The following is a 144,179-nucleotide window of genomic DNA, read 5'->3' as shown; positions in this document are numbered from 1 at the left end:
AAGTTGGAAAACACTCTTCAGGATATTATCCAGAACTTCCCCAACCTAGCATGACAGGCCAACATTCAAATTCAGGAAATACAGAGAACACCACAAAGATACTCCTCGAGAATAATAAGCCCAAGACACAAAGCATCAGATTCACCAAGGTTGAAATGAAGGAAAAAATGTTAAGGGCAGCCAGAGAGAAAGGCCGGGTTACCCACAAAGGGAAACCCAGCAGACTAACAGCAGATCTCTCTGCAGAAACCCTACAAGCCAGAGTGGGACCAATATTCAACATTCTTAAAAGAAAAGAATTTTCAACCCAGAATTTCAAATTCAGCCAAACTGAGCTTCATAAACAAAGGAGAAATAAAATCCTATACAGACAAGTAAATGCTGAGAGATTTTGTCACCACCAGGCCTCCCTTACAAGAGCTGCTGAAGGAAGCACTAAATATGGAAAGGAAAAACCAGTACCAGCCACTGTAAAAACATACTAAATTGTAGACCATCGACACTATGAAGAAACTGCATCAACTAAGGGGCAAAATAACCAGCTAGCATCATAATGACAGGATCAGATTCACACATAACAATATTAACTGTAAATGTAAATGGGCTAAATGCCCCAATTAAAAGACATGGACTGTCAAATTGGATAAAGAGTCAAGAGCCATTAGTGTCCTGTATTCAGGAGACCCATCTCACATGCAAAGACACACATAGGCTCAAAATAAAAGGATGGAGGAATATTTACCAAGCAAATGGAAAGCAAAAAAAAAAAAAAAAAAAAAAGCAAGGGTTGTAATCCTCCTCTCTGATAAAACAGACTTTAAACAAATAAGATCAAAAGAGACAAAGAAGGGCATTACATAATGGTAAAGGATCAGTGCATCAAGATGAGCTAACTATCCCAAATATATATGCACCCAATACAAGAGCACCCAGATTCATAAAGCAAGTTCTTAGAGACCTACAAAGAGACTTAGACTCCCACACAACAATAGTGGGAGACTTTTTTTTTTGAGATGGAGTCTTGCTCTGTCACCCAGGCTGGAGTGCAGTGGCACTATCTCAGCTCATTGCAACCTCCACCTCCCGAGTTCAAGCGATTCTCCTGCCTCAGCCTCCTGAATAGCTGGGACTACAGGCCCATGCCACCACGCCTGGCTAATTTTTGTATTTTTAGTAGAGACAGGGTTTCGCCATGTTGGCCAGGCTGGTCTTAGTGTTCTGACCTCAGGTGATCCACCCACCTTGGTCTCCCAAAGTGCTGGGATTACAGGCGTGAGCCACTGCACCCAGCCAATAGTGGGAGACTTTAATACCCCACTGTCAATATTAGACAGATCAACAAGACAGAAAATTAATAAGGATATTTAAGACTTGAACTCAGCTCTGGACCAAGCGGACCTATTAGACGTCTACGTAACTCTCCACCCCAAATCACAAATTATACATTCTTCTCAGCACCACATCGCACTTATTCTAAAATTGACCACATAATTGGAATGTAAAACCTTCCTCAGCAAATGCAAAAGAATGGAAATCATAAAAAACAGTCTCTCAAAACAAGTGCAGTCAAATTAGAACTCAGGATTAAGAAACTCACTCAAAACTGCACAACTACATGGAAATTGAACAACATGTTCCTGAATGACTACTGGGTAAATAACGAAATTAAGGCAGAGATAAATAAGTTCTTTGAAACCAATGAGAACAAAGACACAATGTACTAGAATCTCTGGGACACAGCTAAAGCAGTGTTTAGAGGAAAATTTATAGCACTAAATCCCCACAGGAGAAAGTGGGAAAGATCTCAGATCAACACCCTAACGTCACAATTAAAAGAACTAGAGAAGCAAGAGCAAACAAATTGAAAAACTAGCAGAAGAGAAGAAATAACTGAGATCAGAGCAGAACTAAAGGAGACAGAGACACAAAAAAACCCTTCAAACAATCAGTGAATCTAGGAGCTGGTTTTTTGAAAAGGTTAACAAAATAGACCACTAGCCAGACTAATAGAAAAGAGAGAAGAATCAAATAGACACAATAAAAAATGATAAAGGGGATATCACCACTGATTCCATAGAAATACAAACTACCATCAGAGAATACTATAAACACCTCTATGCAAATAAACTAGAAAATCTAGAAGAAATGGATAATTTCCTGGACACATACACCCTCCCAAGACTAAACCAGGAAGAAGTCGAATCCCTGAATAGAGCAATAACAAGTTCTGAAATTGAGGCAGTAATTAATAGCCTACCAGCCAAAAACCCAGAACTGGATAGATTCACAGCTGAATTCTACCAGAGTTACAAAGAGGAGCTGGTACCATTCCTTCTGAAACTATTCCAAACAATAGAAAAAGAGGAACTCCTCCCTAACTCATTTTATGAGGCCTACTTCATCCTGATACCAAGACCTGGCAGACACACAACAGAAAAAGAAAATTTCAGGCCAATATCCCTGATGAACATCGATGCAAAAATCCTCAATAAAATACTGGCAAAACAAATGCAGCAGCACATCAAAAAGCTTATCCACCACGATCAAGTCGGCTTCATCCCTTCAATGCAAGGCTGGTCCACCATATGCAAATCAATAAACATAATCCATCACATAAAGAGATCCAATGATAAAACTCACATGATTATCTCAATAGATGCAGAAAAGCCCCTCAATAAAATTCAACAGCCCTTCATGCTAAAAACTCTCAAAAAACTAGGTATTGATGGAATGTATCTCAAAATAATAAGAGCTATTTGTGACAAACCTACAGCCAATATCATACTGAATGGGCAAAAGCTGGAAGCATTCCCTTTGAAAACCAACACAAGACAAGGATGCCCTCTCTCTCACCACTCCTATTCAACATAGTGTTGGAAGTTCTGGCCAGGGCAATCAGGCAAGAGAAAGAAATAAAGTGTATTCAAATAGGAAGAGAGGAAGTTGAATTGTCCCTGTTTGCAGATGACATGATTGTATATTTAGAAAACCCCATCGTCTCAGCCCCAAATCTCCTTAAGCTGATAAGCGACTTCAGCAAAGTCTCAGGATACAAAATCAATGTGCAAAAATCACAAGCATTCCTATACACCAATAATAGACAAACGGAGAGCCAAATCATGAGTGAAAACTCCCATTCACAGTTGCTACAAAGAGAATAAAATACCTAGGAATCCAACTTAACAAGGGATGTGAAGGACCTCTTCAAGGAGAACTACAAACCACTGCTCAAGGAAATGAGAGGACACAAACAAATGGAAAAACATTCCATACTCATGGATAGGAAGAATCAGTATTGTGAAAATGACCATACTGCCCAAAGTAATTTATAGATTCAGTGCTACCCCCATCAAGCTACCATAGACTTTATTGACAGAATTAGAAAAAACTACTTTAAACTTCATATGGAACCAAAAAAGAGTCCATATAGCCAAGACAACCCTAAACAAAAAGAACGAAGCTGGAGGCATCACACTACCTGACTTCAAACTTTACTACAAGGCTACAGTAACCAAAACAGCATGGTACTGGTACCAAAACAGATACATAGACCAATGGAACAGAACAGAGGCCTCAGAAGTAACTCCACACATCTACCACCTTCTGATCTTTGACAAACCTGACAAAAACAAGCAATGGGGAAAGGATTCCCTATTTAATAAATGCTGTTGGGAAAACTGGCTAGCCATATGCAGAAAACTAAAACGGGACCCCTTTCTTACACCTTATACAAAAGTTAACTCAAAATGGAGTAATGGCTTAAACATAAAACCTAAAACCATAAAAAACCTGGAAGAAAACCTAGGCAGTAGCATTCAGGACATAGGCATGGGCAAAGACTGCATGACTAAAACACCAAAAGTAATGGCAACAAAAGCCAAAATTGACAAATGGGATCTAGTTAAACTGAAGAGCTTCTGCACAGCAAAAGAAACTACCATCAGAGTGAACAGGCAGCCTACAGAATGGGAGAAAATTTTTGCAATCTATCCATCTGACAAAGGGCTAATATTAGAATCTACAAAGAACTTAAACAAATTTACAAGAAAAAAAACCCCATCAAAAAGTGGGCAAAGGATATGAACAGACACTTCTCAAAAGAAGACATTTATGCGGCCAAGAAACATGAAAACTCATCATCATTGGTCATTAGAGAAATGCAAGTCAAAACCACCATGAGATACCATCTCATGCCAGTTAGAATGGCAGTCATTAAAAAGTCAGGAAACAACAGACACTAGAGAGGATGCAGAGAAATAGGAATGCTTTTACACAGTTGGTATGAGTGTAAATTAGTTCAACCATTGTGGAAGACTGTGTCGATTCCTCAAGGATCTAGAATCAGAAATACCATTTGACCCAGCAATCGCATTACTGGGTCTATACCCAAAGGATTCTAAATCACTCTGCTATAAAGACACATGCACACGTATGTTTATTGCAGCACTATTCACAATAGCAAAGACTTGGAACCAACCCAAATGCCCATCAGTGATAGACTGGATAAAGAAAATGTGGCACATACACACCATGGAATACTATACAGCCATAAAAAAGGATGAGTTCATGTTCTTTGCAGGGACATGGATGAAGCTGGAAACCATGATTCTCAGCAAACTAACACAGGAACAGAAAACCAAACACTGCATGTTTTCACTCGTAAGTGGGAGTTGAACAATTAGAACACATGGACACGGGGAGGGGAACATCACACACTGGGGCCTGTCGGGGTGGGGGGTGGAGAGGGATAGCATTAGGATAAATACCTAATGTAGATGACAGGTTGATGGATGCAGCAAACCACCATGACACGTGTATACCTATGTAACAAACCTGCATATTCTGCACGTGTATCCCAGAACTTAAAGGATAATTAAAAAAAAAAAAAAAAAGAATACAACATGGAAGACAACAAATATATTTGTTGATTTATCAGATATTTTTAAGTGCTTAGTATGTGCCTTTTTCTAGGTGATGGGGATAAAGTGATGAATAAAACCAGTGTCATAATAAAAGCAAGCATTTATTGAATACTTAAAAAAAATTTCGGAATCAAATCTGCCTATTTGAAATGCAGAAACAAGGAATATCTGTATCACCCTTCTGTTTTTGTAATTGACTGAAGAATTTAAGAAGTTTTAAACACTTCTTTAAAAGACTTTTCATGAAAACTTCTTGCCAGATATATTTTCTCTTAGAGATATTTCCTTAAGGTAGTTTTATAACTATAGGGGAAAAATTAGGATGGAGTTACCCATTTTGGTTTTCTTTACAGGTATTGTAATCAGGTTCTTTGTAAAGAGATTGATGAATGTGTGACTCTTCTTCTCCAAGAGCTTGTCAGTTTCCAGGAACGCATCTACCAAAAAGATCCTGTGAGAGCAAAAGCAAGGAGACGACTCGTTATGGGTCTAAGAGAAGTTACCAAACATATGAAGTTAAACAAGATCAAGTGTGTTATAATTTCTCCAAACTGTGAAAAAATCCAGTCAAAAGGTATGCGCTTTTTGCTTTTGAAGTATTTTGATAGTATAGCTGTAGGATATTCAGTGAATATAAAGTGGAAGCCATATGTCTTTCTCATCAGAGTTTAGGTATAAAGCAGAATATTGGAGCATGAGAAAAGAAAATGCAGTCTTTCAATACCTGAAATTAAGTAGTAGAATTGAGACTGGATTGTAAATAAAATCCTCATGTATGAATACCAGTGGAAGATTTCAGTTTGGCCCACCAACTGTCCCTTCTGTTGTGATCAGATGGAGGTCTATCCAGAATGCATTTCTTTGGCAAATATATTCTGCTTTTAAAATTTTATGGTGGTGATTTGTCTCTCAGCAGCAGTTTCATTTAGAGGCACTTATGCAAACCAGCACACAAGTACTTTGAACTACATCATGCATCCTTATTTGTCCTTTTTGATGGGCAACTTTAGGTGACCATAGTAGACAAAGCAGGTAGAAGTAGTAGGCATATGCATGGCGAGGAATATCAGTGAGACCAGTAATGTATAATCGATCTCATTGCATTGTGAGAGATCTTTTCTTGAACTGAAAGATTTGCGAGTCAGCCATTAACAATTTGAATTAATTTCTTTATAATAAATATTTGCTGAATTGCAGTTTGATTGCTGCTATGCTAATCCCTATGGAGAAAGAAAAACACTGGATTTGAGGGAATTTGGAATTTAATAGGGGAGAAAGAAAATACATATATACTTCCATATGTAGTATAAAATCAAATAGGATAATGTGTGTAACAGCGTAAGTGCTACAAGCGTTCATAGAATTCTTTGCTGCAATGTTTTATGCTTTAGCTGTCGGGTGTGCAATTAGCTCCATGTAGGCAACAACTAAAAGCCTTTCTGTGTGTTGATTTTCTCAGGTGGTCTTGATGAGGCCCTCTATAATGTTATAGCCATGGCACGGGAACAAGAAATTCCTTTTGTGTTTGCCCTTGGAAGGAAAGCACTAGGACGCTGTGTGAACAAGCTGGTTCCTGTTAGCGTAGTGGGAATCTTCAACTACTTTGGTGCTGAGGTAAGAATTTAGAAGACACACACTCTTGCTCTCCAGCACATACATCCCCCAGATAGCACATTTTTCAATTGACATATGCCAGTGTTATGTTTAAGCATTTGAAGGAGTGAGTTGACAACCCTCAAAGAATGAGTGGAAATTTTTTGAGTATTACATTTCCTTTTTTAGTGGTGGAAAAGATTTATGTAGATGAATCCTAAAGCATTTTGAAAAGGTTTTAGTTCCTATTTCTGCCAAAGTGGTTTTTTCTTCCGGGCTCAACTGCATAGTACTTGGTAATTTATTTTACTGCTGGTTAAAGATATCTGATATTATGTAATGTAATTTCTTCAGTCTCTAGATGGGTATATTTTGTGCTACTAGGAATCAGGAGACAAAAGAATCCTTTAATTGGAAGGGATTTTCCTTTAGAAAATGGAATTTCTAAACCAATTGTCACAATAGTTGTACCCGTGATACTATCAACCATCATCTCTCTGGCAATCTGCTAATATTGATCTTTATCTATAGGAGCTGATAATATAATGGTTATTAATTTAGCATAATGCTCATCAACTGTAGTGTTTAAGACTGTTTTTTTACGAAGGTGATTCTAAAGTACTTTGTGATATCATTGACAGACTGTTTTTGCCAACCACACTATTTTTGTGTGTCTATCCAGTCACCATGTTTGCATATCCTACATTCCCCTGTCCATTCTGTTTCTTTCCCACCACCCATGAAATTCTCTACCCACCTGCTCTATGAGCATATAAATAATATTTGTGCTCCCACAATAGCCCATGCTTTTGTCACGTTTAGCATAACACACTGCCTTGCTGTAGGTTATGTATGTTTCTTTCCCTTTAACTGTGAATTCCTTGGTGACAGCCCCCTTCCTTTGTCTTTATATTCCTGACACCTTTCACATTGCTTGAGTATAAGCAGGCAATAAATGTTTGTTGAATGAAATTGTGAGATAGATGTATATCTGCCCACTATGCTAGACTATATGTGAGAATTTCTTGCCTGTTAGCCCAGTCACTTGGGAGGCTGAGGTGGGAGGAGCGCTTGACCCCAGGAGTTCCAGACCAGCTTGGTATATTATCAAGTATGTCTATTCACAGTGAATGGTAGTGCACCTGTTACTTTTACCATCTTATAGAACTAATCTTTGAATTAAGCTTCCAGTCTTTACCCTCACATTCAAGGCTTTTATTCCTTGATCTTAGCATCTCTCTTCAGTTTTTCTTCTCTTTCCTTATATTCCTTTATTCCTAACAATTTCTTTCTTTTTTTATATTGTAAAACCAATGTTAAACTCACATATCCATTTGCATGTTTTCTTTTTACTGTTTTCACTTCAATGCATGGTTTATTAAACACTGCAAATATTTGTCAAGCCTGTTACATGTAACCACATAGGGGCTGTCATTTTTTTTTAACGGAATCTGTCTTCCTTTTTAAAAATAATAAATCCTGAATATATTTTTTTACACTACCAGTAGGTAACACCCACCACTCTTCAAAATTAATACAATTAGCAGCATCCTATATTATACCTGCTATTTTAAACAGTTTAAAGTGGAGCTGGATAAAGGAGGCTACTTATATTTTTCCGTCTTGAGATGAATTTTCAGAGACGTATTATTCTACAGCAATGTAGCACTTTTTGCCATGCTTTCATCTCAAGGTTTATACTTACTATAAAATTAAACAGATTCTCAAAAATGTCCAGGTTATGTTTAATTATTTGAAATTCTTTACTTAATGTTGTATGTTGCATTGTGATACTAAATTGGTCATTTAACAGGAGTGGGATGCTGTAGAATTATGGCATAACTAAAAGTCATATAGATTGGCCTTCTGGTGGCTGTGGAAACTTAAATCTTTGGACATCATTAGGTATCATAGTTATTGAAGTACAACTTTAATGCTATATGAATTTTGCCATCTTATTATTATTAATTTTTTTTGAGGTGGAGTTTCACTCTTGTTGCCCAGGCTGGAGTGCAATGGCATGATCTCGGCTCACCGCAACCTCTGCCTCCTGGGTTCAAGTGATTCTCCTGCCTCAGCCTCCCGAGTAGCTGGGATTACAGGCATGCACCACCATGCCTGGCTAATTTTGTAGTTTTAGTAGAGATAGGGTTTCTCTTTGTTGGTCAGGGCTGGTCTCGAACTCCTATCTTCAGGTGATCCACCCACCTCGGCCTTCCAAAGTGCTGGGATTACAGGCGTGAGCCACTATGCCCAGCTGAATTTTGCCATCTCATTAAATGTGAGTATGCTCAGTGTACCTACCACTTCACGGAAATTATTTATTTTGTTCCTATTTTTGTTTCAGCAATGAAAGAACTTCTGGTTTTTTTAGCTCCATATTCTACTTCCAAGCTCTATATTCTAATTTGCATTTGGCCCAGTAGTCATGCTTTTCTATCTCGTGTTATCTTTTCATCATCTTCAAGGTCCTAGCTATCCATATTATCACCAGCTTACTTTTGTCATCTAGTTCTTCCAAAAAATAAACAATACAGGAAAATTTAATTCCTATAGAGATTGCCATCTCCTTCTACATTCCTGAACATCACTCAGAATACACTCATTCCCTTATATTGTAACCCAGATAAGATTCTTTACTGCTCCCCTAACAAGCCTTATACTTTTCTTATGTCTGTAGCTTTATTAATGATTTTGCATATTTGGCTTTGAAGGCCCTGATTTCACCCCTCAAAATTGTACCGTTTTCCAGGCCAATGCTGATGTCATCTTCCCTTCATGACTTCCTCAGTGATGCCCAGCAGTTTAGAGTTGATGTCTCATCTAAAAGCTGTAACACTTTACACCTCTCAAGGCATTTAAGGTATTATGCCTTGGATTATAGGTGTCTCTTACCATATTTTTCCAGCCACATAGAAGGTTCCTTGAGAGTAGAGTTGATGTTCAGTCATCTTTGTACCCTCTGTAGTGGCAGACACTAAAGGAAGAGTGCACTTGTTGAATGTTGTAAGAATTTTAATACATCACATTTAGTGGCTAGTGTTGGAATCAAGAAATTTCCTCAGACTTGTGAGAATTAAACAGTAAATGTAAGTTATAGAGTAATTTCATAAGGTTCTGTGGTTTGCATACCATTTGGATTTTATCCCCATTGAAAGTATGTCTGACCCTGAAACAAACAGTAGAGATATTTATTATCCATAATAGGAATAAAAAGTATAACAAAAAATGGATTAATCAAAATACTCTTTCTTTTCAGAGCCTGTTTAATAAGTTAGTAGAACTCACTGAGGAAGCCAGGAAAGCATATAAAGATATGGTTGCAGCAATGGAACAGGAGCAGGCTGAGGAAGCCTTGAAGAATGTGAAGAAGGTGCCACACCACATGGGACATTCTCGGAACCCCTCTGCAGCAAGTGCCATTTCTTTCTGCAGTGTCATTTCTGAACCCATCTCTGAAGTAAATGAAAAGGAATATGGTAAGTTGTTGAATACTATTTTAAATGACCTAAACTATGAGATGATTTCTATTCTGCCTTTTATTTCTATCTTTATTCTTGACTAGTCAAATGTTGCTCGAAATTTGGTTTAAAACATTGCATTAAACATGTTCATTAAAAATCAGGAGAATATTTGGGACTGAGACTTCTTATGAGACACTGGAATTTAATCACAGTTCCAAATTTTTAAAAAAGCCTCGGGGGCTTTAAAAATCAAAACACACCGTACTTGTGACCTGTCACTAAGTAAACACTAGGAAGTTTTATTCCAATACTTTATGCTCAGTTACTAAAATTTTATATTTCCTAAGGGCTGGTCTGAAGGTAGTGAATTATCTAATTTGTTCACAGTCAGTTATAGATTGATCTCCTTTGTTCTGCTCTTTCCCCGCTTCTCACTACTGCACTAATCTTAAAAAGAAAAAAATTTTAAAAAAAATTTTAATATTGTATTTACTAAGTAAACTACAGACCTGAATGTTATTCACTCTAAGCTTGTAAAACCTAGACATGATATTTGCCTTAAGTAAAGTCTGATTGTAATCAAAAAGAGATACAGACTAAAAAATAGTACTTAATGTTTAACATTTGTTTATTGAAGTCTACATCTCAGTCGTTTCTTTGCCTTATAGTCTATAAAACTTTGAGCTCTTTAATTCTCTTTCTTGGTTTAGTTTATGATTTGTTTTCCCTATGTAACTTTCTTTGTTCTTCTTTTCTTAAAATTTAAATAGTATAGCCACCTTCTTTCATTTGACTCTTTGTTCGTTCTTTTTTTCTTTTCTCTGGGAGGTTATCAAATAGCTTGTTGCCACCTAAAATTTAACATGTAAAAAGAGTGAGTCCTCATTTTCTTCCCATACTCCCCTTCCTGGCCTCCCTGTCTGTGATTGTAGTTAGATGTTTGGAATGCTTTCAATAAAGCTTCAGAGCAGAGGCAATTTATAAGTTGTTGTGGGCCCTTAGGAAACTATTGGCCAGGGACAGGTGATACTGGTTTAGAGGCAGCCATGTTTCTTTTGCAGGAGTGATACTAGTTGAAAATTAAGAAGATAAAGGGAAAGTGCTAACATTGTAAATGAGCGCGATCCTCTCTATATAGTGAAATGCCACATCTCAAAGGCAAGCCATAAGAGAAACCTATAAAGCTGTGGGTTTGGACAGATGACAGAGTAACAAATGGTATTCATACGGGCACAAATAAACACAGGTAGTATAAAAAGAAGGTCTCAGAGATGGAGGTGATGTTTTCAGAAAGCACCAGATTCAAAGTGTTCAAAGATTGAAGCCTTGGTTTTTCTATATTCTGCCTAAAGGTTTTAGGTGTTATCAGTTAATCTCGGGGTCTTGGATTTCTCTTTAGAAAAAAAACTGTTGAAAGGAAATGTTAATGTGCATCTAAAATTTTAAAACATTTTATGCCTTTCGGAGTTTTTTTTAATATGTAATTAAATATATGTAGGAACATTTTCACTTACTAGACTTTTTGTTTGGTTGGTTTTTTTGTTTTTTTTTTCTAGCACTTACTATATGCCAGTCATAGGGACACAGAGATGAGCTGGAGTGGAAGTGAGGAGGGATGAGGAAGGTGAAACAGCAAACACAAAACGAGAGCTTTTGACTGTATATGTAAAAAGTGCTGTGGGAGTTCAGGTTAGCGATTGCCTGTCTCAGGAGCCAGGAAAAACTTCATGAAGGAACTAACATTTAAGAGTAGTTTAAGATGAATGGGAGTCTGAAGGGGAAAGGAGGAAAACACATCTACAGAAAGAGTATAGCTTATGTTGCAACTTTAGGGAACAGTGAGAATTTAAATGACACTGAGCAGGGAGCGTGTGGCCCATGGTTCAGGGTCAGAATGAAATAGGACCAGAATGATAGATAAGGGCCAGATCATGGAGGCCTTTGCTGTGCCACGCCAAGGATTTTGGATTCTATCCTAGGGTGATAAAAAGCCAGTTAGACAATGATATAATCAATTCACAAAACTGGTTAGGAAGATACTACAAATGAACAGCAAGAAAAAGAAGGCCTGAGCTAAGGCAGTAGTAAACAGATTTAGTAGTTTTTGAGCTACCAGTGTCATGGTATAGTGGTGAATTCAGTGGACTAAAGGGATATAATATTAATAGGAGAGAAAAGTAGAACCAAGGGTTACTATAAGGTTTCTTCTGCTTTGAGATCGTGTAAATGATAATGTCATTAGCTGAGAATGAGAATATAGAAGGAGGTGTTGTTTGTTTCTTTCTTTCTTTGTTTTTTCATGAGGTAGAAATTAGAGTGGAAAGGACTCATTCTATGCTAAAGAAGCTTCAGGAAAGAAATTTTTTCCCAGACAATGTATCCTGACTTGAAGTGCCCAAAATACGCTCTGTATCAATATATCGTCCATAGATGGTAACCATAGTGAACATATTAGTGTGAATAGGTTTGCTACAACTGACACCTATGAACTGCAAATAGTAGCTGTAATGTCAATATGATAGAATTTTTATTTTTAAAAAAAACTGAAAAAATTGAAGGGTGAGAGATCTTTACTGATTATTGGTATGTTTTTTGCCTTCAACTGATTTCCTATCATGAGAAATAATTTAGTTTGTCACCACTCTAGTATATAATACTTTTTTTGTCTTCCAAAATCACTTTGTAAGCCAAGCTATATATATATGTTATAAAACAACCTTTCACAGATGTTAGAAATGCATAGATGGATTCTTTGCTTATAATTGGAAACACATGTCCCATTACAGGCCAAAAGATAATTTAAATAACTTGCTGAGTGAGCATGGTACAAACATATGAAATCAGAACTATTGTTGCTGGACATCTTGGCTCTTCTATCTCTTGGGTTGTGGGTCCTTGAGCCCAGTACACCTCTAGGCCACAAAAAAGTTAGGCAGTTCATTGATTTTCATGAGTGTATGGATTTTATTTATGAGTGCCAGTGAGCTCCCATTGGTATAAGAGCTCTTGCATTCTGAAGCATTAATATACTTATTTGTACCTCCCTGTTTCTTTATCTTGAATGTACATTTTTGGGAATTATTTTCCCTTTATAACATTTAAATTAGGTTGGGCACAGTGGCTCACCTGTAATCCCAGCATTTGGGGAGCTCAGGATAGGAGGATAGCTTGAGCCTAGGAGGTCAAGGCTGCAGTGAGCCAAAATCATGCTGCTGCATTCCAGCCTAAAAGAGCAAGACTCCATCTGAAATACACACACACACACAAGCGTGCGCGCACACACTTTCTCTCTCTCTCAAACTAGTACTAAACAAACTAAATTTGTAGTTTTTCCAGTTTCTAAGCCAACAAATTTATATATTTTGTTGTTCTTTCTTATTTGGGGGTTTTTAAAGAGTTGCATGATTTTGAAACAGTGTTCCAGAACGTTTTAAAAAATCTGCTTGATATTTGTAGAAACAAATTGGAGAAACATGGTGGAAACTTCAGATGGACTGGAAACATCAGAAAATGAGAAAGAGGTATCCTGTAAGCACAGCACTTCTGAAAAACCCAGTAAACTTCCATTTGACACACCCCCTATTGGTAAGCAGCCATCATTAGTGGCTACAGGCAGTACTACCTCAGCTACAAGTGCTGGGAAATCCACAGCAAGTGATAAAGAGGAAGTGAAGCCAGATGACCTGGAATGGGCCTCACAGCAGAGTACAGAGACTGGCTCTTTGGATGGCAGTTGCCGAGACCTTTTGAATTCCTCCATCACCAGCACCACCAGCACTCTTGTACCTGGCATGCTTGAAGAAGAAGATGATGAAGATGAGGAGGAGGAGGAAGATTACACTCATGAACCCATATCTGTAGAAGTACAGCTCAATAGTCGAATTGAGTCTTGGGTCTCAGAGACCCAGAGAACTATGGAAACCCTTCAGCTTGGAAAAACCCTTAATGGTTCTGAGGAAGACAATGTAGAGCAAAGTGGAGAAGAGGAAGCAGAGACGCCCGAGGTGCTGGAGCCAGGGATGGACAGTGAGGCATGGACTGCTGACCAGCAGGCCAGTCCTGGGCAGCAGAAGTCCAGCAACTGCAGCTTGCTCAACAAAGAGCACTCTGATTCTAATTACACAACCCAAACTACGTAACTCTCAGGAAATGTCGGCTCTCTATCTCCAGCTGTGGAAGGGTTGCAGCCATTACCATTTATGCTTCATCTCAACATTTTGCACTGTCCAGTATTTAATATACGTATTTAATTCCCAACAAATATTTTTGTAGCTTTTACTTGTTTTGTTGTGATCTGTAGCTTAGCTTTTGATTAGCATCCAGGTGTCTTTCTTTCTAAGAACTGTGTGGAAAATTCAGATCTGTTTCAGCTTATTTTGTAATCAAAAATAATGATAAAAAGAAGACCAGATCTTAAAGAAAATAAATTTCAAATGCTTACTTAAAGTTATTTTGAAAATTAAAGAACAAGGTTCTCAGGATAGAAGCAGTTATCAGTGTTTGCTTCAGGATTCCACCTCCTCTACTCTAATTTGACCAAAAAGTTGTTTGGGCTTCTTTAAAAAAGAACTGGGGGTGGAGTCAGAAAACTAAATAAAAGGCTGAGGGTAACTAAGTCCACCAGTGTTGTATGTTAAAAAATCGATGCAACTTTTATGTGGTCCACAAATGTTTAGTCAGAAGTCACTGATTATTGTAATTAATTAATGTTGGGATGGGCTAAAACAGAGTCTTCAAAACTTCGGCTAGCAGTGGAGCCACCATCTTAGATTATAGCTAGCTAGCCTCATTTGTGGAAAGTGATAGATGCTGTCTATAATAGTGAACAGTCACCCGTGATAGGACCTCCAGGTTCTCTCATATTTGCTTCTTACTTACCTCAGGAATGCTCTTGTACATAGACTTATTTACAAAAGTTAGGCACATTTTGACAGGTGAATAACTGTAACCGATTGTATGACTGCTGCACTTACATGTAAACTCTTCAGAAACAAAGTCTTCTACTGGTGTGTTCTCTTGCATGCTTCTGGTTCAGGACTCTTGATTTGAGATATGGATTTGATTGAGTATCCAAACTTGTCCTGAGTGCAAAACCGTTTCACCTTTTAAAAGATACCTATTTTGCACCTAGCCTTGAGCACCTTCCACATAGCAATGACCGTAGTTACTGTCAGGAGGTCAGGGAAAGGAACTTTGCACAACTTGTGACATGTATCCTGATAATCAAGGCTTAGATGAGGAAGTTTTAGAAGATAAGAGAAAGTTGTTCTAATTGTGCTGAAACTATTAGATGATTTAGAGTATACAGATATGTAGGTATTAATTCTCTATTCACTATTATTTATCTCTGCCCTTCTCTAGGAGTTTGTATACCTGCTTAGGAGACAATAAATGAGCTAAATGTTTTATTTGCTAGTCAGTCACCACCTGGACTTTAGTGACTTTACAAGTTTATGTAATGGTGGAAGAATGACAAACTGTATTTTTTGTGTCTTCCATCCAACTCCCCACCACCCCCCACTGCCCCCCCCCCCCCCCCCCCAACATGCACACGTGTGTGTGTGTGTGTATGCCAGTTTCCCACTTACAAGCTTCCATAAGCAGGCACACAACTGAGAAGGAAGGGGTATTTTCCCTGCCCTGATTATCTGGGGCAGGGCTTTGCCTCACAGAGGCAGGAGAGAAGAATTGGGCAGATTCTTTACTGAACTCATTGGGACTACTGTGCTAGTTTTGATGTTTTATAATGCTGGCATTTAATTACTGGAGAGATTGGATTCTTGGTTGGTGATTTAGTATTTGTGAATTGTGAAAGTTTAGGAGCATTGCTGTGTAGAAAATGTTAGTCAATCAACTTTATTATTGTGCTAAAAGGGGACATTATTATACTGTCCTGTCTAAACTGTTCTCCAGTATAGACTTCCTAGGCACTAAATATCCAATACTTAAAGGAACACAGCAGGTAAGGAATGAAGCCTCTGAAATAGTACTCATGGATTTATATGTGGCAGATCTTACTGTCTCTACACATTTGGAAGTGTTCATTGATTTAAAGAAATGATAGAGGTTTTGAACTACTGACAGTCTTAAAAGTGAATTTCAAAACTTTCATACTTTTTATGGTGTAAATTTCCTTTGCTCGATGTCAGTGATTCAGATAACTCTTGACCTTGAGATGATGGCTTTTCACAGGTTTCTTATATTTTATATCTCTTCTGAACATGAATTGTCGTTTTAGATTTTTGACATTTGTATCAAAAGAGAAGTTGAGGAAATCTTCAGAACACTGGTAACTTTTAATTTTGCTATGGACTTCAGAAGTGTTTATTTCTATGTTCGGTAAATGCTCTCGCATATGCAGTACCTCTTCTGCCAGCAAATCCAAGGCACCATCGCCTTTTTATGAGACAGGTCACCTCGAGAGGACAACCCAAGAATTAGTAAAGGCAATGTTACCATTTTGAGAGCATGCTTAAATAAATATTAATCACGTCTTTGTAACTTGTTTCCTTTAAATTTTGGAATATTGAATTACAGACTTTGGAGGAGTTGTGAAAATCAGGAAAGTTTTTATGTATTTTTTGAAGTGGGCGTGCTTGGCTCTTTGAAGACCTATAAAGAGATCCAGTGGAAAGAGTAAAGGTTCATCATCACAAGAAATAAAAAAACATAGTGATTCTTTTTCTTAATGTGTAGAGGTGGTTTTACTGGCAATAATTAATAATAGATTTCTATTTCCGTATATAAGTATATTAACTAAAATATGAATTACACTTCCAAAGTTAGATTTCTGCTTCAGTAGGTTTGTTTGCTGTGAAGATTACTTCTCAAAAGACAAATGTTCATATTAGCTTAATTTTTGGTTTAAATATGTTTGTAAATGATGTAATATATTTCTTTTGACTAAACATGGAAAAGTAATGTGTGTTATACATTGAGAAGTTTTTACTGGCTTTGACTGGAGGTTGTTTTTGCAGAGATGGTATTTTATATGATTCCAGTATTTCGAAAAGAATTAGTCAAAAGGAATTACATAGTTTAAATACTGAGAAATTAATATCCAAATATGTACTTGTCTGATTTCTAAATAAGCTGGGGGAGGAGGGAGGGGTGGGAATTGAAATGTGCAAATGAGTAGTGAATGCTACATTCATTTTCAACTCTTTAACATACAACTGTTCAATCTTAACACATTGTTACTTTAATATATGTATAAAGAAGTATTACTGTTTGTAAAGCTGCTGTTTGCTTAAAAAAACACCCTTGTCATGTATTTTCTGTATGTTGGGCCAACAGGTTAGAACATTAACCCATTTAAAAATGTTTATCTTTTTTTGATTTAAAAAAATTCTGTGAAATAATTTATTTACAGACATCTTCCTCCTCCCTCATCCCTTCCAACCTTTACATACATCACAGAATCAACCAAACTGTTTGCCTAATCTGAAATCTGAATCCTAATGAGAAAAATTTAAACTTTGTTGGCACATCACACCTTGAAAGTATTTGTATTATTTTATAATTTAATTTCTAAATATACCACATAAGTTTATAATTTAATGTCTTAATTGTAATGCTCTAATAAAAAACTAGCAAAATTAGTGTGAGTTATAACATGAAGGGATTTTCATCTTTTGCTCTATGAAGGATAATTGTTACATCACATTTGGGGGGTAATAACAGCTTTTTTGCACTATGTAAATACTAGTGGGGATTCTTCTGTACTAATAAAATGATTATTGAAATGAAATCTGTCCTTTCAGAAGAGATACTTGAAGAGTTCATGACTTTCCCCACATGTGGAAGACAGAAAAAAGAGTCCAGCTCAAGTATTGATTGGTGGTCACATGGGGTTGCCAGAAAAGGCTTTAAAATCGGCACGAAGGAGTTAAGAATAAAAATCTCCATCTGGGGTGGTCGGTGTGATCTGTGGCACGGGCCCAGGCATTTAGCCAGAAACCATCCTGGTGTTAGGAGAAGGCTTCTGTAGATTCCTTCACCTTTTTATATTAGTTCCCCTGTGCTGGGCACTGTCTTTTCCCAGTATTAACTCATCTAATCCTTACAACAATCCTGTGAAGTAGATTCTGGTTACTGTTTCTCAGTTTTCAGATGATGGAAGAGTCATGGAGATGTTAACCCAGCCCATGCGAAAGCCCATGCCCCAGTCACTGTACTTTGTTATGTCTTGGCGCAAAGTGCCTAGGGTGTGCAAAGCAAGCATGCTTCCTTCACCTTCAGGTGTCTTCAGGAATGTGGAGCAGGAGGACTGAAGATGGCCTTGGGGACTGAAGTTATTGGGCCTTACCTCATCGCTCTTTCCCTAAGTAGCCCCAGACCTTGTCACTGTGTCACAGTGACATGTAGGGAATCTGAAAAAGTACATTAATCTGCCAGAAAATAGTAATGATACTAATTTTCATAAATGAATTTTTTGGTGATCACAAAGAAAAGGAGGATGCCTCATCAGTTGTTATCAGATACTTCCTTTTTAACCAGTACGTGTACCACTCCCTAATTTTTTCCCGATAGTGATCAGTTTTTCTCCTAACTGACCAGAAGAGGGTGTGCGTCACACCTGAAAACAGTCAAAAGCTACATGTAATATTAATGCTTTTTTTAAAGCAGGAAAAGGCGAAGGAGAAGTAACGTGAACTATGGGCCTTGCCATTAAAGGTGCTTAGTTGAGTCTAAGCTCAGAACTGGGAACCGTGCCTATGCGTGTCATTTCATTTTAGAAAGAACATTTAGACATGGTGAATAGGTCACGTGAAATTTCTAGATTAGCAATTCAGTCAGTACTTTTGGCTTAATTTGGGTTCTTCTGATGTTATTGTCATGAAATATTACACTTGACTTATGTGTTAGGCATCAGTGGCAGCCTTGTGGTTGCAGAGCCAAATATGGTTTGGGAAATGGGAGGTGTTTCAGTTCTGGACCCAGTGTCAATCTCTGTATTTCTCCCTTCCCACTCCTTCCATTTTGACACTTTGAGTAATTATTTGGCAACCATGTGGCAAGCAAGGTGACCCTTACTCTTGCAGAAATGGGTTGGATAATTGTGCGACTATAAACTGGCTGTACCTGTATCTAAGGTTTCAGTTGGAAGCAGAGGATCGGAGCAAATAAGATAATGAGCTGCGTGAAATTTGGAGCTTCTGGCTGAGCATGATGTTCTTCATGTAATTGCTGAGGAACCAACCAAAGAATGGAATTGTGATCTGGTGAGCTATGGTTTTGGAGGCTGGTGTAATAGGTTTCTGTGGAAGGAATGAGTGCTTCATCTAGCCATGGCTTTGAATTACCCAGAGGGAGCAGATAATAGCCACAGCATTCCCGTGGTAGGCCTCTGGAGGCAGTGTCAGTTGCATCCTCATCTACCAGGAGATGAGTGATGTGAGTAAGGCGGTTCCTACTTCCTTGTGCAGATTTCTCCAGGTAATTGTTTTCACCCTTCACTTCTCAGCCTTCTCTCTGTTTAACTGAGTTAGAGAATTTCATTCCCTTGTAAACCCTCAGCTTGAGAATGGAGTAATGAATTGAAATTAAAGCAGTTAATGTTTGTTAGCTCTGGATAAAAAGAAAACTTCTAAAATATTGGCTTCTCAATCACAGAAATATTAGAAGTCATCATCCCTCTCATTGTTCCTTTTCCTTGCTTCCCCCTTCTTAAAGCCAACATTGTAAGGAAAATGGCGAACTTCTAACAAATCCTGTAACATCTGTAATTAGAAAGGTAAGAAATTACTGTGTTCCTATTTTACAAATACTCAAAACACCATGATGACCAAGAAAGATAAAACTATTTTCTTAATTTTCTCTTTTCCTAATAAAGTGTACCAATTAAATGATGTAATCTTCTAGATAAGGTGATAAGCAAACTATTGCCTTATAGCCTGTGGGCCAACTCTGCCCAGCAGCCTCTTTTTGTCAATAAAGTTTTGTTAGAACACAGCCACACATTATTTACATATTGTCCATGGTTGCTTCAGTGCTACAATGCAGAGGTGAGAGATTTATACGGCCTGCAAAGCCTGAGATAACTTATTCTCTGGCCCTTTACAGAAATGGTTTGCCAATCTCTAAAATTGAGATGATGTCCAACATTTTACACTCATGTGATTCCCACCCCCAGTTCTTTTATCTCTAGAGATGATACATTTATTGTGGTTTTACACTTTAAAAAACATACCAAGCTCTGCCCAGGGGTAGAAGACATGCAGATGCATAGGAGGAGCACCACCAGAAGCAAGCCTGGATGCTTTGACAGTACTGGGGTTTGGGAAGGCCTGAATTCTTGTTTCTCTATTCTCTAATATTGGGCAAGCCCCTGGAATCTCTGGTTCTTGATTTCCTCTTCTATCGGGGGATGTACTGGGTGAATCATAACTTGGCTCTTTAGAGAAATGGAGGCCATTTTTTGGTCAAGGATGGTCATGAGTTGGATGTGAGCTGGGCACTTTCCTAAGGCTACCATAGCCAAAGACTGCCAGCACCCTCAAGGTGGCCTGGAAGGGTCCTGTCCCCAGAATGGGTCATGGCAATTAAGCCGATCACCTTAGTTCTTACCGCTCCAACCCCTGCTAAAATTTGAACTGGAAGCCGGAGAAAGCAGAGTGGCGCAGGTGCGTGGTATGCAGGTATGCATAAAGTAGAGAGGCTATGAAAGTAACAAAGCAAGACTGACCACTTTGCATTTTTTTAGCCCATGCTGTGCTTTAATCAACATGACTTTTCTTTAATTGTGTAGAGCTTTTTATGCAGTTAAAATATTTTATAAGAATAACCAAAAGGAATGGGCCAACTAAAACGCAACTATTTTCTATCCCATAACTGACTTCCCAGACTTTGCACTGACTTCAATACATTGACAACAAAAAAATTAGTAGTGGAAATGGAACTGGAAACCAGATTTAAACCCCTATCTTGATCGATTTAGCAAATAATGACTATTTGTTAAATAGCCAAGAGCTACAAATTTTATCTTCTTCCCACGAATGAAAAACTCTTCATCTTTTCCCTGGCCTAACCCTCCCCCACGTAGTGAGAAATATGGGTTCCATCTATGACTCTCCCATCTGCTCTTTAGCTAGAGCAAAGTGCTTTAATCTTCATAGAAAGTTCTAAGATTGTGTTAGCAACCCACTTATTTGGTTTCCTTAGCAACCAGAACACAGTATTTAAAGTAATGACATTCCTTGCTCGGAATAGAAATTGAGTAAGCTGATCATGGTGCTCCTGGTCTGCTCAGGGCTGCTTCACCTCTTCAAACACTATTTTTCACCTGCCAGTTCATGGTAGCAAACCTATAAACGGTAGCAAAGGGGCAACTACCTGGAATACAACGTAGTGAAAACTCTGGACCTGTATCCACAGCCAACTTCACCCTGGCCAGCTGCAGTGGCCCCTGCAGTGGCCTAGTCTGTGGAAATATTGACAAAACAAACTGTCTCTTTTAATTCCAGAATTTAAAAAATGTTTCCATGTCCTTGTAACTTTTGCAGCAATTTAGGTTAGTTGCCACCAGCTTCCAAGAAATTCGAACACGAATCAAGATGATGAAGCTGCTCAGGCATTTAGAAAAAAAGCATAAAGAAAGAAAAAAGAACTTTGAAAGGAAATCAGTACTAAAGTACTGTCAACTAGGCATCTGCTGTTTTGTCTGGTTGGTACATCCATTCTTCGGGGAACAACACTTATGCCTCACACACCCACCAGCGATATAATCTCTTAATTGCAACAGGAGCAGGCAATTAAATGACCCTGAAACCATTGATTAGTCTGGAAAACCTGAAACAGTTGATCTATGCTGTGCCAATGGGTTTTATCCTTGGAAATTTTGGACTTGGGATTGAGAGAGCTTGGCTCAAATGGTTTGGGGTGCCTGGCTTTTAAGAGAGGAATCTCTGAAGTCATTTTTGGCCAAGAAAAAGCTAAATCTGGGTTAGGCAGTGTTGAACAGGTTTCCTTACTGTCAGACATTCTACAGCCTCCAATATCCTAATGTATTTTGACTCTCCATGAAGGAAAGATTTATTATATATCAGGCTGCATTTCCTCAACATGTTGGACCATGACACACAGAGTTCTCCAAATTTAGTCACAGAGCACTTTTTCTGTGCAGGAACTATGAACATCCTGGGGAACTAGTTTTTCATGTAATGTGCAACAAAATCTATGTTGCATGAACTCTGAAGGTCCAGGAGGATGAGACACATAAGGAATGCCTGGACTGCTGTAACTCGGAGATTCTCAACCAGGGGCGATTTCGCCCCCAGGGGACATTTGGCAATGTCTGGAAACAGTTTTGATTGTCACAACTGAAGAAGGGGCTACTGTCATCTAGCAGGTCAAGACCAGAGATACTGCTAAGCACCTTACAGTACACAAGAGAGCGACCCCACCCCACAAGAAAGAAGTATCTGGCCTGAAATGTCGACAGTGCAGAGGTTGAGAGGCCCTGCACTAACTCAACCCTGGTAGACTGCATTACTCTCGTATAGGTTCAGGGCCCCAATTAGGTGGGCCTGTGTTCATATGGTGAGTTATCAAATGCTCTTGACTTCTGTTTCTGGCACATGTTTATACATTCTCTAATGTTCCAGAGTTGGCTTAGCCAGAGACATCCAGGTCTTCCTGATACAATAGGCCTTATTTTAAAAAAGTGTTTTTTTCAACCGCCTGGGGAAGAGAATGAAGAGAGTTTGACCTGGAGCTTCTGATGACGTGCCAGTACCTCCTCCCATGTCTCCCACTTGTTTCCTCCCATCATGTGGGCAGGCGTGTGAGGAGCAAAAGGGCAAGGAGGCACCTCTGGCAAGGGCTGCTCAGTGAACACTCCAAGAAAAGCACAACTCAAGTGTGAACACGAGGCCAAAGGAATTCGCTGGTCTGGCCCCATCACACAACTGAATCAAGCAAAGGTGGCAGGGACTGAGTTTTCTAAGACACAGTGACATGGAGTCCAGCTGCCTGCCCTGCTGAGTAGCATCCCTGAAGCAGACACAAGAAAGCCTTTGCAGGATACTCCAGCCATCTCTCAGCGAATGGCTGCCCTGGAACCAAGTTCCTCAGGAGAATCACTGGACAGGGGCTTGGAAATGCCTGAGCAGCTCCTGTAATTCTGGAGAGCATGAAACACAAAGCCCCTGGCTACAAAGAAGCAGCTCCCTTCTTAAGGTCCCGCTACTGTTCAAAGACATAGGGAGACTTACTAAGCCACAATCCGTGGACGCTCTATTACATTTTAATCGAATCAGTGTTGGTTGATGCTGATTCTGGGCCAGGGTTGAGTTAGGTGCCCTGGCAGAGTTGACAGACACGCAGGCTGCCCCATCTCACACATGACTGTGCAGTGAGAGTTCCTAAATTGCTTGAAACATAGAACGTTATTCCAGAGTAGCCATATTAAAGTGCTCATTATATTCCCAACCTAAGTCCTAGAAACCCTTAACCATAACTCACGTTGGAGCTGAAACGATAGGGAAAACCCACAGTTAGAGGAAACTATGCTGCTACAAATGCGTTTCAGCTTCATACATTGAAACTGTTATTGAATCCCCCTTGTTTCTAGGAGAAAAGTGTATAATTCAGGAAAATAAGTACACATTTCCAATTACCTGGCCCCTCCTACTCACACATATAAATACACACACACACACACACACACACACACACACGGTCTTTCTGTTACCCAAACTCCAGTAGAGCAGTGTGAGAATCAAGGACCAAGGTTTCCCGGTGCAAAGGCAGGTCAGGAGCACTTTCCCCTGCTGGGGTGTTGATGCCTCAGAACAGCCACTCTCCCGGCTATGGCCCCCGGATACAACGACGGGGGTAAGAAAACACAGCACACTCCCCAAGTCTGTCAAATAGAGACACAGGGCAGGCAGCGTGTTTCCCCAACACAGAGTTCCCAGGTTAGAGGATCTTTAATATGGAGGGAATCGTAAAGATGATTCAGTCCAAGCCCCTCATTTACAGATGGGGAAACTGAGGCCCAGGGAAGTGAAAGAATCTGGCCAAGGCCACTTAGCTTTGTGGAGGCATATTAGGGCTGGGATTCCAGATCCACCAATCCCCAGGCTGTGCTCTTGTCCCTCCATCCTGAGACTCAGAAACTAGAATTCCCCTCGGGCTCCTTCCAAGGCCCAGTTCTACTTTTGCAAAACACATTCTCTAAGAGAAGCTTTGTTTCTGGCTAAAATAGCTGTGCTTGCTGAGTTGAGGTCATAGAACTCTTGAGGCAGATATTGCTAAACTTTGCCACCCCATGATACTGCAGATGCTGCGCTTTCTCTGCACCTAGAATCTTCCTTCTCCCAAGCAAAAATCAGCAATTGGCAGCACCACCAACCACCATCACGTGTCTCCCATCCTCACCATGTTTATCTCCGATTGTTGGAAAGGAGCTGCCCCCACTCTGGCCATCTTCTGACCAGAATGTTCTTAAATCTCAAGAAGAGAGAGACTGCTCTTTGTAGGTGTGTGATGGTGATGGAAGAGGAAATACAAACACTTTGTCAAAAGATGTAACACTGGTGCTCCACGGCCCTCTGTCTGTAGATGTCTGAAAAGCCTCCAAACCTCTTTTCTAACCTGGAAACGCCCATTATCTTGCTCAAAGCCATGCGGCTCTTTACGAGGTCCTCAGGCTGCCAGAGTGGGTGGAGCAAGGAGTTGACCATAATGATCCAACTATAGTACAATAATGTATTCCATGTGCAAGGCTGTTCACACCTTGAAAAATGCTTTTGTGTAAATGATCTCAGGTGGCCCTGTGAGGGAGGTAAGAGAAGTGATTCTTATACCCATTTTATGGATAAAAAAACTGAAAATAAATCTGATTATTCTTCAAATGTATCCGGTGGCAGAGGCAAGATCAGAACCCGAGTCTCTTGGATCCAGTATCTTTTCCAACAAACACAGAGCAGTCTTTTGAAAATTTTTTATTGTTCTTGAATAGACAGTATCTACACATGGTTCATAATTCCAAAGATACCAAAAGATGTACAGTGAAAAGCAAGTCCCTTTCCTGCTTCTCCACTTCGTTCCCCAAAGGCAGCTAGAGCTGCAGCCTTCCAGAGCCCATCTAGGCACATCCCAACAATAGATATGTGTATGGAAATACATCTGTATGTGTGCATGTGTATAAACACAAATGAGAGAGCTTTTATTCTCTTAAACATATGTATTTTCCACTTCAGCCCATGTGGAGTTACATTCCAAAGGGATCAATAATGCTTATTTGGGTGGAAGGTGGGCAGTGGATCTTACAGTTAAGTGCACAGGCACTCTGCAGTCAGGCAGATCTAGGACAGACTTAACACTGATCATGTACATGTGACAAAACCTCTCTGGGTTTAGTTTTCTCATCTGACAAATGGACATAACCATTTCTAATACATAAGTGAGACAGTGTCTGTGACATGTTTAGCACATAGCGTGTCCAATAAATGGTGGCTACTTAACTGTATGCCTATGATGTGCCAGATAGTCTCCTGGGTACTGGAGAAAAGAGGTGTCGGCTCTTAAAATGCTTACAACTGAAGATTGGAGAAGGAGATCTAAACAAACAAATTTACTTTATTTATTTTTATATTTATGTTATACTAAATATTTTATATTTTATATATATTACGGCAGAATGGTTGGGAAGTCGTTCACAAAGAGGGTAAGAGCATACATAGACTCTTACCTGCAGGCAAAACATTCTTGGGGTGCAATCTCATCTTGAATGAGTTATTCAACTTGCCGTGAGCATCAGCTTCCTTGTCTGTAAAATAGGCATCATAATATAGAGTTGTGAGGATCAAGTGAAAGAATGCACAGCACTTAAAACAGTGTCCGGCATGTGATAGACATTCAATAAAGGGTGATTTTCAGAATTGTATAGAAGAAATGCCACTGTAGAAACATGTACAAGGCACCAAGGTGGCACATGGAGAGGGCAAGCCTTGCGATGACATGAGAACGGCCATGTAGCAGGCCCTGTAGTTGATGTTTCACACGCATCCTCTCACTGAATGCTCAAACTCCCTCTGCGAACTGTGTTACCCCCTTTTCACAGAAGAGAAAATCAAGGCTCAGAGAACTTCTCCCAAGGCATAGGCAGAAATGGCAATTCCCTTCTCATTCTCCTTTTATCACCTGGCTCTCCAGAGAAGAGTCACTAAAACCAAGACGTCAAGGACCTGGGGCACTTCGTAGGTGACATTCACTCACTTGCTCACACATCCTCAGATGTATGCTGAGCCCTGTTGTGCCCGAGCCTCTATGCTACACCCCGGGCCAGAGCAGAGACGGCAACTCTGGTCCTTGAGGAGCTTCTATCCCCGTGGCTGGACAGACCTCAAAGTCTCACTACACATCTGATCATTCATTCACAGCCATGATAGACAGAAGGGAATGTGCCTGGCTTCGGATCTGATCTGGTTCAAGAAGATGTGAGGTTCCACCTCCATCTGCTCTTGCCTTCCCAACGTCTCAGTTTATGAGGGAGATTGGAGGGTAGAGAGGAAGAGACTATGAGCAGAGGTAGAAGTCGTTGGGCTTGTTATTGCATGGAGGGGAAGAAAGTCTCTCTTCAACCCAGAGATCACAGGGCAGTCCTCTCAGGGGGCCTCCCATTGCCACAGCTGTGATGAGCACTGACCTTGGCCAAGCAACGCCTCTCACACCCACAGACAAGGAGGGTGTGGAACTGACAAGATGCTGAGCGTGTAGCTTCTACTGCTGTCATGGGTGGCACTGTTGAAGATATTCTTTACATCTAATTTACATGGCAGCTTCTAGTCTACCCAGCACTTTTGACATCCACCATTTCATTTTATTTGTTGTACATGATATTTATATACAACATTTATGTACAATTGGGGTGGGTGGGCCAGGAGAGATTGGGAATTACTTCTCACTACTGCTACTCCTCACTGTAGCTCAATTTTCTACCTTCTCAGGTAAACTAGGTAGGTATTATCAGTCCCATTTTACAGATAAGGAAACTGAGGCCGTGAGCATTTAAGTGACTGGCCCGAGGTCACAGAGGTCATTTGCTTCCGAACCAGGGATTTGGTCAGAAGGGTCCTCACGTTGACATGCAGTGATGCCACATGTTGGCCCCTTGTCAGACTCTGCCTAAGTTTCACCCTGTGACAAAGAGCCTCTTAGCTCTCCACATTCTTTACCAGGTAGAATTAGGCTGTGTCCTGAGGAAATAAGGTCCTCATGGCAGGTGTGGACTTCTCTCCTTCCCTATGTTCTAGTGACACTCCCCTATACCCACTTTGGCTCCTGTTACGGACTGAATTGTGTCCCCTGCCTCCGTTCATATGTTTAAGTCCCACCTCCAATGTAACTGCATTTGGAAATAGGCCCAAGGAGATAATTAAGATTAAATGAGGTCATAAGGATGGGGCCCTAATATGACAGGACCAGTGTCCTTATAAGAGAGGGAGGCACCAGAATTCTCTCTCTCTAAGCATGCTCAGAAGAAAGGTCATATGAGGACACAGCCAGAAGGCGCATCTGCAAGCCAGGAAGAGAGGCCTCACCAGGAACCAACCCTGGCACCTTGATATTGGACTCCAGCCTCCAGAACAGTGAGAAAATGAATTTCTGTGGTTAAAGTCACCCAGTCTGTGTCACTTTGTCATGGTAGTCTGAGCAGACGAATAGAGCTACTACGTCCTAAATCTCCACCCTCCACCTTCACCTAAAGGCATTGAGCACAGGTATTTTACCCAAGACTTTCTCTCTGGGGTTCTCCTCAATTAACTGCTTAAATTAATTTCTCTTGCAGTGTTTATTTTCACAAAAACTTTCAAGAGAGATTTCCAAAGAAATAGCTTATGACCCTGAGAAACAGGTTTGGTTTCATCAGTGAACAGCATGAATTATGAAATTGATCATGTTCCCCTGTTTGACATGTTTGCTTGGGAGCTCAGAATTAAATTGACAGTCTAAACTTTTAGAAAGTTTACTTGCCCTTCTGTGAAACACTTTATATACTATCACCACTGCTTTCATCTTAAGTTCCTTCTTGTTTTTTCCCATCAGTTGCTTCTTACATTCATTTATTTCATAAGTTAATGGATGAATAACACATTCTTGTTGTAAATAATGAAAAGAACTCAGAAGTATACAGAACAAAACTTGAAAGTATTCATTTATTACATCATCGTACTCTCTGTATTTGTGTAAGTAGCCTCAAATCCATTTGGAACAATATTAGGAATAATCAAAAATTTTAAAACAAATAAAAGATATCTTTATCTGAAAAACAAATAAATAGATACCTTTGTTTGAAAGCTTACTACCATGCTAGGAATGTTCACGTATGCTTTCTCTTTTGATTGTCACAGCAACTCTATAAAGCAGATTTCATATGCCTGTTTCACAAACTAACGCAATTGAATGAGGTTAAGTTAGTTGTCCAAAGTCATAGTAAGTGGTAAAGTCAGAACAAAACTCAGATCAAGAGTTCAAAGTTTGTGTGTTCAATAGCAAAGTCATGGAATCAACCTAAATGCCCATCAATGGTGGACTGGATGGAGAAAATGTGGTATATATACACTATGAAATACTACACAGCCATAAAAAAGAACGAGATCATGTCCTTTGCAGCAACACGGACAAAGCTGAAGGCCATAAATTCTAAAAGAACCAACGCAGGAACAGAAAACCAAATACTGCGTGTTCTCACTTATAAGTGGGAGCTAAACATTGAGTACACATGGCCATAAAGAAGGAAACAAAAGACACCAGGGCCTGCGTGAGGGTGGAGGGTGGGAAGGGGAAGAGAATTTTTAAAAAAACTATCTATTGGGTACTATGCTTTTTACCAAGGTGATGAAATAATCAGTACAGCAAACCCCGTGACAAGCAATTTCCCTATATAACAAACCTGCACATGTACTCCTGAACCTAAAAGAAAAGTTGAAAAAAAAAGTTTGTGTGTTTGATTTAGTTGTTTGTTGTTACTGTTTTAACTATCTTGATCCTCTACAACAAAGAGTAGGATTAGGAAATTGATGTACAACTGGGTTGTGTGGATGTGCGTGTGTTGCGGGGCAGCTGTTGTGAATTGCTTTTCATCACAGCTATTCCTCTGTCTGGTGCAAGCCGTTGGAATTATTTAGGCAATTCAGCCAAGAGCCAGGTTTTGTTTTCCCTTAAGTGGCAATAGAGACCTGACCCCGGCCAGCCGATCTTGTGTCAACTCCAGGAGAAAACTTGGCCAAGGCCAAGTGTAAGGACCGTAGCCTGTCACCTTCCACCACTGATCAGTGGGCCGCTGCTATCTGCTAGAATACAGGGCGGCCTCTCTCTCTGGTGAAGAGGCAGTAGCCGAGTCTGGACAGCAGATAGTTGGTGGGAAGAAACTTGCCCACCTCCCACCCGCTACTTCTCCCCAACCAGGGCAAGTTCACATTGCTATACAACACGTGTGCACAGGCGCCTTCCGGACCGCTGGCTCCAGTAATTTGTACTGGTGTCCCCCTCCTCGTAGGTCCTGGCCAGAGGACACAACTTTCGACAAAACACTGACCGCTGTCCCAGCTAGCAGGCAAGCCCATTTCTATTTTCATCTGAATTCCCAGCATCTTGGGGAAAGAACTTGGCCCTTCCTATCAAACAGACCCATGACGAGGGAGGAGAGCCTGCAGGCTCCTTCTTTAGCCTTCTTTGACTTGGACTCCGAAGACAAAGGTGAACTTGAGTGCTGCGGAGACACAGCTTCCCTTTATGCTCCCACCAGGCCCCCGGGCCGCCTAGTATCCAGCACTGAGGCCCTATTGTCCCGACGGAGCACCCGGGGCCTGACTGCCCACACTGTGAAAGCGCAGTTCCAGCCCCCTCTCCTCTCCCCCTGAGTCGCTGTGCCTGGAGAAGGGCTTTGGAGTTTCAGGGAATGCACACTGGCCCTTTTCTTCTCGGGGCGCCCGCAGCTTTGATGCTGCGCGCCTGGCAGCCGGGTGCTCCGCTGGTCTTCTTCAGAGAGACCGTGCGAAAGCGCGGACCAGAGGCTCTTCCCGCCGCCAGCCGGGGCTTCTCTAGAGGGGCACAGCCCGCGGCGGCCGCGGACCCGGCGGCCTGCAGCTCCCTCCGCCGCACCGAGGGGGCGCTGCGCCTGCCCGCGGGGAGCCCACGCAGCAGGAGCTCATCCGGGAAACTCATCCCTGGCCCGCCTTTCAGACGGAAAACAGGCAGCCGCGAGCCCGGCAATGCTACCTCTGGGAGCTGATTCTGAGATAATTAGATTGGGATCTGTGAGAGGATATGTCAAAAAAAACTTCTTCAGCCAAATCTTTCTATGAAAAATTGCAATCATGCTAAAAAGTTGGAAGAATGTTACAACAGACACCTATATACCCGCTATCTGGCGTCTGCAATTAGCATTTTGTATGGAAGGATTTAGCAACAGTGGCTATCACTGTCCTATTGTATGTGTGTGTAGGAATCTAAAACCCCCCTCTCCGATTTGTTAAATTATGCCACATTTGCACAATGGTACTATATAGCCGTTTTAAAGTAACATCGTGTATTCAGTGATATGGAGATTTTTTTAAGTTAAAAAAAAAGCAGGTAGAAAACCGTATGCACAATATTATGTTATTTTTGTTTGAAAAAGCAATTATTTATAGGGGAAAAAGCAGCCTGAGGTGGTTTTTGTCTCTAAAATATGAATAAGGATTGTGGCTAAATTAGGATATGGAAGAATTTAGTTTTCATAACTGACTTATGAAGTACTTCTATGCAAAATGAAAAAAAGAAATTTAAAACATGTGATCAACTCAAGAAGCTGACCAGGCTCCCTGGGATTATTTCAGCACTATTTATCATGATAGAAGTCCTGGGCTCTCCCAGCCCACATACAAACACTACTGTGTTGCCCCTTTTGGCCATTTCCAGCTCCACCAGCCCCACACAGGTTCCCAAATTTGCACTAGATCCTCACTTCTCTTACCCCTGCTTTCCTGCAGCAAACCACATTCCTCCTTCTCATCACTTACTCTTAAGCCAGAGAGGTTCCTTAGTCTCTATAAAGACAGAATCCTACCATGCTATTCACTTTTCCCACTAAAAGCAAAAGTCTTGTAAGATAAAATTCCTCTTCTTAAAAAGAAGTCTGGGGCTTAACCCAGAGGCAGACCCTGACGTGTCTCTCTGTGAGAGGCCTGTCCCAGTTAGATTCCCAGGAAAAAGCATTTTTTTTGGTGTGGGTTCTTCAGGAATCTTTAGGACCAGCTGGATGATATTTTCATCACTACACAAGCAATGGCACTTTGGGAGACTACAGTAATAATAGCTCACTTTGTACATGTATTTTCAGTTCACAAAGGAAATCCACAGACTCCCTTACAGTGATTCCCAGAGCATATCCAAAATCATTTGGAGATAGACATAGGGTTGCTAACTTATGTTTTGCCACATAGAGCCATTTAAATACTACCTAGTATACTACCTAGTATCCTAGATACTACCTGGTATACTACCTTGTGTCCTAGATACTACCTGGTATCCTAGATACTACCTGGTATACTACCTAGTATCCTAGATACTACCTAGTATCCATGTTTGCCGTTACTTCATAACAGAAAAGACATTTTACCACACACAGAAAATAGGAAGGACAATCTCAAAACTTTTTTTAAAAAGCAGTATTTAAATATAACTTCACTATAAGGTCCTCCTTTTCCCCCATGTATTTTACGATTATTATCATTTCTATATAAACTGTAGAAAACATTTTTACAGACAATCAGTGGTTTGGGAACAGTGCTCCATTGTTTTTGATACTTAGAGTTACGCACTTGCAGGTGAGGAAGCCAAAGTTTACAGACCATCGGCTGATGGAATGTTTAGAATCAAATTCAAGTCTGTCTGCTCCCAGCGGCTTTTTCTTATTCCAGATTGCTTCTGTCTAACCATGTTGCCAGTGTGATTCTACCAAGAGAAAACCTAACTAAAAAGCAAATGAAAGTCTTGGCTATGCTTGGATCACCAGACTACACCTAGTGGGTCAAATTTTATTTTTGATTGAAAAATCACTGAGCTCATCAGATGGAATTAGCCTTTCAGGAAAGTTCCTCTCTAAGTTCATTATTTACTTAATCAACAAAGTCATTCATATAGGTGGTTTCTAGGGGAGAATTATATGTTAGAATTCTAATATTTCTACTTGTATGTATCTATCCATATACGTCTATTGACTGGTGCCTGAAATTCCTTCATTTTGGTCTCCTTTAGTGATAGGTTTTTAAAAATCACTAAAAATTTAAGAATAAGGCAAAAAGGTAGACAGCATGTCCTTTCAATGTAATACTGAAGCATTGTTTAACAAGCTCAATTTTTTTTTAACTTTTATATTCTGGGGTGCATGTGCGGGCTTGTTATAAGGGTATATTGCATGATGCTAAGGTTTGGGGTGCTAATGATCCCATCACCTAGGTACTGAGCATAGTACCCTATAGGTTTTTTTTTTTTTTTTTTTTGGCAGAGCTAACTGAGGTTTTATTTTGGGGGGAAAAATGGAATTGGAACTGGAGGCATGGGCAAGGCAGTTCTCCCGGGCAGTAAACTTCCCCACGGGTGGGCTGAGGGCCAGGGCTGAACCTCAGGTGGGCCTCCTGTTCCCTGTGCTCCCCTGCATAACGGCCTCCCTCCCAGGCTCTGAGGCAGCGGCAGGAGGGGTAGGCTGGGCAGGGCTGCTGTGGCCATTCACTTGGGCAGGACATTAGAGGACTCGGACCCCAGCTTCCCATCGCGGGTCTTGATCGTCTTCACAACCACGGCCCTGAGGGAGCTGGTGCAGCTGAAAGAGCTGGAGGCCCGGCCAGAGCCAAAGCTGGAGCCCCAGGCCTTAGCTGAGGTCAAGGCTTGTGACGCACTGGTAGCGGAGCTCAGCGCACCTGCATAGCCACGGGTGGTCTTCCTATGGATACTCGTATTCTGCATCCCAAACTCCAGCCGGCTCTCCTCGCGCTCCAGTAGCTTCCTGTAGGTGGCGATCTCGATGTCCAGGACCAGCTTGCCGTTCATCAGCTCCTGGTACTCAGGCAGCTGCCGCGCCATGTGCCCTGTCGTGCTTGGCCCACTGCTGGGCGGCCTCCAGCTCGGACAGCTTGGCGTTGGCGTCCTTAACCGCCAGCTCCCCGCGCTGCTCAGTATCTGCGATGGCGGACTCCAGGGAAGCCCTCTGCTCTGGCCCTTGAGGCAGGCCCTCAGTCTCAGCCTGGAGCCGGCTGATGTTTCGGTTCATCTCAAAGATCTTCGTCTTTGTGCGACGCCGGTCATCCCAGTGCTTCCCAGCCAGTGTCTGCAGCTCCTCATACTTGATCTGGTACATAATCTCAGCCTCGGCCCGGCTGCAGTTGGCGATCTCCTCGTACTGCGCCTTGACCTCCGCGATGATGCTGTCCATGTCCAGGGAGCCGCTGTTGTCCGTGGACAGCACCACAGATGTATCCAAGATCTGGGACTGTAGCTCTGGGATCTCCTCTTCATACAGCTGCCTGAGGAAGCTGATCTCGTCAGTCAGCCCTTTCAGATGAAACTCCAGCTCTCCCTTGTTCATGTAAGCTTCATCCACAGCCTTCTTGACCAGGACAAATTCATCCTCCATCTCTGTAAGCTTTTTGATCTCATCCTCGTACTTTTTCTTGAAGTCCTCCAGAGCCCCTGCATGTTGCCAAGCTCCGCCTCCAGTTTCAGCTTCTCCTGGCCCAGGGTCTCCAGCAGCCACAGAAGGTTGTTGATGTAGCTCTCCAACACGTTGTCCGAGAACAAGTTGCTCCAAACCGTCTTCTGCTGCTGCAGGAAGCTCCACTTGGTCTCTGGCATCTTGTTCTGCTGCTCCAGGAACCGTACCTTGTCAACGAAGGAGGCAAACATGTTGAGGGTCTTGATCTGCTCTTTCTCCTGGGTGTCCGTGGCTTGCATGTTGGGGTCCAATTCCAGGTTAAGGGGGCTCAGCAGGTTCTGGTTGACTGTGATGGCTGTGATGCCTCCCATACGCTGGCCCCTCATAGCCTCCACACAGACCCATGCTGGTGCCCAGGACATCTCGGAAGCTGCTGCTGCTCACTTGGGAGAAGCTCAACAAGCCTAGTCAATAATTTTTTTTAACTTTTATATTCAAGGGATACATGTGCAGGGTTGTTATAAGGGTATATTGCATGATGCTAAGGTTTGGGGTACTAATGATCCCGTTAGGAGGCCTGGGGCCCAGAGGTGGACACCTTGTAGGACTTCTGGGTCACCCTGATGGACATGGTGGAGGCAGGAGTGGAGGCAGGCAGGCTGAACCAGGCAGAGATTCGAGAACGAACGGAGAAGCTACTTCTAGGACCCATAGTTAGTTTTTCAACCCTTGCCTCACTCCTGGCGTCTCCCCCAATAGTCTCCAGTATCTATTTTTGCCATATTTATGTCCATGAGCACCCAATATTTAGCTACCACTTATAAGTGAGAACATGCAGTATTTGGTTTTCAGTTCCTGCATCAATTCACTTAGAAAAATGACCTCCAACTTCATCCATGTCAATGCAAAGGACACGATTTTGTCTTTTTTGATGGCAGCATAATATTCCATGGTATATTTGTATGACATTTTCTTTATCTAATCCACCATTGATGGACACCTAGATGTAATGTCTTTGCTATGGTGAATGAAGTGCTGCAATGAAGATATGAGTGCATGTGTCTTTTTGGTGGAATGTTTTCTTTTCTTTTGGATACCTACCCAGTAATGAGATTGCTGGATCTAATGGTAGTTCTGTTTAAAGTTCTTTGAGAAATCTCCAAACTGCTTTCCACAGTGGTTGAACTAATTTACATTCCCACCAACAGCGTGTAAGCATTCCCTTTTCTCTGCAGTCTTGCCAATATCTATTGTTTTTTGACTTTTTAATAATAGCCATTCTGACTGGTATGAGTGGTATCTCATTGTGGTTTTGATTTGCATTTCTCTGATGATTAGTGATATTGAGCATCCTTTCATGTTTTTTGGCTGCTTGTATGTCTTCTTTTGAGAAATGTCTGTTAATGTCTTTACTCACTTTTTAATAGAGTTGTATGGATTTTTTTGCTTGTTCAGTTGCTTAAGTTATAGATTCTGCATATTAGACTTTTGTCAGATGCATAGTTTACAAATATTTTCTCCCATTCTGTAGGTTGTCTGTTTACTCTGTTGATAGTTTCTTTTGCTGTGGAAGCTCTTTAATTATGTTCCACTTGTCCATCTTTCTTTTTGTTGCAATTGTTTTTGAGGTCTCAGTTATAAATTCTTTCCCAAGGTTGATGTCCAGAATGGTGTTTCCTAGGATGCTTATAGTTTGAAGTGTTAAATGTAAATCTTTTATCTTGAGTTAATTTGTATATGGTGAAAGGTAGGGGTCTAGTTTCTTTCTTCTGAATATGGCTGACCAGCTATCCCAGCATCGTTTATTGAACAGGGAGTCCTTTCCCCATTGCTTGTTTTCGTCAACTTTGTTAAAAATCAGATGGCTGTAGGCGTGTGGCTTTATTTCTGGGTTCTCTATTCTGTTCCATTGATCTATGTGTGTGTTTTTGTACCTGTACCATGCTGTTTTGGTTACTGTAGTCTTATAGTATAGTTTGAAGTTGGGTAGCTTTGTTCTTTTTGCTTAGGGTTGCTTTGGCTATTTGGGCTCCTTTTTGATTTCATATGAATTTTAGAATAGTTTTTTCTAATTCTGGGAAAAATGATGGTGGTACTTTGATAGGAATAGCATTGAATCTATAGATTGTGTTGGGCAGTTTGGCTATTACAATGATATTGATTCTTAATTTAGCCTTTTGTGGTCATGCTCCTCAAAATTTTTCCAGCCACTGCCTATTGCCCAATTTTGAAACCACTTCACATTTTATATTTGTTATAGTAGTACTTCACTTGTGGTGCCAAATCTGTATTAGTTTTCAATTGCTGCCATAACAAATTACCACCGATTTAGCTTAAAAAACACACATTTATTATCTAGCTACTGTAAGGATTGGGGTAGTTGTTTGACACAGGTCTCTCCAATCACCTGCTTAAATCAAAGTACTGGCAGGGCTACATTTCTTTCTGGAGACTTTAGAGAAGAATCTGGTTTCTTGCTTACTCAGACTTTCAGCAGAATTAAATTCTTTACAGCTCTATGTCTGAGATCCCTGTTTCTTTGTTGGCTGTCAGCTGAGGACCCTGTCTTCATGGCCCCTTCCGTGGCTCATGATCCCTTCTTCTATCTCCAAAGTCAGTAACAGTAGGGTGAGTCCTTCTCATGCTTCAAATTTTTCCTCCGTTTTTTTATGTCTCAAATCTCCTAGCTCTTACCACAATGAGGAAATGTTCTCTGCATTGAAAGACTTGTGTGTTTAGATTGGGCCCACACAGATAATTCCCCCATCTCAAGGTCTGTAATCTTAATCACATCTGCAAAGTTTCTTTTGTCATGTTCCTGGGATTAGGGTGTGGACATCTTTGGGAGTGTTTAGTCTGTTTACCATACTGTCAACATCCAGAGTTGAACCCAGGTTGATCTGACTGCTTTTGGACTTTTCCCACCTGACTCCATAGTCTCCTCTCATAACTGTGCTTGTGTCTCATGCCTGGAGGCCCTGTTCTTCTTATGATCCTGTTCTTGCCATTGTATTTTTGTCAGGTAGCAATGTGTTGGGCCGTAAGTAATAACTAACAGCTAACAGCTCCTTGAGTTGCTTGAACTATTGAGGTTCATTTTTCTCACATAAGAAATCTAGAGGTGATTGCTGGTCTTGGTTCAGGGATTCAGTGATGTCAAAGCATTGGCTTCATCATTTGGTTGGTCTTTCCCTCATGGTCGCAGGAGGAACCACAGTTGTATGTGTGGCTACCACAACTCCAGTTATCATATCCACATTCAAGACAAGAAGACATGGGGTGAAGAGAGTGGGCTCCAGTTTTGTGTGCCCCTTTAATTAGGAAGCAGATGTTTTCCCAGAAGTTCCCATCATATTTTCACTTGCATCTCATAGATCAGAACTGTATCAAATGCCCCTATTCCCTGCAGTTGCAAGGAAGCCTTCTCCTGGTGGAAGTGGGCAAAGGAAAAGAAAGTTGGAAAAGGATTGGATTAGCCAATTCATAGTGTCAGAGTTCCAACCTATCAGGACTCTATCTTTGCCTTTTTCTCTTGCCAGACACAGTTAGAGTGGAAATCCTGCTCCTAAATCAGACACCTGATGATTGTACTGGGACTGCATTAACACCCACTCACTCCTTATAAAATATTCCTGGCCCCAATTAACTACTTGGCCTGCCATCTGACATGGCCTGGATGCACTTTCTGTTGCTTCTTGCTGCTGGCCCCTGGAAGCACCTGACCACCTTTCAGAGGCAAGGCCTAGAGACTCCATCAGTCCCCTGGCTATGCAGAGGTAAGCTTCTATTCTGACAGTGCCTGTTTTCACTTGGGTCATTTATAAGCATCGTGTGTGTGTGTGTGTGTGTGTGTATGTGTGTGTGCATGTATGAAAAAGGGGGAAATTGGACCACATTGGCCAAGAACATTTTAATCCTATGCTAGGTTTAAATTTAATAAAGTAGAAGGTTTTCTAAAAATATTACCATGGCAGATAATATCTATTTTTATCTTCTTCCCCCCAGTAACAGAACTGTGATTTTTGTGCAGCAACCATGCACTCAGACAAAAGACTTTTTCATTCTCAGATGAAGAAGACTTTATCTTCTTTTATAGCTAGGTACAGCATGTGATTAAGTTCTGGCTAATGTAATATAAATTAAAACATTGTGTAGGGTATCTAGAATGTTTCTTTAAAGAGAGAGAGCATATTATTCTTTGTCCTTTCATCCGTTTTGCTGCCTGGAGTGCAGATAAAATATCTGGAGCTCCATCAGCCATTTTGGGCTATGAGGAGAAGGACTATACTTTAGGGCGAGCCAAGAGCTGACACTGCCCCTGGATTTCCCACCTCCAGAGTAATAAACTTTCTATTTAATCCATTGTAATTTTTAATTTTTATTTTATTTTCAACTAAACCTGACCCTAAGTAGTTCATCTACTTTTCATCTGCATGCTGTCTAACTCTTTACATAGCCTTTCCAGGTACATTATTTTCTTTTCAACAGATAGGAAAATACCCATTTTCCTGTACATTTTTTTTTAGCTGGTTCGAGTTCTAGGAGTGTAAGATCAACAGCAACTATCAGAAAACTGTCGATCTATAGGGCTGGAGACTGTGAAAAAACAGAAAACACTGGGTTCAGGAAGCAAAAGGTGATTATTTCCAGAATCAATGACAACTTTGGGGGATATGATCCTGCCTCGATTTTTGGGAGGCTAGGCCCTTACCCTTGGAGATACAACTCTTCTTCACCATCTCATTTCCCCATCCTGAAAATGATATTTTGGTCTCTACCAAGAACTTTATATAAATATTTTCTTGTGGAATTTTTTCTCCAAAATAGAGCTTCAGCAATGTTTTCATTCCCAACTGATGGGCTGTTAGACGCATTGTGGGTATTGCTCAGTGAAAATCCTTCGCTAGTAGGTCTGCTGTATGATAGAAATTGTAGTGGAGGGATGGAGTAAGAGTCCTTGTGCTACAGCACTCAGATACCACCTGCTCCACTTTGTTCCAAAGTAGCGATCGGCCTACAGCCCCCCAGAGTTATTATGTCTCTGCCTTGTTCTCTCTCCTCTTCCCCCATATCCTCTAGCACAACCTTCCTCTACCCCAAATTCCACATTGGATTATCTTCAAAAGCTGGGCTGGCATTTTTGCCAGGTTCTCTTCTCTCCTCCTCCTGGACCTGGCTAATTCTAGCGTGGCAAAGCCTGACCCAGGTCTTCCTTGAAACTGCCTGTTCTACTCAAGAAGCTCAGCCAGCACAGGATGTCTCTTAAGAAACTGACATGTTGTTTCCTAGCAGGTGCCCTTGGAGGGGGGATGTCTCAAAGTAAAGGAGGCATACCACCGGGCTCTAAGCAGAACTCTGTTTTCCAAGGGCAAAGATGAGGCGTTCATGGTTCTCAGATGATTTAATGACAATAATGGCTCTTCTTATCTATTATTCATGTTTTTACTTGTGAGGTATTTAGGGTGAATTTTATAGGTATGCTATCCAAGGAGGAGAAAGGAGCAAGAACTAACATTTATTGAGCATACAGTAGGAGTCAGGTTTATATACACTGGATCATATCACGGTGGTTAAGGGCATAGTTTGGAGTGAGTCAGTGCTTCGTTCTACACCACACATACCACTCCCTGGTTATGTGACTTGGGCAAGTCAGTAAATGACGGATAGCACCTGCTATATAGACTTGCTGGGGGGCTTAAATGTGAAGCGCTTTGTTCAGGACCTGCTCTAGAGTTAGTGCTCAGCAGATATTATTGATTATTATTGTGCACATTTTACATATACAAAACCTGAGTCTCAGAGAGGTTAAGTAACTTACTCAAAATCCCACAGCTGGTTCTGTAATTCCCAGATAAATGTTCATCCAATTACATTTTGCTGTGAGTGCATACTGCTTGTAGGTAGTGGCCCAGTTATCAAAGTTTCCTGAGACATCTAGTCTAGTATTATCTTCTGATAAATGATCTTTGGGCTAAATACACTTTCCCTGGGGATTTTGGAGGGGTAGATACAGGAAAACCATAGATAGGAAAATATTCTGCCAGCCTGATCTCATTGATCTGTGAGGGCCAGCTCAGGGGTAGGCTTCCAAACAACCCTAGAACCTCCCCAAATCCCCAGCTCTTCTTCCTGCCTAGCCATTTCTCAGAGCTTTAGGAAGCAGTAGGATGCCCTGTAGCCATCATAGGCCTGGAAACTAGACTTGAGCGCTCTGGTCCCTGGGAGGTGGCAGAGTACAGTGGCTGCCAGCACAGGCTCTGCAGTCAGGCCCAGAGGGATCCCAGGATCATTGTTCAACAGCTGGAGCGCCTTGAACAAGTCACTGCCCTTTCTCTCAGCCTCATTTTCATATCTGTAGGGCAGTGAGGAACACAATCCCAGCCTCCACAATTTGTTATAATAATTGAACCAGAATGTAGGTAAACTGTCAGGTGTTCCACAGATAGTAGCTCTTATTAATATTGTTTTAATCATTACTAATTGAAGATGTTCTAATGCCTTGAAAAAAGCAAACCATCTGCCTTGCCCAGCCATCTACCTAGAATGAAAAGCAATTCAATCAATGAGCCTTCTCTTGGGCTGTTAGGACTGAGAGAATGGTCCAGCTGGGCAGGCTCAGCCTAGAGGCTATTGCCCACTTCCCAGTTGGGGATCTGGTCTCTTTCATCCTCATAAAACGCTGTGGCAGAGCTACCCAGGAGAGCCGAAGTCTCCAGGCTTTCAGAAGAGAAAGAGCCCACAATGGCCATGACTGCTTTCTTACCTTACCTAGTCCCACTTCGCAACCCCCAACCCGCCCAGGACTCAGGCTTTCTGAGGAATGTAGACTGGTCTGAGCTCCTGGAGTCTGGCCAGCACCGTGCCTACCTAGATGAGCTGGCTCCCCTGGACACCCCATCCTGCAGTCATGAGACCTCTGTGAGGATTCCTATCAGCCAGGCAGGCCCCTGTCCTTTCCAGCCTTCTCCAGGCCCAGCTGATTTAAAAAACTGTTTTCTTTGGACAATGTTGGCTTTCTTGGCTTCTCCCACTTTGTACTAATTTTTCTTTTTAGTTGCTTAGAATGATATAAACTCTGCAGTGTGAGGGGTAAGAGTATGATCTTAGGGGGAGGCAGCTCTGGTTCCAATGGCCATTTTCTCATACTGCCCACAGGTACTTAGTGAGATAGGCACTGTGTGGAGCATTGGGCCAAGACTTTACAGGGATGAGGATTATTCATAAGCCCTCATAACAACCCCATTAGGTGGCTGCTGCCGACCTATGAGGACATTCAACCACGGAGAGGTAAAGTAACTTTCTAAAGGAAGCATGTGATGAGGTCATCACAGCATAGCAGAAGCAAGGCAGGGACCCAGGGGAAGGCAAGAAAAATGAGAGGAAGAAAGCAGATGAGGAATGAGGAGGAATAAGAGGTAAATAATCTTGTCCAGAGCCTGTCTCCTCAGCCCTAGGGATGTGGGGTCCAACTGATTTAGCTACTTCCCTCAGTTTTGCCAGGAGGAGATGTAGGGGAGGGAAAAGGAGGTCAGCTAGGGTTGAAGGGAAGATTTATGAAGACGCAGAAAAGCCTTTCCAGGTAAAGAAACGTCTGAACAGCCTTGGCAGAAGGGATGCAGATAGGTGCGTTATCTCCCTGGGGGAGCAGGGAGCTTGAGAGGAGGATGCTGCTTTCACTGGTCACTCTCAACCATTTAATTCAGAGCCTGAGTTTGGATCCCAAGGGAGCTCAGGCTCCCAAAGTCATCAATATACATGAGCCTAATGCAGCGTTAGGGTCAATAAGATAATGAAGGTGGCACCCTTGATTCCTTTGGTTGCCAGTTTGTCTTAATTTTTTAATTAACGAACAATTTCAGATGACAAAGCCTTGAACCACGGAGTAGTGCAATCTTTTCTGAGAGTTCTTCATCTCTTCCTATGTGTGATTTCCACCCTACCCTGACACCCCACACCCCCGGTGTTTCAGCAGTTTCCTCTTCTCCATTCCTGAAGAACCTGCATTTTCTTTTCCCAGCTCTGGTTTTGGCTTCCTGTGTGCTAAGCCTTTGCAGTTGTCATCATGTCTTCAGGATACATTTGATAGGTACAGGAAGTTGCACCAGACGGAAGATGGAACCAACAATCAATAAAAAAAGAACTATGTTTCTAAGAAAAATGCATCATGGCTTCCCACAGGAGTTGTGAACCGTATGGCCTAATATCCCTGGAACAATGGGTCTAATTTTTAGCTCCTCTGCTCTGCCCTCCCGGCCATCTCAACAAGAAAGAAAATAGATCTTTTAACCTGCTGCTCCCCAGCTAATGATCTGTAGTAAAGATTGCCTTTCCTTTTAACTCATTCATCAGATACCACAAAATAAAATGTGTCCCTCCTCTCCCGCTAGCTTTATTTCTCTCGGCTACTAGTTTAGTATATTTATGGTCTATGAGTCATCAAGCTGCCTCCTGATTGGATAAAAACCAAGCACCTCTGAGACCGTCAGTCAATTACAGCTATTCTCAGCTTCATTCACAGATTTATTAGCTTGCACACACAGAGAGAAATTCATTCGGCAAAGTTCATTCATAAAAATTTCAACACGCTGCGTATCATCCTGCACATCTCAGCTTTCGGCTGCAAATGGGCTTCTGAAAAAAGCTCCGAGAGGAGCCCAGGAGGGAGGGAAGCTCTGAGCGAGGGTAGGCAGGCTGGGAGGGGATCTGAGGAACACGGACCCATCACAAGTCAGTGAAACAATGCGGAGCAGCGCCCGTCAGTAGTACTCCTGGCTGGTGGCCCAGAACGATGCAAGACAAGATCTTCCAAGAGAGGGCAGCCTTCGGAATCAACGAACCCAGGCAGAAGGGCCTTTGGCTCATAGATACAATTTTTTTTTTCTTTTTAAATGAACAATCACTGGAACAAATAAAGGGTTAATAGGCCAGTCATTTGCCCCGCCCTGTGGGAGCCGAAGGGAGCAGGTTCGAAAGTTCCTGTGTGCAGAACAGAACGCTGGGGTAAGGGTGGGAGTGGGGTGCTAAATATTTCTACTAGGCTCCTGCAAGGCTAGTGATGCGTCGGGGCCCCCTGGCCGGCGCTCGCCCGGGTTCTGTGCCTAAGAGTTGGCCGTGAGCGACCACCGCCGCCGGGAGCCTGGGTCTAGGCTCTGCCGACAAGGATTCCAAGGCGAGAACACTGGTGCCTCTGCCTGGGCCAGGGAGGGACTGAAATCAGAGCAGAGGAGGCGTTTCCCCGCTGGGCTGTCACCCTTAAGGGGCCGGGAGCCGAGGTGGGCGAGCTCGAGAGCAGAGTTGGAGAGGTGGCTGCTGCGAGTTGCATCGGGCGTTGAGGCGTTTGATGTCTGCACCGTTTATCTACCAGACGACGAGGCGATTTATGCAACAGTATCCTGTTTCAGCACTGCCAAGGCTATGCGAGAACGCAGCCAGGACAGCCTGGCAGGACTCGTGCTGTATGTAGGACTCTTCGGGCACCCCGGGATGCTGCACAGGGCCAAGTACAGCCGCTTTCGGAACGAGTCGATCACGTCCTTGGACGAAGGTAGCTCCGGAGGCTCGGTCGGGAACAAGGGCTCACCGCAGCCTCCCCACCCTGCCCTGGCACCTCACCTGCCGGCTGAAGATGCCGCCTTGCCGTCGCAGGAGAGTCCCACCCCACTGTGCACCTTGATCCCCCGCATGGCGAGCATGAAGCTGGCCAACCCGGCCACTTTGCTGAGTCTGAAAAACTTTTGCCTGGGTACCAAAGAGGTGCCTCGGCTGAAGCTCCAGGAAAGCCGGGACCCAGGTTCCAGCAGTCCCTCTTCCCCAGAAACCAGTCTAAGTAGGTCTGGGACTGCACCTCCACCGCAGCCGGACCTGGTGGGCCACAGGGCAACCGCCCTAACCCCTGATTCGTGCCCGCTTCCTGGCCCTGGGGAGCCACCCCTTAGGAGCAGGCAGGACAGGCACTTTCTACAGCACCTGTTGGGGATGGGCATGAACTACTGTGTGAGGGTAAGTCCATTTTCCTCTCTGCACTCTTTCTAAGAACTTCTGTGGAAGGGGGCATCTTCTCTGCTTTCTGCAAGGGGTCTAACGTTACCTACCTGGGTTCTGTGTTTGGACAGGACATGATTCGACTGGACCAAGGGGGAGGGGAGCTGGGTTTACAAATGTCCCTACAACTATCTGACTTGTACTGGAGTCAGGCAGCCTTTGGTTCAAGGACATGAACTGGTGCTAACTTGTAGGACATGAACCTGTGGGTACTTGGCAGGTGTAGAGGCAAGTTCTGATAGAGGCAGCTGATGGCACCACTTTGTCCCCACTGGACCTAGTATTCTGCCCAAAAAGAGTCAAGGACTTCAAATCTGATCAGTGATTGAGAGTTGGTAGGTTATACTGGCCATTGTATTTTGGATGAATACAGTAAAGATTTCTGTGCTATAGAAACACATGGTGTTTAAGGGGCTTGAATTATTCTTTAAAAATTTATTTCAGCATTTAGCAAACACTTCTCAAAACATGTCTGAGTCTCTAACCTTGTGCTAGGAGCTAGTCTTAGCTCTCCAGTGCACATTTATTGCCTTTACTGCCTACGCTGCAGCAACTAGGCCTTGTCCATGAGCTATGGGCAAAATCAAGGTCCTTGCTGGCCTTGCATCTGTCCTTGCTCGATCAAGATTTGGGCAAATGAAGATTTGGCCTGTGCCCTTTCGGAGCTCAAATTTCAATGAGGGAGATCAATGAATACATGCGAAATACTAAGATAATAATACTTAGCAATAGATAGCTAATATGAGAATGCTGAGGGAATTCAGAAAAAAGGAACGATTTTGTGATCTGGGATTCATTCACCTGGGGAACCCTCAGGAGAAGATGAATCTTGGAAGAAATGTCAAATCCGGGTTGGCAGAAAGGAGGAAATTCCTGGTAGGCCAAGAATAGGAGCAAAGTCACTGTGGTGGCTGCAGGGGAGCACCACACAGGCTGGGCCTTATGGAAAAGCAAGGGGAATTCTGGAGAATAGTGGGGGACTGAGGGAGGGGCTGGGGTAGTTCTCAAACAAGTATGAGTTGAATAAAGACAAATAGAGATCACGAGTAGCTTGAGAGACCGAAGTTGACCAAAGCTCTTAAATGCCGAATGAGGAGATTATAAACACTCTGACTGGTAAATGCGAATCCTCCTAGGTTTGTAGGGCATGACTTGCTGAAAGTAATTTTTAAAAGACCAGTCGGTTGATTTATTTGACATGGATTGAAGCAGGGAAAAATTAGAGACTTGGAGGGCAGTAAGAAAGATACTCTGAGAGTTTAGGTATGAGGGAATGAGAACACTGATTAAGGTGGAGAGGAGAGAAAGGAGGTGAATGGTAAGCCATTCTGTGAGAGAAGAATGAGAGAAACCTCAACAACCCTGGGAGATTAAGCAGATTATTTCAGATCCTAATATAAATAATAGAATAGCGAACATTTATTGAGCAGTGGGTAGATTGGTTTGTTACCATTGTTGTTTATTGGGGTCGTGAAGATTATTGATGGAGAGTTGTAAAGGGTGAAGAAAAGCCTTTCAAATTGAAGTCTCGGAATGACGTCAGTGATGCCAATGACTGAAGCAGAGAAAATTAGGAAGTGGACTCGTTTTAAGTTTGTTTTTGACATATTAAATTTAATGTCATGATCTCTAAATAATGCTAATATGTAGGTAGACAGTCATATAAGACTAGCACTCAGGTGAGATGTCTGATCTGAAGGTATACAGAGCTAGCCCAATAACTGTATTACAAACAGACAATTAGGATCTCAAGGAAGGCCAAATAGTAAACACTGGAAGGGTTACAGAGAGAGCAGGCTTGGGCAGTCCTGGCAAATGGGTAACTAAAACCTCTAAAGCAAATAAATGTATGGGACATGCAGCTCTTGCCCTCCCCCACAGTGACATGGCACATAATGGAAATACTTTCATGTTTCTACTCAGAGTTCACGGGCATATTCTCATTTGTCAAGATTAGGTGTGTGCCAGGCCCTCATGGGAAAACGAGTGACTCTCCAAACCTGGGCTCTCTGCACCTGCCTTACTGTCACCTACACATCCTCTAGCCTCTGCCTCAGCTTTCCTTTCCTCTTGTACCTCCTGCAATCTCTCCACACCCACACACCTGTACAATTTTAAATGTGAAAAGAGTTGCTATGTGATCTCCAGTTTCCCTAGGGATTGGCTCCTCTGGAGTTTTAGATTTTTAATGTGGCCACCATCTGTCTTCTTATGGCAATAATCACTGACCCCAGAAAAAGTGCCGACCCCATGACCCAAATGAACCTCACAAGATTGCCAATATCTGTGACATCCAATACAAGCTAATGACATCTCTTATGAAGTCAAAATACGTGAAAGAACTTACTTTATTAAGTTTTATAGAATCCTAACTTTGAAAGATGGAAGAGACTCAGAAGTTATCAAGGTCAATTCCTTTATGGTGAAACCAAACCCCAGAGAAGGGGTTTTTCAAAGGCCACACAGGTGAGTTAAAGCAGAGTGAGATCTAGAGCCCAAATCTCCTGTGTGCCATTCTCACCTGTCTTCACCACAAGTTTCCATGCTGGTTGTTGTTCTGTTACTCAGAATTCTTTTGAGATGTGAACCAATTTTGAAAATGAATGCCAAGCTATTAATTTACAGTAAAAATATCATACCAAATGAACCAAACTTGTGAACTCTGTATTCCCATCTGTAGGGAAAAGCACGTTAAAACATTTAAATCAAACCTTGCTTGGTAATAATGGATTCAGAGGAGAGAACTAAGAGAAAGATGATCTTAATGGCTAGTTGACACAGGGCTGGTGGATTTAGGGGCAAATTTTACAGGAAAAAGGCCACTTAATATTCTACCTTCTTATCCATATCATGTGACTGTTCCTCTCCCTGCCCCAACTTATTCACTAATCCATTCATCCATTTATTCAACAAATAATACAAATATGCAAATTGCATTATGAATCAATTATGCAGCAGTAACTGTTCTAGGCACTGGGCATCTATGAACAAAACGAATCACTTCTAAGCATCAGTAAACAAAAGAGGTCTGACTCATTGTGATATATTTTAGTGAGTGGAGATAGGTTCAATTGAATAAATGAAAAAATATACTATTTCAGATGGTAATAAGTGCTATGGAGAGCGATAAAGTGGGGTAAGTGAAAAAGGCAGTAGCTTGGGTGGGAATGGAAGTTATTCCTTTTAGGTAAAAAGTGGAGTTGTTATAGCTACTCTTTATTTTGTTTTCTTGCATCTTTTCTCTTTACAATAAGGACTACATTTTCCATCTGCACTAAGCTAGAGTTGACTTTGGGTTAAATATTCTTTTTAAAAAATGGCTTGTTTGGTCTTATGATGCAGAATCAATTTTACAGCTGAAAACACTTTATGAATCCTGAGTACCTGTTTTGAGTAACTTTAATTTAAACTCAGACTTTGGACCCCCCGAAGGTCTCTCAGGGAAGGGGGCCTAACCATTCTTTGAAAGATATTGAGCCAGGAATAGGACAGTGAGATCCCAGTCTGGGCAAAGTAGTGAGGTGGGCAAAGCCCATTAAATGGTGTCAAATATGACTTCATTCTCCCCATAAGACTAAGTCTGTTTTCTTTAGAGGCCTTTCCAAGTCCATTCATCCATCAGCAGACATTCATTTAAAGGTCTCCCAGGTGCCCAATGTAGTGGGGAATGTGGAAAATCTACACCGTGACAGTGTTCTCCTCTTTAAATGAGGGAATTGGCTTGAAAGCCCTCGCAGCACCAGTGTTTAATGAATGAAGGGTTCCTTTCTCATACGGGAGGTGTTTAAAATATCAGTTTCCTTTCCACCTCTGAACTTGGCTCAAAGATGTAATAAAGCAGAGGCAAAGAAACCAACCCCGACGAGCTGTGGCAGGTAACCACAGTGGCCCTCACCACAACCCCCTGAGGAAGGCTGTGTTCTCCAGGTGAGGCCACTGAGAGCCCAGGTGTTTGTGATCCACAGGATACTTCACAACTAGTAAGTAGCAGACTGAGGATTCCTATCCAGGTGTGTCTCACTCCAACGTTTCTCCTCTTCCCAACCTCTCACTTGACTCCAAGCAGGACGGGCAATCTCTGAAGTATGGGAATGGAGTAACATAGATGAAAGGCCACACTGTGCAGGATAGCCTCATCATAGCACCAGCCCACGGAACTTGCCTTGTCATATCCATGTGAGTGATTTCAGTCTCTTCACTTCAGCCCAGCCCAGCCAACTGTTTCCTAGATTGTATTGGTTTCCTAGGGCTTCTGTAACAAGTACCACAAACTGGGTGGCTTACTACTATAGAAATCAATTCTCTCACAGTTCTTGAGGCTAGACGTCTGAAATCAAGATATCAGCCAAGTCACTCTGTCTCTAAAAGCTCTAGGGGGGGATTCTTAGAGCTCTTTCTTGTCTCTTCTAGCTTTTGGTAATTGCCAGCAATTCTTGGTGCTCCTTGGCTTGTAGGTGCATCACTCCAGTCTCTGCCTCTGTCTTCACATGCATTCTCTCTGTGTGTCCATGGCCAAATTTCCCTCTTTTTTATAAGAACATCAGTCATTGGATTAGGACTCACTCTCATCTAGATTAATCTCATCTTCACTTGATGACATTTGCAAAGACCCTCTTTCCAAAGAAGGTCACGCTCTCAGGTTCTGAGGGTTAAGACTTGGACGTATCTTTTTTGGTGGACAAAATTCAACCCAAAACAGTCCCCAAGAACATTTATTGCAATGTGTTTGCTCACATAGGCCTTCTTGGGTATCAAGCTCATCATCTTTGTGTGCAAATAGAAATTTGTGTTGAAAGATTTTCTTTACTTCCTTTGTAAATCCCACAGTATACTCTTACCATCCATCTTCTCCTGTCTAAGGTTTCTTATCACTGAGCCAGTAAACTAGTATTATCAATCATCTATTGTCTAGACTAGATGTAGTCCACAGTACCAAATGTTATGTCTACCTCAAGTAGCTTTTCCATAGGAGATGACAGGTCTAGGAATTTGAAGACTTGTATTAAAGTAAGGGCTCTGACACTAAGTTGTGTGACTTTGGGTGAGTCACTTCACCTCTGTGGGCCTCATTTTCTCATATTTAAAAGAAGAAAGAAGTTTCCGCCAGGCACGGTGGCTCACGCCTGTAATCCCAGCACTTAGGGAGGCCGAGGCATGCAGATCACTTGAGGTCAGGAGTTCGAGACCAGCCTGGCCAACATGGTGAAACCTCCTCTCTACTAGAAATACACAAATTAGCCGAGCATGTTTACATGCACCTGCACTCCCAGCTACTTGGGAGGCTGAGGTGGGAAGTTTGCTTGAACCTGGGAAGTGGAGGTTGTAGTGAGCTGAGATCGTGCCACTACACTCCAGCTTGGTCAAGAAAGCGAGACTCTGTCTCAAAGAAAAAAAAAAAAAAAAGAAAAGAAGAAGAAGAAGAAGAAGTTTGAACAAATGCTGCTTAAAATCCTGAGGCTCCAGGTATTTTTTCCTGCCTGTTTGAACCCCCTTACTATTAGGATCTCTTTTGGTTAGAAAGAGTTACCTTGAGGAAATAATGTTTATCTGCTTTGTGTTAGCAGAGAAGAGAAAGAATGTCCTTCAGGGATGCATTCAATTCTATTTTAGCACCCTCTTGCTAACACTGAGCTGGCTTCACCAGTAAGGCAGAAAGGAGGGTGTTATACTGGCATGGGTGGAGGCAGTAAGTTTCAGAGAGATGGAGGGCGGTAGAACAGCATCCAAGAGTAGGATTCCAGGGAGGGGTGAAGCGTGGGCTAGCTCGGGGGCAGGCCAGGGTTGGAAGAGGTGAGTGATAGTGGATGGGATTGTGGGAACATGGCATTCATTCCTCATGTGTCTGGCCAGTTAGGTCTGACTGGACTTGGTGTCCAACAGGAGGACTGCAGAAGCGACAGAAATTAAGCCTTCTCTATTTTCTCTGGACAAAAGAGCCAAGTAAAAAAGGCCTTGCCACACACATAGCCTGGTAACTCTAACCTTGAAAGAGGGAGATTTGTAACTCCAGGAGACTCCTGGAAAGACAGTCCCATGGTTTACACAATGAAGCCAGAGCTGGGTCACTCAGGTACCCACAGTGAAGGGAAATGGCTTTCTGCCTCTGTAAATTTCCTTCTTTTCTAAGTTATTGGTGGTTGAGAAGGAGGTAGTATGGATGGAAGGAAACAATTCCAGCTAAAACTGATGCCTTGGCTTTGAGGGTATTATATTTTCCTTCCTATGTCTTTCTTGGAGTAGATGTGGAAGTAGATTCTGCTAGAACTTAGAGAAAACCTGGCAGGTTTGACCCATTCCCCTGTTCTCTCTAGACCTTCACATATCCCTTGATTGGTCCAGTCCTTCCATGCCCCTCTACACTAGAGCCTTAACTGCAAGGAAGAGTCTTAGAGATCAGTGAGTCCACACACTTCATTTTGCAGCTGAGGAAACTAAGGCTCAGACATGTGAAGTGACTTGCCCCCAGCCACACATCTATCAGTGGTGGAACCCAGACAAGAGTTCCTAGTTCTGTGTACAGCACTGTATTTTCTACCTCCATCTTGCTTCATCTTCCCCCACTCTCTGAACTAAATGTGCTACACCAAATGCCTCTACATGATTAAAATGCTGGGTGTGCTTTTTAGAAAGATAATTACAAAAACTTCTTTCTAATAGGAAAATTGTCTTAAAATAGCAGTGAGAAGAAAAGAGGGAGCATAGAAGAGTGGCAAGGAGCCCAGAGAGCACTGGCTTGGCCAGTTTCAACCTTTTGATTAAGGAGGTCCCTGTGGATGGCTGTGGGTTCATGTTGGGCCAGGACTTGTTACCACATGCGTGGACTGGCTCCCATTTCATTCATTTGCTGCAACCTTAATGACCTTACGGTCATTTCCCCAATATGGCTTCCTCTCATTTCCACGTTCATATTACTCTGAAGCCAATACAGTGTTATCATATGGAGGGACCGAACCAAGCCTGGATCCCAATATGACAGTTCCATCACCAGGAGGGTGATCTAAATGATGCATACAGGCTGCCCCACCCTCCCTACCCAGCTTCACTCACTTACATCATGCATCTGTATCTGAAGGTGGCTAGGTTTGCACACCCACCAGTGGCAATGGAATGTGAAGACATTTCTAGCCCCTTTGTCTTTCATTGTCCACTCAGAATATGTGGGAAGGAAGCTGAGAATGTCTTCTTCCTGGGTAAACATACTGGGACGTCTTTCTTTTATGCAAAGGGACAAAGAGTACTGGGGGCTGCGTGAGACCCAAGACAGGGATCCTGCCTTCTCAGCTCAGGAGCTTTTTCTCATTTAACAATGTTACAAAGAGTTTTTAAGGGTAGTAGAACTCTAGGATTAGTACAGGCTGTTCCTGTTTCATGAAGAGATTGTGGGTGAAGAGTTAATTTGTACATCAGTTCTTTGAGATATGAAATTTCCCAGAGAAATGTAACTAAAACTTGATAAGCCTTCTCATAGTTAGGGAGCGGATAAAATGACAAACTGTATGTAAAAAGCTTAGCACAGAGCCTGTCTCATAGTAGGTCCCAAGTGGAAGGACGAGAATGGATTTTCAGTAACCTAGGGGTGCCTCTGGGCCAAAAACTCAGGATAGACTAAACTTGGTTTTGGCATTTCCCCGCATTCCTTTGGCATACTTTCTCCTGGCCAGCAGCGCCACCCTGGCAGAGCTTTCTTCCCTAAGTCTTGCCTTGTGCTGCTCACCAGGGAGGGCCTGCCTGCCTTCTCTAAAGCTGCCTAATGTTTATCCGCTAGTCCCCTGCTCCTCCGGTGCAGCACAGCGAAAAGCATCTGCATTTTGGAAAGATGTTTATTTACTTCACTGACTCTTTATTGTAACGTTTCCCAAAGTTTGCTGAGGACCACCTGTAGCAGTTAAAAATGCTTGTTAAAAATGCAGATTCCCAGTCCCCATCTTGGACTTATTGGACCAGAATGTCTGAGGCTGGGGCCCAGAAACCTGCATTTTTGGCAAACTCCTTATGTGATTCTGCAGCAGAGAAGATTTGGGAACGTCTGCTGAGTCCAGTCAGAGCAATGGTTCTCAACTGGGAATTATTTTGCCACGCAAGGGACATTTGGTAATGTCTGGAGACGTTTTTGATTGTCATAACTGGGAGGGGAGGTGAGTGCTACTGGCCTTTAGTGGCTGGAGGGCAGGATGCAGCTAAACAGCCTGCAAGGCCCAGGGCAGCTCCCAGAACACAGAATTGTGAGGCCCAACGCGTCAAAAGTGCTGATGCTGAGAAACCTTGAGCCAGTGGGATGAAGTGTATGAACCAGGGATGTAGATTAGGAGGCAATATTAAATGGAAAAATAAACAACTGCTCAGTGGTTCCTGTAAATCTAATCTAAGCCACTTCTAAATGTTCTCATTTTCTTCTTTCCCCTCTTTAAAATCTACAGATTCTCTAAAAATTGTAGTTCACGCCACTTTCCACCCAAACAGTACTCCTGTGGCTTCCATATCAGGATCTCAGGTCATGGGATGAACGTGGACCACATGAGCCATATGTTGCTATGAGCAACTCGCATATCAAGAATGTCCACATTAGGACAGATTCTACCTTAACCCAGGGGCGCTCGGGCTAAATGGCATTGACAGGCTAGCTTAGTTTCTTTTTCTGTGGAGGGGGATGGAAATATGAGATTTTATTAGCATTTGTTTGGAAATATAGGAACACAACATCACATTCTCATTAACATAATAGCTATGATTTGTTGAGCTCTGTGTATGTTGCAGGAAGCTTGCATCAATTACCTCACAATGACCCTGTGGAGTGGGTGGATGGGGAGGAAACTGACACCAAGAGAGGTCCATTATCTGGCCTTGATGCTTGTAAGTAGCAAGCGTCAGTATTGAAATGGGAGTCCAACATGTCAACTCCACTGTTGTAGTTTGCTTTACACAGTGTTTTTTTTTTTTTTTTTTCAACTTTTATTTTAAGTTCAGGGGTACATGTTACATAGGTAAACTTGCATCATGGGGATTTGTTGTACAGATTATCTCATCACACAGGTATTAAACCTGGTAGCCATTAGTTATTTTTCCTAATCTTCTCTCTCCTCTCATCCTCCACCCTCTGATAGGCCCCAGTGTGTGTTGTTCCCCTCTATATGTCCATGTGTTCTCATCATGTAGCTCCCACTTGTAAGTGAGAACATGCAGTATTTGGTTTTCTGTTCCTGCATTAGTTTGCTAAGGATAATGGCCTCCAGTTCCATCCATGTCCCTGCAAAGGGCATGATCTCATTCTTTTTTATGGCTGCATAGTATTCCACGGCATATATGTACCACATTTTCTTTATCCAGTCTATCACTGATGGTCATTTAGGTTGATTCCATGTCTTTGCTATTGTGAATAGTGCTGCAGTGAACATACACACGCATGTGTCTTTATAATAAAATGATTTATATTCCTTTGGGTATATACCCAGTAATAAGATTGCTGGGTTGAATGGTATTTCTGTCTTTAGATCTTGAGGAATCGCCACACTGTCTTCCACAATGGTTGAACTAATTTACACTCCCACCAACAGTGTATAAGCATTCCCTTTTCTCCACAATCTCACCAGCATCTGTTATTTTTTGATATTTTAATAACCATTCTGATTGGTGTGAGATGGCATGTGGTTTTGGTTTGCATCGCTCTAATGATCAGTGATGTTGAGACTTTTTCATATGATGGTTGGCCACATGGATGTCTTCTTTTGAGAAGTGTCTGTTCATGTATGTCTTGTCCCCACTTTTTAATGGGTTTGTTTTTTTCTTGTAAATTTAAGTTCCTTATAGATGGTGAGTACTAGACCTTCGTTGGATGCATAGTTTGCAAAACTTTTCCCCCTTTCTGTAGGTTGTCTGTTTACTCTGTTGATAGTTTCTTTTGCTGTGCAAATAGCTTTGTATCTTAATCATGGTATCCTACTGTTACCAGTACCTTCATTTCCACAGGGAAATGCATTAAGATTTTTAACAACTAATTTACAAGTAAATTTTAAGAGCAGAGCCTGTCTTGGGGTTGAAAACTTCCTCTAGTTAGAGGGGTTGACATTCCAGAAGGCAGGAGATTTGAAAAACCCATGTGCTTTAAGGATAACCCCAGAAATTGGATTTTTACTCTCAATATCATCAGAGAATAATTTATTATATAGATGAATCATTTATTGGGAAGTGGTGAAATGCATAATTCAAACTTAATTTTTTTTAACCTAATGCCAACCCTGGCTCCTTGAAATGCCACTGTCCCTCCCACGTCCCTCTCAGCTTGGTTCCTTTAACCCTGGACTCAGAACTCATCTGATACATTAGACTACAAAGTTCTGTTTCATGGTGAGTTAAGCTCTCCAAGGTCACAGGGCTCATCGGCAGCAGAGCAAAGACTAAATTTCACATCTCCTTACTCCCGAGCCAGTGCTCTTTCCACTACATTATGTGAATGAGACATAATTCTTGCATAAGGAAGTGTAGTAGGAAAGTAAAGCAAGGATGTCCACATAAATTACTGTAATAAATGTTAGGTTACAATAAATGAAACCAACGTGATACCAATGAAGGATTATGGGAGTTCAGAGAAGAAAGGGCACACCTTCCACTTGAGATGATTAGAGAAAGTTTCATGGAGGAAGAGGTATCTTACCTGAGTTTTAAGAAATGGGTAGCGTTTCCATAGGCTGAGATGGAGAGAGACCCTAGGCAAAGTGAAGGCATGGAGGTGGGAAAGTGGAGGATGTATTTGGGGAGCAGTGAGCGGTTTGACTTGGTTGAAGAGTGCAAGAGGCATATGTAGGAAATCAGAGGGAAAATAAGATGGACTGATACAACAAGGTTGTATAGTACCTGAAAAGCTGGGTTTTCAACATAAAGCCACTGGATATTTTTTTTAAGGGGGGAATGAGAAACGCAGAGATATGCTTTAGGAAGTTTACATGGGCTGCAATGCTCAGAGAGGATGCAAGAGGAGGGGCCTGGAGAAAGGCAACCAGAAGAAAAACAGAGTGGTAACAAAGGCAGTGGCACTAGGAAGAGAGGGGAAAGATGGGACACCTAAAGGAGGAAGAAGCTACCAGCTTCTCACCCCTTCAGAAATGGGTCACAGGCAGGAAAGTGAGGGGGCAGGATGGATGGGGCTGGGGATGAATCCCATTGTGCACCTGCTGTGTTCAAGGTGAACCCAAAGCATCCAGGTGGAAATCTCCAGCAAAAAATAGAATAGTTAGGATTGGGGAGAAATTATTTTTGTTGTTGTTGTCATCAAGGCCTGTGGAATGTACAAGGCTGCCACAAGGAGAGGGTAGAGCAGGATTTAGGATTTAGGTGTTCTATGGAAAGGGAGGAAGGGAATGGGCAGTATGAGGAGCAGGATGGAGAGAAGACAGGTCACCTAGGGAGAGGGTGGAGAGAATTTCCAGGAGAGAGATTGGTCAAAACCATGTCAAAACCCATGGAGGGTTCAAGGAAGATGAAAACTGAGAAAGAACCACAGGGCTTGGTCTTTTGTCTTCCTACTCCTACCCTCCTCCAGGATATTAACGCCAACCATCACAACCCAAGCACACCATTGGATATCCCACACCTCTACTGTCACCTCCGCCCACTCAGTGACTAGTGCCTCCCTGTTGTCAGAAGTCTGGGAGCCATTCGAGACCACTCACCCTGTCTTGCCACACGCAGCCTCCTTTTATCATGAACTGTCAATTCCACCCTTAGCACATTCCTCACACACTCCCATTTTCCTCCATCCCCACTGCAGTTTCTAAGGTGTGGGCTCTAGTATGCAGCATTTTTAAACTTATTTGATCAGTTTCTTATGGAGCTAATATTCTGTGACACACAGATTGGGAAACTCTGCTGTTGTAGCTTTCATTTGAAACTAGGAGATCAATAATCATAATACAAAGTGGAAAATGATATACGCCTATAGAAAACAGTCAGATACATCAGTGTGATGAAGTAGATATGTCTTCTATCTGGTAGAGATGTCTTCTAGCTGAGTAGTCAAGGAAAGCTTCCTAGGGAGATGGCCTCTGAGATGGTCCCTAGTGATCGGTTAGAAATTTAACCATAGGGAATATATACATATAATTTTATATATTATCTAAAATACATATGAAATTTAATATATAAATTTTATATATAATAATATAAACAAATATAATTATATAATATAAAGTAAATATATAATATAAATATATAAAAAATAAGTACAATTATATAATAGAAAGTAATATACATAAAATTATATAATATAAAATAAACATATTATATAATTATATATCTAATATATTATATATAAATTATGTTTAATATATATTTATCATATGTTAATAAATACATTGTATTTTTATATTCATTATATTTATATTATTTATTATTAATAAATATTTCAATATTAATATCAGAATATTAATATTGTTAACATATTATGTTACATATTATTTCATATTTAACCTATTTTATATTTTATATATTAAAATTATACATAATATAAATCTGCATATTAATATATTATATAAATTATATGTATAATTTATAATTTATATACATTATAAAATTATATGTAATATATAATTATATAATAATTATATGTAATATATATTATATATTATATAATTCATATTTATAATTATAAAATTATAATATCAAAAAATTTACATATACATAATTTTTTGAAAGTATTCTAAGTGAGGAACATAGATAAGGAACTATAGGCTATCCACAAGGGAGGTCACCAATTTTAGTTGAGCCAGAGTAAAGGTTGCTTGGCAAAGAATGGTGGATAATAATGCTGAGATTTGAGTCAGATTATAACAAGTCTTAAGTATCAGCCTAAGAAGTTTAGGTGTCTGAGCAGAGGCATGAGGATTTGCACTGGTGAACGAAGTGCCTGGAGGTGGAGAAGCCCATTAAGAGGAGATTACAGCAATAGTCAAGATGGGAAGTGTGTGTATCAGGGTCTTGATAGAGATAATGACATAAGAGATAGCGATATTGTGGAAGAATAATTTGATGAAGAGGGTAACAGGAGAGGGTAGAATTCAGTCCAGCCTGCCTAAAACTTGGAGATGCATGGCCTAGGATGGGATGGGAGAGATGCCAGTGGAAGACACAGGACTACAGGACAAGCCGTGTTGAGAGGGAACAGGTGAGGCTCCATTCCCAACATGTTGAGTTCGAGATGGCAGAGTTATCTAGATGAGAGGGAGGTGACCAGCAGGCAGGCAGAGTTAGGGAGAACATCTGGGCTGGTGTACACTTTTTTGGTCAAGCCAAGCAGTTGGAGACACTTATCTAACAACCATCCTGTTAAGGCAAAGAGATTTTAGGTGGTGAATGGAGTGTTTCTTAATATTATATAGTAGAAGACGTCTTCTCTGATACTATTGAGACTTGTCGTTGTAGAAGGAAAATAAAAATGTTACATATATACTTTTGACCCTTAAATTAAACGTACATAAATGTGCGTTTGTGTTGTAGGGTCAAGGCTCTTTCTCTGAATTTTATAGATACAATGATTCACATCCCTTTTCATCCTTCTTGCATAAATTCTGACCTTAGTGCCTAATCCACATTCCTCCTTTCAGTTTCTTTAAAGTGAGATGAGCAGTTAGAGACATCTTCAAAGCAATCTGAAACTACAGAAGCAGTTTCATTTTTTAAATATGTCTTTTAAAATAGTCTTATCTACTTTTAATTTAATACTATTTTTAAAAGCAACTTGCTTTCCTAAGTTTTGCCAAAGCTGTTGACTTATTTTTATAGAATGGCTACCTTATCCAAATCCACACTCATATGTTATCTGTGTGTGTGTGTGTGTTTCTTTTCTGAGACAAGTTCTTGCTCTGTCGCCCAGGCTGGGATACAGTGGTACAGTCACGGCTCACTGCAGCCTCAACCTCTCGGGCTCAAGCCATCCTCCCACCTAAGCCTCCCAAGTAGCTGGAACTCCAGGCACACACCACCAGGCTTGGCTAATTTTTAAAATTTTTGTAGAGACTGGGCCTTGCTATGTTGCCTAGGCTGGTCTCAAACTCCAGGGCTCAAGTGATTCTCCTGTGTCGGCCTCCCAAAGTGTTGTGATTACAGGCGTGAGCCACGGCGCCCAACCCAGTGTGTTGAATATCTACTTCAATTATGTGATTTCAATAGCAATTACAATTGCAATATACAGGTGCCATATACAGCAATTGCAATTGCACAAACACAGCAGAATTCTTGGTAGGCCCACAATTCAAATAGTCACAGCCAAAAGTATAGACATACTGGTAGCCTGCTGGCTTCATGAAGCAAGTTGTCAACTGGAAATCAGTCAGCAGAGTTTTATGGTATTGAATTTTGTGTTAACAATTCAGCAACATGATTTGTTGATATGTCTCATGATGCGTTTCCTATCATCACATATACATGCTATGTCGTATAGCTTTAATCAATGAGCCCATTTTACATTCAATTGCCTTTCTACTAAACTTGACAACATCTTGCCCTTGAAGAGCAAAGAGCATTTAACAAATGCTGTTGTGCTTACTACTTACTCTCACAGTGGTTTCTGTTCAGGGAAAATGATATATAGAGAGTGTCCCAGGGCAACCTAGAAATAAAAAACACAGCTAGGAATATAACAGATATCTTGGCTACCCATGCAGAATAATATCCAAGACCCTGTGTATTCATGAGATGAAACTGAATCAGCAACTACAAGGGTATCTCTGGGGATAGAGGTTTAAATTTAGAAACTCATCTATGGCCTTTCCCTTTATAAAGAAAGCCAAAACGTGTGAGTTTTGAGTTTCTCCCACTGTTGTCAACGTTTTTATCAGCTGAAGACTAAGTGAAGATGTCCTGATTTTTGTTTTTCTTGATAACAACCTCAATCTTCTAGAGGGCCCTTTGCATCTCCATAGCATACTGTAAACATTAAACAAATTGCAATAAAAGGTGTTACAAAAGCAGGTGTAATTTTTTTCAAGAGCTTTTGTTTGTCATTTGGAAAAAAAAATACATATCTTTCTCAGGTGTGATGATGTTAACTATTAGAAATACACTGTCAAAAACCAAGATACTTTACCCACAAAGTGGATATATTTTAGATCTTATTTACCCAATGCTTCTAGGGACTCAAAGGCCTCCAGGATCCTGGTGAATGAGATTGTTCTCTCACTTGTATTTCTTAAATAGAGGAGTCAGGAGAAGAAAAAAGAATAACAAGCAATGACTTTTTGAGGGCTAATTGCACTATTAACAGCTTGTTTTGTATTCTTTCAGACTTTTTTCGTAAGTGTTGCATATTTATATATACACACAAATATAATTGTTGACACAGATGAAAATTATACTGTGCATGCTCGTCTGCAATGTGTGTTTTTTTTTTTCTCTCTCTCTCTTGTGGATCAGGGCACCCTTGCATGTCAGTACCTGTTGATTCATCAGTGGCAGGAGAGTGTCTTGGGGAAGGGGTCACACTTCTAGCCATTCCTCTATTGAAAGACAAGACCCAGAGGTGCTGGAGGACCCTGGCCAGAGGCTGGTCTGTTTTCATGCTGATTTTCTTTTGGCTTCTGAAATGATGTTAAAGATACTCATTTTGGCCAAATGAAGACATACTTAGAAATAGTTTTTGATTTGAAAAAATATGTATCTTGGAAATACTGACAGTTGGAAATAAAAGGCTAAAAATTTTCAGAGTAGCTCTAACTGAAGCTTCATCCACTAACTGCCCCCCACCCCCCCAGCATAAGCATTCCATATAGCTCATAGGCGCTCACCAGCCTATCTACATAATGCTGGACTCTCAGGACCTGTCTAAGTTATGTCAAGTGTCTCTTCTCAACCCTTTCAAATGCAGAGGTGAGTTTAAAAAAATGTTAATCCATCTGAAATAGATATCTACTATTCACTTAAAAACAAAGAAACTCTTATTCAACACTAAATCTTGAATTTTTTTTTAATCTTTTGTGACAAGCAGCAATAAGTTGCAAAGTTCTGTGAAATAAAGGCAAACACCATATCACTGTGCCTAGTCCAGTGATAGGAATGTTCTAGGGAGAGAATGTTCCAAATGCATTGCCCAGAGAGCAAGAAAGATGATAAGCAGGGAGTGGGGAACAGTCATCCAGTGAAAATCTCAACATGAAAGAAGTGAAAGAGATTCTGGCCTGGGATGTGTGATAAATCTCCAAATTTCTCTTCAGAAAATATAAGAATCGATTTTACAACTAGGCTATCACTTAAGAAAAGAAGGAGGAAGAGCGGGGGAAGAGGGAGGGGGGAGGAGAAAGAGGAGGGAGAAGGAAGAGGAAGGATGAGGAAGGACGTGGGCATTGCTGTGGGAGGCCCCTGGGCCCTGGCAAGCAGTGAGTATTGATTCTGGAGGCCTCCAGGAAGCGTAATGTGCACAGTCATGGGGAATATATTTATTTATGATTTATACCCTGCTGACTTCCAAAAAGGTTTGAGGTGGCTCACCTGCTAGTGAGTTAATGCTTCCTACACACACTGAGCAACTCTAAGCAAGTGAAAGAGCAGAAACTCTGTGAGTCATCACCCAACTGTTTAAGTGATAAGAGGGAGAAGGGAGCTATTTCTTCTGAATAAGATGCCCACAGACATTGTCAACACTCACCAGTAAGAATCTTGACACAGTAAAGCTCATTTAGTTGACATCACCAGGCAATCATTGACTTTTTCAGATAATTGAAGTTTCTCCCTTTAGATGTCAGTCTTCTAAAAATGTAGTATTTTACATGGAAACCTCTTTATAATGAAGAGTATATGCTTCTTTCTCTCCATAGACAGATGATTCTGTTTGAAAAAAATTTGGGAGGTAAATGTCAGGTTTTTTTCTAGCTCTATGGTTTATTTTTATAACAGTTTTATTAAGCTATAATTCACATACTGTAAAATTCACTCTTTAAGTGTACAATTCAATTGTTTTTCATATAGTCACGAAATTGTGCAACCATCACCACTGTCTAGTTTTAAAACATTTTTAACACTCCAAAAAGAAACCCTGGAACCATTAGCTGTCACTCCCTCTTCTTCCCCTCCAACTCCCGGCAGAGACTAATCTACTTCCTGTCTCTATGGATTTGTCTTTTCTGGCTATTTCTTATAAATGGAATCATATAATATGTGGTCTTTTGTGTCTGGTTCCTGTCATTGAGCACAGTGTTTTCGAGATTCATCAAGTTGTAGCATGTGTCAGTTTTTCCCTTCTTTTTATTCCAGAATAATAGTCCATTGTATGGCGATACCACATTTTGTTATCCATTCACCAGTTACTGGACCTTCGAGTTGCTTCTACTTTTGGGCTATTATGAATAGTGCTATAATGAACATTCAGGGGTAAGCTTTTGTGCAGACATGCTTTTTTTTTTTTTTTTTTTTAATTTGAGAGGGAGTTTCACTCTGTCTCCCAGGCTAGAGTGCAGTGGCGCCATCTTGACTCACTGCAACCTCTGCCTCCCATTTTCAAGTGATTCTCCTGCCTCAGCCTCCCCAGTAGCTGGGACTACAGGCGCATGCCGCCACGCCCGGCTAATTTTTTGTATTTTTAGTGGAGACAGGGCTTCACCGTGTTAGCCAGGATGGTCTTGATCTCCTCATCTCGTGATCCGCCCGCCTCAGCCTTCCAAAGTGCTGGGATTACAGGCATGAGCCACCGCACCCGGCGTGCAGACATGTGGTTTTAACTTTCTTGGATGTACACCCAGAAGTGGATACTGATTGGAATTCAATCTCCTTTTTTTTTTTTCTGATGGAAATGGAGCCTTCATTCTAACAGTCATGGAATGCAATGGTTGGTTGCCCCTGAAGTCTGGGTTCCCAAATGGTTGAGCTTTTTGAATTCATCTGTCTATATTTTTATACTTTTTCAGATTTCTTTTGTTCAGTCAGCTATCACTTTTTGCTTTCCAGAGTGAGTCTGTCTCTGGGAGGACCCAACATTTCAATTTGGTCTCTTGAGCTCTGGAGAGGACAACCTGTTACCACTGTTATCGAAACCAAGGGTAAATGGGCTCTGAATGAAAGACTGGGTTGCTCTCCTAAGAGAAGAACATAAGCATAAACGTTAGTGTTGACTTAGTAGTATTTTTAGATGTTTTTGGGTGCTTATTTTTGTATTCTTAGCAATGCTTAGGACATTTGAAGTTGTTAGGTGTAATACTTTCAGTAAGATGTTATTGTATAAAGACTCTACTTTCAGATAATGGGGATTAAAACGTTACTTTTGCTGACATACAGGAAAGTCTGTTTAAGAGCTGCTGAACTGATTCTAGTAAGAAATCTTTTCACAGAGCTCCTTTTTGGTAGGAAGGGGGCTGCAGAGGAACCCTGGCTCCTCAGCTGCCATCTGAAAGCACAGTTTAAAAGATCCCCCTTATCACTTCAGATTAGATCACTACAAAACTCAAATAACTGGAGTTTAAACAAGATAGACGTTTCCCTTTTTGTTCATTTAGGTAGGTTGGCCAGGGCTTCGGTCATCAATAACCCAGGATTCTTCCAGCTTTCTGTTTGGCCATCCTTAACACATGGCTTCCATCTTTGGGCTCATTCAAGATTGCAATAAGGCTGCTGGAGCACCCAGCATCATACCCATTTTTCAAGCAGCAGGAAGAAGGAATGTCAAATACGAATGGTATACCTCCTGGCTGCGTCAGCCCCCTTTTAAATAGTTTTCCTTGAAATCCTACCCAATAACATCCTCTCACATCTCCTTGGGCTCCTGGCTTCCAGGGAAGCTGAGAAATGGCAGTTTTTAAGCTAGGTACTTTGGGGATCTGTTAGTAAGGAAGAAAGAGTCAAAGGAAAAGGAGCAAAAGATGTAGGTGGGACACCCGGAGTCTCTGCCCTGGCTGCCTAGGCTCTCATGCTTTAAGATGGATGCAACAGAGGTGGACACCACATGGTGTTGCACACAGAGCTGGGCAGAGCTTTGCAAGAGTCTATCCCTTTACCATTTGAAAGTTTGTAGGCTTAGATTGTTGAAAAATAAATAGGCCTTTTTCTAAAGAAGACGTAAAAATGGCCAACAGCTATATAAAAAGGTGCTCAACATTACTGATCATCAGGGAAATGCAAATCAAAACTATATGGGATATCATCTCACACCTATTAAGAGGGCTATTATCAAACAGACGAGACAATAAATGAAGGTGTGGAGAAGAGGGAACTTTTGTGCACTCTTGGTGGGAATGTAAATTGGCACAATCATTATGAAAACAATATGGAGGTTCTTCAAAAAATTCAAAATAGAACTGTCATATGACCCAGCAATCCTATTGCTGGGTATATACCCAAAAGAAATGAAATCAGCATTTTGTAGTGCTATCTGCACCCCCATGTTCATTGTAGCATTATTCACAGTAGTCAAGATACAGAAACAACCAAAGTGTCCACTGATGGATGGATGGATAAAGAAATTGTGGTATATATACAATGAAATATTATTCGGCCTTAAAAAAGAAGGTAATCTTGTCATTTGTGACAACATGGATGAACCTAGAGAACATTATTCTAAGTGAAATAAGCCAGATGTAGAAAGAAAACTACTGTACGATTTCACTTACATGTGAAATCTTGTAAAGTTAGAATATATAGAGGCAGAGAGTAGAACAGGGGTTACAAGGCCAGGGAGCGGGAGAAAATAGTGAGGTATAGGTCAAGGGTCCCAAACTTGCAGTTATGTAGGATGAATAGGTCTAGAGATCTAATGTGCAGCATGAGGACTATTGTTAGTAACATTAGATTGCAGACGAAAAATTTGCTAAGAGAGTAGATGTTGGGTGTTTTTACCCACATACATAAACATTCTTGAGAGGATTGTTTTTGGTAATGGTTGAATTGTCTATCTTAGTTCTTTGGTGAGACTTTCTGGAGGATATGGGGTTTCAGAACAATGTTAAAGGAAGTGATGCTATCAGCAGTCCGTCTTTAGGTATTATGAGAATGGCTGGCTTAGAGCCAGCGTGGTATCACCTACACTTGGTTTCCATTGGTATACTCATGAATGCCATTGGTCAGGGGAATTCAGGGCAATGGTTTAAGGTTTGGTGTGTAGTCAGTATGGGCAAGAAAAGAAGCTGCCTAACTTCTATGAAAATCTCAAGCCTTAACTAGACTTCTCATTAGCTCTAACCAACTGACCTCTCCCATCTCCTAGACTCTTCAGCATTCCTGAATTTTTGATTACTTACCTCAATCTATGTATCTTTCTAGAAAGTCATTACTTAATGTAATAACCAATGATAATAATTGATTATCATGACAACTTCAAGCAATGTAAAAAATAACTGGATAATAATAACCAATAATTAATAATAATTCACTCATGCTAGCAGACTTTAAAGGAAAATAGAGATCTCCCTGTGCCCTTTCTTTCTCCTTAGCTAAAAACGCTGAATTTTTTTTTAAAAGAATGCAAGCTATAAAATAAGTAACTTGAATCTAGGATCCTATTTACATTGTATCCTGAAGGTGTTGGTTATTTAAGTTATAAGGGCATTATTTGAGTTTGATTCAAAAATCTATGTTTGATTTTAATGGGAACCTGATGTTTGTGATTGAATAGCTTAGCAAATTTCTATGCTTGCTTAGAGCTTTGTGCTGCTGCGTGATCTTGTTCAAGTCACTTAAATGCTTTGAAAATAAAGGGGTTGGGACAAATAGTGTTGTCCATCACAAAGTTTTTATGAATCTAGGGTTTTTGTTTTTTAAAAAAATGCTGACTAACAGGTCACCTCATTCTAGCTCTGATCGTGATGACCCTGGGATGTAATCCTGAAGCAATCCCACAGTTACTGAAGTCACAGGATCCTGCTTCTGTCCATCCTCATAGCATTGCCATTTACATAAAATCAGGCTCAATCCTGATTATTTATAAGAATATGAGTCAAATATTGCATGTTCTCATTTATAAATGAGAATGAAATAATATGTACACATGGGCATAGAGTTGAAATTGATAGTCATTGGAGACTCAGACAGGTGGAAGGGTATGAAGGAAGTGAAGGATGAAAAATTACTCAATGAATACAATGTGAACTATCTGAGTGATAGTTACACTAAATGCCCAGACTTCACCACTACCCAGTATATCCATGAAACAAACTGCACTTGTACCCCTTAAATTAACACCAAAAGAAGATTCCCCAAAAGGTATCCAGACATGTGAAAAGGGCAACTGTCTCTTCAACTTTCAAAGTTACTTAATTTGAACGCTTGAGAGAATCTGAATCATAATTAAAATAATTTATTAGAATCAGGTCTTTCAGATTTCATGGGTAGTCTTCACTCTTGCCTCCCCAGGGACTGTGATCTCACCATCATTTCTCTTCTCTCCTGTTACTGTCAACCTTTCTATCAACAAATATGCTCAAATCTGTTCCACCCTTAAAATAACACCCTCCCCTAAGCTTATCTTTCCCCTATTGTTAAAATACCAATTTCTCAAAACAAAAACAAAAGCACTGTGCTCACCGGTTCACTGCCTCATCTCCATATCAAATTTTAAATCTCTTGCTACCTGGCTTCTACTTCGATTACTCCACTGACATTCTTCCACAAAAGCCAACAGTTGCCAAACTCCTATGAACATTTTCCAGTTCCTTAGCCTATTGACCTTCTCCACTGCCCTGAATTCAGTCAACAACTTCTTCCTCCATGGAGCTCTGTGTACCTTTGGCTGCTGCTATGTCATACTCTTCTGATTCTCTTTGTACATCTCTGACTTTTGTTTTGTGACTTTAGTAGACTGTTCTCTGCCTTCCCTTTAAATGCTGAGTGACATCAGATAAACCATTTAATTTTTTATCCACAAAAAGTAGAGGAGTTGGAATAGATCATCTCTAAGGTCCCTTCAAGCCCTGGTGTGCTTTTAGTCATGTTATCAGGAGTCAGAATTCACTGCTCGAGGTACAGACAACTCTTGTGTTTCATGTAAAAAGAAGTATAATGAGAAATGATTACCATTTGAGCTGATTAACATTTCTGCAAAGCCGTATTGTTGACTGCCGCTTTTTCAAAGAAGTCATAAAAGCTGAAAACTAGTACAGCATAATTCAGCAGTTTATCACCATGTGGGAGAATGACTAATGTGAGTCATGGTTTCAGTATAACGAACATTGACCATTCATGTAGGACCTCAGGCTGTGACATAGAGAGAGAGTGACGTCAGTGAGGTCCTTTGCCCACATGGTCTCCAGACATGACCACACATGGGACATGCAAAGTCCTAGAGCACTGGGAAGATTGATGCTGCTACTAGGGACATCATCATACTGATGCCACCACTAGGGACATCAACTTTGACCAGACATAGCAACTGATGACAAAAATTTTGGCCTTTGACACTGCTGAGTCAAGAGGAAAATGGAATAGAAGAAAGAGTTTGATGGAGCTGCTGTTTGTCTACCTTATGGCAGTATTTGCAGATGCTCTTATTTGTGAATACACAGAGTTCCTCCAATAAATATTTAATTAAATAGAAACTCGAGGTCCTGGGTACTCAAAGCTGAGTCAGGTTTGTGTGATTTTAGGGGGTAGGATATAATTATTTAATTTTTTGGAGGAGCTTATAATTGAGAATGAAGGTCACAATACCCCAAAAATGTTCAATAGTAAGTGGATTATGTGTTGGCAGGAGAGACCATAAACACAGTGTCACTATTAGGTTATATCATATTCTCAACTTAACTAGACAAGAATACCAAATATAATTGCTAGGTCATTCACTAAACCATCCTGCAAGGGCATTGCCTTGGCTACAGCAGTAACCATAACCAACTTGATGGTGGACATGTTGGGCCTCTGAGAAAATCGACAGGGCCCCGTGCCATTTTCTTAGCAGACACCTAGAGCACCCTTGTTAGCATCTGTGTCTGGGCCCATCCCTCTGCTGCCCCATGATGGGGTGCACAGGGCTGCTGCCTCTTGGCATCTCTGCCTAGGAGCCTTGGAATACCAGATGGGCTTCCAATGGCAGGCCTAGTCATTAGATTAGCTTTGTCTGCACGGCTATGATTCTGGCTTTTTGCCTAACCTTTCAGAGCAAAGGACATCCAGCAAGACTCTCCTGGGAAGCAGATTAACTTCTGTGAGTCACTGCTCTTCCATCTCATTTATGATTCATGACCTGGGCTGTATTTTTAGCTTTTATTTATTTGGGTCTGAGAAGTGGGCTGGGTGGAAGCGTAGTTGGGAAACTCATGAAAGAATAAGAAGAAATTGGCATTACATCTAAGCGAGGGTGGCCTGAAACTTGGTTACACATCCTCAGATATTCAGCATAGTGTATTGAGAGCCTACTACGTGTCACATATTGTGCTGGACTCCAAGAACAAAAGGGAAAATGAGAACCAGCTTCTGCCCTGCAAGAGCTCATTGAATTATGTGGGCAGATGGTTAATTGGATGATTAATGTAATGTTGCCCCTGCTGATATCTCAGCCATATCCCTGGACATTAGTCATATTGAAGTATTTGGTATTTTTGGAGCACCCCTTATTTTCGGCCTTACCTCTTGCACGTGCTGTGCCCATTGTCTGGAAATTCTTCCCCGCCCCCCGCCACCTCTCATTGCCTGTCCTTCACAACTCGCCCCAGCATATGTGGAGCCTCTCTGACACACTCCCATAGCCCCTTGCATCCCAGTGCTCATCACACTCCTATAAAGCGCTGTTGATTAAGGTCCCTTCACAGTAATTGAGGCTCGTTTATCAGCTCCCCAAACTAAGGCAGGTAGAACTGAAGACAATCAGGAACAGCAGTATAGTCATCCCACTATAATAATGAACATATGCTGAGACCTTTTTATGCGCCAGTCCCTGTGCTTAGCACCACACATGCATTACCTGATTGGATCCTCACAATAACCCTATGAAACACATAAACTATTATTCTTGTTTTATGGATGAGGAAACTGAGGCTTTGAGAATTAAAGTTATTTGTCCAAGGTTTCACAGCTAGTATGTACAAAGCTGAGATTCAAACCCAGGCATTTCTGATTGTCTAAGCCCCTGCTCCTAGACTCTAAGCCATATTCCTTCTCCCCTTTCATGGTTATTGTATCAGTCAGGATAGGGCAGGTCATTCTATGTTAACAAATAATTCCAACATCTCAGTGGCTTAGACAAAAAGGTTTACTTCTTGCTTATGCCATGGTCCGTAGCACATTGGCTGGGGGCATCCACTCTATGTCATTCTCACTCAGCAACCTAGGCTGAAGGTGGCTCTCTATCTGTGCCTCCCCAATTGCAAGAGAAAGGAGATGTGACAAATCACTCCCACAGTGATATCATTGGCCGAATCAGGTGCTGTACCCAACTTCAAAGGGGCAGGAGAAGTGCAATGGTAATGTGTACTGGGAAGGTGAAGAATTGGAAATATTTGTGCCACGGCACTAATGACTCCCACAATATAAAAGAAAGGAGTGAGGGAAATAGAGAAATGAAAATAATAGAGGATAAAGTGTTCAGAGGAATAAGGGCCTTCCAGGGAATAGGAGAAAGCTTGCCTTTTGAAACCATAGGTCTCCAGTTAAACGGCTGCTGGGATCAATTATTCAGTTGTTCTTCCTGTAAGTTGCATTGTTAAGGCTTCTTCTCTTCTGAATGGATTAATACTTTGACACAACCTGGGATTTCGCTGGATCTATCAGGAGAGAGTAGTCAATTGCTATTACAAAAGCATCTTAATCTGAATAGGGTCAACTTTTGCAAGCCAGTATCCAACTCTCATTTACATTATGGAGAACCAGTCCCACCAGGTTAAAGACTTTCTCCAACAACACAGAGTAGCATTCCTGGTTTCCTAGGATTAGGCCTACATGGTGATAAAGAGCTTAAAAGTTTCTTAGGAGGCTTGGCTACAGTGCCAACACTTGTTCCTCCCCGCAAAAGACTTGGGTTAAAGCTATTGGTTGCAACTTTTAGATCTCAATAGCAACATTAAAATTGAATATAAAATACAAGCCCTCAAGGAATTTCTGCAAAGAATATATTGGGAACATTTTGGTCAAGGAGAATTCACCTTTGTACAAAGCAGTTCCTGTTTTCGGAGAACACAGAATGGCTGACATAGTATAAAACTGAGCACAATACTTACTGTCTTAGGTACTGGATGCAACGATATTTTGTCAAGTCACTATAAGTTATTAGATAATGTAAAACATTTGCTACATATAGGGGGTGTCTGGCCTTACCACTCCTCTTCTCTTCATGATATGGATAGATAGATCTATATGTATATCATTTATATCTATCTATATCTATCTATCTATCTATCTATCTATCTATCTATCTATCTAGCTATCTAGCTATCTATCTATCAATGTGTGTGTGTGATGGAGTACTATCTTCCATATATAATATATGCAGGGTATGAGTATCCCCTAGATGGTAAACTTCTTTAGGTGAGAGAGATGACATGGAACAGCAGCTTTAAACATCAAAAGATCTGGGTTCTTCTCCATTAATCAGCCCTGTGGCTCTTGAGCACAGCATTGAACCTCTGAGAATCAGTTTTTACACCTGTAAAAAGGCATCAGGGCCAGGTGTGGTGGCTCAGACCTGTAATCCCAGGTTTTGGGGAGGCCAAGGTGAGAGGATCACTTGAAGTGAGGAGTTTGAGATCACCTGGGCAACATAATGAGACCCCATCTTACAAAAATAAAAATAAATATAAAAGGAGATCACCTACCTATTCAGGTCTCATCACAGTTTCATTATGAGGATCAAATGATATAATACTCTTGAGACTAAACAGAATACACATCTCTATTTGTGCAGAGGCACACAATCAATCACACAGCACAACTTTTCTGGCCATGCCCAGCAGCAGAAAGAGCCATTTGTGGCTCCCAACACATTGGTGCAAAGTTATTCCAAGGAGAAATCATAGCTCTCAAATGCTATCAGTATAGTTTTTGCCACAGGGATGACCTCCAGCTGGGTGACTTTGTCTGTGCTCAAGTCTGTAGGCAGAGATGAAACCTCTCTTAGTTTAAAGAAATTCCCCTGTGTAAGGAATTTTCAATGGGAGTAGGACTTTTGGAATGAGACAGCGCATAGCTGCCTCATGGGATGCAGATGGTTGTCATACTTTCCTTGCCCACAGATGACCAGTACTATTTTCAGAGAAATTGAAAGATTTATTTGGACAATTGTAGCCAGCTCATTTCCCAGTGTATTAGTCTGTTCTCACATTGTAATAAAGAACTACCCAAGACTGGGTCATTTGTAAATGGGGTTTAATTGACTTACAATTCTGCAGGCTGTACAGGAGCCATGGCTGGGGAGGTCTCAGGAAACTTACAATCATGGCAGAAGGCAAAGGGGAAGCAGGCACAATCTTGGTTCAGCTTACTTTAGGGGGACTGGGAATAGAATCTTGGGGATGGAGACAATGGAGACTCTCTCCATCTGCTGGGGTGGAGTCCACTTAGCAGGGAAAGACATCGAAGGAGAGGGATTGGGCCAAGTGAAAGGCCTTGCTCACTTCACAACCCTGCCTTTTGACTTGGGCAGGAACCTGGAGAAGGGAGATCTTCCTTTCGTAAGAGCAAACAGAACTCCCAACTTACTGTTAGAAGGTTCCATCATTGTAATGACTAATGACTTACAGGGTTGAAATTTCCTGGTTGCTGAGTCTGCAATAGGAATGACTGAACAAATCCACATTTTCAGGCTTTAAACCTGGAGCAGAAGGAGGAGCTTTCAGCAAAAATAGATGTTTATATTTTAAAAATACACATTCAATTCAATCAATCAAAATATATTTGGAGGGTCTACTATGTTCTAGGTGTTGGGGATACAATACTCCCTGTTCTTTGTTACTGATCTTCTAGTGGGGGAGACAGATAGCAAGCCAAAAAATACATAATAATTTCAGCAGTAAGTGCTCTGTAGAAAAGCAAATATAAGAGAATAGTGGAGAAGGGGAAAGTGTTAGCAGCTCTATGCTCCTTGATGCTATAGATTATATATATATATATTTATGTAATGGTATTATTACAGCATTCAAAGGTGTTGTAAGATTTTTCCTAAGAAAAGTCAGTCTTTGCCAAGACCACTTGCACCTATTTCTTAAAGATGTGTTCCAAGCAGCCCATCTCTCTGTCCATCTCACTGAGCTCTCTCTCAACTTGCTTCCCTATTCCAGGGCAGGAGATCCCCTAACCCCACTGCTTCAAAACCCTGCCCAGGTTTTCATTTGATTGTTGTTACACTAAAAGGGGAAGGATTTTCCATTCCCTTCTTACATGACCCCCATTCCAGCTCAAACCCGGCACAAAGAGGGCTTTGGCCAGCTTAACTTCAGGATTATTTTAATTGACAATATACCCCTTTAAGAAGGAACACATTACAGATGGTCCAGTTAGGATGCAGGTTATTTTGAGACTTCCTGAACATCATTTCTTGGCTAGTTCATTCAAATAAATCATTTAATTGCACTGTAAGAGGTGCTGGGCATAATGATGACTAAGACTCACTCCCTGCCCTTGAGAAGCCCATAGTCCAGCAGGAGGCATAGACATTGGAACAGATAAATTGCAGCACCACTGGGTGACTGCAACCTAGTGGTGTGACCGAGATGCTCTGGGAGCCCAAAGGAAGAGCAATACACTCTACCTCAAGGCTGGAGAATATTTCAAACAACTGTAGTAACTGCTGATGCCTCATTCATTTATCCATTATTCATCCATTCTTACATATTTCCTGAATAGTTTATATCAAGGATTACACACTGCCTGCAGATATTGCTTATTTGGATTCTTTCTGTTGTTATTACTTCTTGGTAATTGCTTTATTGAGATGTAATTCACATACCATATAATTCACCCATTTAAAGTATACAATTCAATGGTTTTTTTTTAGTATATTCACAGAGTTATGCAACTATCACCAATTATAGAACATTTTTATCAACCCCCAAAGAAATGCTGTACCTGTTAGAGGTCACACTCTATTCCCTAAAAACCACATAGCCCTACCTTCTAGCTCTACAAATTTGTCTATTCTGGACATTTCACATAAATAAAATAAAATCAGTCTTTTATGATTATACTTTTTCACTTAGAATTAATATTTTCAAAGTTCATTCATGCTGTAGCATGTATCAATACTTCATTGCTTTTTATTGCCAAATACTATTCCATTGCATGATATACCACCTTTTATTTGTCCATTCATCAGCTGATGGACATTTGGGTTATTTCTACTTTATGGCTATTATGAATAATGCTGCTGTAAACATTTAAGTGCAAGTTTTTGTGTGGACATATGCTTTCCATTTTATTGGGTATATTTCTAGAAGTGGAATTGCTGGGTCATACGGGTAATTCTATGTTTAACTGTTTGAGGAATTGCCAAGCTGTTTCCCCTAGTGGCATTACCATTTTACATTCCCACCAGCAATGTATGATGGTTCCAATTTCTCCACATCTTCACCAACATTTATTTTCAGTTTGCTGGATTGTATTTTAAATTACAGCCATTCCAGAGGGTGTGAAGTTGTACCTCATTGTGGCTTTGATTTGCGTTTCCCAATGGTAAATTATATTGAACATCTTTTCATGTGCTTATTGTCTATTTGTATATATTTCTTGAAGAAATGTCTGTTCAGATCTTTTGCCCATTTTAAAATTGAGTTGTCTTTTTATCATTGGGCTATAAGAGTTTTTTAAGATATATTTTAGATGCAAGTTTCTTAGCAGATATATCATTTGCAAATATTTTCTCCCATTCTCTGAGTGGTTTTTTCACTTTCTTCTTAGTGTCATTGGAAGCACAAAATAATTTAATTTTTCTGAAGTCCAACCTATATATTTCTTTCCTTTGGTTGTTGGTGCTTTTGGTGTCATATCTAAGAAACCATTGCCTATTCTGAGGTCTTGTGATTATGCCTGTTTTCTTTAAAGAGTTTTACAGTTTTAGCTCTTATGTTTAGGTCTTGTGACCATTCTGAGTTTATGTTTTGCTTATCGTATGAGATAGAGGTCCAACTTTTATATACAATTGCTCTGGTGCCTTTTGGTGAAAACAATGTCATTTTTCCATTGAATTATTTTGTCACCTTTATCAAAATTCAATTGACAGTGAATGCAGGGGTTTACTTTTGGACTCAGTTCTGTTTTACTAATCTGTATGTCTATCGTTATGCTAGTACCATATTATCCTGATTGTGTAGCTGAGCAGTAAGTTTTGAAATTGAGACATGTGGGTTCTCTAACTTTGTTCTTTTTCAAGATTGTGCAGATTGTTTGGAAATTACACATGAAATTTTAGGAAATTACACATGAATTTGAAGTTACACATGAATTTTAGGATCAGTTTGTTAGTTTCTACAAAGAAGCCATCTGAGATTTTGATAAGGATTGTGTTGAAGTTTTAGATCAGCTTTTAAGAGTATTACTATCTTAACGTTATTAAGTCTTCTGATCCATAAACATGGAATGTTTTTTCCATTTATTTCACTTTTCTTAAATTTCCTTCAGCAATGTTTTTCAGTTTTCAAAGTGTAAGTTTATCCTATCAAATTTATTCATAAGTATTTTATTCTTTTTGATCACATATTGCAAATGAAATTATTTTCTAAATTTCATTTTGGATTGTTCATTGTGACTTGCTGGAATTAAAAATTAGGAAAACTTACAAATAAAGTCTGATTTCTGAACTTCTTTGAAAAATCATAGGGTCTGGTTTCCCAAACGGTAACGAGGGACTGGAATGATTGGTTTGGGCCTTGTTCTTTTTGTAGGCCATATGGTTCCAACTTTCTCCTAATCTAGCTACTTTCTTATATCTAGTTTACTTTACTCATTAATATCTTTATTATTAAGCATTGAGTTTTTGGCCTTTATGATTGTTCTTTTGGGAAATCTAAGTTAGAAGAGATTCAATATGAAAGAGCAGTTAATATTATCTAAATCCTTAATGTGATTGTTTTTATATATATATCCCATTCTTTCTTAAAAGTTACCTCAAGCTGTATCTTACTTTCTCATCTCAAGAATATTGTTGATCCAGGCTTTACACAGAGGATATAAAGAAGAAACAGACACCGTTTCTGCTATAAAAGAGATACAGACACATTGATGAAGAAGTAGTTCCATATTAGCAATGTAAGTTTTATTAAAGGTCTGCTAGAAGTTCATACAGATTATAGAAGAGGGCCCAAAGAGGGTCAAGGCTGCAGGTAGAGATGGGGAAGAAGAGGAGAGATATCATAAAAGAAGTAACTTTTGCATTTCTTTGTGAATAATTAGCAGGTATTAATCAGATGGACATGGATAAGAAGGACATTTCAAGAGGAAGGAGTAAAGGAAGGGGTTGTTCTGAATTTTGAAGCATGGTGAGTTCAGGCAAATGACTAGAGTGTAAAATGAGAGGGCAAAAGCGGGGAGGAAAAGGATAAAGAGTTCAGCAGGAACCAAATCATGAGAGGCCCTGTACATCATTCTAAGAAAGCTGGCTCTTTTCCTGAAGACTGGTGTTTTCTCCAAAGTGTGATTCCTGGACAACCTGTAATAGAAGGACCTGAGTGCTTATTAAAATGCAGTTTCACAGTCTTACTGAAGAAGAATCTCTCAGGGCCTGGGAATTTTATTTTTAAAATCTGATTTGTAAGTTTCCCTGGTGATTCTGAAGTTCTCTGAAGTTTGGGAAGCTCTGCTTTGAGGATGGGAGTCTTGGGAGTGTTTTAAGTGAGAATGATTGGGGGATAGGATGGAATGATAACATGCCATATATGTGTTTTAGTAACGTGCTGGCTGCACTGGGAAAGAGATTCAAAAGGTGGGACACCAGAAACCCCATCTTAGGGAGGGCCATATTCTAAAGTCAACAGTAGAATAAAACTCAGAATAAAGAATACACTGGATCATCCTTGAAATCTCCAACACCCGCGCATCTGGACGATCAATTGTCAGAATCAATGTCTTGTGTTTCTGTTTGCATTTATGGAGAGATACTCTTTCTCTGGGGCAGAGTATGTCTCCAAAAATGCAAACAGAAACAAGACATTTATTATTGCAAAAAGAAACACAAGACATTATTTAACTCTCTATAAATTCAGATACTCTTTCTCTGGGGCAGATAGTTACCCTACTCTCTGGCAAGTAGGGTTGAAAGACTGAGGAGATGAACAAAGGGACTAATCTCTCACTTTCTGCCTGCCAAGTGGATGCAGTTGAATTCATATGCTTTGCCCATGAATATAAATGTGAGACCCCAGTATTGCAATTGAGAAACAGAATGTGCCTAAACTTGGATAGTAAATGTTGGGGGTAGTGTGCAGGGTTCAGGGAAGAAGACAGGGAAGTTATGACAATGATAGGGAGATTGAAAGGATTGAGCTTGCCTCTTGATTGGTTGATGGATTTGAAAAAAAAAAGAGTTGACTTTTCTGGTTTATGTAATTAGGTGGATAGTGATACTATTGGTTTAGATCAGAAATGTAAGTAGAGGAATAATTTGAATGCACTGAATTTGAGATGCAATTAGAATATTCACATGCTGATACACATCTGAAGTTGGGAGAAAACCTGGGCTAAAAATGTGTGTGGCATGAGCATGAGGTAGTAATTGAAAGCAAACAAGTATACGTGCTAGAGACTGATTTTATTAGACTAGAGTAGAACCTAGGAATCAGAATTTTAATACTTCCCAAGTGATTCTAATATGCAATCAGGGTTGAGAACCACTGGGATAGGGAGAGAAGGAACCATTGTTTTTTAAAAAATAAGAAACTAGCAAAGGAGACTGAGAAGGAATAGTCAGAGAAGAAAGATGAGGAATTGGAGAAAATGTTCTCAGGAAAGCTAAAGAAGAAAGGTTCAGAGGAAAATGAAGGGGTTGAGTAGAGGTCAACAGCGGTAGGTGACCCCGATAGATGAGTAGGAAAACAAAAACCGTTCACTAAAGGAACTTTGAGGAAGCAGTTGGTTTGCTCAGGCAATTTCACTAGAGTGTTGAGGTCAGAAACTTTACTATTGTGAGTTGAGGCATGAGTGAAAGGAAGGAAGTAGAGACAATATTTCCAGGTTATGAAGGGAATGTCCCCGTTTCTTACTCTCCCATTTTTTTAAAGAATGGGAAAGACTAAAAATTATTTAAAGGTGGCAGAAATATCCTGCTGTGTTTTCCTGCCATTTTGGTGGCCTCTACCATTGTTGAACATTTATTGCATGAAGATCAGACCCTCCTTATATCACAGTTGATTATATACTGTTCTTCAGTGTTTGTTTTTAATTCGTTAACTATTTATTTTTATTTAGAGACAGGGTCTCGCTCTGTCCCCCAGGCTGGAGTGCAATGGCACGATCTTAGCTGACTGCAGCCTCAAACTCCTGGGCTCAAGTGATCCTCCTGCCTCAGCCTCTCAAGTAGCTGAAGTAATTTTCTTCCTTGTCTTAGCACTCTTATTATGAACTTATCAAGTGCAGGGCCTGTGCCTTAAACTTCTCTTGAACAATATTCTCCCGTACTCCTAGCTAAGAGGCAGGTATATTCTGAGAAAGGGAATAAACCACGTATAAAAAGGGATTTCACCCTACTTAATAAAACTGTGGTTCTTTTTGGCAAAGTCGTGAGCTTTGCTTATTTTATTTTTCAAATCTAAACTAATACTACATACTTATTTCAAAAATAAGTATGTTTATACTTATTTGTATAAATAGTACAAAAGTATAAAGTAAAAAGTAAAAATCTGCCTCTCTCCCATTTCCAAAAGCAACCACTGTTAGTTTCTTATTATCCTGCAGACCTTCTTTCTAAGAGTATAAGAATATGTATCTTTTTTTTCTTTAGGTAATGTGCTTGCCGTCATCATTCTGTAAGAGAGTTAGGATGAGACTTCCCATAAGTAACTATCATTCCTTTTCTCTGAAAACCCCAGTAATTTCTTCTCCGGAGAGCAAAGCCCAAGATACACATGGCCATAAATAGGCTGTTCACCTCTCCCTGGGAGCAAGTGGTTGAAGCTTAGACAGTACAAAAATATTATGACTGCCTTGGGGCATAAAGGGAAGAAGCCAGCTGGGAGTTAGGTAAACCCATGCCAGGGGCTGAATGGGCAGGTTGTCTGAGCACCGCTGCGTTCCCACCGTTCCTGTATGGCTCCAAATAAAGGTCTTCAGTGTCCTCTCCTCACCACAGGGTAGGGAATTAGGGAGTGTCCTCTGTCTCACCTCCTGCAGTTCCCAGAGCAATTTGGATTCACATCTGCTGTTACCATTGTGGTCCCCCCGTCTCAACACTGTGTCACTGTGTTCCTGGGTAGACCAAAGGGAGGGTAGTGGCAGCCAGCAGGATAACTCCTCTTTTCACTTTTTCTGTTATACAGGGTCCTAGCAATGGACTGCAGACTCTAGAATAAACCCTAATTCAGTACCAGTGAATAAATGAAACTGAGCCAGGCACTTTTCTTTAATAGGCTTCAATTTCCTCATCTCTTAAATAAAGTTAGCAACAATGACTAACCTCATAAAAAGGAAAGATAAGTCATCTCTTTTCATGGTTGTCCTATCTGAATGGGGCCAGGTTTCTTAAGAACAGGGACCATGTCTTATGCAGATCCGCATTTAATACATGAATGAGAAGTATTGTCATCTCCAGTTTATAGCTAACAAACTAAAATTCTCCTCTCTCGGGCCTTGATCTTCAGCCACTATCCGCTTATGCAGTCATCAAACACCCAAAGAAAGAAGTGGACAGAGTATTTTTATGCACCGCCCCCTCCCCGCTTTCTCATAGCGGTGGTTTTTAAGTGAAATGGATTGTGTGAGTCAATGGGAAGACCCACTCCATTCTTGTCTTTGGGGTAATTGTGGCAAAAATTAGTTGTGGTTTTCTCGACACATGCCCACAGTGGAAGGGGACTTATCCTCATTGTCAATCATCTCAGGCCATGACTCATGTTTTTCCAGAAACTTCCATTGTATCATACTGAGGCTTGCTGAAGTCACCCGTGCCATAGCTGACAGACAAGTGTATGAATCAAAACAGAGATTCACACGAAGGGAAGGGGATCCTGAAGCAATGCTTGGGCTTGCCTTAGTCCAAAGCAGATAAGGTCGTTATAGCCGTGAAATGTGATTAAGAACGAAACCTTGAAGGGGTTCCTCTCACCCCCAAGACACTAAAAATTCCTCTCCTCACTGATAACCAAAATGAATGGCAACTTACCTAATAACTGGGCTGAGAATAGCCTTCACTTTGACACTGTCCTCACGTGGGTCTCAAACTTGATCAGCCTTGAGTGTCCTTGTTCCAGTTGTTTCTTTTTGTCCCTTTGTCCCGCTCCTGTTCAGACGTGCAACCTACTCTCCTTTCTTTTTAAAGTTCCCACTGTCAACTCTATCATCCAGGGCTGTTCCCACCCACGGCTTATAGCCCGCCTGAGAAGTAGGGCACATTCTTGCCAGCTTCCCACTTCACTACAAAACCTCCTCGGTCTAGATTGTGTGTTGCCACTCCAAAATGAAGAACAACAAAAATAACAAATATGAAGTACATTGCTGAGAAATCTAGAAACCTTGCAAAGACATTGTTCTGGCCTGTCGCACCTGAGGCTGAGTCCTTGGTGCTCCTATACTCCTGAGTGGAGAGACCAGCCAAGCCTTTACCTCCCTCAGTCCCTCGGCTCTCCCCAGCCCCCGCTCATTGTAAAGGTACAATAGAATTGAAGAAAAGATGCTTCATTCATTCTTTCAGCATGTGTTTATTGAGTGCCCACCAGATCCTAGGCACTGTTGCAGGGAATACGGCGGTGATTGTGATCTTTACTCTTACGGTGGTTATAGCCAAGGGAATAAAAAGAGGTCCTAGACAAGCAAATTAACAAGTAAACCAATAGTCAATCAGTGATGAATAGGGGCTGAGATGAAGGGTGGCAAGAGGGGGCCTCTGAGGTGTGCCATTTGAACTGAAAACTGAAAGATGAGAAGGGATCTGTCCTGCAGAACAGTGTAGGAGAGCCAGGCGGAGGGAATGTCAGGTGCAGGGAAGAGCTGGGGTGTATTTGAGGAGTAGAAAGGAGGCCAATATGGCAGCAAAGTGTGCAAGGGGACAGTGACACTGATGAAGCTGAAGGGATGAGACGGGGCCAGGAACTCCAGGGTTTAGAGGTTTATAGTAACGAGCTTGTTTTGATCATAGATGCCAGGAGTTTCACCTGGTGGAGGAACATGATCTGATCAATCTGTTTTGAAGAAACCCTGTGGCAGAGTGTGAAAAATGTAGGTGCTTGGTCACTTTTTCAAAAAGTGTGCACTGATAGGCCAGTTGGTATCACCTTGTCTTCAGTCGGTGATTTACAGCTAAAGGGAAAGGCGATACCCACCTCTTCACCAACAGGGCCTCCTGGAGGTATTGGAGGGGATCCAGGCCTGCTCCCCAGCCTATGTGGGGAGTCCACTCTTTCCAGGGCCAGGAGTGCAGGAAATAGGGAAGCAAGACCTAGGCTCTGGGGCGGAAGAGGGCTTTGGAAGGCACCAAAAGCCAGAGCAGTCAGTGAAGACATATGGACAATCTTTTCACACCACCGGGACGTGAAGCTTGGATGCTTGGAATCTCCTTTCTTGACAGTTCTGAGATGGGCTTTCTAACCTACTTCCTATATCTAGCTTTCTTCTCCTAATAACCCTTATGGTTGAAGAGAAATCTCTAGACACCACTTTCTTAAGGTACCCAAGGCTTGGGAAGTTAAGAGTGATGGGGACAGAGTAAAATATCCAAAATGTTTCTTGTATCAGTAGTAGAGATTCCAAGAGGAGTGTAACTGAGTGTGACTAACAGGAGTCTCTTCCCAGCATCAGGCTCCAGGCAGCACTTGGTGCATTGAGGAGTTCTATCTGCACAATCTGCTCAGAAATACTATTATACAGCAGGACGTGGTGGCTCATGCCTATAATCCCAGCACTTTGGGAGGCCGAGGTGGGCAGATCGCTTGAGGTCAGGAGTTCAAGACCAGCCTGGCCAACATGGTGAAACCCTGTCTCTACTAAAAATACAAAAATTAGCCAGGTGCAGTGGTATGTGCCTGTAATCCCAGCTACTCAAAAGACTGAGGCAGGAGAATTGCTTGAATTTGGGAGGCAGAGGTTGCAGTGAGCCAAGATCGTGCCACTGTACTCCAGCCTGGGTGACAGAGTGAGACTCCACCTCAAACAAAAAAAAAAAAAGAAAAAGAAAAAGAAATACTATTATACAAGAAGTGTCTGGGCAGGTTCCCCCTCCCCACCAGCTCCTGACATCTTTTGACAGTGCTTTTGCCATTCACAAGCATAGAGAGGCTGGAAAGCCTCCAAAGGAAAGCTAAACAGGAAGCATATCATTTCCAAGGAGCCAACAGATCACTTTCAATTGGAACTCTTAGCTCTAGTAACATTTGTAAGGCAATTCTCAAATAAGCACTCTCCCTTATCAACCAAGCTCTGCTGGGAGGATTGACTCTCACAGCCTCACCTGGCAAAGCTACACAGAAGACTACTAAGTCCACGTCCCTAGGCTGAATCCTCTCAGGACTCCAGAATCCAATTTTCAGTTGCCAGCCTGTTATTTCCTGGATACCCTACCAGTGCCTTAAGTCAATGGCTCCCAAACCAATTCATCATCTTCTCTTCTCCTGGCTTTCCTGTTTCTGTTGATGGCATCACTGTTCCCTCTGCTACCCTGGCTGGAAACGTCTGAGTGAGTCATCCTTGACTCATCCTTCTCTCTTATTCTCCGTATCAAATCAACTGCCGAGTTCTGTAGTATCTGTTTCCATGATGTCACTTGAATCTGTCCCCTCTTTCCTATTGACACCATCCCTCTTCAGTGTGGGCTGTCATTACTTCCCTCGCCACAGGATCATCCTAACTTATTCCCTCACCATTAACCCACCTTCATACTGCCGCTGACTTAAGCCTCCTCCAACACAGATCTAATCGCATCATGCTGTTGCCAGCAGCCTGCCATGGATCCTCACTGCTGCCACACTAAATATAAACCATCTTTCAGCTTTATAAGTCACAATTCCTTTTGCAATACATGGTGTTCAAGCTAACCATACTCATCACTGATGCGGCATATGACTTTTGTCCTTTCAGGAACCCCCTTAATATTTAAATCAGCTGCAAAGGATGATAAGATCTTATATTACTAAGTTTGGCATTCTATGCATTTATATGCTTGTTCTATCCACTTAGATTTGACATTCCTGTATTCTTTATCTCACTTTTATTTTTGCTTCCTCTACTATTTGGGCCTTTCTATGTACCAAGCGTTGTTCTAAAAGCTTATTTACATGTAGGAAATAATTTCACTCTTCTAACAATTCCTATTGTATCCTCACTTTACCAGTGACAAGACTGTGAGGCTCAGAAGTTAACTTGCTGAGGTTCCATAACTAAGAAGTAGCAGAGCCAGGATGCAAAGTCACATGATCTGGCCCCAGAGCCCATGCTCTTAACCACTGAACCCATATTGGTCTTTGTTACTTGTGTTATCTATATTATGGTTCAGATTTAACTGGTGTTTTGTAATTGAATTGAAGCTTTAGGTGTGTGTCCATTAATAGTCAGAAATATCAATGGTAGGCGGAGGGTACAAATGTAACTTGATAGCAGAAGCTGATTTTAGTTGCTTCCCCGAAAGTCATTGTGAAGCTAAGAGACAGCTTCTTGGAATTTTTGTCCTACTTCTTCTTTTTTTTCTTCTTATTCTAGTACATGGGCTGTATTGAAGTGCTGCAATCAATGAGGTCACTGGATTTTGGAATGAGAACCCAAGTTACAAGGTAAGAAGCCAAAAATGGGAGGGGCTTTGAGGAGTATGGTTTAAAGTCACAATAATTTCTCCCACGGGAATTTCATGCAAACCTTCCAAGTCATTAGACACTTTTATTCATGTGACTGGAGCATAGAAGTTTCGTCCAGTGACCTTCAATGAGTGGCTTGATCTCATTGTGTGAAAGATTTCTCAAGTGTGTGGCAGTGCATCTGTGTTTCATGTAAGGGCGATTAAAATGATACAGTCTACAGAAATAGCTGGTTTCCCAGGTACCAAGAGTATTTAAAATTATGCCTGGCAGGAAGCGTTTACAGAATCAGACCTGTCAAGGAGGTAGCAGAAAATCAAACCAAGTAAGACTTTCAACGTGAGAAAGCCCAAGCTTTGCCCAAGCTCTTCCTGACGTGAGAACCTGCTTATTCCTTGTCTAGTTCTCCCTGCTCTGTGTACAGTGAGCCAAATGGAACAGTGGAACTGGGGAAGCTTTACCCAGGGTGACCCCAGGGAACTTAGGGGAAGAAATCAGAATCCTTGTTATGTGGAGCTCAAGTCAGAAGCAGAAATACATGGCATGGTTCATTAAAGCTAAGCCCAAAGCAAGGATGGAAAGAAGGAGTGAGTGCAGACTGGCAACTGGAAAAATGTGAGGTGAGGGAGATGAGGTAAGAGGACTGGGTCGATCTGAATGGTTCAGAACGAAGACTTGGGCATCCATTGGATGTGGTGCCAAGGTGTGTCTCAGGGGCATGCCACATTAGACCCGTGCTTGCAGGCCTCCTGTTCTGAAGGTGAATGTTGTCATGTAGAAAATAACTCTCCCTAATGCTCATCTCATGAAATTCTAGGCCTAGAAAAAGAAGTGTCCTGTGGTCCAAAAATTTAGGGAAAGGAGCCACATCACTCTTTAGGAGACTACAGTATACCATAGTATATTGAAGACTCTGAGCCTGGCGCAGTGGCTCACGCTTGGAATTCCTGCAACTCAGGAGGCCGAGGTTGGAGGATTGCTTGAGACCAGGAGTTCAAGACCAGCTGGGGCAACATAGTGAGGCTCCATCTCTACAAAAGTAAAAAGAACATAGCCAGGCACGTTAGCATATGCCAGTAGCCCCAGCTACTCAGGAGGCTGAGGCTGGAGGATCACTTGAGCCCAGGAGTTCAAGGCTTCAGTCAGATATGATTGTGCCACTACACTCCTGTGTGGGTAACAGCAAGACCCTGACTCTTAAAAAAAAAAAAGACCGAGAAGTCCTATGCTGCTGTAGTTGAAAAAAACTCTACCCCTCAAAATTTTCTTTTTCTTCTCTCTTTTTTTTTTTTTTTGAAATGGAGTCTTGCTCTGTCTCCCAGGCTAGAATACAGTGATGCAATCTCGGCTCACTGCAACCTCCGCCTCCTAGGTTCAAGCAATTCTCCTGTAGTGCCCAAGTAGCTGGGACTACAGGCGCATGCCACCATGCCCAGCTAATTTTGTATTTTTAGTAGAGATGGGATTTCCCTATGTTGACCAGGCTGGTCTTGAACTCCTGACCTCAGGTGATCCACCTGCCTTGGAATCCCAAAGTTCTGGGATTAAGGCATGAGGCACCGCTCATGGCCTTACTTCAAGATTTTCTAAATGTATTGGGCCTAGGATCCTTTTCTCATATAAAAGAAATGTACATCCAAGGGTTCCGTGAAATGTGCCTTAGGAAATGCTGATTTGGACTCTCTGCCTTATGATGCATTCAAATCTGCCTTTCCAAACCTCTCTCAACCTATCCTTGGTATTTCCTCTGGAGTCAAACATATTATATAATCCTGTGTTTAGTACTCTTGGTACCTACATCAGTTACTGGCACATGGCAGGGGCTCAGTGGATATTTATTGAATAAATTCATGGTTCCACCTGACTACACTTCCAGTATTTGCAAACAGCTACATTTCTTCTCCTCTTTAAATCTTCTCTTACACATTCTCAGTACCTTCAATTACTCTTCAAATGACATGGTATCTAGACTACTTTCCAAACTGTTAGCCTGTTGGTGGACGTATTTCAGGGTTTACTCCATTTTGATGATTCTTAATCTTGAGACAATTTTTCTTCCAATCCTGAGCAGGCTACAGATGAGAGAAAGAGGGCTGATACCCTAGGTGGGCACAGGACAAAAGAATTCTCACTGTCCTAACCTGAGAGCTATGGTCTGAATATGTCCCCTCAACATTTATATATTGAAACTTAATTCCCAGTGTGAAAGTATTAAGAGGCAGGGCCTTTAGGAGGAGATTAATTCATTGGCCAGAGACCTCATGAGTGGGATTAGTTATCTTATAAAAGAGGTGCAAGGGAGCTGTTTGCACCTTCTACCACGTGAGGATGCAGCAAGAAGCACCCATCTAAGAAGCATTGTGAGCCTTCATCAGACACCAGATCTACTGGTGCCTTGATCTTGGACTTCTCAGCCTCAAGAAGTGTAAGAAATACATTTCTATTATTTATACATTATCCAGTCTGGGGTATTTTGTTTTAGCAGCAGGAATGGACCAAGACACTGAGGATGACTAATTTTCTGTTCATTCACCCATTCATTCATTGATTCTTTCTCTTTCACTCGAATGTTTATGGAGTACCCAAAAAGTGCCTGAAACTCTTCAAGCATTAAAGATCAAGCAGTGAATAAGACAAAGCCTCTGCCCTCATGGAATTTGCATTGTTACTGGGGAAACAGACTATAGGCAAGGAAACAGATAAATAAGCAATATACTTTTAGGTAGGAAGAAGTGCTTATTTACTGCAACAATAAAGCAGGAAATGAGGATAGAGATTTCGGTGGTGGGTTTTTAAATTTTATTTTATTTTCTAGTTATAAAATATTGCATGTTTACTTAGACGATTTGGAAAGTACAGAAAAGTGTGAAAGAGAAAATTACTCAGAATCTTTCCTAAAGAGTGTGTTTATTATCATTCTGTGTTTAAAATCCCTTTCCAGTATTTTTTTCTACACATGAGCTTACAAAGAATTTTACACAAAATCTGAACAACATTATATACTAAGTCTCCCATATTGAGCAATTTCCTGTTACTAAAGATTCTAAAGCATGTTTTACCATGGTAAAATATACATAACAAGATTTACAATTTTAATCGTTTATAAGTGTATAGTTCAGTGGCATTAAGCACATTCACATTGTTGTGCAACTATCGACACCATCCATCTGCAGAACTTTTTCATCTTCCCAAAGATGAAAAACTGTACACATTAAACTCTGTACCCATTAAACAGTAACTTCTGGCTGGGCGCGGTGGCTCACACCTGCAATCCCAGCACTTTGGGAGGCGGAGGCAGATGGATCACTTGAGGTCAGGAGTTCGAGGCCACCTGACCAACATGGTGAAACCCCGTCTCTACTAAAAAAAATACAAAGATAGCCAGACCTCGTGGCACACACCTGTAATCCCAATTACTTGGGAGGCTGAGGCAAGAGAATTGCTTGAACCCGGGAGGTGGAGGTTGCAGTGAGCCAAGATCACGCCATTGCACTCCAGAATGGGCAACAAGAGCAAAAAATCCATCTCAAAACAAAACAAGACAAAACCCTGATAACTTCCCATTTCCTCTTCCTCCCCAGCTCCTGGCAACCACTGTTCAACTTTTTGTGTCTGTGAATTTGACTGGTCTAGGTACCTTATAAAAGTGGAAACATACAGTATTTGTCCTTTTCTGTCTGGCTTATTTCCTTTAGCACAATGTATTCAAGATTAACTCATGTTGTAGCATGTGCCAGAATTTCATTCCTTTTTAGGGCTCAATACTACTCTATTGTATGTCTGTACTACATTTTGTCTATTCACCCATCAGTCAATAGACATATGGGTTGTTTTTCTAAAATTTTAATGACTGCATAATATTCTCTCCTCCTCTTCCTCCTTCTCCTCCTCCTCCTCCTTCTTCCTCTTCTTCTTTATCTTCTTCTTCCTCTTCTTTCTATATAGAGACAGGGTCTCAATATGTTGGCCAGGTTGATCTTGAACTTCTGGGCTCAGGGGATCCTCCCACCTCAGCCTTCCAAAGTGCTAGAATTATAGGCATGATCCACTGTGCCTGGCCTCTTCTACTTTTCATCATTATAAGTAATGCTGTGATTAACATTATCTTGATTGTATTTCCAAATTCTAGAATTAGGATCACTAGGTCGAGCAATATAAATGTTTTAAAGATTTTTGATATGTATTGCTGGATGGCTCTGCAGACTATTTGTACTAATTGATACCCCCTTTTCCCAGGCATTTATCTATTTTTATCTACTTAATAAAATCTCTGTAAACTTCTAAGTCTATATTTCCCTATTATTTCATAAATAGTAAAAGGTGGACTGCTTTTTTTCCCCTCTGCTATGAGGATTCAGTTTATGTCTAATGTACACAGCCAGGTGAAGATGTCTGGTATGGTATCTGGATATTGTTTCTTGTAGATGTGTCTATACATGATTCAGGCATGGCTGATTGTGTTCTGAGCAGTTATGGAAGCTCGAGGGTGGTGGTCTTTTATTTTTAGATTTGGTGGTCAGGAAGTCCTATCTAAGAAGAGGACATTTGAGCTAGGGCCTGAATAAAGTAAGGGATCCAGCCATGAAAGTGTCTGAGAGAAGAGAGCTGAAGGTGGAGGGAAGATGGCCATGGACATCATGGGTCCATGGTGGCAACATTCGGGCAGGGAGTTTGATAAAAATGTGAGAGAGGTCAGGCACGGTGGCTCACACACCTATAGTCCCAGCACTTTGGGAGGCCAAAGTGAGAGAATCACTTGAGTTTTGGAATTTGAGATCAGCCTGAGCAACATAGTGAAATCCCATCTCTACCAAAAATAAAGAAGAGTAGCAAAAGCCTGTAGTCCCAGATATGCGATAGGCCAAGGTGGGAGGATCACCTGAGCCTGGAAGGTCAAAGTTGCAGTGAATTGTGACCACACCACTGCACTCCAGCCTGGGCAACAGAGCAAGACTCCATCTCTAAAAAAAAAAAAAAGAAAGAAAAAAAAAAAATTAAAATAAATTTTTAAAAGAGTGTGAGAGGGTGTGCATCTTCTCCCAAGAGTAGATGCAAAAACATTCAGTGGTCACCAACTCAGGAGGGGGAAAGGCTGACTGGAGGGGAGGATCAAGTTTTAAAATGTCCTATGGTGTCAAGTGGTCCTACTTGAAGTCTGGAGATTCCAGCCACCAGTAGACTGGGGACCTCATCCACGGTGGGCCTTGAAAGCAGTGAGGCTGATTTCCAAGTGCCAGAGCCAAACATCAGTCCCTTGCTTCAGAATCCTGTCCCCGTCCCAGCTTCCTGAACTATTTCCCTGGGGCTTGTTGAATTTGAAATGCTGTGACTTGTGGCTGCTTGAGTGTAGAGCAGACCTGGCACTCCCTGACCCAGTAGGGAGAAGGAAAAACCCCATCTAAGAAGGGTAAATTAAAAAAAAAGAGAGAAGGGCCGGGCACGGTGGCTCACGCCTGTAATCCCAACACTTTGGGAGGCTGAGGCGGGAGGATCACAAGGTCAGGAGATCGAGACCATTCTGGCTAATGCAGTGAAACCCCGTCTCTACTAAAAATACAAAAAATTAGCCGGGCGTGGTGGCGGGCACCTGTAGTTCCAGCTACTCGGGAGGCTGAGGCAGGAGTGAACCCACGAGGCGGAGCTTGCAGTGAGCTGAGATCACGCCACTGCACTCCAGCGTGGGCGACAGAGCAAGACTCTGTCTCAAAAAAAATAAAAGAGACAGAAGATATAAAATAGATTATCTCTCACTTTAAAGAATTAGCAAAAATCAAAATTTGTTGAACAGAAAAAATATATTGTGAAATTCACCTCTGACTTCCTTAAATGGTGAATTCCTTGGTGTTTCAAATAACGTTTGGTATGGAAATAAATTACTTTCACATTTTTTCTCAGGAGCTCACATATTGCTGAAAGAGAGGGTGATCTTTGAAACTCTTCTTTGAAACTCTAGGTCTTGAACTAAATAGGACTATGAGCTAAATGAAAAGACTTTATGAATGTAAAAAAATTTAAATAAAAAAGTGGAAACGAGTCAACAGTAATGTTTAATGATAACATCTAAGACAAATGGTAACAAAACAACCTGAACAGTGGTTGAACATCAAAAATACATTGCAGTTGAAAGAAGAAAGGAGAATGACAAAAAAGGAAAAATCAGAAGGAAGAGAAGTATTTGGGAAATTGGGTGGGAAATAGAGGTTGTTGAGACAGTGGTCCATATGGCCTTGAGAAACACACATTATTGAATGAGCCAGTTTAAAGTCAAGGTGAGAGGATGTCCTACGGATACTGCACTCAAATAAAATATTCCCATCCAGTTAACATATGGGGGATTTGGGTGGGAGGGAGATGGACGGGATCTTCTGTTGTGTTTTTTCAAAAAAATTTTCCATGGACTAAGTTAGGATTTCACAAGAAAAAAACTGTATTTTGTGTGATCACAGCTATCTCTAGACATTGACATATCACCAAACAGAATAATTCAGGTGTGAATGCTGACAAACTGGTGTGAGTAATTACCATTACAAATACAAACAATTGGAGGCTGATGTCTCACTCACTGTAAATATCTCACCTTCTTTAGATTCCAAATATCAGGGAGACAGCGATGTGAAATTCCTGGTAATAGAGGAGGAGCCATGATTAAGAGTGAGCCTTTGAAACAAAGGAGAAAGAGCAGAATTCTTGTCTTGATGAGGAACCTTTCTGCCAACCATTTGAGGGCTGAATCCACAGACTTAGAACACAGAAAGTACTCAAATAAGAGCAGAGGAAAATAAAAAGACAAGAGGCCATTGACTTCTTTAGCCATTCCCCGGATCTCACTCCTTTCAAAGCTCTCATCTTGCTTCCCTACCTTGACTCCAGATTTAGTCCCTGGGGGAGCCACTTGAGTGGCTTTTACTGTTGTTCCTCCACTAATTCTCACCCAGGCATTCATCCCCTTGACTGATTCTGGACCAGATCTCAATTTTTAATAATAGAATATTCAATGCAAAAGGGCAAAGGAGGAGGTTTTTACTGATAGTAAAGAGAAACAAGATCATTAGGAAAACAAAGGTTTCTAGCCACGGTTGTCTTTAAAATGTCTGGAACTCTATCGAAAGGAAACAAGAGAAGAGAGAAAGTGAAGATCATGCTAAGAATGACACTGCTATTTAATCTCTCCTATAAAAATGTTCTCCTTCACGCCTGTAATCCCAGCACTTTGGGAGGCCGAGGCGGGCGGATCACAAGGTCAGGAGATTGAGACCACGGTGAAACCCCGTCTCTACTAAAAATACAAAAAATTAGCCGGGCGAGGTGGCGGGTGCTTGTAGTCCCAGCTTCTAGGGAGGCTGAGGCAGGAGAATGGCGTGAACCCAGGAGGCGGAGCTTGCAGTGAGCCAAGATCCCGCCACTGCACTCCAGCCTGGGCGACAGAGCGAGACTCCATCTCAAAAAAAAAAAAAAAAGTTCTCCTTATGTTTTTAAAAACACAGTTAAAGAAAATAAAATGACAACAACAACAAAAACAAAAACACACCTGACCTAAATCAGGAATCTCACACACACACACAAGAAATCAGGTCACTAAAACCTAAAGCTCAGCTTCCTTCCCTCAAGTAAGCATCCACATCAAGAAAGAAGAAAAAAAATCTTCCTTCTCCTCTAAGGATGGCTACCTCTTTGTGTCTAGGTGGGAACCTGCCTCAAACGCTGAAGGAGGAATAGACACATCAGGGTAAACCCAGTAAGTGGAGCTGGTGAGAAAGGGCTTGCCTTTCAACCCTGAAGAACAGAATACATTTTGATCCCCAAGGAAATTGCAAAGGGAACGTTTAGTTCATCATCACAGTACATAATTCACCCCGAGGGGCAGCGCACACCATTGGCAGGAGGGACCTCCAGATCACTGTCTTACTACACTGTACTCTTCTGATATTTAGTGCCTTACACGTGTAACTTGTATTCAGTAATAAAATCAGCCAGGCTCCCAGCACAGGATCTGTCCAAGCCAGGCTTACGGGGCAACTAAGAAGCAGTGGCTTGGAGTGGGTTTTCCTCCTTTGTGTGATTGCCACCTGGGGGTCGGTGAAGGAAAATGGGGAACTGTTAAAGAATGGGTGGCAAGTGCTCCCTTTTGAGGTCCTGGCTTCAGATTCATTTTCTCTAGCTGATCTCTACCTGTGCCTGGTGGTGTATCTGTCCTATTCCATTCTGTGAAGGAAGAAACCCTGAGTGGTGTTTTTTTTTGTTTGTTTGTTTTTACTGATGCTATAGACAGTAAGGAGGCACTCTGGGTGATTTGCTACTAGCTAAAGCAACAAGGAAACAGAGATCATCATTCAGAAGATATTGTAATTGGACTAATTTCCTGTGTATAATGTTATTGCTGCTGAGCAGTGATTCTGCAAATTTCATTCACTATGTTGAAAATTTTGATTACTGGGCTTCAACAGGACATTAAAGGCAGTGACAAATGCCTTTAATGACAAATGCATACTTATGGGTGTGTGTGTGTATACGTGTGCGTGTGTGTATGTGAGCAACCATCAGCTGCAAAGCAGATTCAAGATGCAGCTGAACAATTACATAAAGTCTTGTGCATGTGGTCTCAAGAAACGTGAACTCTAGAAGGAAAAGCATTCTGGAGAGGTCAAGTATCTGTATATTAGGTAGCTAAATTAAGATATGTTTGTTTGGAAACAGGCTGGCATTTGTCTAAATTTTCTGAGGATTGCAGGAACAGGATTAGTTACAGCAATGCATGGATAAGTGAGAGTATCTCCGCTAAGCCTTGGAGTAGTTGAACAACATATGGTACGTGGATTCTGTGTTGACTTGTTGCAGTTTGGAGTAGGATTGCAGCCACATGTCATGTGAAATAAAGACCACCAGAGAGGGAGATAAAAGGCCAAGTCTATTAATTTAGCAGGCAAGGGAACACTCCCCAGTGAAGAAATTTACTGAGAAGAGTGTTAAGGAGAAAAAAATCAGGAGTTTTAAAGTTCTAATTTATAGTGATTGTGCATAGGATTGAAAACAAGCACTGTAGCTAAGGCAGAATGTCCACGGTTGGTTAAAACAGGTTGCGTTGTTCATTGGTCAGGAAAGGGTGTTAAGACCCCCACAACGGTCTGCTGTCCCAGGGTCAAGGTTCATGGCCTTTATCAGCTGATTAGAACAATAAACCATGCAATAAAACATAACATCCAAAGATGATCTCCCCTCAGCGAGCACTGGTGTCAGTGGAAGGAGGATTTCCTTTCACACACGTGCAGATGTCAGGAAGCCTTTGCTGGAAATCTGATGTTGTGTGTGAGTGTATGCACAGTGACCACCTCTTCTAGTTTCAGGTTTCACTGCTCTCCAGTTTTGCCCAATCTAAGATCTCACTTTTCAGATACTTGAGATAACTGAAATGGCCAACTAAATTCCTTTTAGAAGACTTCAAAGAACTAGTCATTAAAAAAATAATTTCCAATCAATTGGGAATGGTTCTGATAGCATGACAAAGTCAAATGCAGACAGAGAGGGTATGAAAGTCAACTGTACCTTTTTGCTCTGTCATTAGCCCAATGTCGTTCACATAGCAGGCACATAGTTACTATTTGTTTGAATAAACAGGTGTAAAGTCAAGAAACATAGCTGCTAAGGCAACCCGCGGAATGGGAAAAAATATTTGAAAATCATATATCTGATAAGGGATTAATAGCCATAATATGTAAAGAGCTCCTATTACTCAACAAAAAATAAAGAACCCTATTGGGCAGAGGACTTGAACAGATGTTTCTCTGAAGAAGGTATACAATCATATGCATAATTCCTCTTATATGGGGTACCTACCGTAGTCAAATCCAAAGCAGGAAGTAGACTGGTAGCTGTCAGGCAGTAGGGGAAGGAGAGAACGGGGGAGTTACTGTTTAATGCTTATAGAGTTTCAGTTGGGGAAGATAGAAAAAGTTCTGTTCTGGAGATGGATGGCGGTGATAGTTGCACAACATGAATCTGCTTAGTGCCACTGAGCTGTATGCTTAAAAATTATTAAAATGGTAAATTTTGTATTGTGTATATTTATTATATATTTAAAAGTGTAGTTACTAGATGAGTTATATTTCTGGAGTACTGAAGTATTCAATATTGTATACATTTTATTTTTTTAAAAGGGTGCAAAGCAAATAAGAAAAGGATAATTGAGGCTTCAGGGCTTAAGTTTCTAGCAGGTCACACAGCAAAGAGAATTTGGTAAGGAGTGTGTAGTGGCCTCTTGTAATTTCTTGACAGGGAATCCCAACCAAAAGCCACACTGGCAGAGAGGAGCTGCGGCAGAACAAGACAATGAAAGAGTAGCTAATAATAGCTAATGTTTGTTAGCACTGCACAGAGCTTCTGCAACGCAAAATCACCCCGAAAGGAGTGATTTCCCCTTTTACAGAAGGGAAAGTTAAGGCTTAGAGAGGTAAGTGGCCATTCTAAGACCACATAGCTGTTTTGCGGGGACTCACACCTATGTACTCACACTCCAAATCCCTACCACACTTAATGTTTCCTAGTGAGATTGCTTTGGATTGAAACTAAGAAATGGTTCTTGTGGGCTGTGAATGAACTAATGTGGGAGACAATCAAGCGAAAGGGCTCAAGTCTTTAAAAAGCACACCATCACGCCGGGCACGGTGGCTCATGCCTGTAATCCCAACACTTTGGGAGGCCGAGGCAGACGGTTCCCTTGAGCCTAGGAATGCGAGACCAGCCTGGGCAACATGGTGAAACCCTGTCTCTACCAAAAATACAAGAATTGAAAACCAGCCATCTCGAGAGGACCCACAGACCCTCTGAAGGAAGCAGATTGCTCCTGCAGGACCCAGGAGAACCCCCAAAACTGTGAGTGCCCCAGATGCGGAAGTGGGAAAGGGACACCATCCGCTCCTGAACAAACACACCCACTGGAGAAGCCAAAGATCTGTTTGCGGGAGAAGTTTCCAACTTTACCTGGAGCTGAGTCAGTTTGGAGAGCTGAGCGAAATACAGGGGTAGAGGAAGCAGCAGAAAGGCCCTGGGAGCTCGCTGGACTCCCTAGCAGGCCAGTCCTGCCTGGAACCACAGGGATCCACAGGAGGGTGACCAGAGGAGCAGGGGGTAAAACTCTACAGGGAGAAGGAATTCTCTAGTTGACCTTTGTGACAATTTGAACAGGGTGAGAAGCCTCCTGGCCAGAACCTGGGGCAGGGCACAAATCTGGTGCGCAGACTTCACATGTGGGGAAAGAATCAAGCCCTTTTCTTTTGCAGCTGGGAGGCGGGTAGCCTGGAGCTGGGGCAGGTTTTCAAGCCCCCATCGCTCTCCATCTAGAAATGGACTGGGGGCTACTGGGGAGAGCACGGTGGGAATTAAACCAGACCTTCGGTTTGCATGGGAGCTGGGTGAGGCCTGTGACTGCCAGCTTTCCCTGACTTCCCTGACAACCAGCATGACTCAGCAGAGGCAGTGGTAATCCTTCTAGGTACACAGCTCCAGTGACCTGGGAACCTCACCCCCATCCCCCACAGCAGCCATAGCAAGACCTGCCCAAGGAGAGTCAGAGCTCAGACATGCCTAGCCCCACCCCCACCTGATGGTCCTTCCCTATCCACTCTGGTAGCAGAAGACAAAGGGCATATAATCTTGGGAGTTCTAGGGCCCCACACACTGAGGGCTCCTCTCCACACTACTATAGCTGATACTTTCTGGAAAGTGCCACCTCCTTGCAGGAGGCCAACCAGCCCCAAAATAGAGCATCAAACCACCAAAGCTAAGGACCCCCCATGGAGTCCACTGCACCTGTCCCTGCCCCCAGTCCCCCAGGGGAACAGACACTGGTATCCATGGCTGAGAGACCCATAGATGGTTCACATCACAGGACTCTGTGCAGACGACTTCCAGAACCAGCCTGGAGCCAGGTAGACTCACTGGGTGGCTAGACCAAGAAGAGAGACAACAATCACTGCAGTTCAGCTCACAGGAAGCCACATCCATAGGAAAAGGGGTAGAGAACTACATCAAGGGAACACCCCGTGGGACAAAAGAATCTGAACAACAGCCTTCGGCCCTAGACCTTCCCTCTGACGGAGCCTACCCAAATAAGAAGAAAACAGAAAACCAACCCTGGTAATATGACAAAACAAGGCTCTTCAACACCCCCCAAAAATCACACTAGTTCACCAGCAATGGATCCAAACCAAGAAGAAATCCATGATTTACCTGAAAAATGATTCAGGATGTTAGTTATTAAGCTAATCAGGGAGGGACCAGAGAAGGGTGAAGCCCAATACAAGGAAATCCAGAAAATGATACAAGAAGTAAAGAGAGAAATATTCAAGGAAGTAGATAGCTTTAAAAAAAAGGAACAATCAAAAATTCAGGAAACTGTGGACATACTTTTAGAAATGTGAAATGCTCTAGAAAGTCTTAACAATAGAATTGAACAAGTAGAATAAAGAAATTCAGAGCTCAAAGACAAGGTCTTCTAATGAACCCAATCCAACCAAGACACAGAAAAAAGAATAAGGAAATATGAACAAAGCCTCCAAGAAGTCTGGGATTATGTTAAATGACCAAACCTAAGAACAATTGGTGTTCCAGAGGAAGAAGAGAATTCCAAAACCTTGGAAGACATATTTGGGGGAATAATCAAGGAAAACTTCCCTGGTCTTGCTAGAGACCTAGACATCCAAATACAAGAAGCACAAAGAATACCTGGGAAATTCATCACAAAAAGATCTTTGCCTAGGCACATAGTCAAAGACGAAGGAAAGAATCTTAAGAGCTGTGAGACAGAAGCACCAGGTAACCTATAAAGGAAAACCTATTAGATTAACAGCAGATTTCTCAGCAGAAACCCTACAAGCTAGGAGGGATTGGGGCCCTATCTTCAGCCTCCTCAAACAAAACAATTATCAGCCAATAATTTTGTATCCAGTAAAACTAAACATCATGAATGAAGGAAAGATACAGTCCTTTTCAGACAAACAAATGTTGAGAGTAGTCACCACTACTGCTAAAAAGAGCTCTAAATCTTGAAACAAATCCTAGAAACATATCAAAACAGAACTTCTCTAAAGCATAAATCACACAGGACCTATAAAACAAAAATACAAGTTAAAAAGCAAAAACAAAACAAAAAAACACTAAGTACACAGGCAACAAAGAGCACGATGAATGCTCTTCAATCTAAACCTCACATTTCAATACTAACACTGAATGTAAATGGCCTAAATGCTCCACTTAAAAGACACACAACTGCAGAATGGATAAGAACTCACCAACCAAATATCTGCTGCCTTTAGGAGACTCACCTAACACAGAAGGACTCACATAATGTAATGGGTTGGAAAAAGGCATTTCATGCAAATGGATGCGAAAAGCAAGCAGAGGTAGCTATTCTTATATCAGACAAAATAAACCTTAAAGCAACAGCATTTAAAAGAGACAACAAAGGACATTATATAATGGTAAAGGCCTTGTCCAACAGGAAAATATCACAATCCTAAACATACATGAACCTAACACTGGAGCTCCCAAATTTATAAAACAATTACTAATAGTCCTAAGAAATGAGATAGACGGCAACACAATAATAGTGGGGGACTTCAATACTGCACTGACAGCACTAGACAGGTCATCAAGACAGAGAGTCAACAAATAAACAATGGATTTAAATTATGCCTTGGAACAAGTGAACTTAACAGATACATACAGAACATTTCATGCAGCAACTGCTGAATACACATTCTATTCAACAGCACATGGAACTTTCTCCAAGATAGACCATGTGATAGACCATAAGACAAGCCTCAAAAACCTTAAGAAAATTGAAATTATATCAAGCACTCTCTCAGACCACAGTGGAATAAAACTGGAAATCAACTCCAAAAGGAACCTTCAAAACCACATAAATACATGGAAATTAAATAACCTTCTCCTGAATAAGCATTTGGGTCAAAAACAAACTCAAGATGGAAATTTAAAAATTCTTTGAACTGGACAACAATAATGACACAACCTATAAAAACCTCTGGGATACAGCTAAGGCAGTGCTAAGAGGAAAGTTCATAGCCCTAAATGTCTACGTCAAAAAGACTGAAAGAGCACAAACAGACAATCTAAAGTCACACCTCAGGGAACTAGAGGAACAAGAACAAACCAAACCCAAACCCAGCAGAAGAAAGGAAATAACCAAGATCAGAGCAGAACTAAATGAAATTGAAACAAAGAAACAACAACAACAAAAACAACAACAACAAAAAACAATACAAAAGATAAATGAAACAAAAAGCTGGTTGTTTGAAAAGATAAATAAAATTGATAGACCATTAGCAAGATTAACCAAGAAAAGAAGAGAGAAAATCCAAATAACCTCACTAACAAACAAAACAGGAGATATTACAGCTGACACCACTGAAATACAAAAGATCATTCAAGGCTACTATGAGCACCTTTACACACATAAACTAGAAAACCTAGAAGAGATGGATACATTCCTGGAAAAATACAACCCTCCTAGCTTAAATTAGGAAGAATTAGATACCCTGAACAGACCAATAACAGACAAAACGGTAACTTAAAAATTACCAACCTCCAGGACCTGATGGATTCACAGCAGAATTCTACCAGACATTCGAAGAAGAATTGTTACCAATCCTTTTGACATTATTCCACAAGATAGAGAAAGAAGCATACCTTCTTAGTTCATTCTATGAGGCCAGCATCACCCTAACACCAAAACCAGAAAAGGACATAACCAAAAAAGAAAACTACAGACCAATATCCTTGATGAACACAGATGCTAAACTCCTTAACAAAATACTAGCTAACCAAATCCAACAACATATCAAAAAAGATAATCCACCATGATCAAGTGGATTTCATACCAGGGATGCAGGATGTTTTAACATACACAAGTCAATAAATGTGATACACCACATAAATAAGATTAAAAACAAAATTCACATGATCATTTCAACAGATGCAGAAAAGACATTCATCAAAATCCAGCAACACTTTATCATTACAACTCTCAGCAAAATTGGCATACAAAGGACACATCTTCATGTAATAAAAGCCATCTATGACAAAACCACAGCCAACATAATACTGAATAGGGAAACGCTGGAAACATTCCCTCTGAGAACTGGAACAAGACAAAGATGCCCACTCTCACCATTCCTCTTCAACATAGTAGTGGAAATCCTAGCCAGAGCAATCAGACAAGAGAAAGAAATAAACAGCATCCAAATCAGTAAAGAGGAAGTCAAACTGTCACTGCTTGCTGACAATATGAGATATGATCATTTACCTTGAAAACCTTAAAGACTCCTCCAGAAAACTCCTAGAACTGATTAAAGAATTCAGCAGTTTCTGGATACAAGATTAATGTACACAGATCAGTAGCTCTTCTATACATCAACAACAAATAAGCAGAGAATTAAATCAACCCCTTTCACAAGAGTGCAAAAAAAAAAAAAAAAAATCCTAGGAATATACCTAACAAAGCAGTCAAAAGACCTCTACAAGGAAAACTACAAAACAATGCTGAAAGAAATCATAGATGACACAAACAAATGGAAACACATCCCATGTGCATGGATGGGCAGAATCAGTATTGTGAAAACGAAACGACCATACTGCCAAAAGCAATCTACAAATTCAATGCAGTTCCCATCAAAATACCACCATCATTCTTCACAGAATTAGAAAAAACAATTCTAAAATTCCTATGGAATGAAGAAAGAGCCCACATAGCAAAAGCAAGACTAAACAAAAAGAACAAATCTGGAGGCATCACATTACCTGATTTTAAACTATACTGTAGTGCCATAGTCACCAAAACAGTGTGGTACTGGTACAAAAATAGGCACATAGACCAATGGGACAGAATAAACCCAGAAATAAACCCAAATACTTACAGCCAACTGATCTTCAACAAATCAAACAAAAACATAAAGTGGGGAAAGGACACCCTTTTCAACAAATGGTGCTGGGATAATTGGCTAGCCACATGTAGGAGAACGAAACTGGATCCTCATCACTCACTATACAAAAATCAACTCAAAATGGATTAAGGATTTAAACCTAAGACCTGAAACTATAAAAATTCTAGATAACACTGGAAAAACTCTTCTGGACGTTGGCTTAGGCAAGGATTTCATGACCAAGAACCCAAAAGCAAATGCAATAAGAAAAAAGATAAATAGCTAGGACCAATTAAACTAAAGAGCTCTTGCATGGCAAAAGGAACAATCAGCAGAGTAAACAGACAACCCACAGAGTAGGAGAAAATCTTCACAATCTATACATCTGACAAAGGACTAACATCCAGAATCTACAACAAACTCAAACAAATCAGTAAGAAAAACAAACAGTCCCATCAAAAAGTGGACTAAGGACATGAATAGACACTTCTCAAAAGAGGATGTATAAAGGGCCAACAAACATAGAAAAAATGCTCAACATCACTAATGATCAGGGAAATGCAAATCAAAACCACAATGCAATACCACCTCACTCCTGCAAGAATGGCCATAATCAAAACATCAAAAAACAAATGTTGGCATGGATGTGGTGAACAGGGAACACATCTACACTGCTGGTGGGAATGTAAACTAGTACAGCCACTATAGAAAACAGTGTGGAGATTCCTTAAAGAACTAAAAGTAGAACTACCATTTGATCCGGTAGTCCCACTACTGGGTATCAGCTGGTGGTGTTAGAATGGCCACTTACCTCTCTGAGCCTCAACTTTCCCTTCTATCTACCCAGAGGAAAAGAAGTCATTATTTGAAGAAGATACTTGCACACACATGTTTATAGCAGCACAACTGCAAAATCATGGAACCAACCCAAATGCCCATCAATCAACAAGTGGATAAAGAAACTGAGATGTATATATATATCTCCATCTCATATATATATATGAGATGGAATACTACACAGTCATAAAAAGGAATGAATTAACAGCATTTACAGTGACCTGGATGAGACTGGAGACCATTATTCTAAGTGAAGTAACTCAGGAATGGAAAACCAAACATTGTATGTTCTCACTAATATGTGGGAGCTAAGCTATGAGGACACAAAGGCATAAGATGATGCAATGGACTTTGGGAACTTGGGGAGAAGAGTGGGAGGAGACGAGGGATAAAAGACTACAAATCTGGTGCAGTGTATACTGCTCAGGTGATGGGTGCACCAAAATCTCACAAATCACCACTGAAGACCTTACTAATGTAACCAAATACCACCTGTATCCCAATAACTTATGAAAAAAAAAAATGTTCTCACTCATAGGTGGGAACTGAACAACGAGATCACTTGGACTCAGGAAGGGGAACATCACACACCGGGGCCTATCATGGGGAGGCGGGAGGGGGGAGGGATTGCATTGGGAGTTATACCTGATGTAAATGACGAGTTGATGGGTGCAGCAGACTAACATGGCACAAGTATACATATGTAACAAACCTGCATGTTATGCACATGTACCCTACAACTTAAAGTATAATAATAATAAATAAATTAAAAAAAAAAAAAACAAAACAATGATGAAATTCCCCTCTGAAGGAATAATCAAAGCTAGAGAAAAATTCTACATAAAATTAAATCTTAGTGTAATTAATAATAGAGAAAAATTGGAAACAAATTGAATGCCTAGTAAGGGGGGAAAGTGTCTAAACAAATTTTACAATGTTTATACAGATATAATATGAAACTTTAAACAACAGGTTGTTGATGAATAATTAATATGAAAAAATACTTCAAAATGTAAATTATGGTAAATTTATTATATGTTTTTGTTTTCTGCATTTCCAAAAACATATATCTATATGTATATTCAAAGCTTAACAACTAAAATTGAACTGTCACATAAAAAAAAACAAAAAAACAAAAAAACATAGACTTAGAAAAAATACAAAAATTAGCTGGGCATGATAGTGCACGCCTGTAATCTCAGCTACTGGGAAGGCTGAGGGGAGAATCGCTTGAACCCAGGAGGCAGTGGTTGCAGTGAGCTGAGCTAGCGCCACTGCACTCCAGCCTGGGAGACAGAGCACAACTCTGTCTCAAAAAAAAAAAAAAAAAAAAAAAGAAAGTAAAGGAAAAAAAGAGAGAAAGAAATCACACATCACCATGACCATTATCATTGGTAAGGTCAATCATCTGGGCCACATCTAGTTCTTAATTTTTTTTTGCATTTCCTTTCTGATTATGAAAAGTAAATCTGGCTTATTGTAGAAATGGGTACGTAGAATAAACTTTTAAAAAAGGCAAATCACTGGAGACAACTGATAGTAACAGTTTGATGTATGGTTTTTCTAATTGCATGTTTAAAAACTAAAGTGAGATCCTATGGTGCATATTAATTTGTAACATGTTTTTGCCACTTGTTGGGCACATTTTCTAGGTCATTGAGTCTGAGCAGTAATTGCTTTGATTTGAGCCTTAAGGTAGAGGGAATAATTTTCGGTTCATCTGCTTGCCCTAGGCATATTTACTTCTTGGTTTTAAGTAACAGAAAATGATTGCCTAGCTTAAGCAAAAAGGGGAATTCCTTCAAAGGATATTGGGGCAGCTCATGGAACCTGAGGAGCAGTAAACAATCAAACTAATAAAGGACAGGGGCCAGGTCTTCTGAGACCTTGGCAGCAGGAGTGCAGGTATGCTCCCATCTCTGGTTCTCTCCGTTCCAAATACTAATTCCCAGTAAATATGGCAATTGAGGCTTAACCCAGGACCAGACATCTTTAACCAGGACAGCACTGTATTGTGGCAATATGGTAATTCCATGATAATCCTGTATTGAGAAGGGGAGTGGGTAGGAAAAAGGGGATGAGATGGGGGAGTAGGAGAGGGGAAGAATAGGGGGAAATGGGGGAAGGACAAGGACAAGAAAAATCAGGTGGAAAAAGAAGCTTGTAAAATGAAGGTAATAGATACAGTAAAAAATAGATTTCCCCCTCAAAAGGAAAAGAAGACATTAGATCAATTTCTTTGTACTATTTAAATTATCCCTAAATATGCTCTACTAAAATCTAATATTTGCAAAATTGTTAATCAAATGTTTGATGTTATTATAGCGGTGAGTTAATTGTAGAACATAGTTCAATTGAGCTGTATTTTTATGTGGTGGGTAAACATTTCTAAACTTTGAGACTCCATGTATAGGTACTGTATATATTTAGGTCCCTTTTATAGGACTTCAGGCATTGTTTTAGTGTTTTAGATATTTATAGGGGTATATAAAATAGTCATAGTTTTCGTTCCATGACAAGCTGTTGGCAGTTTCTATATTTCATTTGCTGAGGAGTCCTTGGTCAGGAATGAAACTCCCAAATATAACATCTTTTCCATGGAAAATATGATCTACATTATGAAGTGGTTTCTAAAAATATGTTGTGGCTAAAAGCGGGGCCTGCTAATTTATCCATATAAATCTATAGAAACATACAGATGTGCAGATATTATTACACAAACACAGCTCCTCAATCAGGCAATATATACACATTCACTAGCCTAAGAAAGAATAGTTATATATCTGTCCATGTTGAAATATAGATGGTAATGGATGGCTTCAAGTGTTTGAAGAGAAACAAATTAATTCAGAGATTAAAACCCATGAATGTTAAAGCCTATGCATGTGTATTTTTAGCCCTGATTGCTGAATGAACTAGCTCTCTCCAGTGATTTCTTCCCAGGCCTTCTTTACCATGCAGAGTCAGATGAAAATACATTCTAGTATCTCTTGTTTGGTGGCCCCTTTTTGCTTTCCTTAAGCCTGGATTTCTAATTTTGATTTTGATAGATACGGTGGCCAGCCTCTAGTCTTAATCATTTTACAATGCAAGTAAGAATAGGCCTTTTGAACCATTGTTCCGCGAGGCACAGGAGCTGCATTTGAAAGGCAGCCTCCTGAGAAAGCTCAGTGTGCCCTGGAGGGTGTCTGGCCTGGAAGGGATTGTGTTCCCTAAGGTCTTTTTTCAGTGCAACAACCACAAGGGCTCCATCATCCATCATTTTTGGGCTTGAAGGTTTTCTTCAGAAGCCCAGTCCCTGGAGCTGGAAGGATTCAGAGCCATAGTTCCTAGGACATAGTTGGGTTGATAATTAGTTGTTGAATAACGGAGAGGTTTCTAAGCGTCTCAGGCCTGGATCACAGATCTTGAGATGACCCCCGGAGGTCTTGAAGTTTCCATGGTCACTGCTGGTTAGAGAAAAGCAGAAAAGACCTAGAGAATCTAAAACATAGGATTTGACATGCTGAACCTGGCCAAATTCCAAAACAAGGAGCTCTTAGACAAGTAGGTCAGGTCCCTGGCTCAACAGGAGAGTGTTTGGTTTATGGGTGCCATCCGTGTGTGTGTGTGTGCAGGTGTGTGTCGTGTTTAGAGACAGGATCTCATGCTATAACCCAGGCTGGAGTACAGTGGCATGATCAAAGCTCCTTGCAGTCTCAGACTCCTGGGCTCAAGTGATCCTCCTGCCTCAGCCTCCCAAGTAGCTAGGACCACAGTCATACACCACCACCACCACATCTGGCTACTTTTTTTTTTTTTTTTTTTTTTTTTGTGGCGATGAGGCCTTGCTATATTGCCCAGGCTGGTCTCAAACTCCAGGCCTCAAGCAATCTTCCCACCTCAGCCTCCCAAAGTGCTGGGATTACAGGTGTGAGCCACTGTGCCCAGCCAGGTATATTTTTGAACAAAGGAATAAAAATAAATTCCGTGAAGATACTCATTTGGATCAGACAGCCTTGGGGTCCACGAGTTGATTCAGATGAAGGGAAGGATTTTTCAATCACGTGGAACTGGATGAGCCTTAACCTCTTTCTAGTTGAAGAGATCAAACATGGTTTCAACTATTAGCGGGCTATTGAAATAGCAGCTTATTATTAATCTATAGTGACTCTTATCAACTTTGTCATCACAAAATTTAACATTTATAAGATAGATATTACTATTAACCCTGTTTTGTCCATAAGAATATTGAGACTTAGAGAAATGGAAAAATTTACCACAGTCATCTAGCAAGTCAGTAGGTGGTGGAACTGGAAATCAGATCTGCCCTGCCTCTTTTGCATTATGGGTCGGCCAAAGTGGAATAATTTTAAGGAACAAATCTTGCGGAAGTGCTGAAAGCCAGAAGGGACAGAATAGGGAAATGTTTAATCCTGGGTTTAAGATGCCAGATTCCTTGTTGGTGAGTTCTCTCTGAAAGGGCTTCATAAAGATACTCATAAATCTGTAGGAAAAGATACTTTAATGTCCTTTTGTGATTTCTAACGAGAAAAAAAATGTGTGAGACAGTAGTTCTCAAACTTTAGTATGCGAAGGCTTGTTAAAACAGAGAATGTTAGCTGGGCTTGGTGGCATGCACCTGTAGTCCCAGCTACTTGGGAGGCTGAGGTGGGAGGATCACTTGAGCTCAGGAGTTTGAGGTTGTAGTGTGTGATGATCACACACTTGTGAATAGCCACTGCACTCCAGCCTGGGCAACACAGTGAGCCCTTGTCTCTGAAACAAACAAACAAACAAACAAACACACACATAATATTGGACCCCAGCCCCAGAGTTTTTGATTCAATAATTTGCCTGTCTAATGAGTTCCAGGCAATGCTAATGCTGCTGGTCTGGGGATTGCATTTTGATGCCCACATGTGCAAGGGAATCCAGTGATTTCAAAATGAGGTCTCCATGTAATCTGGACCACAGATTACATGGACGCTCCTTATTTGTGAGCAGGTGGTTCCCCAGAAAATCCCCCAAAGCATCTGCAAGTTTTAATTGTTGTTTTGTTTTTGCTTTTAAGAAAGGAAAATGGGAATATCAGGGAATGTGAGAGCAGTGAGTTTCAACTACGCTACATCCTAAATAGCTAGAAAAAAATAATGATGTAATTCCTTTCGGGAAGAGTGAGTTATATGGGAGGCACCCAAAATTCATCAAAAACTAATCTCGCTGGGCGCGGTGGCTCAAATTTCAGTGTTCATAAATCCTGTAATCCCAGCACTTTGGGAGGCCGAGGCAGGCGGATCACCAGGTCAGGAGATCGAGACCATCCTGGCTAACACGGTGAAACCCCCATCTCTACTAAAAATACAAAAAATTGGCCAGGCGTGGTGGCAGGAGCATGTAGTCCCAGCTACTCGGGAGGCTGAGGCAGGAGAATGGTGTAAACCCAGGAGGCGGAGCTTGCAGTGAGCGGAGATTGCGCCACTGCATTCTTGCCTGGGTGACAGCGAGACTCCGTCTCAAAAAAAAAACCAACAAAAACAAACAAACAAAAAAACCACTAAACTAATCTCATCCAGAGACAGTCTTTTCATTGATAAAAGGAGAGCTTTGTGCCAAAGTAAATGCAGGACAATTGGTGCATCTCTCTACCTGCCAGGCAGATTTGTTCCATTTCCTGCTGGTATTCTCAGTAGGGAAGCTGAGAAATGCCTAATAGAGTAAGTGCACAGCTCTGGTCCCTTTAATTATATGTGATTGAGTTGTAGTTTTTGAGAGCTGCACTTACTTTAGGAAATGTGAACTGTAGTGTATGTTTGCACAATTAAAAAGTGGGTGTTTTTGATCCAGATCATGTGTCTCTTATGAGAAATTCTCTGAAAATGATTTTTTTCACTGTTGTCTGTGACAAAATAGATTCTTGAAATACATCATCTAGTTAAGTGTATGCAAGTGTAAGGGGGCCTAACTTACACTTGCAGCTTGTTAGCAGGTCTCAGGCTGGATATTGAAACAGGTTCTGAGATGGAGAGTTGAATGCAAAAGACTTACTGGGAGGGCTCTTGAAATCAACCATCAAGGGAATGAGGGAAGCAGGGCCTGGCAGAGGGAGAGGCTGAAAACCAATGAAGTCACAGCAGGCTCCGTGGGCAGTTCTGGAGCTAGGATGGCCCTTCAGAGTTGTCCCATATTGAGGGACAGGGACCAGGCCCTGGAACCCCATATTGACCAATCAGGTTGTTGGATGCCTGTTGCCACTGGGGAGGGGACATAACATGGGCAAGGCAACTTCCCCTAGAGAGCACAATTTCTGCGGAAGGAACTCAGCTCTGATCCATGAGAAGTGAGCACTCCAGCAACTGGGGAATGAATACCTCTGTCCTGAAGGGGGATTTGATTTCTACAGGGAGACAAGGGTTACACTTTGTTTTGATGACATAGAGCTACCTAACATTCATATATTGAATACATTGTTTATTTCCAAGGCAGCCTACTAGGTTTCATGCAATATCCGAAGAAAGCCAGACATGCATTCTGCTTTTATAGAAACGTATACTATCCATTACTATACACATGATAGAAATAATTTGACCTACTATATAACATATTAACTATAGCATTCCAGTTATAACACAGAGCATACTTTGTTGGGTAGTAGGTGTTGTACAAATTAGGTTAGACCGAGTTCTTTTTTTTTTTTGAGACATGGTCTCACTTCCTTGCTCAGGCTGGAGTGCAGTGACATAATCTCAGTTAATTGCAGCCTTGACCTCCCGGGCTCAAGCAATCCTCCCACCTCAGCCTCCCCAAGTAGCTGGGACTACAGGTGCAAACAAACACAGCTGGCTAACTTGTATTTTTTGTAGAGACAGGGTTTTGCCATGTTGCACAGGCTGCTCTCGAACTCCTGAGCTCAGGCGATCCACCTGCCAAAGTGCTGGGATTACAGGCATGAGCCACTGCACCCAGCCTAGACCCAGTTCTTAAAGTAGATAGCCATTATAAGGATAAAGCAATAATAATGGCTAGCATTTACTGAGGTATTGTCCAAAGCACTATTATTATTCTTACCTTTTATATTTAAGGAATTGAGACATAGAGAGCTTTAAAAACTTGTTCAAGGTGACAGAGATTGTAAGAGACAGCTAGATTTTGAACTCTGGCTATCTAACTGCAGAGTCTACTTAACTAACTTTTCCTCACTCTCTATTATTGTAAGAAAGTAGAGTTATAGATAAATTAAAGCCATCAAATTTTAACAGTTACTATAATTTTGCACTTTTGTTTATTTCTGTAACGCTTGCCCAAACACTTTGCACTGTTTCATTTACATAGTATCACTTAATGAAGTTTAGATGATAATTAAAAGGAAAAAATAATTTGTTTCCGTCTGCCTCTACTGAGTGCTGTTAGAAGAAAAGAATGGAAAAACAATAATTTACAGTGTAAAAGGAGTTCCATAATTCTTATATTGACATAGGGAAAGACCCCTTGTCTTATAATACCCAACTTCTTGTAGCAAGAAACCGAACAAGACAAAGTTCAAAATATGCATAAACAATCCTTGCAAAAGATTGCACTCTAATAAGCTTTGCACCATGCACTAGGTAATAGCTGACCACGACCCCAAATCTTCTCACATTGGTTTCTGGTTTGCTTTAGAGCAAGAATTAGAGAACAAGAGCCTGCAGGCCAAATCCCATCCGCTACCTGATTTTGATTTTGCCACCTTGTCAGCCAAGAATGGTTTTGACATTTTTAAAATGGTTGGAAAAAACACCCCAAAAGACTATTCTGTGACACATGAAAATCATATGGAATTCAAATTTCAGTGTCCATAAGTGTTACTGGCACACAAGCACACCCATTTGTTTATGTATTGCCTATGGCTGTTTTTCTAGCTACAACAGCAGAATTGAGTAGCTGTAACAGAAACTGCGTAACCTGCACAGCCTAAAATATTTCCTACCTGGCCCTTTTCAGAAAAAGTTTGCCAACTGCTGCTAGAGTGATTCTCAACCTTAGCCTTGTTGGAAGCATTTGGAAGAGATCTTAAAACTTCTGATCCCCAAGCCCTGTCCTGCACCAATTAAGTCAGAATCTCTGGAGCTGAGACCCAGTCTTCAGTACTTCGTAACATTCTTGGTGGTATAGTCCAATGTGCAGCCAAGGCTGAGAACCACTGCCTAGAGTGTTGAATGCATTTGAGGGGCAAATGGATTAGACCTTGCTGCCTCCAGGATGTCCTTGCTGCCTCCAGATAAGAGAGATAATGCCGACACTCTCTCACTGCTTGTATGTGCAAGGGGTGATGTAAGCAAAGATGTTGAGGACCTCCATGTGGCCTCTGGTAAAAGCCCTTCTTCTTTTTTTTTTTTTTGAGACAGAATCTCACTCTGTTGCCCAGGCAGGAGTTCAGTGGCACCTTCTCAGCTTACTGCAACCTCCGCCTCCCAGGTTCAAGCGATTCTCCTGCCTCAGCCTCCCACCACTCCCGGCTACTTTTGTATTTTTAGTAGAGATGGGGTTTCACCATATTGGCCAGGCTGTTCTTGAACTCCTGACCTCAGGTCATCTGCCCACCTTGGCCTTCCAAAGTGCTAGGATTACAGACGTGAGCCACCACACCTAGCCATAAAGCCCTTCTTCTTGAGGAGATGAGGATGGGGGAGGCAGAGAGGAGAAGAGAGGATTATACCAAATATGTATCCCAGAATATAGAGCGACTACATTGAAAACAAAATTCCCCAGAATGGAATATCATCAAACATATAGGCAGTGTAACCTCCCCTATTCTGACCTCTAGGAATAGGTGACCTAATTCCTTAACACCCTCTAACGCAACCATCTGGTCTAAGCTATAGAGCACAGCACCAGTTAGTCTGTGCAGTGAGTCTGAGGAGAAGGTTTAATCAGCTGTGTGGTTCATGAACTCTGTATCGGAATCACTTGGAAGGTTTGTGAAACTGTAGATTCCTAGGCCTCACCCCAGAATCAAAACCTCTAGGAACGGTCCTAGAAATCTGTATTTTAACCAGTACCCGGGTGATTCTTAAGAACTTTACAGTTTGATCACCACTTACCTAATGGTGTACTCTTTGTGGATGGGCAGGCTGAAGTTGTCCTTGACAAATAATTTGTCAAGGTGGATTAACTGGCTAGGCCAGTTGTTCCTTCCTTCCAGAGGTGCACACACATTAAAAAAAATGGAATTCCCAATAAGATTTACAACATATATGCCAAATAGCCTTTAAAAGAACCAAAGTTATTTAAAAAAAAAAAAAAAACAGTGGTAGAAATAATATATTCATTACACCAATTGCTGTCTTGCTCAATGGTATAGACACCTGTATGACAAACTGTTTTACTATTTATTTATTTATTTAGATGGAGTGTTGCTCTGTCACCCAAGCTAGAGCGCAATGGCACCATCTCAGCTCACTGCAACCTCTGCCTCCCGGTTCAAGCAATTCTCCTGCCTCAGCCTCCCTAGTAGCTGGGATTACAGGCATGCACCACCACGCCTGGCTAATTTTTGTATTTTTACTAGAGACGGGGTTTCACGATGTTGGCCAGGCTGGTCTTGAACTCTTGACCTCAAGTGATCCACCTACCTTGGCCTCCCAAAGTGCAAAGATTACAGGTGTGAGTCACCACACCTGGCCAAACTGTTTTAAATGTCTTTAAAATTCCAATTACTCTCTGAAGAATTTTTGGAAGTAGATATACATTGTTTAGAGTGAGCTTGAGTGAATAAAGTGGGTGACTAAGTAAGATCTGATCTGTTTTTGGTTTTGTTTGGTTTGTTTGTTTTTAATGAGCTTTGGCTTGTAAGTGACCACACTATGCATCAGTGCACTCTTTAACTCCAAAAGACACACCTTCATAATATTTTGAATATTTTGTCAAAAACAGAGTTGTTTTAAAGAAGCCCAGTTTATCCTAAAGGAGAACAATCTTTTGAATTTACAAATTCCCATGTATTTTATATGAAACCAACTCTATTTCTTATTGTCATTTCCTTAAGCCTATAAGCTATCAGCTTGTGGACATAGGTGTTTGAATTTTGAGATACATGATTGTATTACAGGAAATCACTTTGGGGACAGTAGAAAACCAGCACTTAATGTCCGTTAACTAGTGAGATTTATAGGGGAGATGTGATACTCTAGACAAGAGGATATTTCACCTCATTCCGGTGTGATTAATGGGTTCACATTTGCATCAGAGCCAAAGGGCAGAATCATGAAGTAGACAGACAAACCCATTTCCTATGGTTACTGAGCTGGGTTGGCTAGCAATTGTATTTTAGAATCAGACTTTAAATACAATTCAGGTGAACAGAGTGGTACACTAAGTCAGTGTGGGGATAAATGCTGTGGGCAGTACTCAAAGGTTTTATTTGACCATCCTGGGACTCGCGGTGCCTGTTTCTAAAGTGAAAGGATGTATTTTATGAGCTGAGTTCACCCTCCTGGAGTGCACGGGTGATGCCCCTTGATAATAGCACAAAGCAAATTTGAGGCTTTCCATTTTCAACTGGTCTATGGGCATTGACTGCATTCATTGTGTGCTTATCACCGCAGAGGCAGGCTCCTGTTCTAAAGTGTCCAGTCTGAGGGCTTTCACAAATTCTTGGATGTCTTTAATTTCACTAAGCTGGACAAAATTGAACACATAGATCACTGAGCCTTGCTGTCCTGGAGGCAAAGATTTAAAAAAAGATGGTACTGGTTTCCCTAGAACAATCAGAACAGCATAATACCACATGGATGTGCAGTCTGAATTACTCTAAGTCTCTTCATTCATAACAAGAAGGCAATCCGAGACATTTAGGGCGCAACATGTCCCTTAGACTTTGGTAACTGATTTCTTGAAGGACTTACGTTGGAGATGCAAAGTAAAAGAAAGTCCTTTGGGAAATGGCAGGTGAATTTGTTTTAGCTGAGTATCATTGACATTTTATTTTGGAAAGGCTCTTGCTGTGATTAAAATTTTATTCTCATTCCTATTTGCAGGGACAAAACTGGAACTACTCCTTCACTGCATATGTGACTATAGATGTGTGTGTGCGTGTGTGTGTGTGTGTGTATGTGTCAAAAGGTGGGGGATGTGGGGATCATTGCCTTTAATCATTCCAGCTGGGCCCCTTTGCCTGGTTTCATGTTGCACATTTTCTGGCTTTCCTATTGACTGAAGAACTGCATCTTGACATTCACCAGAAGAAATCTGCCCCACAGCCTCTCCTCCCATTAAATGCTCCCCTTTGTCTTGGATCGTGATATTGCCTTCCAAAATTAAAAAAATTTAAAAAGTGTATGTGTGTGCACGTGTGTGTGTGTGTGTGTGTGTGTGTGTGTGTGTTAGGCGACATTGCTTCCAGAGGAGCTTAACTGTTTGAGGGTTAAAGACACAGAAGAATTATAACTTCAGTGTCGTACTGGCCAGGAGTTGGTGAAGAAAGGTGGCTTTGTTTGGATGATTAGTTTGGACTCTGTTAAGACAGACAAAATATCTTTTTTTGGTCTTATGGCGTAGGCAGGGTTTTATATGCTTAAAAGCAAATCTTCAACGGCATTCTCATTCTCTTACATCAGCCCACTTCTCCCTTTCTCTCTCATGTGGCGAAACAATAAACAAAGTGGCCACTGTTGGTGCACTGGGGCGTTTCTCTTTCTTTCTAATACAGGCTCCCAAGATGGAAATCTTTAGCCATTGAAAGCCCAAAAATTCTGCTCCTCTAAAAGCAGACACTTACTGAATGTTTGCTAGCTGGAGAAAGTCTCACCGCCACTCAGCTCCAAAAAGGTTCTGCAGAAATTTTGGGGCTGTAAGAATGGCGGGGCCCCCTCGGTCCCAGGAGAAATCACACTCAGCTCTGTTGTCTTTTTCTTTTTCCTCAGCATTTGTAAAGTTGGCCCAAGGGTGTGGCTGAGACTCCAGAAAAGCACTGAAAGTACTATTTGTTCTTGAAAATGTTACAGTTAATGTCTTGGTCCCAGTAGTAGGGGAAGAAAAGATCTTTGTGAACAAAAGCAACAGAATGCAGGCATCTATCTGCCTTTCCTCGCTGGGATTTCAGATTTGTTAACGCTGCTATCAGCAAGGCAAGTGGAATTTGAGAGGTTAATTTAAAGCAGTAATTCTTAACCTGGGATCTGTGATTTCTAAGAGGTCCACAGAATGTTCTGGGGAGCTTTGGGGTGAGGAGTGGACCTTCTTAAACGGAATAGAAAAGTTTGTACCGGCCGGGCGTGGTGGCTCATGTCTGTAATCCCAGCACTTTGAAAGGCCAGGCGGCCAGATCACCTGAGGTCGGGAGTTTGAGACCAGCCTGGCCAACGTGGTGAAACCCCATCTCCACTAAAAATACAAAAATTAGTGGGGTGTGGTGGCGGGTGCCTGTAATTCCAGCTACTTGGGAGGCTAAAGCAGGAGAATTGCTTGAACCCTGGAGGCGGAGGTTGCAGTGAGCCGAGATCGCACCATTGCATTCCAGCCTGGGCAACCAGAACAAGATCTGTCCCAAAAAAACAAAAATAAAAAAAAAAAGAAAAGAAAAGTTTGTACAAATAGGCCTTTTATTGGAGAGAGGCATGGCTCATCTTAGAGTCTCCAATTCAAAAAATTAATAAGTACTATTTTTTTGAGACAGGGTCTTGCTCTGTCACCCAGACTGGAGTGCAGTGATATGATCCTAGCTCACTGCAGCCTTGAACTCCTAGGCTCAAGCAATCCTCCTGCACTGGGCTCCTGGGTAGCTGTGGCCACAGGTGTGCACTGCTACGCCTGGCAATTTAAAATATATATATATATATTTGTGGAGACAAGGTCTCACTATGTTGTCCAGTTTGTCTCAAAGTCCTGGCCTTGAGGGATCCTCCTGCCTTGGCCTCCCTGCGTGGTGGGACTACAGGCATGAGCCACTGTGCCTGGCTGATAATTACTTTTTAAAGCAAGTTCATAAGCCCAAATTTTCCCCTTTTTTTCTTTTGAGCAGAGTTTTGTACATCAAGAGATTTTGGGGGCTCTGTAAAGCCTCACACGCCTCAAATATACAGTCCTGAGTGAGCATGTGAGTGCGTACTCATGTATGTTGCCCATGTGGGCAGAGCCTGGCTCCAGATGCTCGTTTCTTCCAGGAGGTGGCAGCCAGCGCATAGACAGCAGAGGGCTGGGGAAGGGCAGGGGCATCTGAGTAAGTCTTTTCTAAGAAGAGTCAGCCCCTACCACTTTGTCCTTTTGCCTGGGTAGTTTACCCCAGCCATGCTGGTGTTAGCGATTGGCCAAAGAGCCTCCCCTCACTGTGTTAGGGGAGTGAGCAAGGGAAGGACAGTCAATATACTACTTCCCCTAGCCTCTAGAGCCTATGACTCCCTCCTTTTCATCCATCTGGCAATGTGGTTCCTTCCCAGTGCTTGTGGGTTTTGAAGTCAGAAGTGGATTTGCATTCTGTCTCTCCCACTGTCAATTGCCTTATTTGTACACAGTTATTTAAATTCTTTGAACTTTAGTATCCTCATTGGTAAAATGAGGGTGAAGTCCGTACCTTGGAATGATACTGTTATGACTCAATGAAATGATGTACATAAGGTGTTCACTTCTGAGCCTGACCATAGAGAGTGCTTAGTAAATAGGGGCTGGCCAGGAGCTATGGCTCACACCTCTAATCCCAGAACCTTGGTAGGCTGAGGTGGGAGTCTCACTTGAGCCCAGGAGTTCAAGACCAACCCAGGCAACATAGGGAGACACTGTCTCTACACGAAATAAAAAAGGAAAAGAAAAAATTAGCCAATTATGGTGGTGCTTGCCAGTTGTAGTGGTCCCAGCTACATGGGAGGTAGAGGTGGGAGGATTGCTTGAGCCCAAGGAGGTTGAGGCTGCAGTGAGCTATGATCACACCACTGCACTCCAACCTGGGCAACAGAGTGAGACCCCATCTCTACAAAAACAAAAAATTAAATAAATAAATATAAATGGGGGCTGTTCTTTCACTGAAGCTTGGGCTCGCTGTTACTGCAAGGTGTACCATTCTAAAAGGCTTTACTAAATGCACTCAAGATTTTTTATCTTTTTGAAACTTTTGGGAATAGAAACAGGTAGCTCTATTAAAAAAAACTGAAAAAGGAAATATGGATTTAGTGGCTACAAAGATGGAGGGGTTAAAAGCTAAGCTGGAATGGGAGCAGAGAGAGAAGTAAAGAACACCTGTTAGTATCCATAACACGAACATTGTCCCATCTCTCTATGGCTGTCGCCTCTCCATTGGGACATTTTTGATGTGCCTTCACATCTCAACACCTTTGCCTCACACTAGCAAAACTCCTGCTGAAGGAACTTACTGTGCATTATTTTCAATATTTTAAAGGATTACTTATCCAATCAAGTGCACAATGAAAGTAAAACATAACATTGTTTACCTTGTTTATATCTAAACACCAGTAGAATCAGAAACGAAATAGCAAACCACACACATAAAAAAACACCTAAAACCAAGCCATAGTTCATAAGCTTTTTCTACATTACTATTTACACAGGATTAATTTGATATAGCTGCTACTAATGTGTACATACTGTTACAAGTTCTACTTTTTCACACTAATTTCTGTAGACTTCTTCATATTTCTATAGTCCAAGTGGCAATATCCATTTTGATATGTTTTATCTCTATATCGCAAGACTTTGGGTTGGTTTCTTATGTTAAGTGTTTCTTTTACTTATATACTCAATGCTATCCCAATACAGGCTTCTCCCCACCTTGTCAAAGGCTGTAATAAATTATTTAAACAAATTGTTTTTAGAGACAGGGTCTCGCTCTGTTACCCAGGTGGGAGTGCAGTGGCACTGCAGCCTTGAACTCCTGGGCTCAAGCAAGCCTCCCAAGTAGCTGGGACTACAGGTGTGTGCCACCACACCCCGCCCATGCTCTGAGAAATTTTGACATTTGTCAACTTTTATCAAATTTCTCTCTAGAAAGATTGTATTAATACTAACCGAGGCCCCTGGCAATGGATAAATATGCCTAAAGCAGAATATTTCCCATCTTTTCCAACACTGGGTTTTGTATTTTTTTTCCCTAATTTAATGAGTGAAGTATCTTGTTGTTTTAATTTTCAATTTTAAAATTATAATGAATGTGAATATTTTCCCATCTTAAAAAAACGAATGATTTCTCTCTCCTTTTGTGTGAATTATCGGATCCACGGGTCAAGAAACTGTGGCCCATAGGCCAGATCTGGCCAGCCACCAGTTTCTATAAAGTTTTGTTGGAACACAGCCATGCTCACTTGTCTACATATTGTCTGAGGCTGCTTTTTGCACTACAATAGCAGAGTTGAGTACTTGCAAAAGAGCAAAGTCTGAAATATTTACTGTCCGGCACTTCACAGAAACAGTATTTAGACTCTTATCTCTTAGTTCATATTCACTCTTGTTCTACCATATGTTATGCTCCAGCAATATGAAAGTACCTGTAATTCCCCTCATATCATGATACTTTGTGTTTTGGTGTCTTCACCTATGTTCTTCTGTCTGTCAGGAAATTCTAATCCCCTCCCTTCCAGGAAGGTTCATCCTTTTAAAACCTCCTTGAGAGATATTCATGCTGTAAAGTATTCCCTTCAACTTAAATTCACTGCATTACTTTTTGTTAGAAGACATTGATCCTTGGTGTGAGAATCAAAAAAACAAATGTGTGGGAAAACAGTTTATGAAATTATGAGTTGCTATATAAAAGTAACAACTTCTAATAAAAAGTTACTATAGTTGGCATATAATTATTGTTATATTATTATTGTTGTTATTATATTTGGCAGCATCAATATTCACCTTTGTTTTTACTTTAAGTTCACATCATTTATAGTCAACTTATTTATTTATTTATTTATTTTATTTATTTATTTTTTTTGAGACCAGAGTTTCGTTCTTTTTGCCCAGGCTGGAGTGCAATGGCGCGATCTCGGCTTGCTGCAACCTCCACCTCTCGGATTCAAGCGATTCTCCTGCCTGAGCCTCCCAAGTAGCTGGGATTACAGGTGCCTGCCACCACGCCTGGCTAATTTTTTGTATTTTTAGACCAAAATATCCAAATCGCTCTCATGGAGTAAAGGATCTGCCCTATCTTATAATACCTCGTTATTAAATACTGTCAATATAGTGGGGTGCCTGGCCTAGCTATTTTGGCAGTATCAGTGCCAGTTTGGATTAATTATGAGTCTTATCAATTACTGAGTAATCATTAAGATGACTCAAAACATCAATCAACCAACCAAGCCAGAGAGCCCAACTCTCTGTGTTATCCTTCTATTTGACTCCGGAGAACAAAGGATAGAATCCTAGAGAAACAATAAATATGAAATCCTGAGAATATGTGCTAACCAAAGATCCATTCTATCCTTTGATTGCAGATAATTATGCAAAAATCTAACAAGATAATACCTTGAAGAAGAGTTTCATTTATATAGAAAAAATTATCTGAGCTAAAACATACATTTATAAGTGCAAAATAATGCCTAGAATATTTGGGAATTCTAATTATCTTTCAAAAGTATTTTCTAGAAGAATATTGCTCTGCACTACAACCTATCATAGCTGTAGTTTTTGAAATGGGTCTGCATGGCCAGGCGCAGTGGCTCACACCTATAATCCCAGCACTTTGGATGGCTGAGGCGGGCAGATCATGAGGTCAGGAGATCAAGACCATCCTGGCTAACATGGTGAAATCCCATCTCTACTAAAAATACAAAAAAATTAGCCGGGCGTGTTGTTGGGCACCTGTAGTCCCAGCTACTCGGGAGGCTGAGGCAGGAGAATGGTATGAACCTGGGGGGCGGAGCTTGCAGTGAGCTGAGATTGTGCCACTGCACTCCAGCCTGGGCAACAGAGCGAGATTCTGTCTCAAAACAAAAACAAAACAAAACAAAAATGGGTTTGCATTCCTCTCTCTGACGTCTCCCCACTTCCTTTGGGAATCTAAACTATAGAAAATACTATTGTGAAATATAATATATATAAAAACTATAATAGTGTTGCATGTGTATGTGTGTTGGGGTGTGCATGTGTGTGAGAATATAGTTTATTAATTTAAACAATGATCTCTGGGGAATCCGGAAGAGATTTTCATTTGCCTTGTGAAAAGTTTAATATATGTGTTCAAAGCCACAAGGCTAAGGTTCAAATTACACAGAGTGAAAGCTTGGGCAGTTATGAATGCTCAGAGTCCCAGAGACAAAAGCTTTTAGTTTTAACTGCATTTCTGGAAAGGAGGGCGCCAATTCCTTCACCACTTCCATTAAGGAGCAACTACTTATTTTAGCGGTGCCTTTCTCTCAGGAAGCGCAATATATAGGAAGGGCAGAAAAGTAAGCAAAGGAGGAAATTTGATATTGATTTCTTTTCTTCTGTGAAATTACATGAAAGCTCAATGGCTTGTAGCAGCAACCTAGTCAATAAAACTCCATCTGAGACCACCTTGAAGTTCAACATTCTCCCGATCCTTTTAAATTTCCTCTAGTGTCAGGTTATTTTTGTATTTAATTGTCTTTAGTTCTGAGATACTATGAAGCTTTTTATTCATAACATTACAGAGATGATTTTGCTAGAGGTAACACTGCAAAGTATTTCCAGATGACAATGCCCTGCCCCTCCTTTTTGGTTAAAAATCAACAACACAAAAACCAAAATCTGAAAATCCAAGGAAAAACAGAGATGAAAAAAGCGAACAGTGGAGCTCCTTGTTGTGAAGCGATTGCTCACTATTAGGGTGCTGCTAGGTTTTCCTGCAGAAGGAGTAAGTACAGCATTTCCTCCTGTGGGGCTAGGAGAATATCATGTGTGTTGGACTCACTATTATGTATGTGTACTTTTTGGTCGTGATAATTTCTAACATTTCTTAAACACTTACTGTGTGGAGGTAGTATGCTAAGTCTTTATTTGTATGGTTTCTGTTCTTTAGGGAAGCAATAAGTCGCCTGTGTGAAGCTGTCCCCGGGGCAAATGGAGCCATTAAAAAGCGAAAGGTAAATGTTGCGGTGGTTTTCTTGCTTATGTGTCCCTCATGATGGCAAAGAGAGTATGAAAATTGCTGTTAGTTCATCCCACCGTATGACCCAAAGTCCAGCCTGGCCTTTATTAGGTGGCATGATATCAGAGCTGCACTCAAAGCTACTCTTCTCCCTCAAATCTTTCCGAGTTGCCTGACGCTGTCTGACGTGGCGATGCCTCCAGCTGCAGAGGGGAGAAAGCCCCTGGGCTTTATGTCAGAAATGTAGGGTGCTGGACTTAGCTCTTACTGACCAGGGAGCATGGAATCTCATCTTGCTGAGACTCCGTTCTTATTTCCTGTGGAGTGTGGAGTTAGGGAGTTGAACTAAATGACCAGTTTAGTGCCTTCCAGTTTCCACATTTTATAATGTATGTATTCTGCATTACAACATTTTAGACCTTTTAGGCTTCCTGGCCTGTTTTCTAGTATAAATATGGATAGCGGTAAAGGTGAGGTAATAACGCATGGGTAGAGTAGCTTTCCCTGTGGAAAGAAAGCGAAAGTTTTGATGTTAGACAGACTTGGATTGAAGTCCTGCCTCAGCCACCAACAAACGGTGTACTCTTGGACAAGTCACTTAACCTCTTGGATCCTTGGTTTACTCATCTGTAAAATGGGAGAAAATAGCACTTACTTTATAGGGTTATGTAAGAAATAAATGAAGTGATGTCTACATACTACCTGCCACAGCGTCTGGCATCTATTACACTTTCTGTGTTAATGGTAGCTAGTATTATTGCTATTAAGCTATGAGCCCTAGAATATTTTGTTGGTTTGAAAAGTCCAAAGGGCCGATGCAAAAGCTCTTAAGATAACTATATAAATCATATAGAATTGCAGACTGTTTAAGTGTAGGGGTTTTTTTGTTTTGTTTGGCTTTTTGTTTTTTTGTTTTTTGTTTTTGAGACGGAGTCTCGCTCTGTCGCCCAGGCTGGAGTGTAGTGGCGCAATCTTGGCTCACTGCAAGCTCCGCCTCCCAGGTTCACGCCATTCTCCTGCCTCAGCCTCCTGAGTAGCTGGGACTACAGGCGTCTGCCACCAAGCCTGGCTCCTGGCTAATTTTTCTGTATTTTTAGTAGAGACGGGGTTTCACCGTGTTAGCCAGGATGGTCTCAATCTCCTGACCTCGTGATCTGCCCACCTCAGCCTCCCAAAGTGCTGGGACTATAGGTGTGAGCCACCACACCTGGCCGAGAAGGGTTTTTAAAGAGATCTTCTGGTCTAACATTTTCATTTTGCCAGCTACTAAACTGAATCTGAGACAAGAGATGGTATTTGTCTGAGTCACTAGGGTGATTAAGGTCAGAGCCAGCTGTAGAAGCCAAGTCTTCAGATTCCCAGCTTAGGGTTCTATTTCTATACCATTCTGCCCTGTTTTCGGTTATCATTCTTCATTATATTACATAGGGCTGAACCAGTGTCACCCAGAGTGACTCAGAGAACCCACATGATATGAAACATTCTGACAAATGGCTCTTAAATTCTATTAAGGACTCCCTATGACTAGTTTCTTTCACAGAACCCATGGTTCCAAAGTAATCTCTAACCTCTTCCTGCTTCTCATAATTTCTAATTAGAATGCTTCAACTGGATGATTCCAACTAACAGGCAAGATTTTCTCATCTAAGGAGCAGGGATTCCCCATCCCAAAATAAAACAAAGCAAACCTGGCTATCATCTATCCGGAAAGTACACTTGCAGAGAAAAACAGAAAAGCAGCTGGTTTCCTCCAATAGCTAGCATGTATTGAGTACTTAATATGTGCCAGGGACTCTTTCCAGCACTTTACCCCTTTCTTTTCTTTTCTTTTCTCTCCACTTTATTGTGGTAAAATATCCATAACATAAACTTTACCATCTTAACCTTTTTTTTTTTTTTTTTGAGACGGTTTCACTCTGTCACCCAGGCTGGAGTCCAGCGGCTCACTGCAACCTCCGCCTCCCAGGGGTTCAAATAATTCTCAATGCCTCCGCCTCCCGAGTAGCTGGGATTGCAATCATGTGCCACCATGCCTGGCTGATTTTTGTATTTTTAGTAGAGATGAGGTTTTGCCATGTTGGCCAGGCTGGTCTCTAACTCCCTGGCCTCAAGTGATCTACCCACCTCAGCCTCCCAAAGTGCTGGAATTATAGGCATGAGCCACCACTCCCAGCCTCATCTTAACCCTTTTTAAGTGTACAGTTCAGTGATATTAAGTACATTCATATTTTTGTGCAGCCATCACCATCATCCATCTTTAGAACTCTTTTCATCTTGCAAAACTGAAACTCTACACATTAAACCGTAACTCCCCAGTCCCCTATCTCCACAGACCCTGGCAACCACAATTCTACTTTCTGTCTCTATGATTTTGAGTACTCTAGATACTACATATGAGTGGAATCATACAGTATTGGGCCTTTTATGACTGGCTTAATTCACTTAGCATAATGTCCTCAAGGTTCATCCATGTCATAGCAGATGTCGGAATTTACTTCCTTTTTATAGCTGAATAATTTTGCGTTGTATGTATAGACCACATTTTGCTTATCCATTCTTCCGTAGATGGACACTAGGTTGCTTCCACAGCTTAGCTATTATGAATAATGCTGCTATGAACGTGAGTTACAAAATCTTTTAGAGACCTTCCTTTCAATTATTTTGGGTATACACCCAGAAGTAGAATTGCTGGATCATGTGGTTATTCTATTTTTTCATTGTTTGAGGAACTACCATACTGTTTTCTACAGCAGCTGTACCATTTTACACTCCCACCAATAATGCACAAGGATTCTAATTTCTCCATATTCTCACCAAGCCTATTCACATTTTCAGTTTCTTTATGATTTCGTCTTGATAGGTATTCTAGCAATTTGTCCATTGTATCTAGGTTCTCCAACTTGTTGGCATACAATTGTTCACAGTAGTCTCTTATAATCCTTTTTATTTCTGTAGAATTGGTAGTAATGTCTTCACTTTCATTTCTGATTTTAGTAATTTGAGTCTTTTCTCTTTTTTGCCTTAATTCATCTAGTTAAAGGTTTGCCAGTTTTGCCGATCTTTTGGAAGAACCAACTTTTGGTTTAATTAATTTTCTCTATTTTTCTATTCTCTATTTTATCTCTGTTCTAATCTTTATGATTTCCTTGCTTCCACTAGCTTTGGGTTTTGTTTTTTTCTAGTTCCTTAAGTTACAATGTTAGGTTTTTGACTTGAGATCTTTCTGCTTTTTTAATAAAAGTGTTTATATCTATGATTTTTCCTCCTAGCACTCACTGTTTTCACTGCATCCCATAAGTTTTGGAATGCTGTGGTTTTTATACTTTGTTAATCATCACAAAAAACCTAGCCACAAGTGTTATTGTTTGTCCCCATTTTACAGATGAGGAAACTGAGGCCCCAAGAGGTTAAGTAACTTGCTCAGTGACCCAGTCAGTGTGTGGAGGAGCTAGGTCAAGCCCAGGTAGTCTGGTCCAGCATCTACACACTTAATCACGATGTTATCTGCCCTTTTGCCAAGCATCTGCCCTGCAGGGAGAGAGCCAAAAAACGATGTAGGGCCAGTTGAATATAGTCAGATCTTTGTTTGATTCCTTAGGTCTGTTAGATACTGCATCATTAGCAGTTTGGAGTGCTAATGGATAAATGATTTATCTATTTATATGATCTCCTATGAGTTTTGAAGTCTAAAAGTTAATGAATAACTGAAAGAACTGGGGATTCCTGAGAGACTATGCCATATAGAGTAAGAAGAGCTAGGCTGCTATGTCAGTACCAATAAATTGACCCAGATACAGTCAATTAATGTTTCCCTATCTTAATGCTTTTCTCTTTGTAAAATATGGATAAGCACTTCTGCCAGGTCTGCCTCCACTCTTTTGTAAAAGTTGGTCAGTATCCCATCCTCAGCCTCCCCTTTCTGTTCCTTTCTCCTCTCATTCCCATAATGACCTCTCCCAAGGCCAGGGTCTACAGTTTCTCCCCTATCTCTTTCTTGAAGAAGAAATCCTGTAGCAAAATTGCCAAAATTCATTTTGAAAGTAGTAATTATAATCACTACAGTTTGTTAGCACTTCGCCGTATACTGTGCATTTCCATATACTTTATTATTAATACTAAGTTTGATTCTCCTAAGACCTCCCATGGCTAGAGGTGGAAGAATGGAAGTGATAGTATTACTCCTGTTTTGTAAACAAAGACATTGAGGGGGTTCCAGAGTTGTCTAAGGTCCCTTGACAAGTTAGGATCACACCTGGGACTTGAATTCCAGTTGCCTCACTGCCCATCCTGTGTGCTTTCCACTCCTTTCTCTTCCATGGGTCTTTTAACTGTTAGGACATTTCTAATAATGGCATGAAAGACTTTGTCTCCTATATAATAAATACATTTTGGGCATATCCCACGAGATTAAGGTTATGGTGAGAACAAAATTAAGATGACTTATACAAAAGTTCTTTACAGATAACAAAATGCTTTTCAACTATGAGATAGTGTTATAATTTAATTTGTATTTCATATATATATTTTTTGTTTGTTTGTTTGTTTGTTTTTGTTTTTTTGAGCAACAGAGTCTTGCTCTATTGCCCAGGCTGGAGTGCAGTGGTATGATCTAGGCTCACTGTGACCTCCGCCTCCCAAGTTCAAGTGATTCTCCTACCTCAGCCTCCTGAGTAGCTGGGATTACAGGCACGCGCCGCCACGCCTGGCTTATTTTTGTGTTTTTAGTAGAGACGGGTTTCACCATGTTGGTCAGGCTGGTCTCGAATTCCTGACTTTGTGAACTGCTCACCTCGGCCTCCCAAAGTGCTGGGATTACAGGCGTGAGCCACCGCATTGGCCGCTTAATAATATTTTTTAAACTAGCATGGAAAAGAAACTCTAGAGAAGCAAATGAACAACTTGCTGTTAATAAAATCACTGCGGGGAACACAAAATCTCTCGCTTTGCCCAGAGCCGTGTAAGAAGCAAAGAAAGTAGACCAAGAGTCAGCTTTATGATGTGGTGATAGCTGTGAGGTTTAGGGCTCCTTCCTCACATTGTTTGCACTACATTTTAGAATGAGCTTGGAATTAAAAATAAAACTGTACATTAAATTTCAACAGTGCGGCCGGGCGCGGTGGCTCAAGCCTGTAATCCCAGCACTTTGGGAGGCCGAGACGGGCAGATCACGAGGTCAGGAGATTGAGACCATCCTGGCTAACACGGTGAAACCCCGTCTCTACTAAAAAATACGAAAAAAAAACTAGCCGGGAGAGGTGGTGGGCGCCTGTAGTCCCAGCTACTCGGGAGGCTGAGGCAGGAGAATGGCGTAAACCCGGGAGGCGGAGTTTGCAGTGAGCTGAGATCCGGCCACTGCACTCCAGCCTGGGCGACAGAGTGAGACTCCGTCTCAAAAAAAAAAAAAAGAAAAAATTTCAACAGTGTGTGTTTAACAGTTTGGTATGGCTCCAGAATGAATCAAATGAGAGCAAAACTAGGACAGAAACAAATTGTGTTTTCACTGATTGCCTCAAAGTATTGATTCATATGCTGAGGAATCACTGATTTCCATCAACTGGTCCACTTTCCAGCAGAGGATTTCAGGACTTAATCCAAGCATCCATCAAAGCATTTAAATCTCTCAAATTATTTCTTAGAATTTTTAATGTTGGGAAGGGCAAAAATAAGTAATAATAATAATAATAATAATAGCTCTCATGTACCTAGCCAAATACTGTGCTAAATGTTCTCCAGTTATTATTTAATCTTCACAACAGCCCTTATGATGTGGCTACTGTTTTTTTTCCCCCACTTTTTATATAAAAGGAAATTGAGGCTTAGAAAGGTGATTTGTCCAAGGTCATCAGTTAGTAAGTGGCATTTCTGCCTGAGGAAATCTACCAGCCCACCCTCTCGCCCCCCTGTTGGTATGCCTTTGTGGACATATGACCCCAGTGCTTTTCTTTATAATTCCTGGGTACCCCCTACTCTCATGATTCTTCACCAAACCCCCACACCTCCTCTTCTTGAGAAATGCCTGGTCCAGAATTTTGACTTCTATCAAAGCATGTCCCTTTCCAGATCGCGCCACTGCACTCCAGCCTGGGCGACGGAATGAGAATCCGTCTCAAAAAACAAACAAACAAACAAAACAAACAAAAAAACATGTCCCTTTCCTCAGGATCTTCTTCTAAATCTCTATTAGTAATTTCTGGTAAATCATCTTTATTAATGAGTTAATGTGGAAGGGGCTAACGCCTTCCTAGTAATATTTGTTCATTTTAACAATTAGGACCTTCTGAAAACAACAATTTAACCTAAAAGAATGCCCAATGTTAGAATTTCAGGCATCATGATTATCTGAAGGTAACAATTAGACTAGTAGAGAGGACTTTTTAACTCTGGCAAGGGAAAGATGAGGGAGGAACAGGGATGGCTTCAGAGAAGGAAGCAGTTGTGTAATTGGAGAGTTCATCAATGCCTTCTGTGGCGTTAGATTCAGTGGATTGTCAAATTTTTCTTCTTTTAGATTTGCAGTATTGAAAAGGACGCAAGAGTTCAGCTGGTCTAAACTCTCACAGGAATTTGTTTACATTCAAGCAGGAGTCCACTCCCAGCACCTGGGGAGGAGAGAAACTAGGAGAAAGTTCTGAGGGCCTAAATTTCACTACTTAATAAAGAATTTGCTGCATTCTAATTTTAAAAACATGTTTATTTAATAAAAATCATTCCCTTTCATTTGATTTATATAAGGTAAAATAGAAAGGAAGAGTTTGGACTTTGACTCATTTTTAACATTTAAAAAACATTAACATTCATTCTGTGACAAAATTCCTGACAGTGTTTTGTTTTTCTTCTTTAATTTTTAAAGCCTCCAGTTAAGTTCCTATCAACAGTTCTTGGCAAAAGTAATCTTCAGTTTTCAGGAATGAATATAAAACTGACCATCTCAACATGCAGTCTCACACTGATGAATCTTGACAACCAACAGGTAAGATCACAAATGTCATTTATAGTTTAACATATCTATTTTTCCAGAGAAGCCTGGGGATAATGAAAAGAATAAAGTTTTAGACAGAGTATGTCTACAACTTAAGACAGCACAAGGGAAAAATCTGCTGAAGATTTATGCGTAACAATCATTAGAACAACAGCATTACCAACCCATCACTGGGGCGTGTAACCACCTACATACGTGCCCCTACCTAATTGGCTTTGAATGAAGAACTAAGGTGCAAAGAACATAGAAAATATCATTTAGCAACTCATATCCTTAAATTGATCATTGATGTCTCCACCAACCCTCCCCAAATGGATAGCAATTCCATTATCACAACTGACAGACTGTGTGTTGGGCCAGGGTGCAGATGAGGGACAAACGGGAAAGGTGATGTTAGGGTTAGTGTTCTAGCAAACTGAAATTTAAGCAGAAAATATTTTCTTCCAATTCTTGTAGTTGAGAAGCTTTCTAAAATGGTATTGTATAAAAGATAATGCTTTCTTCCTTAATAATTTATGATACTGTGGTGTGCCTGAGTTTTCATTGTGAACCTCATTTCTCAAAGAACAGCATTGCTGAAGCAAATGTAGAATTTACGTAGGCATTGGGCTAAATATGTACCTTAACAAGGACATTTTGTTTGGCTTGCTTTTAATTTTTTAAACTAAATTCCTTCTATCAGGTTATGTATGTGTGTTAGGATCTGATTTTCCTCTTTGTCTAATATGTTGTGATCCAAGTTTCTTTACAGTTAAGGTTTTATTGTGTGGAGTGCTGTTGATCAAGGTTTAATGTGTACTTAATAATAATAACATGCTACAAGCTCTGAGGTTACATATGGGTTGAAATGCTGGCTTTGCCACTTACTAGCAAGTGACTCTACTACTCTGGGCTTCAGTTTTCTTCATCAGTGAAATGAGGATTATGGTACTTATTTATAAGGTTTCTGAGAGGATGGATTTTAAGTGTCTCATAGGTCTGTTTAGAGGATTCAATGAGATAATAGATGTAAATTATATAGTGTGTGCCAGTCACATAATACCTATTATTATTATTTACTCAAATATTCTCAGAGACCTTTTCATATACTCAGTACTTAATAGGAAGAACATATTATAAGATTATAAAATTATCAGTAACATATAAGTACAGGTTTTGAGGGCTATTTTATTTTCTAAATTAAAAAACAGAATAAAATACACTGTTTAAGCAGTAGTATACAACACCTTAGAGGAAAAGTGCTAACATGAAACAGTTACAAGTAAATTCTTGTCTAGTTGGGTCCTGGTTGATCTTCCAAGAGTGGTGATGCTATTGGTGTAAAGAGAGCATAACATTTTGGGCTGTGCTTGGAAGACATGACACATATGAGTGGTAAAACATTCATTCAGTCATTCTGACATTTCGACTTCAGTACATATGTAGATGCAAAATTTATTTTTAGTTTTCATTCACACGGATGGTACTACGAAAGTTCAATGCTTTTAGTTATGAAATCTCACTAAGTAGAGGAGCCCTCAGATTATCTCGGAGTTTTGTAAGGGAGGAAGAGTGGGCAAAGCTGAAGCCATCATAATGACAGCCTTTTGGGTAGAATCTAATGATCATTTTTTAAGATGACCCTTTCTGTGGGGTTCCTGAAATGAATGAGGAATTTATGAAGAATGGGATTGTGGTGTATGTGGTGGGGCAGAGTTTATTCTCAGTCTCTCTTTCCCCTTCAGTACCCTTCTTTAGGGCAAAGTATTACTACCCATCCATAACCTTTCAGGCAAAACAGAGGTGAGGAAAATGGGTGATTTTCATTACCAGTAACTGTAGTAATATGATGTGCCTTTTAAAGTAATCCACATCTTTTCTGCACTGGTGCCATGGAACGGGGTTGTATTCAGCCCACTGCTGGAGTGGGGACCAAAGTTAAGATCTCATTTATCTCAGACCTGAGGGCTGATTTTTAGTAACTATTTTGAGCTTTTCTGCAGGCCTAGGGGAAATGGCTGGAAGGTGGGAGAGATGTGCCACTGTAGAGGCCTCAACTCAAGAAGCTTTATGTCTTGTGAGAAAGGCAACTAAAATGTTTAAGAAATGAACACAGCGAAGATTAGAGACTTTGTGGATACAGCACAAGAAAAGGATTAATTAAATCCTTAACGCTACCACTGGAAGTTCTAAAATAAATACAAAGAAATATTAATGCTTTCCCCATCCCCACTTAATTTCTAAGATATACTTTGGACTAAAAACAAAGGTTCAAGTTTATGGATATATTCATAGATGATAGCATTTATGGAACAGATAGTTCACATTTATCTTTGGTCACTGAGAACATCAAGAATATAACCATTCGTTCCCAGAAAATATTTTACAAACCTCCAGAGGCAGAAAATATTAAACATGTAATGCTTGCAATTTTTAAATATTACCATATTTCAGGATGGGAAAATACACTTTTGCAAGGGTAAGTTATAGGTATTTCCTTGTTTCAAAATTCAAGCGACAGACTTTATTGACATACTTTAATATAGTATTTTAGGGCCTCAAGCAAAAACGTCAGTCTCAGTAGCTCACACTCCCACTAATTCTTTACTGATTTCTACAACTCTAACAGATACTGAATTCAGAAGGGTAATAGAGTTAAGGTAAAACAGGCAAAAACTGAGACATCCTTTAGTCTCTACAAGGAGAGGCAACTTGAGATATTTAGAGGCCAAGTAGGTAACGCAAGCTGTGCAAACACAAGAAAAAACAATGGTGCAAGCCCAATGATAAATATCAAGTGCTACCTGGCCTCTATGTTGGGGAGATAACACTGACACTTGGCAAACAGAACACCTTCCTTGTCTAAAGGTGAATCAGATGTTTTTGTTTGTTTGTTTGCTTTTTTGTCTGTTTGGTTTTTGGCTACATAGGTCTATAGGTCAAAGGCTCCCAGATCTTTTACTTTAAAAAAATAATAATAAAAAGGTAAGAATCTAGATTTTTAGCTGCTATCTCTGTACTGAGATGTTGGTCTCTTAAAATTATAAGCATGAACCAAACAAAATAGATCTGTGGCCTGAAGATAGCCAACATGGGATATCTGATCTAAGCGAACATTTGTAATACATATGGATAAATTTGCAAAACTCTCCCTAATCACACTGTGTACTCAAAAGCTTCTTTAAATCCCCTATCTTGCAAAATCAGTTAGAATTTCCCCAGAACTCCTTTCTCTAGTTCCCTTAAATGAAGATACACACACACACACACACACACACAAACACACACACACTCTCACACACATCTTCATTTAGTCCTCACAATTTGTAAGGTACATCCAATTGTCCCTATTTTCAGTTCAGGACCCAAGCCCGAGAGATTAATTTCCCAGTTACTGAGCTAACAAATAGTAGAACCCAAATTTTAACCAAGTAGTCTGGTTTGTCTGTGGTAACTGCATGTAAAGGAAATACAAATGATTTTACACCCCTAAAAGGGGTGTTAAAATGTTAATTTTCTATCCTCAATAAATACAAATAAGTATTTACAATTTTCATTGTCTCTCAGCTTACTGCCTATTTTTAAGACTGAAAAACAACCGAGCCAATTGCAGAGCCCAGGTTTTTCTCCCTAAGATGGGCCTTCAGATGTAACAGGGAGTGTTTCCCACCCCCAACTCTTGTGCCCTACTTAGTCCCAGAGAGAAACAGAATCACAACCTTCTAGTTTGTGGACGTCAGATTTTTTTTTCCCAAGAGTTTACCTTTCCTAGTAAAGATAAACATCTGGAGGTAAATACAACCAGCCAGTTTATTGTGCACTAGCATACCCCCATCCAAACTAATTTACATCACGCATGAAATTAATTATCTATCCACACTCATCTGACCGTAGCTACAGGCTAATTGAGATAGCAGTGGAAGTGGTAGGATTAAGAAGTCTAAGAACCAACACTTTACTTCCACCATCTCTCCCTCCCAACCCAGCTAGTGTCTGAACAATTCTGATCATCCTTGTCACAGTCCTATCTTTTACAGATCTCTCTCCCAAAAGGCAGGATGACCATAAAATAAATAAGGCTCTGAATTGTCCTGTTGCATTGGATATTCGTTCTTTACTGCTATAATGGAGCAGAAGCATCTGGAACCTTTTTACTGATCATGATAAAACCTGCTGATACACTCATTTTGCTGAACATAGCCTTCTGATGTAATCATTACTCTCCTAGAACCTCAGCATCTTAGTAAGGTAACCATGGCAACATACTCATTGATAGGGCAGGTTTTCCTAGACCAGCAAATTCTTGTAGGGCAAAAACTTAATTTACAAAGTTTAATTTCCAGAAATTAATTTGTGAATTAGATAGCTGAAGCTGGATTATTTTCCCTTAATACTGGTTAACACATACAATAAAAACTAGTATAAAGTATGTATGCAATATTATTAGCCAAACAAAATACACAGAACAAGAAATTTTATTATCTCCAATGCTGGTGCATAACAAATAACAAGCTTAATTAGAGGAGGAGACAGAGGGAAACTTCAGATACCAAAGTAATTTCTGGGTAGGTTTAAAACCTTTAAAAGTTGATAGAATAACTGTTCATAAAGTCTTTTTAGATATAGGGCTTTTTACTTGACAACTTTTTATTAACAGTTCTTACAATATGAAGTTCAACTAAAGTATTTCACCTGTCAAATTAAAACAGCAAGCAAAACAAAATTTCTCTAGTATATAACAGCGTGAGCAATGGTTTCATTGTACATTCACACACATTTAGTGTCTAGATTTGAAAGTTTTTAATTAAAGATGTCTTAATTTTTGACTTTTAAAAATGGTTATGACAATGAATTTTCTTGATTTATAGATCACAGTGGCTTTATAAATGATCAAGATACATGTACAAACAAAATTTCAGACGCTCTTGGAAACACATCTTAAGATACAGAGCACACGTGATACATCTTTGAGTTTACTCATCCTTTTGGAATAATGAAGAATACTTCATTTATCTTACACTGAAAATTTAGCCTTTGATAACTATGGCTTGACTAGATCACAAAATAGAATTTCCCAAGTTTTCTTAAACTTTCAGTCCAAATAACTCAAAAGATATGTGTCCTAGTTGGATACATTTTTTCTCATTATATAATTAATATCAGTGGGCTCTTGTATTGGCAGTTTGTCTTGGTCATGACTTATTCTTGCAAAACCATCTTTACAGCAAACAAATACGAAAGATATTTTCCCCAATGCAAGGAAAATAATCTGGATCAATAACAAAGTCAAAGCCATAGGTGTTTTAGGACATTCTTGATAACAGATTTCAACAGTCTTAAAATCTTTTTTCCTTTTTCTTTAATGATTCTCCTCCTTTTTCACAACTGTGCAGTCACTGTCCTATTGTCTTCTATTCTGAAAAACAAATTTTTTTGAAGGTCAAGTTTTTCAATGGCACAAAACTATTTGGAATGAACCCAAAAGATAGCGGAAAGTTGGGTCCCTCCTCAAGTAGTTTCCTCCTCTTTTAACAGCATGTAACTACTCTCTATCAATAATCTCATCACAGCCGAGTTCTTCGGTCAGACGATTGACAACCATCAGTGAAAAAAGCTCTTCGATAAAAGCTAACTGATCAAACGGGGTCTTCTCATAATGCATCTGAAACCCGCCATCCAGGGCTGCTTCTCTTGTTCTCAGAAACATCTTGTCGGCTTCTTCAAGAGCTGCTGCTACTCTGTAGCCGGCACCACTAAGCTGCTCCTCTTCGGGATAGTCGTAGTCGTCCTCCCAGTCATCAAATTCCTCGCCCTCGTCCTCGCTCTCGAAGTCTGCGCCCGCCACCTGGCCTGGCTGCTCCCCAGCGTTGGGCCCGTTAGCAAGGCTCCGTTTCCCCTCTGGCGCCGCCATTGGCTGGGCCTCCTCCTCCTCCATTGGGCCTTCCTCCTCGAGCTGTGGCGGGGCCCCGCTGCGGGAGGGACGCAGGGATAGCTCCCGGCTCCCGCTGCCTACCTCCATCTGCGGTAGGTCACCCTCGCCAGGCATCACATCCATTTGCAGGTCACTGCTCTCTTCATACAGCTCTGACAACTCGGCCATTTCCGACATTATGCAAACCGCTCAACCTCTGGCAAAAAGCTTCCAGCAAGATAGATGCTGCGCGGCCGTGCGTTTGTGCGCGTGCGCAAAGGCTGCGCGCTTGCGTAACCCCGCGCGCAGGCGTGGTCCTCAGGTACCGCCTCCTGCTTGGCGCGCCACTGTGGTTGGCGTAGCTCAATGTTTTTCCCGGGGTGTGGGCGTCGCTTTTTGAGCTACGTTTCCGTCGATTCGAACTTGGTATCTAGGGACCTTGTAGGCAAGAGGCGTAACAGTTTCTGTGTTACTTAACCCTACTGCTGCTTGTGATGCAGCAAACTGGAAAATAACTTTACATGGCCCTCCTAACATTAATGTGCCTCCCCTCCCTTCTTCCTCCTCCCCAGGGCAATTTATCTATGTGCTGATGACTTCTAAATCCACGTTTCCAAACCAGACAACATCCATAACCACAGATCAGCATATTAACTAATCCATTCTGTCCTTTTAGTGTTGTCATTTAAAAAGTTAAATTCACAAACGACATATATATTGTCCTTTTTTTCTTTTTCTTTTTTTAGTTATAGCGAAGAAATACTTGGTCCCATTTCTTTTCTCCGAGTAGGTATTTTTCCACTATTACCAATGCGGCGTGTACTCTTTAAATTCTTTTTATTTGCATTTACATGTATCTTTATGTATTCATAGCAAAATACTATTTTGTGTGTTTTTTAAAAACATGTTTTACCTGTCTTCAACTTAAAAGCCTCTGCTTTTAAGTTGTATATACTTCTATGAATTATATGACTGTGTATACTTAAGGATTCAAGCACGTTTCATTTATTCTGCACTTTATTTCTATTATTATAACATTGTAGTTACGTAGAATTATACAACTCACCATAATGTAGAATCAGTGGGAGCCCTGAGCTTGTTTTCCTGCAACTAGACAGTCCTGCAACTAGACGGTGATGAGACACAGTGACATCCAAGGTGTGTTCCTTATGTCCAGTGGATTCTGTAATCTCATTTTGGTTGCTGTTACTGCGGAAAATCCTGCCTCACAAAGATAGGATGTTGAAAATGAAAGGAGACTTTTCAGTACTTTTGTGGCAATCTCAGGATATTCCGCCTTGACTTTAATCGAGAACGTATGGAGATTTGAAGTTGTCTCAAACATACTTTTAAGGCCACCGCCATTTGCAATATCAAGCAGTTGATCCTCTTCTAGCATGGACAAAGTGGATTCACCTGGCTTATTCACAAATGGGTCACAGATCCATTCTGTCTTTTGTGGATGGGAAGTGTGATGGTTAATACTGAGTGTCAACTTGATTGGATTGGAGGATACAATTATTTATCCTTGGTGTGTGTATGAGGGTGTTGCCAAAGGAGATTAACATTTGAGTCAGTGGACTGGGAAAGGCAGACCCACCCTTAATCTGGGTGGGCACAATCTAATCAGCTGCCAGCTTGGCTAGAATATAAGCAGGCAGAAAAATGTGAAAAGAGACTGGCCTAGCCTCCCAGCCTAAATCTTTCTCCTGTACTGGATGCTTCCTGCCCTCGAACATCGGACTCCAAGTTCTTCAGTTTTAGAACTTGGACTGGCTCTCCTCGCTCCTCAGCCTGCAGATGGCCTATTGTGGGACCTTGTGATAGTGTGAGTCAATACTTAATGAACTCCCCTTTACATATATATATGTGTATATATATGTGTGCATATGTATATATGTGTATATATATATTCCATTAGTTCTGTCCTTCTAGAGAACCCTGACTAATACAGGAAGTAATGCTCAAAATCTCTGGAAAGCTGAGATAGGTGATCATGCACCAGCTGGGAGAAAGAAGACCCTGGCTCAGTCTCTTTCAAAATCTCTGCTAATGTTTGAAATGTCAGAAATCCCAGTGTTCATTTGTCACCCCCACGATTCCAGTTTAGCTTTGAAAGCAGCCACTTTATCTGCCAACTTGAACACAGTTGTTGTTCTTCCCTGAAGTGACAGAGTTCATTGAGCAGGTTGAATACGTCACACAAGTAAGCAAGTTTTGTGACCCATTCTGTGTCACTGAAATGTGCCGCCAATGGTGACTGTTTTTCTAAAAAGAAATCTCTGCAGCAGCTCTCTTAACTCGAAAACTCTGGCCGGTGATCTACCTTTAGAAAGCCATCTCACTTCTGTGTATAAGAGAAGACATGTGTGCTCTGCGTCCATCTCCTCACAGAGCTGTGCAAACAGATGTGAGTGAAGGTCATGTATAATATGGTTGATAATTTTAATCACATACTGCAAAATGTTGTTAACTTCAGGTGACATTTTCCAACTAGCCATCATTTCTGTATGGATGACACGGTGCATAGACTCACATTCAGAAGCGACCTCTTTGACCTGATTAGTGAAACCAAAATGCCATCCAGTCATGGCAACTGATTCACCCATGCGTATACCGATGCAAAATGACTGATTCCATTTTCCTGATATGTAATCATTCAAAGACTTGAATAGTTCTGCAGCTGTGGTGCTGGTTGGCAACAAAAGTGCATATAATGTATCCTCATTCACATCCTCCTGAAAAATATATCATACTCAAAAAAGCATTGTTGCTTTGTTGTCAGCATCAGTAGACTCATCAACCTGGATTGTGTACCATGGTGACTCATTAATCCTTTCTAACAATTGTACCTCATTATCCTCTGATATTTAATCTATTCATCTAGTTGTGGTGCTACCCAAAAGAGGAACACATGCCACCTTTTGAACTGCAGCCTCTCCTAAAAGTTCATGACAAATGTCCTTAGTAGCAGGCAGGATCAACTCTTCACCAATAGTAAAGGGCTTCTTAGCTTTAGCAAAGTGGTTAGGCACTAAGAATGATGCTCCCAGTGCAGATACATTTGATGAAGTGGTAGCCTTCAATAATTGCTTCTATTCTTTATGTTCACATTGTTTTCTTTTGAAAAACTCCAAAGGCTTAGTATTAATGCAGGGTGCTTGGTCTCCATGTGACAAAGCAGTTTAGAAGGCTTCATGGGTTTGTTACACAGCCACTTGCTACATATTATACAAAGTGAGCTTGGAGAATGTGAATCACCTGTTGTAATGAACTGGCATTTTAAGTAGGACTCTTGGTATTTTCTTTTAAATGCAGCTTTCTTTTTGTTGGCAGCCTTAAAGTCTTCTGCAGTCTCATCGTGGATCTTTCTCCCTTTTCAAAGAAACTCTCCAGCGAAGTTTGTTTTTTACTCATTTTGGCTAGGGTTAGCTAATGGGCTTACCAAAACTGTGACTGAGAAAGTGCACGGTGCAGGAAAGAGACATGGCTGGAAGTGGTAAATAAGATAATGGGCGGGCCAGGCACAAACTAAAATCGTCAGATTCTGACTTAAAACCTGCCATCAGCTGCAGCTGTACAAACTGAAGTACATCAACTCACTTGCCACTATGTAGCCTGCCACCAGATGCAGCTTAAGTGTCACTTGCTACTTACTGATAGGGTTTTGATATGAGTCTGCAAGCAATTGATTTATTATGGTCTCTGTGCAGTCAAACCTCTCTGCTATTGTTAATCTGTATTTGCAGCCACTCCCCAGCGCTGGCATCACCACCTGAGCTCTACCTGAGATCATCAAGCATTAGATTCTCATAAGGAGCATGCAACGTAGATCCCTCATATGCGTAGTTCACAAAAGGGTTCATTCTCCTATGAGAATCTGACGTCACCGTTCGTCACCGTTGATCTGACAGGAGGCAGAACTCAGACAGTAATGTGAGCAACAGGAAGCAGCAGTAAATACACATGAAGCTTCTGTCGCTCGCCCACTGCCCACCCCTGCTGTGCAGCCCGGTTCCTAACAGGCCACGGACTGGTACTGGTCTGTGGCCAGGGGAGTTGGGAGCCTCTGCTCTAGTTCTCCTCACCATGGACACATAATTTCTGGCTGACTGCTGCTTGGTGTCACATTTATCATAGACTAAAAGTTCTTAAATACATGAGTCTATTTTTAGACTTTGAATTCTTGTGAAATTTCTACACTTTCATATCTTGCTGTTTGATCAGGAATATTTTGTCTTTGTTCTTTAAAAAATTGCCCTAACTCTTCTTGCTCATTTATTCTTTCATATGAATTTAGGGGCATCTTGAATATGATATTATAATATTTCTTATCTGATAAAGGAATTCTTATGCATTTGTTCTTTTAAAATTTGCTTTAGCTCTCTTGCACATTTATTCTTCCATGTGAATTTTAGAAGCATTTTTATTGGGATTGCATGGAATTTATAAATTAATCTGGGGTAGGATTGACACCTTTGTCATACCGTCTTCTCATCTGTGAAAGTGATGTATATCTTTCTATTTGTTCAGGTCTTATTTATACTCTTCAATGAAGTTTTCCAAAAAGCATTACATGATTCTGATTAGTTTTATACTAAAGTACTCTTACAAAGTGTACCTTTCTCCCCCAAATACAGTGTCTAATTGGCTTTTGTTTGTTTGTTTGTTTTTTGAGACAGTCTCACTCTGTTGCCCAGGCTGGAGTGCTGTGGTACGATCTTGGCTCACTGCAAGCTCCACCTCCCAGGTTCACACCATTCTCCTCCTTCAGCCTCCCAAGTAGCTGGGACTACAGGTGCCCACCACCATGCCCGGCTAATTTTTTGTATTTTTAGTAGAGACAGGGTTTCACCATGTTAGCCAGGATGGTCTCGATCTCCTGACCTCGTGATCTGCCCGCCTCGGCCTCCCAAAGTGCTGGGATTACAGGCGTGAGCCACCGCGCCCGGCCAACTATTGTTGATATATGGGAATGACATTGATCTTTGTATATTGACTTTGTTTTTACTGAAATATAAATGTAGACAAGTACACAGATAATAAGTCCATAATAATTATCACAAAATGAACAGTTTTATAACCAATACTCTGATCAAGAAACTCCAGCATCCCAGAAAACCGTTTGCCCTTTCTTCCTGTGCTCCAGAAATAACCACTATTCTGATTTCAAATACCATAATTTTGCCTAGTTTTGAACTTCATATAAATTAAGCCATGCAGTATATATTCTTTGTATTAGGCTTCTTTTGCTCAACAAACATGTTGTTGCTATATAGTATGCCACCATTTGAATATTACAATAGTCATCGTTGGGATTGTTTCCAATTTAGGGCTTTATGAACAGGGCAGTTATTATCTTCTTTGAGAATATTTTTTGTTGCACATATTTACACAATCGTGTTGGATATACATCTAGGAATAGAATTGCTTGGTCATCTCATATAATCAGCTTTGGTAGATTCTGTCACACAATTCTGAAAACAGGATTAGTCAATAGTTGCATAGTTGGTGTTTTAATGAACCTTCAAAATAGCATGACAAATATGGCTCTGCAAATGGTCATTATACTGTGGTTTCCAAACAAGCAATCCTAGACTCTCAAATAAAGGACAGTCTTCTTAGCTGATTAATGCAGTTTACTTGGCGATTCTTATTCATATTAGAAGTCTTAATGTTAGTGCCTTACTCAGGATACATTTAGTAGTGAATGACTGAAATCAAATTCAAACTAACTTTTGCAAAAATAAACAAAAATATAAAGGGACAGGTGAAATATATTGGTTAAAGTGATGGAACAAATGTTACCAGCAGACTTTTTTCCTATTTTTAGTTCTCAGTTCTGATTTTCATCAGAAGAAAAACTTCATATTCCAGCAGACTTTTCTCACATGGCAGCGTAATATGGCCCCCAGAAGCTTTGGGCTTACATAGTTTTTAATGGCAGAGAGAGATGCTTTCTCTCCTATTATTCATTTCAATTCTTCTCAAAAGACATTGATTGGCTCTGCTGTATCCAGAGAGATGGTATTTTCTGATTGGCTAGCCCTAGATAATGTTCCACCTGGGTAGGCAAGGGCAGTGAGATGGGCATCACAAAATCACCAGAATCTCATGGTTTAAATGAGATTATTATACAGCGTAGGTGGGGTGGTTTCCAAAGGGATGCTGATCAGGTAAAAACAAAACAAACAAATGTATGTCTATTACTGTTACACTGTATATAACTAGAAATAATGATTACTTCATATTAGCATACATATTTATGTTTTTCAGATTATTGCAAATCATCATATGCAGTCTATTTCGTTTGCCTCTGGAGGAGATCCTGTAAGTATGGATTCACAAAAGTTCTTTTTATGAGTTAAAATAACTTCTTGATGTTTGGGGCTGGATGATAAAAAGAAATAACTTTTACATAAACCATATTAGCCACTACATGTCTTTTCCTAACATACTATTACAGTCTGTGAATAGCTACATGTAGCAGATAATAAAAAATTTGCCTTGGGCAAAATATTTCCTATCATTAAATTTTAAAATGTTTGGATTAGTAGATGAAACTAGTAGTGCTCCATTATGTTATTAGCCATGGAGTTATCATCTAATAAGCTTCTTGTTGATAATGTCTAGGTCATGAAAAGCAAGTATGTCACACATGTGTTGCTCAATCCTGCCTTAGAATTTCTTCTCAACACAGAGTTTCTGGCACACTTTACTAATCAACTGCACTTGGTATATCAACCAAGTCAATTAAGTCTAATCTGGAATGAGCAACCAGGTTTGCAGGAGCTCATGGAGGAAATGCTGAGCTGGGGAGAGAGAACTTGTAGTTCTTCTCTGCTAAGAAGAGGTCATGTGGTACTCATTTCCTGGAAATTGTACAGGATTTCTCCAAGCCTACTTTGCAGAATGGAGTGTCATTCCTTGACTCCCTACTGCACCATTTCTGGACCAGAGCAAAAGGAGAGGGGCTTTGAAGCTAGGGAGCCTGCAACTGAGCAAGAAGCAAATCTGTTTAAACTGAGGGAGTAGAAGAATACTTTTGCCACTCTGTGACATTATCGGTCTTTTTATTGTACTCTTTCCTCTTCTAACCTTCCATATGTTTTGATGAAAGGTTAGAAGAGGACAGAGTATGACTTTCATAATGGTTAAACATCAGTAATGTCAAGAAAACAGGGGAACATACACAGACCTTGTTCTTAGAATGTATTACCTTCTTTTCTGCAAAGCATTTCTTTTAAAAAAATTATATCCTTCAGGAACGAACCAATAAAATTCAGTTTAGCAATTGATTGTTTTCTATCCACCACATTTACTTTTCACTTCTAATTGAGGAATAAAATGTAGAGTCATCAATGATAGGATGATAACCTAGAAACCCAAGAAAATATGAGGATGCTAAAAACTAAATCTGGCAGCTGATATCATGGTAGTTTTAATTTGTTTTAAACTTTTTGCTAAATATTCAATGGGGGAGAAATAATTGTATATCGCAAAAGGAAGTAAAGTTCTGAAGTTACTCTGTAATCATTGCTTCATTTACTGGCATCTAAAGTATTTAAGCAGGTTCTTCCACTTGGGTGTTGGTGTAACTTACCTGTGTATAAAATATGTAGGTAAATGCTATTTAAATTAGCCAATTCTTAAAAACACTTCAATAATTACTTGTCTTCACATTGGCTACCAATGACCCAAAGTATTTAAGCATGTCAAACCAAGACATGCTTTTTTTTTTTTGAGACGTAATCTCACTCTTGTCTCTCAGGCTGGAGTGCAGTGGCATGATCTTGGCTCACGAAGCACATGGAAGAAAAGCAGCCTTCATAGGATTTCAAACTCTTGTTTTCTAATTAATGGTTATTCAGTTTCCCCTTTAGGCATTACTACTTCCTCATCTTTTAGCCTGGGGTGTAGTTATTTTCAAATAACTATTATATATTAGTTCTATGATGCTGCCATTTTTAAAAGTAAACCAAATATTAAGAGTTCTACCTTTTCCCCAAGAAATTCCACAGATGCCTAATTGTGAATTCCCATTAGCAAATAAGGGACATACAAGGTGTCAGGTGCTTAGCAGCTGCTATTTGAACCCAAGAGCCTCTCTGGACTCTTTTCCATCCAGCCTTGTAATCTGGCCTCATTAGCAACACCAAGGATGATGGCTGGCAGAGAGGGTCAACTGAATCTGGGCTGAAAAATACCAGCACTTTCTCGTCTTCCTAGCTCAGTCATCCATGAAGGAATTCAAATACTTTTCTTAAGAGATTTAAAGTAGTGTTTATACATGTAGTATGAAAAATAATTATTGGTGTTTGCCCTAAATTTCTCCAGGGTTGTCATCATGTTAGATTGGTGTGCAAACACTCATTTACTCAAGGCATGCCCTGAATGATTTCTATTATTGTTCTCCAGAATCTTAAATCTTTTCATACTCTCTTCACGTGCCTTTAGTTCTTTAAATTGACCAAAGCACCGTTCCTATCAAAAACAAACAGTAAATAATTTGTGGCAACTATGGGGAAGGTTTGTACCTGCTGCATTGAGAGCACCTCTGTGCTCTCTGAAGCTGGTGAGAAAGCCTGTTGATTCAAATTTAAAATAGAAATCTGGCGGCAGTGCCATGGCTTAGTTGGTTAAAGCACCTGTCTAGTAAAATAGAAGTCTGGAGCCACCCTAAGCACTGGCATTAGAAATCATCTCTATGAAGTTTTATCATCAGGTCGGGGAGGCAGTGTGATGTACTGCCAGGCTTTGGAGTCAAGTAGACTTGATTTATTTAAATTCCCTAAACTCCAGAGTCCTCATGTGTAAATGGAGGATAATCCCTATTGCCTGACAGTGTTGTGGGAATTACGTGAAATGATGCGTGGTTAGTGTTAGCACAGTGCCTGGCACACTGTCACAAGAAGTAACTACTACCACTATTGCTAACACATGCCCATATTTGTTTTAGGATACTAACTGAGATAGTTTACAGCTTTAGGGCGAACTACATACAAGAGTAGGAAGCTGACTTCAAAGTCCCTGTGGTCCAACATAGTAATCTTTCTCCAAGATTTCCTCCAAAATTTCAAAAATAATGAATAGTCTTCTCATCTCTTGGCCTTTGCTCGCCCTCATTTTTACTCTCTTTGCAAAAACAGTTAACTTGTTTTCCATCCGTCAGCCCTGAAAACATTTGTTGGTAATGTCTCTATGGCTATATATACTTTCTCCACTTAAAAAATGCATTGTGAATGTGTCAAAAATTAAATACGTTTAAACATATTTTCCCCTGCTATTTGTGCTTTACTTTTAGCATTCTGTAAATTCTCCCAAATGTTTACAGCTGTAGAATTTTAGAACTATACCAGCGTTGGAGGCTGTTTTGAAGATGAGGAAACTGAGGTCTGGAGAGGTCTCACAGCCTCTTTCCCATAATTGGACCTACCAGACAGCATGACTGGCATCAGACCACCTCGTCACTTGAATAAGAGTGGCAAAGTCCCCAGCAATTGTGCTTTTCCTTCTAAATTCACGTAAAACAAAGCCCATAGATATGGCGTTATTTATTTAGCGGATATTTAAAACCTTTTTCCTTTTTGCATAAGAGAAATTTACTTAGGTATGTGTTATTATTATTTTTTTAATTGCCCAAGACGAGTTATGCTGACCCTGAGATCCGCTTCCTGTGTGATTCATTGTGGGTTATTAAGTGATTGTCCTTGAGGGTATTACAAACATGGGCTTTTATTTCCTGCCAGTTGATTGCATCTTCCCTCTAGAGAGTCATACTTCTGATCTGCAAATGGCATTGTGTGTATTTTTTTCCTGAGAACTTAGATAACAAAAAGCATCTTTAATTATTAAAACCTTATCATTCATCAGCTTATTGTTTTCAATAAAAACTGGGATTACCAAGTGGCATTTTGTTTGTTTGTTTTTACAAAGTCAGCAGTGCATCTCTTTTTGAACTTCTTAAGTTTTTCAGGGGTTCTCTTTTTTTAAAAAATGATTTTTCTTTTTCTGTATATTGATCAAATAAATTCATTGTATTTTCACTTTATCATCCCTTAAGTTAACTTGCACTGCATACAAGCAAGCTAACAACCACAAAATCCAACATGTCTCTTCAGTCAACTTACTTTCTGATATATGTGGTATATGTTCGGACAACAGGAAATCATGATGCCCTATCTTAGTTTATGTCACCTTTATGATTGCATAATCCCTGATACTTCAACTTTCAATCTAGGATAGCATCATAGTCCCTAGCCATTTTTAAAGAATATGTCCTAACATATTCCCTATCTGCTTTCTATTTTATTCTTAATGACAGTCTGCCTCTAAGTTTTTAATTTTCTGATTCTTTCCCCAATGGACAGAGAATATGGACTCCATAATTGTTAAACTATATAGTGTATATTTGTTTATGTTCCCTTTTACAATGCTTTTCTTGTCTCTTTAAATAAAAACATTTGTATTTAAGTCCTTGCCTCAGTATCATGTCCGAAATATATGTTTCTTTCAACAGTGCAGTTCATCCATTTTAAATACAGTCATTTTCCCTTTTTTATAGGATACTACAGACTATGTTGCCTACGTAGCTAAAGATCCAGTTAATCAACGAGGTATGGAAAGCAACTTACAGATTTTTTAAAGAGCTGGTATATACCAACTCTAAAAAGTAACCAACAATTATTTTCAATGTACAGAGTGATGAGTATCACCAGGGTGCTATGTTGGATTCTAGAAATATTATGCAAATTTGAGTTGGAAATAAATCACCGTGTTAGCACAGCAAAGTAGAAAAACTATATAGATGAAATTTAAATCATTTTAAAGATCCGCAAACCAAAGGCTTAGCTGTTTGTGTACTCAAAAGAGAAGCTATTATGGTTATGATAGATGGGGCTGGCTGTCACATCCCCACTGAACAAAAGAATTACACATAAGACCAAAGCCTGTGAGGAGTGAGGTTATTGACCTGCATTGGCTTTGGGAGTGTGTGTGTGTGTGTGTGTGTGTGTGTGTTTGTGTGTGTGAGTCTGTATACTTGCTGTTCAAGAGCCTGTAGTATCTCTTTGAATGCTTGACTTCACCATTTGGATTTCTGCTTAAATGCCTCTTCTTCAGAGACCTTCTTTGATAGCACCTCCTGTCTCCAGTAGCATATCCTACCTTGCTGCATCACAATACTTATTTCTCTTTTCATTAACACTCCACATTTCTATTATAGGTTAGTGCAAAAGCAATCACAGTTTGCCATTACTTTTAATGGCAAAAACTGCAATTACTTTTGCACCAACCTAATATTTTATTTACTCACATATTGCACTTGTTTGTATGTTTAATGTGTCCTTTTTCCTAGGCTAAAATCTTTATCAGGGCAGGAACCTGTTTGTCTTACTCGCTGTTGTTCCCTAGCACTCATCACGATGCCTAGCATATAGGTGATACTCAAAAACTATTTTATCGAATGACTGAGTGAATGGAAGAGTGATTTGATGGGAATTCTTGTTTCAGGATTTAGCAAGGTCACATGGTTAGTATTGCTTCTCATCCCTAAGGCTGGGACATTCAGACTCCTCTTAGGTAGAAGTGTTAAGTTGGTTCTCCTCCTTAACTAGAACGTATTAGTTAGGCCACATCCTCTGCTGTCCCAGGGATGGAGTTTGCCCCCAAACATTTATTAAGTGGACATGGAGTAGGACTTGAAAATTTAGAGAGCTATGAGACACCGAGGTGGAAATGCACATGGCATGCCGGGGAGTAAATAAATAGAACACCCTGGACCTCACAATGTAAAAGTCTAAAAGGCATCTGTAGGACAGATACAAGAGAGCTAATAAGTAGGGACTTAATCCCATGGACAGATGGGTGGAGAGTACTGTTTACAAAGTAGAGTTTAGACAGATTGGTTTGGCAGCAGGATGTAGTAGATGGATTCGGGGAGAAACTTAAGGCAGGGATATCCATTTGGAAGCTATTGTGATTGTCAGAAATGAAATTATGAAGCCCAGCTGCTGGCACAGAGCCTGGCACGCAGTAGATCCTCAGCAAATGTTTGCCAAAAGAATGTGGCAGCAAAAAGATGAAAAAGAAGGAACGGCGGAGGATAAACACTATAAAATACTCTACTAAAACTGACCCACTCTAAACTAAGTAAGAAGAATGAATCATGGTCAAAGAGTGAGCAGGAGAGACAGGAACTAGTGAATGGGACAGTGGGGTTGTAGGAGCAGGGCGCAACAAAGGATGCCAGAAAAGGGCAACTTCTTCTAATCCTTGCCTGAACTTCCCTAAATAATAACTGCTTGCTATTTCTGGGAAGGCCTCTGAACAACAACACTTTTTGTCTTAACATGGAAATGACAGGGTGAAAGGAAGAAAAAAATGCATCGGGAAATCTAGATGTTTAGTAACTTTGCCATCAGTCATGGAATATCTCTGGGCATGTCATTGCTCTTAAGTAAATGATGGTGAAGTGTTCAAAGATTAATGTTGTTGCTAAGGGTAATGGCCAAGAAGGATCCACATGCTTGCAAAGCTCTCCCTTTGCTTAAGTGAAACAAGAGAGGCAGAGAAAATTATGATGCAGCATATTCACTTTGAAAGCTCCTGTTCTGGTGCCTGAGTCATTTGTCAGAGCGAGCTGCTTGAAGAGGACCCCTGGGGATCCTGGCATGGGGATTCTGAGAAGGCATTCGTGAGAACTGTTGAGCGAGGTCCTGGCTGGGAGGTGAAGGATAGAAGCGGTCCAAATCAAGGTTTCAGTTTTTTCTTTCTTTAGCCATCAGCCTGTGTATAGGAAATAAGATTGATGCTGGAGACAAAAAGACTGGGTTGGAATCATCATTATTTCATCATCTCACTGTATGACGTTAGGCAGATTGTTTCACAACCTCAAACCTGGATTTCCTTATCTTTTAAGTGGGAATAATAACATCTACATAACATGTGGAAAGCATAGTTTTCTTTCCTCCCTCATTACATCTTTCTTTCCTGTAGGAAAATGGGTGTGTCCAAGAAGATAACTTAGAAACAGGGTAGCTTTCTTGGTTTTAAAAGTTAATATGTCTCTATCACTTATTCCTCCTTTTCTGGTCTCCTCGTCCTCTCTCATACAGCTTGGCTATAAAAATCTCTGTGAGAAGACACTGTGTTCTCAACATACCTCCTGCTTGCACACACTCCTGTAGTACTAAATCTTTTCCCCCAACATGAGCCCTTGAACTAACAGTACCTGCAAAGAGGTGATGACACAGCTTTTGAATACACAAATAATTATTAATGATTATAGAAGGAAAATCCCACCATGGTATATCATTTAGTAGGAGGGAGAAACATAACCCATAAGATTTGCATAGAGAAAGAGAGATGCCGAGAGAACAGTGCCTGAAACATAGCAGATGCTTGGGATTTGTGGAGTTAAGTGAAAAAAGACACAGGTGAAAGAGTAGTATAATGAGAGCTTACAGCCAAGTGTTTGCAGGGTGTGTGAACGTGTGTGTAAAGGCAGGGTTGCAGAGAAAGGAAAGAGTGGAAGTAGGGGTCCCACAGCTGAAAAGTTAGACCAGAGACAGATTGTGGGGGGCTTTGAATACTGGCCAGGAGGTCACTGGAGCCATCAAATATTTTGAGCTTTAAAAAAATTATTATGGGTTCTGCTATTCTGAAATTACTAAATGATCATTTTTCTGGCAGTTGTGTCTTTAAAAGTGGTATTGGAGGCCAGGCACGGTGGCTCACGCCTGTAATCCCAGCACTTTGGGAGGCCGAGGCAGGCGGATCACGAGGTCAGGAGATTGAGACCATCCTGGCTAATACGGTGAAATCCCGTCTCTACTAAAAAAAAAAAAAAAAAAAAAAAAAAAAAACCCAAAAAATTAGCCAGGCGAGGTGGCAGGCGCTTGTAGTCCCAGCTACTCAGGAGGCTGAGGCAGGAGAATGGTGGGAACCCAAGAGGCGGAGCTTGCAATGAGCTGAGATCCGGCCACTGCACTCCAGCCTGGGCGACAGAGAGCGAGACTCCGAGACTCCGTCTCAAAAACGAAACGAAACAAAAATGGTATTGGAAAGCAGCAAAGCCATCTGGAATTACAGAGTTCAGTTTAGAGGACATCTCATTAGTCCCGGGCAGCGTGTAATGTTCTAAATGGCACTGGAGGAGGAAGGAACAGTTTGGATCAAATTTGTGAACTAATAGTGCTTGATGACTATTTAGATATTTAGATTGATGAAGAAATAGGAATCAGATGTTCCCGAGGATTTAATGAGATATCGTATGCAATGCAAATGTCTCAATACCTGGCTTATAGCACCTAGGCAATAAATGGTAGCTATTATTACTATTCTGTGTGATATGGAGTGGTGTTGCCACTAAAGAAACAGGGATTCTTATAAATAGAAAAAACAAACAAATAATCTAGTAAAAAATTAGGCAAAGAAAAATGGCTACCATTTATTTCATGCTCACTATGTGCCAGGCATTTTCAGTACTCCGTCTGCATTATCTCATTTTATCCTCACAGCAGCCCTAGGGGGTATGTAAACATATCATTCCTTTTTTTTTTATAGGAGAAAACACTGGAGGTGAGAAAAATAAGGCAGTTTTCCTAAGTTTATCCGGCCAATAAGTAGATGGACAGATTCCATGTCCTGAGCACACAAAAGAACATGACAAGGCACCAAGAAACATTTGAAAAATAAAAAAGTTTAGCCTCACTAGCAATCAAAGACACACAAGTTATAATTAGACACCATATTTCATCTCCAAATTTCAAACATTGAAAAAAGATAAGATGTGGTTTAGAGTAGTAGTTATTCTTGAACACTGCTGATAAAGAGTTTAAATTCAAACATTTTAAAGAGCAATTTGATGATTTGCATCAAAAGTCTTAAAAATGTAAATGCCTTTGAACCAGTAGTTTTACTTCTGAGGAAATAATTAGGATATGTACAAAGATTAAGCAATAGAGATCATTTTTGTATATTATTTATATCATAAGACAAAATTAATTTAGTATTCATGAGTAGCAAATTAAATGAATTCATAGAATGTACTATGATGCAGCAATTAAAGCTAGTAG

At 40.8% G+C, this 144,179-nt stretch overlaps 3 protein-coding genes and 1 pseudogene across 4 annotated transcripts in view; 2 read left to right on the top strand and 2 right to left on the bottom strand.

The window, feature by feature from the left end:
- The window catches only part of LOC116272719 (selenocysteine insertion sequence-binding protein 2-like), a 44,977-nt gene extending 27,248 nt beyond the window's left edge, over nucleotides 1-17,729 (top strand). For both annotated transcript variants that reach the window (XM_031661491.1, XM_031661490.1), the window contains 4 exons: nucleotides 5,276-5,496; nucleotides 6,382-6,536; nucleotides 9,775-9,994; nucleotides 13,436-17,729. In XM_031661491.1, coding sequence (XP_031517351.1) covers nucleotides 5,276-5,496; nucleotides 6,382-6,536; nucleotides 9,775-9,994; nucleotides 13,436-14,118 — 1,279 coding nt within the window. In that variant the 3' untranslated portion in view covers nucleotides 14,119-17,729. The remainder of the gene's footprint in view (nucleotides 1-5,275; nucleotides 5,497-6,381; nucleotides 6,537-9,774; nucleotides 9,995-13,435) is intronic.
- A 14,743-nt stretch (nucleotides 17,730-32,472) lies between these two features.
- LOC116272721 lies at nucleotides 32,473-34,319 on the bottom strand (annotated as a pseudogene).
- A 5,840-nt stretch (nucleotides 34,320-40,159) lies between these two features.
- LOC116272720 (SHC-transforming protein 4-like) lies at nucleotides 40,160-140,359 on the top strand. The gene is made up of 6 exons (XM_031661492.1): nucleotides 40,160-43,619; nucleotides 81,375-81,445; nucleotides 116,165-116,228; nucleotides 123,084-123,203; nucleotides 135,379-135,432; nucleotides 139,667-140,359. Exons 1-6 carry the CDS (start codon nucleotides 43,035-43,037, stop codon nucleotides 139,745-139,747), a joined length of 975 nt encoding a protein of 324 aa, XP_031517352.1. The 5' UTR covers nucleotides 40,160-43,034; the 3' UTR covers nucleotides 139,748-140,359.
- On the bottom strand, nucleotides 127,649-130,262 carry LOC101015003 (EP300-interacting inhibitor of differentiation 1). The gene has a single exon (XM_003900904.4). It carries the CDS (start codon nucleotides 129,298-129,300, stop codon nucleotides 128,734-128,736), a length of 567 nt encoding a protein of 188 aa, XP_003900953.1. The 5' UTR covers nucleotides 129,301-130,262; the 3' UTR covers nucleotides 127,649-128,733.
- Nucleotides 140,360-144,179: the final 3,820 nt, after the last annotated feature.

The sequence above is a fragment of the Papio anubis genome, unplaced genomic scaffold (genome assembly GCF_008728515.1).
Source record: "Papio anubis isolate 15944 unplaced genomic scaffold, Panubis1.0 scaffold174, whole genome shotgun sequence".
Taxonomy (NCBI): Eukaryota; Metazoa; Chordata; class Mammalia; order Primates; family Cercopithecidae; genus Papio; species Papio anubis.
This window is presented reverse-complemented; position numbering and strand designations above follow the sequence as displayed.

Bases quoted from the DNA above. Each gene is read 5' to 3' on its own strand.
- LOC116272720 (XM_031661492.1), top strand. From the start codon at position 43,035: ATGCGAGAACGCAGCCAGGACAGCCTGGCAGGACTCGTGCTGTATGTA. The intron at 116,229-123,083 runs GTAAATGTTGCG...TAATTTTTAAAG, and splicing joins GAGCCATTAAAAAGCGAAAG to CCTCCAGTTAAGTTCCTATC. The intron at 123,204-135,378 runs GTAAGATCACAA...TATGTTTTTCAG, and splicing joins TGAATCTTGACAACCAACAG to ATTATTGCAAATCATCATAT.
- LOC101015003 (XM_003900904.4), bottom strand. From the start codon at position 129,300: ATGTCGGAAATGGCCGAGTTGTCAGAGCTGTATGAAGAGAGCAGTGAC.